This window comes from Oryctolagus cuniculus, chromosome Y (assembly GCF_051225735.1).
Source record: "Oryctolagus cuniculus isolate XC-2025 breed Fujian yellow rabbit chromosome Y, ASM5122573v1, whole genome shotgun sequence".
Classification (NCBI taxonomy): domain Eukaryota; kingdom Metazoa; phylum Chordata; class Mammalia; order Lagomorpha; family Leporidae; genus Oryctolagus; species Oryctolagus cuniculus.
Genome location: NC_142889.1, coordinates 11,743,701 through 11,887,879, shown reverse-complemented (window position 1 = coordinate 11,887,879; position 144,179 = coordinate 11,743,701). Strand labels below are relative to the sequence as shown.

General features: G+C 38.4%; 1 protein-coding gene and 1 pseudogene across 1 annotated transcript; both read left to right on the top strand.

Annotated features, from left to right (window-relative positions):
• Positions 1–15,573: 15,573 nt before the first annotated feature.
• LOC138845234 (MKI67 FHA domain-interacting nucleolar phosphoprotein pseudogene) lies at positions 15,574–16,495 on the top strand (annotated as a pseudogene).
• Positions 16,496–54,078: 37,583 nt separating this feature from the next.
• On the top strand, positions 54,079–141,172 carry LOC127488831 (putative vomeronasal receptor-like protein 4). Its single transcript, XM_089325302.1, has 2 exons — positions 54,079–54,308; positions 140,212–141,172. Exons 1-2 carry the CDS (start codon positions 54,079–54,081, stop codon positions 141,170–141,172), a joined length of 1,191 nt encoding a protein of 396 aa, XP_089181428.1.
• The last annotated feature ends 3,007 nt before the right edge of the window (positions 141,173–144,179 follow it).

The window sequence follows — 144,179 nt, the reverse complement described above, 5'->3', positions numbered from 1 at the left end:
CCCATTCTGTTTTTAAGGCTTTCTAATGTGTTTGTCATTTGATCTATTGAGCTCTTCATTTCATTTTGATTTCTCTTCACTATTACACTTTCTTGTTCTACTAGTTTCTGAGTTTCATTTTGACTCTTCCTTAAAATTTCATTTTCACGAGAGAGATTTTCAATCTTGTCCATTAAGGATTTCTGTAGTTCAAGGATTTTCTTTTGAAAACATCTAAATGTTCTTATCATAAATTTTTTGAAATCCGTATCTTGCATTTCTTCTATCTCATCATCTTCATACTCTTGGCTTGGGGTGTTTTGCTTATTTGGAGGCATCATAGTGTCATTGTTGATCTTGCTCCCTCTATTTCTGTCTTTGTTACTCGGCATAGTTAATTCTTCTTGCGTCACTGTGCTTTTTTTTTTTTATACTGTGTCCGTGTTAAGTGGACTGCCTGCTGTTGGAGGAGCCTTGGAGGCTTGAGATGGGTGCAGCCTGAGAGCTCTGCCTGGTTCTTCCTGGTTAAGGGTGTGCAAAGGTGACACCCTCAGGTTATGCATGGTAAATCGCTCTCTTTTTATTTATTTATTTATTTTATTTATTCAGGGGGTAAGTAACACCGCAGGGCACGGCTGTGCAGAATTGATGGTATTTAGCTTCCAGTCTTTGGCTCCTCTGGACTCCCACTGGGTTGCCTAGGCTACTGAATTGTAGTGACTCAGTTCCTTAACTCTCCCCCATTGATATGTAAATCCAGAGAGGAGGCCTGCTCTTTGTCTCTTGGGAATTCTTCAAGCCTTGCAGCCTTGTAACCTTTGCAAGGTTAGGGGGAAGAGAAACCCCGAAGCTTTTTTTTTTTCCTTCTTTCCGGTAGTGAGTTTGCTGCACTTTCCGGCCCCCCTCTAGATTCTGACCCCTGTTTCCCCACCAATGTCTCAGGTTATTGAGCTCACCTCCCCTTCCAGAGCCGATGTGTGGACTCGGAGCCCTGAGCGTCCCAAGTCTCCCCGCTGTTGTCTGTGTGGCATGCACTCCCCTTGGAGCACTGTCGCGCAGACCCTGGGGCTTCTGCGGCTCGGTCCCGCGACTTGGCTTCAGCGCGGTGGGCGACCTTGTTCTCCCAGTAGGTCCTCCGATTCACGGCTGCTCCATCCAGAAGGGTTTCCCCTGCAATTTTTTTTTTGGTTCTATTTTCTGCAGCTACCGTAACTCCCCTTTTATTATACTAAATTTTCCCGGACTATCGGTGCGCGCCCTCACTATTCCGCCATCTTGGCTCCGCCGCAAATAAGACATTCTGCTAGACTTCTAGACTTAAATGATCTCATGTTGGCCATTTGATAATTTCAGTTAGAGAAGACATTTTATTTACTCTGTTTTTTAAAGACTGATTTATTTATTTGAAAGTCAGAATTACACACAGAGAGGAGGAACGGCAGAAAGAGAGAGTGAGCTTTTCCATCTGCTGGTTTAGATCCCAGTTGGCCTCAACGGTCAGAGCTATGCCAATCCAAAGCCAGGTGCCAGGAGATTCCTCCAGGTCTCCCACATGGGTGCAGGGCCCCAAGGACTTGAACCATCTTCTACAGCTTTCCCAGGCCATAGCGGAGAGCTGGATCAGAAGTGGGGCAGCTGGGAATTGAACTAGCACCTGTACAGGATGCTGGCACTGCCGGTGGCTACTTTACTTGCTATGCCACAGCACCAGACCCAGCCAAAGCATTTTAACAGATTACTTTTCAGGTTTTTTTTTTTTTTTTACCTTAGAGGTAGAAATATTTTGATGCATTTCCTATTTATCAAAGCCAATGCCATCCCAACATTTGGAAAATAACCATGATTGTCTCTTAAATATCATTAATTCAGCATTTTCCTAGGTATAATGTTATAAAGTAATATGGATGGTAATGCTTATTTTCATTCTTTCTAGAATCAAAAAAACCTGATTTTTTTGTCATGTTCTTGTGTTAGTTCACACTCTCCTTATACATTTTTGAAATATATGAATCGATATTAACTGAAAAGATCGATTTTGAACTGAAATTTTAGTGTTTTCAGGATGATCCAAGATGATCATATCAACTTTATTATGGCATTATGGCAAAATTTCTTCAAAGAGTGTAAACATTTCTATTACACCATGTCATCATTTTTAAGCACATTCTAATTTCAGAAATATGTAAAAATATATAAAACTTAGAATGGAAATATATTAGTTTGTATTGAAAGGTCATGAAACCTTGAATAATAAGAATGCCAAATTTATGGGAATTTCAACGGTCAGAATATAAAGGTACAATGTGGTCATCTTTTCACTGATCTTAGCTATAACTTTGGTTTTAACTACCTGTTTTCTATTGTTTCCTTAAGTTTATATGTAATTATTTCATTAATATATCTTAACAAATCATGTTTTATTCTTTCCTCAGACTTTTCTCTATCCACTATTCCAGTTAATTGCATATTTGTTCCTTACACTCAAATTCTTTCAAATTTTTCAATACTGATTCATCTCAACTTTGTTGGTAATATTTTCTCCAATTTTTATTCTATTACTGTGCTAGTTGAAGTTATGATTGTCCATTCCTTCTGTGTGGTATCACAGTAGCTTTTAGATATCCTTTCTCCTTTCTGATTTCTAAAAAAGGTAATTATGTATTCCATCAGTTTGGATCTTTTTTAATCAACTGTACTAGAACATTAGTAAAATTCTCTTACTCTGACTTGAGTTTTCTTTTTTTTTAATTTTATATTTGTTCTACTTCATTGCTACATCAGGAAGTATGAATGGAGTCCATATAAAATATTTCTAATTTGCATTTTCTGGGATTTTGTGTGAACTCTGATGAATAATTTACTCAATTTTCTTGACTAATTCCACAGACATGTTCCTGTATTTGCTGAGAATCAGGGTAAGTAAGAAAAATATTAGAGTAGTTCAGGAAGTTAAAGTTACATTTTAAACAGGTAAAATATTCTTACTGTGTAAAATTATTTCATATGTAAATTGAATTGGGATTGTAAGTAAATCCAGGATCTTGTGTGCAGTACACTAGATTCTGTACTATCATGACCTTTGTAAGATTTAAATGTACTTATTTTCTGTGTCTCTGTGTGTACAAATAACATCATTATATTTTATAAAGTTATTTCATCAGTTTCTTTAGTTTTTAGATATTTCCTTTTCACTTTTATGGAAAATGGAACAACTACTCTGCTATATAAGTGAACAAAATTATTAATCAATTATAGTTAAAATATTCAGAGATTGGTGGAATACTGTCATTTCTTATGTATTTTAGATGACACTAATTCACCTTTTATCATTGTTTTTCTTAAAATTTCTGCATGTGTGAACTTCTTTTTCCTTATAACCCCAAATCCTTTGTTGTATTGGGATGGAAAATGAGCTCAATTCTGTCCACAATATGGGTTATTCTGGCAATGGGATACTTAGCTTTCCTGTTCTGAATATTCAAAATCTACAACTTTAGAAATAAGTGTATTTGTTTTTCCCACCATTTTGTAAATTTTATCTTCCTTTGTTAAAGCTTCTTTTTTGTTGACAAGCAGAGTTAGACAGTGAGGGAGAGAGACAGAGAGAAAGGTCGTCCTTCCATTGGTTCACACCCTAAATGGCCACTACAGCCGGCACGCGGTGCCAATTTGAAGTCAGGAGCCACATGTCTCCCATGCGGGTGCAGGGCCCAAGTACATGGGCCATTCTCCAGTGCCTTTCTGGCCACAGCAGAGAGCTGGACTGGAAGAGGAGCAACTGGGATAGAATCTGGCGCCCCAACCAGCACTAGAACACGGTGTGCTGGTGCTGCAGCCTAGTGAGCTGCAGTGTCAGCTTGTTAAAGCTTTATTAAAGTTACTGCTATGCTACTGGAATTTACAGCTGTGCATAATGCTGAACAATTAAAACTTATTTATTAGTATGGCAGCTTTACTTGTAGGTAGTATGCATATATTATGCGATTATTGGAGCATATATTATGTACAATAACAGATATGTTAGTCTTTTTAAAAAAGATATTTACTTATTTGAAAGGTAGAGTTACAGGGGGGAGCAAGTAAGCTTTCTGCATCTATAGAATATAGATGCAGAAAGCTTACTTGTAGTTTCCTAGTGTTGAAGTTGGGAATGGAATGAACTGCAAATGGGCATGAAAAGAACTTGTGAGTGGAAGAAATGGATTATTGTGGGGCTGGCACTGTGGCTTAGTGGGTAAAGCCATCGCCTGCAGTGCTGGCATCCCATATGGGTACCAGTTCAAATCCTAGTTATGCCACTGCTGATCCAGTACCCTGCTAATTTTCCTGGGAAAGCAGTGGAAGATGGCCCAAGTGCTTGGGCCCCTGCACCCATGTTGAAGACCCAGAAGAAGCTCCTGTCTCCTGGCTTTGGATCAGCCCAGCTCTTAACATTGAGGTCACTTGGGGTGTGAAACAGCTGATGAGAGATCTCATACTCTCTCTCTCTCTCTGCCTCTCTCCCTCTCTTTCAAATAAATAAATAACTCTTAAAAGTAACTCAAGAGTCAGGTGTTGTGGCTCAGTATGTTAAGCCTCTGTCTGAGGCACTGGCATCCCATATGGGCACTGGTTCTAGTCCTGGCTGCTCCTCTTCTGATCCAGCTCTCTGCTATGGTCTGAGGAAGCAGTAGACAATGGCCCAGATTCTTGGGTCTCTGCACCAATGTGGAAGACCTGGAAGAAGCTCCTGAATCCTGGCTTTGGGTTGGCACAGCTCTGATCATTGTGGCCATTTGGGAAGTAAACCAGTGGATGGAAGACTTTTCTCTCATCTCTCCCTCTCACTGTCTGTAACTCTATTTCTCAAATAAATAAATAAAATCTGAAGAAAGTAAAATAAATAAATAAATCTTAAAAGAGCAAAAGATGCTTCTTGGGACACACACATCCCAGAATGCCTGGATTTCATTCCCAGCTGCATTCCTAATTCCATATTTCTGCTAATGCCCACCTGGAACCACATCAACCATAAGTAAAACACTCAAGTAGTTAAGAAAATTTGAGCCATGATGGAAGCCTAGATTGAGTTCCCAAGTCTTGATTTTGTTAAATTATTTAAGAGTAATTGACTAATCATTTGGAAATGGAGAGAGAGAGAGGAATTTCCCTTTGACTAGATAACTCTGCCCAATGCCCCTAACATTTAGGGCTGTGGAAAGTCCAACATGGTTGAGGAATTCCATCCAGGTCTCCAGTATGGAAGGCAGAAATTCAAGTCTGCCTTCATCTGCTGCCTCCATTGCACATTAGCAAAAAAAATTTCAGTATTCAATATGAATTGAAAGTACAATGGCTAGCGCCTGAGCCAGCATGCTGATATGGGACATGGGCATCCCCATCAATGGCTCAGCCTGCTGTACTGCCATGCCTGCCTCAGTAGCTCCCAGGTTTAAGTTAACTCAGCCTCAATGATGTGAGCATTTTTATATCTTCCCCCTCTCCTTGCTTCTAAAATTAACAAAAGGAATTAGTGTTGTGACACAATAGATCAAGCCACCCTCTGCAATATTGGCATCCCATTGGACCTTGGGACTCTGAACTCATGTGGGAGACTTAAATGGAGTGTTGGACTCCAGCCTTCCAGCCACAACCATTGAAGCCATTTGGGGAGAGTGAACCAGCTGATGGAAGATCTTTCCCTCTCTGTAATTCTGCCTTTCAAATAAATACAGTAGAAAAATAAAATAAACACAAATAAATAAGTAAAAAAGAGTACCCTTTTGCTTTTCTTCCATGTCCCCAATGCTTTGAAACTAAAGCCACTACAAATATGCTGTTTATATAGATTTGTCTACTATGGATGTTGAGTGTACTAGGAAATCCAAGTGTTCTGACCAATATAGAGCCTCTGTCACTTGAGTGGGATTGAGCCCTATCTCTCAGCTGTATTTATAAAGAACATAATTCTGGCATCAGGTAGCTGCAGATAGGAGAAATCAAGATGTCTTTCTCCCCAGGTGGCAGCTCCCAGCAAGCAGAGCCCTATGTTTCCCATTGTTCCTGTGTGGAATAGCTTCCTTCTGAGTCAGGGCAGGGGAGAGGGAAATCAGGTCTAGATTTAAATAGTACTGCTGAGTCCCTCTGCTCTTAGCAAATCTTAGATTTTCCTAATATTTAGCTGCTAAATGTCTTTGAGACCATTTCTAGAGTCTTTGCAGGGATATTAGTTTGCAAAGTTGTTTTGATTAATTCTACTGGAGTGAGGGTCCACACAACTACTCACACTGTCATGTCAGAAATCTCTCTAGGAAACTTACAACTTTATTGTTTGCTTGCTCAGTGAATTATTAATTATGTTTATAATTGCCACCTAGTAATGGCATATCAGCTAAAAGGAATTAAACTCAAATATCTTATAAATGACTCACATTATTTATGTACATTATAGACTGCACAGATGTTACGAAGATTGGTGTTATTATAATTTTTCTATTTCAAATCCCGTAAGTCATCCCCATTCTCATGAAACTAGTGATAATCAGTGCGTGAACTGACAACACACAGATAATAAACTTAAAGATACATTGAACAACATTACAAGTGACTACCAAAATGCTGAAAACCTCACTAGGATTCCTTATACAGCTAATTTAGTAATCTCTCTGAGAAAATTATATGAGTTTAAAATATTGTCTTCATTACTAATTCTATATCTTTTATTTATTTATTTATTTATTTATTTATTTATTTATTTATTTTGGATAGGCAGAGTGGACAGTGAGAGAGAGAGACAGAGAGAAAGGTCTTCCTTTTTGCCATTGGTTCACCCTCCAATGGCCGCCGTGGCCGGTGCACCACGCTGATCCAAAGGCAGGAGCCAGGTGCTTATCCTGGTCTCCCATGGGGTACAGGGCCAAGCACTTGGGCCATCCTCCACTGCACTCCTGGGCCATAGCAGACAGCTGGCCTGGGAGAGGGGCAACTGGGACAGAATCCACCACCCTGACCAGGACTAGAACCTGGTGTGCCGGTACCGCAAGGTGGAGGATTAGCCTATTGAGCCATGGTGCCAGCCTAATTCTCTATCTTTTTTTAAAGGACTAACATCTGTCCTTCTAAAATTACTCCAAACACTTTAAAGAGATGAATCCCCTTCAAAGTCATCCATGAAGAAAAAATTGTCTAGATTCCAATATTGGAGTGAGTCAGCAGAGAGATCTCTATCTTTCAAATATAAAACTATAGACCAATATGCCTGATGATTATAGATATAAAATTTTCATAAGACTAGCCATCAAATCCTACAGCAAATAAAAACCAATTAGGATGTGTCCTGGGGGTGTAAGGGATAGTTAAATGCATGCAAATCAAAAAGAAAATAAATCACATCAACAAGATGATGGATAACATCATTAGAATTATCTCAATTGGGGTAATTAAAGCATTCAAAAATTAACATCAATTTATGACAAAATTGTGAGCAACATATTTTTAGAAGGATCATACCTCAATACAGTAAAGCCTGTATATTATTAACCCATATCTAACATTATGCAGAATGGCAAAGAGCTGAAAGCATTTCATTCAAGATCTGGAGCCAGACAAGAATGCTGAGTCTAACCACTGTTATTCAATATTGCACTGAAAGTTTGCACCAAAAAAGTAGGCAAGTGGCAGAAAGAAAAGGCTGCTAACAGGAAAGAAGAAAGCAAATTATGTTCTGTTTCCAGATGACATAATTCTATACACAGAGAAACCAAATGACTCTACCAAGAGACTTCTGTAACTGATCAATGGATTCACCAAAGTTGCGGGATACAAAATGAACACAGAAGAATCAGGAGCACTTTCGTATCCAATAGTGAACTCACTGAAAACTATAAAAAAATTGGATTCACAACAGCTGCAAGAAAACAAAAGACCTTGGAATAAATATAACCCAGGATGTGAAAGACCTCTGCAAGAAAAAATTTACAAATAGTGATGAAAGGAATTGAAGAGAAAAGGTTAAAAACTGCCATCAGAACACAAATAAATTCTTCATAGTATTACACAAAATGAACTTAAAAATAATATGGAATTGGGGTCAGCATTGTGGCATATCACATAAAGCCCCCATCTGTGATGCTGGTATCCCAGATGTGCTCTGGTTTGAGTCCTAAGTGGTCCACTTCTGAGCCAGCTCTCAGCTAATGGCTTGGGATAGCAATGGAAGGCAGCTCAAGTACTTGAGGCCCTGCCACCCACATGGGAGACTCAAATGAAGCTCTTGGCTCCTAAGTTCCATCTGGCCCAGGCCTGGCCACTGTGACCATTTGAGGAGTGAATCAACAGTTGGAATATCTCTTTCTGTCTCTCCCTCCTTTCTCTAATATTCCAACTTTCAAATTAATCAATGTTTTGGAGAATTAATATGGGGTCAAAAAGTACCCCAAACAGCCAAAGCAATACTGAAGAACAGCATTCTGGTATCACTAAAATATCTGAATTCAATACAGATATTTATAACAGATAGTATACTATAATATCTGTTAATACATATATAATAACATATAATTATACTATATTATATACATATTACATATTATATAATATATAATATATTATAATCATAATATATTATAATACATATAATATATAGTATATTATATGTATTACTTTATAACAGATATTATAACCACTGGCATTAAAACAGACACAAAGACCAATGGGACAGAATAGAGGTCCCAGAAAGAAACCCATACATCCACAGATAATTTACATTTGACAGATACTCCAAAAATATGCTAAAGAAAGAAATCTTTTCAGTAATTGTCCAGAGGAAAATGGGTATTCGTACGCAGAAGACTGAAAGGAGACTGCCCCAATGTTACCCTACACAAAAAACAAATTTACTCAATGAACTTAATGTAAGACATAAATCTCATAAAGAAGACAGGGAACTCTACAACACTGGCATAAGCAATAGCTTTGAATAAGATCCCAAAAGTGTGGGCAATAAAAACACAAATATATAATTTTGATATCAACTAAGAAGATTCCTAAAACCAAAAACAAAAATATAAACAAAACAGCCACCAAAATGAAGATATAACCAATAGAATGAGCTAAAACATTTGCAAACTATGCATCTGACAAAGGACTGATACACAGAATACATACAGAACTGGAAAAACTGCACAGTAGCAACAAGAAACAATATAGTTAACCAGTAAAAGGACCTGAGTAGGGACAGGCACTGTGGTGTAGCAGGTAAAGCTGCCTCCTGCAGTGCCCACTTCCCATATGGGCACCGGTTTGAGTCCTGGCTGTTTCACTTCCAATCCAGCTCTCTGCTATGACCTGGGAAAGCAATGGGAGATGGCCCAAGTCCTTAGGCTCCTGCACCCACATGGGAAGACCAGAAGGAAGCTCCTGGTTCCTGGCTTCAGATCAGCACAGCTCCGGCCATTGAGGCTATCTGGGGAGTGAACCAGCAGATGGAAGACTTCTCTCCCTCTTTCTCTCTCTCTCACTATACCTCTGCTTCTCTGCAACTGCCCTTCAAATAAATAAATAAATCTTTAAAAAATTAAGTGAAGGTACAAAAAGGAATTCACTTTGTTTGTTTCTACATAATTTACCAGAAAAAAAGGTTTATCCAAAATGATATCAACTCAGTCGTTACAACTTCTGATAGATAAAAGGAATGACAAATTATACAGAAGGTAGGAGGAAGGGATTGGGAAAATTCTATTAAAAGTTATCTGCACTATCTAAAAAATAGCATGTTACTTGAAAGTGGGTTTGGCTTATTTGATAATGTACACTGCAAACTCTTGAGAAATTATTTTAAAATATTAGAAAGCATATATCCTTGACATCTTAATAGAATGCTCAACTTTAGTGAGAAGATGTGGGCCTTTTGTATAGTGGTTAAGAGAGAGTTCTGAATGCCACCATCCCACACTGGAGTCCAGTGTTTTAGTCTTGGCTACATTCCCAATTCCCACTTTGTGCTAATGCATACCCTGGAAGGAAGTAGGTAATGATGTGATTTTTGCATCTCTGCCATCTCAATCTTTGACATAGATTAATTTCTTGGCTTATATCTTTGTCCAGGAAAATCACAATTATCACACAGGAACTTGGAGAATGAACTTGCAGATGGCAATTCCCTCTTGTTTCGCATTGTGTGTCTCTCTGCTAATAAATAAAATAGATGCATAAATCTTTTGAAAAATAAAGAGATAAGGGGCCGCCACTGTGGCACAGCGGGTTAACACCCTGGCCTGCAGCACTGGCATCCCATATGGGCTCCGGTTCAAGTCCCGGTTGCTCCTCTTCTGATCCAGCTCTCTGCTATAGCCTTGGAAAGCAGTGGAAGATGGCCCACGTCCTTGGGCCCCTGAACCCATGCAGGAGACCCAAAAGGAGCTCCTGGCTCCTGGTTTTGAATCGGTGCAGTTCCGGCCATTGCGGCCATCTAGGGAGTGAACCAGCGGATGGAAGACCTCTCTATCTCTACCTCTCTGTAATTCTGCCTTTCAAATAAATAAAATAAATCTTAAAAAAAATAAAGTGATAAGTGAGAAAACTAGGGAAACTTTATGAACAAAGACAGTGCTGGGTGTTGGGTGGAGCATTTTACACACCACTTCAGATGACCGCATCCCATATCAGAATGTCAGGTCTGAGTACAGCTTTTCCAGTTCTGATACAATTTCCCTCTAATGCATACTGTGGCAGGCAGCAGTTCATGCTTCTAGTGTTTGGATCTCTGCCACACATGTGGGAAACCTGGAAGGACTTCTTGGCTCCTGTGCTTAGCTTGAATTAACCACAATTGTTGCAGGCATTCAGAGACTAAAACATTAGATAACATCTTTCTCGGGCTGGCACCGTGCCTCAATAGGCTAATCTTCCACCTGTGGTGCCGGCACACCGGGTTCTAGTCCCAGGCAGGGCACCAGATTCTGTCCCAGTTGCTCCTCTTCCAGTCCAGCTCTCTGCTATGGCCCAGGAGTGCAGTGGAGGATGGCCCAAGTCCTTGGGCCTTGCAACCACATGGGAGACCAGGAGAAGCATCTTGCTCCTGGCTATGGATCAATGTGGTGCACTGGCCACAGCACACAGGCTGCAGCAGCCATTGGGGGGTGAATCAACAGAAAAAGGAAGACCTTTCTCTCTGTCTCTCACTCTCACTGTCCACTCCTGCCTGTCAAAAAAAATAAAAAAAAGATCTTTCTCTTCCTCTGTTTCTAGATCTTTTTCAAACAAATACAAATCAGTAAGACTTTTAGAAAGAATTATAATAAAGGGGAACCAATTTCAAATATGTTGCATATTAATCCAAATATAGCAATCATCATCTTAAATGTGTATTAACTAATTACTCCAATTAAGAGACTGACACAGTTCAATTAAGACCAAGACCCAACTTTGGATCCACAGGAAAATTATTTAAATTTAAAGAGACATGGAGGGGATTCAAGGCCATGTTGCTCAAAGGAGAATAAATTTCAACTCCATAGGAAGAATAACTTGAAAATGTACATTGTACAACATGATAACAATAGTTAATAACAATGTGTTCTACTAAGGAAAATAATGAAGAAATTAGATTTTAAGTGTTCTCATCACATAAAAGACATATGATATTTTATATATCAACTGAAGATGCATAAATATATTTTAAAGGCAAACATAAAGACATAGACTAAATATAAAAATAAGCACCATGCAGCCCCATGAAGATGCCAGTGGAAAGCAAGTATTGGCTCTTTCTGATGCCCTGTCCCCATTCTGATGTTATTTAGGGATCCTACCCAGAGTCATCTCATTAACATAGACATAGCTACCATCTGAAATGTGTGTGTTAGGCAGGAACAGAGCCAGGCCTACCATTCAGGAAATTCCAGATGTCTTAGGATCTCTGAGCCAAAAATGACAAATTCAAATAAAATTTTTATTATACCAGTCATGAAAATAATCTCAAATTTAATCTTTCTCAGCCAACAGAAGCTGATCTTCCTAGACATTGAAAATTGACAAATTATACTCTGATTAAACCAAATCTGTGGATGCAAAATGCATGTGCATTTGCTTTTCAAATCTGGCACCACTTAGCTAGGTCAGGTCTTTCTTTACCTTTACAAAAGATTTCCCTCCTGCATAAGGCAGATAGAACCTAGAGGGCATAACTCATTTCTGCCCTGCCCCTTCAATATCAGCATCAAATTAGCTGTCACTAATATGTCTCCCATAGTGGGAACTGAACTTGGGAGAAGAAATTTTAGTGTCCCAATGGGTTAGCAACATTGATGGAGGGTATACAGTAGAGATCCTTTGCCTTAGAGACATCAAATGTCCCCCTTCTTACTACTGTTCTTTAGGAAGAAACAGCCAGGGGCTGGCACTCACCTGATACTCCTAGGGATCTGGCCCCTGGAAAATCTGTCATCACCCACAACTCAGGACAAGGGAAAGAGAGGAGTGTGTTAGGGAGACATTGCCCTGTAAAGCTTCCGAGGGGATTCTCAAACTGATGACATTTTAATAAGATGTCTGCATTTAAGGGAGATAAGAAGAAATGGACAGTTTTTTAAAAATGTATTTTATTTCACAAGTAGAGCTGCAGAGACAGTCACGGAAAGATCTTCCACTAAATGGTTCACTCCTCACATGCATGCAAAAGTCAAGGTTGGCCCATGTTGAAGCCAGGAGGCTGGAATTAAATCAGATCCTCCTATGTGGGTGATTGGGACCCAAGTACTTGAACCATCACTGCCTCTTCCTCAGGTGAACATTAGGCTGGAAGCAGAGCTGGAATGCAAACCAGGGCTCTCTGAGAGGGACTGTGGGAGTCCTAGGAACATCTTAACCACTACTACAAATACCCATTTTAAACAAAGATCTCTTTACACTTGGGTGTCAGGTAAGCATTCTTAGCTTTCCTCTAATAGGATAGGTTCATAGACAGAAAATAAGTGTTTTAAAAGGTTAAGGAATTTTCTTGTGGGGAAAAAAAGACAATATTATTTTAGCAATAGTGTTTTAACTGAAGCTGAATGAAATATGCCATAAAGAAAATCATTGATGGTGTTGTGAACTTCAAGGAGCAGTTAGCATTTGGCAACATGGGAGGAGATTTGGACATTTTTACTGATTTTTTGTTTGTTTTTAAAGATTTATTTATTTATATGAAAGGCAGAGTTACAGAGAGGCAGAGAGAGAGAGAGAAACAGAAAGAGAGAGAGGGGTCTTCCATTTGCTGCTTTACTCCCCAAGTGGCTGAAATGGCCAGAGCTGGGCCAATCCAAACCCAGGAGCCAGGAGCCAGGAGCCTCTTCCAGGTCTCCCACATGAGTGCAAGGGCCAAGGATTTGGGCTATCGCCAAGTGCTTTCCCAGAGGAATTAGCAGGGAGCTGGAGCATTAGTGGAGCAGCCAGGACTGGAAACTGCACCCATTTGGGATACCAGCACTGCAGGCAGCAGCTTTACTCACTATGCCAGGGAAATGGCCCTGAGATCTTTTTTTTTTTTTTTGGGGGGGGGTGGGGGGCAGGCTTCATACTCTTTATTGAATATAGTTTATCCCTCTGAAACTCTTTGGGACTAGCTCTGTGACACAGTGGGTTAACACCCTGGCCTGAAGTGCCAACATCCCATATGGGTGCAGGTTCAAGACCCAGCTACTCCACTCTGATCAATCTCTGCAATGGCCTGGGAAAGCAGTAGAAGACGGCCCAAGTGCTTGGGCCCCTGCACCCATGTGGGAAACCCAAAGGAAGCTCCTGGCTCCTGGCTTTGGATCGATGCAGCTCCAGCTATGTGGTCAATTGAGAAGTGAACGATCCAATGGAAGACCGACCTCTCTCTCTCTCTCTCTCTTTCTCTGCCTCTCCTCTCTCTGTATAACTCTGACTTTCAGATAAATAAATAAATCTTTTTTTTAAGAAAAAAAAAAGAAACTCATGGGGAACTTTAATTCCAAGTATAAGAACATAATCGATGGGACCAAGTGGAATATTCCAAGTAATGATTAGGCTCAATCTATTCATATGATTAATGGACTATCTCCAGAGGATCTGCTGTAGAAGCCACTTTGCCCTGGCCACACCAGCACTCCCTTTATTTGGCCACATGGTTTCTGCGGCACCCCAAGCCTCTGCCAACAAGAAGCCATCGCCAGATGCTACCTCGCAACCTTGAGCAGAACCTTGAGTCAAATAACACCCTTTTTTCATAATTTACCCGGTTTGAGATCTTGTGTTATTATTAACATAAAGCTACGCAGGGCCCTAGGAAGAGCTACACTGAAAGGACCGGGTTACTGACATTAAACCTTGTTTGCAATTCAGGAGACTCCGGTCATCCCTAAAGAGAAAGGTGGGACAGAGGACCCGCAAATCAGCTTCTCACTCACGTGACAGCCAGATCTGAAGTCTGAATTCTAAGTTCCTTCCTGTCCTCATCAACAATGTTGGCGGATTCGGGGCTCCAGAGCTGAGCCACAGTCACTGCAAACAGGGCCAGGACAAGACCCTCAGGGCTGCGGCTGTGGCCCAGCTCACATCCTGCGGGCCTGACGGGACTGGACCTCACTCACCATTTTCCAGCTTTTGAGGAGTCCCGGTCCTGAGGTCTCTGTAAGAGGGAGCGGAAAGGCTGACCACGGGAGGCCGCGACCAGGAGCAGAGCCCGGAAGCAAAGAATGGCGGAGCCCAGAAAGAAGATTCACACAGCGTTGCCCAGGCCAACCTGCTTGGGTAGGTCACACAATGGCGCGCACTTATGGCGTCAGAGGAGACGCAGCCAATCAGATGCATCCTGCGGGCCTTGGGACTGTGCTGTGTTGGGGGAATACGGTGGGCGCCTTGGGCTCAAGTTTGAAGCTGTCTCTCCTCTTCCTGGGACAGGACACTCCCACAGCAAAGGGGGCCGACACCTTCCAGACCATCTCCTGAAATACTTCCCTGTTCCATTGTCTGATCCTGTGATTCGGGGCTCCTTAAACGTTTTCCGTGAGTTACGGTTTACGCAGTGTTTGGGCTCTAGGTCTTTTCTTTATATTCTTGTTTTTATTTTTCTGTGAGTTTGAGATTTTTAGTACTGATTTGCAAACGGTTGAGTATTATTTCTTGGTCTCATTGATCTGTCTAGAGATTTGTTTCCTAGTCTGTATTTTGTCCTTCAAAAATGTTGCCGCTCTCGGTCCTTCTCTCCTGTGCTCTCTTGGCCTCTCTTGGCTTCTCTCCTCTCTCTTCTCCCTCCTCTGTCTGTCTCTCTTACAGTCTCCTCTCTTTTTCCTTCGCCTCCCCTTCACTCCAGTCTGTAGGGTGTTCCCCAATAAACCCTTTCCCTTACTCTGGTGTCCGGTGTGTTTTGCGATGGCTAACATTAATATATAACATTGGTGCCGTGACTCGGATAGACTCATATTGGTAATCCAGCGTCCCCCAGTGCTCTGGGGTCCTGGATTTCTGCCAGTCGCAAAGCACACCTCCGGAACTCTTTCCAAGCCACTGAACGCTCTGCGATCTCCATCCACACATCGGCCTTCCGAATTTTGAGATCACTTTAAATGATACTGTCAAAAGGCTACATGCTGGAGCGCCGCGTGGGTCAGCCTGCGCACCTCCGGCATGGCAGACTTCTCCAGACCTGCGGCCTCCATTCTGTCTCTCAACCCGGAGAAAGACGCACAGTTTCGGAAGGAGGAGGAGCAATCCGCAAGCACGTCACCCAGAAAAAAAAGCAAGAAACCCTTACTCCTGGAGTAATCTATGTGGGCCACCTACCTCCAACACTTTATGAAACCCAGATTCAAGAGTATTTCTCCCAGTGTGGCACTGTTACAAGATTCCGACTGTCCAGAAGCAAAAGGACTGGAAATAGCAGAGGCTATGCCTTTGTGGAGTTTGAGTCTGAGGCTGTTGCCAAGATAGTTGCTGATACAATGAACAACTACCTTTTTGGTGAAAGGCTCTTGGTGTGTCATTTTATGCCACCTGAAAAAGTACATAAGGAACTTTTTAAAGCATGGAATGTTCCATTTCATCAGCCATCATACCCATCAGTGAAATGGTATAGTCGGAATCGGACACTTCTACAAAAGCTACGGATGGAGGAGCGATTTAAAAAGAAAGAAAAACTACTCAGAAAGAAATTAGCTAAAAAGGGAATTGATTATGATTTTCCCTCATTGATTTTACAGAAAGGGAAAAATGTTGGAAGCATTGATCTTCAGAACTCTACAAATGGCCAGGTGGTAAATGTACCTTCAAAGAAGAAGAAAACTTCTGGCATACCCAAGAAGAAAAAAAAGACTTCAGGTACTGATAACACTCCTGAGAAGACTGTGGACAGCCAGGGCCCCACACCAGTTTGCACACCATCATATTTGGAGAGACAAAAATCTGAAGCAGCTGAAATGAAAGATGATGAGAAATAGTTTTCAGACAGCCTGTATCTGATGTAAAAGAAGAAACACAAGAGACTCAAACAACTGCACGTTCAGGGAAGAAAAGATGAAGAAAAAGCAATCTATGATTCTGAGTGTATTTTGTATAATATATCTTCTAGAAAATGTAAAAAAAAAAAGCTACATGCTTTTGTTTCTATCTCATTACAAAATTTCAAGACATTACTCACAGTGATTACATATTTTTAAATGATGTTTCCTTTTTATTTGTTACGTCACATTAACTGTCTAAACTATTGTTTTATAAATAACAAATTTCCATTCATTTTGGCTTTAAATTATGAGCATTAAAGGGAAAAAGCTCTATAAGATTCAAAAAAAAAAAAATGTTGCCTTTTTTTTTTCTTGTGCCTAGTAACACCCTTCATTGTATATATTGCTCTTGAACCCAAGAATCTTGCTTAATCCTCTCATCAGTTTATATTTGGTTATGTTCTATTATATATATCAAGGTTTTCTTGGTGAAAAATTGACCCTTTTACCTAATATTTCCTGTTCCTCAGTCAGTTTCCCTGACTATACCTCCAGAACAATGTCGATGAGACAGAAGGAGAGGTAGATCCTTGTCCAAGTTCTTCCCTGTTCCATTTAACCTATATCCGGGCTCCTTCATCTCCAACACTTCTTCTTACAGAGTAACTTTTGGCAGTTTTGGGTACCACCCTGTGTCTTTCCAAAGCTGCTGCTTCTGTCAGGTGTCTATGCTATTGACCTGTACCCTGTGTCTTCCTTTGGCTCTGGGCCTCTATGAATCCAATCCAGCCCACTATCTGCATCCCAGTGGTTTTGTATGTTGTCACATCAGTTGTGCCTCAAATGTCCCCACATTGTGTGACAATTTGTTTATCTGTTCATCTACTGCAGGGCATCTTGGTTTCATACCTGTGAAATCCAATATGAATAAAACTATTGCATTTATGTTCAAGCTGGATAGTGTGGAATATGTATTTTCACATAAACTGGGTAAATTATATGGACATCTTTGCTGCATTGTATGGTGACACTATTGAAGACTTCACAATCACACCTCCAGATGTCTTGTAAAGTACCCTTATATATTCTGACCAATAATGAATGTGATTTTTGTTTTTTCGATATTCTTGTCGATATTCTTTTACACTGCTGTGTTTATTTGTTTATTATATCTATCTCAAAAATATTAGTGCTTAATGCTGGTTTAATTTGAGTTCTTTCTTTACAGTCCTTTCTCTTATCTCATAATTTTATGTGCTTTTTTCTAATCTGCATATATTCAATGTAAAGACAATTCTTAATTTGCTGTTTTTAAATTTGATAATTTGTCACCTCATTGCTGAGTTTTACAAAGTCTTTATTAATTTTTCATTCAATGACTGCTGCTATTGTTAAATATATATTTATTTATTTACTTATTTGAAAGGTCGAGTTACTGAGAGGAAAAGACAGAAAGAAATATCTTTGACCCACTGCTTCACTTCCAAAATTGCTGCAATGGCCAGGATTGGGTTAATTCAGGAGCTTTATCTCAATTTCGTTCATGGATACAGAGGTCTAAATACTTAAGCAATCCTCCACTGCTTTTCCATATATATTAGCAGGGAGCTGGATTGGAAATGGAGCATTCAGGACACAAATGGCATAGCAATATGTGGCTTCACCCAACATCCTGTAATACCAGCCCCACATATATACTTTGCTAATATTCTCTCCCAGGATAAGATGTATTTTTCATTATTTTAAAAAATTCTTTTTGAATATAAGACATTTTTAATTTAATAGAATACATGTTACATGACCAGCATTGTAGCAGAACAGGTAAAGCCATTGCCTGTGGTTTTGGCATGCCCTATGGACACTAGCACAAGTCCTGGCTGCTTCACTTCTATTTCAGTTCATTGATAATGGCCCAGGAAAGCAACCAAATATGACACAAGTGTTTGGGCCCCATTACCCATATGAGAGACCTTGATGAAGCTCCTGGCTGCTGGCTTCAGCCTGGCCAAATGCTGGTTGTTATAACCACTTGAGGAATGAACCAGCATATGGAAGAAATATCTCTCTCTCACTCTTTCTCTCTCTGTCACCCTCTATCTCCCTCTGTGTGTGTGTGTATAATTCTGACTTTCAAATTAAATAAATCTTTATAAAACTAAAGTTTGCATTATATTTTTATTGATCATATATTCAGTGTTGCATATAAAACTAATGCAATTAATTTCTTTTTTCATTTTACCTATGTAAAAGTCTATTCACTATATTGAATGAGTTTATATGTTAGGTCCAAAATATGTATCTCTGTTTTCTTCTCCACTTGGTCATCCAAGAGCACTATATCCAATTGTTACAAAAATTACATATTCATCAAGGGCCAGCACTGTGGCATAGTGGCACAGCCACTGCCTGGGATGCTGGCATCTCATATGGGCACTGATGCATGTCCTGGTTTCTCCTCTTCCGATACAGCTCTCTATTATGGCCTGGGAAAGCAGTAGAGGAAGGCCCAAGTGCTTGGACCTGCGCACTGATGTAGTAGACCTGGAAGAAGCTCCTGGTTCTTGGCTTTGGATCAACACAGCTCTGTCCATTGTGGACATTTGGGGAGTGAACCAGTGGATGGAAGACCTTTCTCTCTGTTTTTCCATTTCTCTGCTTGTAACTGTATTGCTCAAAAAAATCTTAAAAGGAATACATGTTCTTCTCTGTACCTTTCACCAAGATCAGATAAGTATAAATATTTACCTCCATATATTTATGCCATCCCCTTTAGCCACATTTCTTCTTTACCCAACATCATGATCTTTTGATTACTGTATGTTTATAATAAAACATGAAATCAATAAATGTTTATTCCTCAGATTTACTATTATTCAATAATGTCTGCAGTTTACAAATTTTGAAAAATGTTGATCATTGTCTACAAGACAGCTTACTGGAATTTTTATTGGACCATGCTGAATCTTTTGGTTCATGTGGGAAGAATGAATACCTTAATACTATTGTGTTTTTCAGATTAAGACATAAAATCCATTGATTTAGGTTTTTTTCATAATTTTCCCCATACATTTTGTATGTATTTTCATGGATTTATACTTCATAACATTTCTTCCTCCTCCTCCTCCTCTTTTCATCTTCCTCCTCCTCTTCCTCCTCATTCAGTTTCTGCCTCTGCTTTTTCTGCTTCCTCTTTTCTATCTCATCATATGTCTGTATTTCTATTTATATATCTAGCTTCCCTTTCCCTTGTTTCTCTTTTTTCTGTATTGTTAATAATATTGCTTTCTGGGCCAGTGCTGTGGTGTAGAGGGTTAAAACCCTGGCCTAAAGCACTGGCATCCCATATGGGTGCTAGTTCAAGACCTTTCTGCTCCACTTCTGATCTGGCTCTCTGTAATAGCCTTGGAAAGCAGTAGAAGATGGCCCAAGTCCTTGGGCCCCTGCACTGCCATGGGACACCCAGAGGAAGCTCCTGGCTCCTAGCTTCAGATTGACACAGCTCTGGCCATTGTGGCCAAGTGGGGAGTGAACCATCAGAAGGAAGACCTCTCTCTCTCTGCCTTTGCTCTCTCTGAGTAACTCCAATTTTCAAATAAAAACAAATAAAATCTTGGATTGGCTTATTTCACTCAGCATAATGTTTTCCAAATTCCTAACAGGGATCACTTTTCAGTTAAAATTTAAACACCTAAGAAAAATTCTGTGTTAATTACAGAGTTCAACCAACGGTACTAGAACAAAAAGAATACTAAAATGGATAAAGTATTACATTGTACATCAACCATCAGGACTAGAGCTGATCAAGTCACTGTTTCTCATAGTGTCCATTTCATTTCAACAAGTTTCCCCTTTGGTGCTCAGTTAGTTGTCGCTGATCAGGGAGAACATATGATATTTATCCCTTTGGGACTGGCTTAATTCACTCAGCATGATGTTTTCCAAATTCCTCCATCTTGTTGCAAATGCCCGCTTTAAATTGTTTTTGACTGCTGTATAGTATTCTATAGAGTACCTGTCCCATAATTTCTTTATCCAGTCTACTGTTGATGGGTATTTGGGTTGGTTCCAGGTCTTAGCTATTGTGAATTGAGCTGCAATAAACATTAATATGCAGACAGCTTGTTTGTTTGCCAATCTCATTTCCTTTGGATAAATTCCAAGGAGTGGGATGGCTGGGTTGAATGGTAGGGTTATCTTCAGGTTTCTGAGGAATCTCCAGACTGACTTCCATAGTGGCTTAACCAATTTGCATTCCCACCAACAGTGGGTTAGTGTCCCTTTTTCCCCACCTCCTCTCCAGCATCTATTGTTGGTAGATTTCTGAATGTGAGCCATTCTAACTGGGGTGAGGTGGAACCTCATTGTGGTTTCGATTTGCATTTCCCTGATTGATAGTGATCTTGAACATTTTTTCATGTGTCTGTGGGCCATTTGGATTTCCTCTTTTGTAAAATGTCTGTTGAGGTCCTTGGCCCATCTCTTAAGTGGGTTGTTTGTTTTGATGTTGTGGAGTTTCTTGATTTCTTTGTAGATTCTGGTGATCAACCCTTTATCAGTTGCATAGTTTGCAAATATATTTTCCCATTCTGTCGGTTGTCTCTTCACTTTCCTGACTGTTTCTTTTGCAGTACAGAAACTTCTCAATGTGATGCAATCCCAAATGTTAATTTTGGCTTTGACTGCCTGTGCTTCTGGGGTGTTTTCCAAGAAGTCATTGCCGGTACCTATATCTTGCAGGGTTTCTCCAATGCTCTCTAATAATTTGATGGTGTCAGGTCGTAGATTTAAGCCTTTAATCCACGTTGAGTTGATTTTTGTGTAAGGTGAAAGGTAGGGGTCTTGCTTCATGATTCTGCATGTGGAAATCCAATTTTCCCAGCACCATTTATTGAATAGACTGTCCTTACTCCAGGGATTGGTTTTGGATCCTTGATCAAATATGAGTTGGCTGTAGATGTTTGGATTGATTTCTGGTGTTTCAATTCTGTTCTATTGGTCTATCCATCTGTTTCTGTACCAGTACCATGCTGTTTTGATAACAACTGCCCTGTAGTATGTCCTGAAATCTGGTATTGTGATGCCTCCAGCGTTGTTTTTGTTGTACAAGATTGCTTTAGCTATTCGAGGTCTCCTGTGTCTCCATATAAATTTCAGCATCATTTTTTCCAGATCTGAGAAGAAGGTCTTGATTGGTATCGCATTAAATCTGTAAATTGCTTTTGGGAGAATGGACATTTGGATGATATTGATTCTTCCAATCCATGAGCATGGAAGATTTTTCCATTTCTTGGTATCCTCTTCTATTTCTTTCTTTAAGGTTTTGTAATTTTCATCGTAGAGATCTTTAACGTCCTTGGTTAAGTTTATTCCAAGGTATTTGATTGTTTTTGTAGCTATTGTGAATGGGATTGATCTTAGAAGTTCTTCCTCAGCCATGGCATTGCCTGTGTATACAAAGGCTGTTGATTTTTGTGCATAGATTTTATACCCTGCTACTTTGCCAAACTCTTCTATGAGTTCCAATAATCTATTAGTAAAGTTCTTTGGGTCCCTTAAATAAAGAATCATATCATCTGCAAAGTGGGATAGTTTGAGTTCTTCCTTCCCAATTTGTATCCCTTTAATTTCTTTTTCTTGCCTAATAGCTCTGGCTAGAAATTCAGAATTATATTGAATAGCAGTGGTGAGAGTGGGCATCCCTGTCTGGTACCAGATCTCAGTGGAAATGCTTCCAACTTTTCCCCATTCAAAAGAATGTTGGCTGTGGGTTTTTCATAGATTGCTTTGATTGTATTGAGGAATGTTCCTTCCATACCCAGTTTGCTTAGAGTTTTCATCATGAACGGGTGTTGTATTTTATCAAATGCTTTCCTTGTTCTCTTTGATAGGTGACAACTAACTGAGCACCAAAAAGGAAACCTGTTAAAGTGAAATGAACACTAGGAGAAACGGTGACTTGATCAGCCATCACCCTGACTGTTGATGAGCAACTTGATATGTTATCCCTCTTAGTATTTTTCTTGTTTGTTCTACTTAATACTTTTTGTTGAATACTGTAATCAATACACAATTCTTCTTAAGTGCTGAAACTTAACTGAAAAGTGATCACTGTTAAATATAAGAGTGGGAATAAGAGAGGGAAGAGATGTGCAATTCGGGACATGCTCAAGCTGACTTACCTCAAACGGTAGAGTTAGAAACATACCAGGGGATTCCAATTCAATCCCATCAAGGTGGCATGTACCAAAGCCATCTCACTAGTCCCAGTGATCAATTTCTGTTCACAATAGATCATAATGATAGGACTAAGAACCAAAGGGATCACATAAACAAGACTAGTGTCTGCAAATACTAGCTGATAGAATCAAAAAGGGAGAGAATGATCCAACATGGGAAGTGAGATACACAGAAGACCCATAGAATGGCAGATGTCCTAACAGCACTCTGGCCTCAGAATCAGCCCTTAAGGCATGCAGATCTGGCTGAAAAGCCCATGAGAGTATTTCAGGCATGGAAAGCAAGACACTCTGGGGGAAAAAAAAAAAAAAAACTAAATGAAAGATCTCTGCAAGTGAGATCCCAGTGGAAAGAACGGGTCATCAAAGGAGGTACCTTTCTCTGAAGGGAGGAGAGAACTTCCACTTTGACCATGGCCTTGTCTAAATATGATCAGAGTCGGTGAACTCAGGGGGCTTCCATAGCCTTGGCAGCTCATGGCAAGAGCCTAGGGTGATTACTGATGCCATAAACAAGATGTCAACAACAGGAGTCACTGTGCACTTACTCCTCATGTAGGATCTTTGTCCTTAGTGTGCTGTACATTGAGATTTAATGCTATAACTAGTACTCAAACAGTATTTTTCACTTTATGTTTCTGTGTGGGAGCAAACTGTTGAAATCTTAATGTATGCTAAACTGATCTTCTGTATATAAAGAGAAACAAAAATGAATCTTGATGTGAATGGAAGGGGAGAGGGAGTGGGAAAGTGGAGGGTAGCGGGTGGGAGGGACGTTATGGGGGGGAAGCCATTGTAATCCATAAGCTGTACTTTGGAAATTTATATTCATTAAATAAAAGTTAAAAAAAAAGAAAAAAAAAACAAATAAAATCTTAAAAAAATATTGCTTCCATTTCAATTTCCAGTTGTTCATTGTTGGTATTTACAATAGTAGTTTATTTTGTATATGAACAGTTAATTCATTTCCTATTATCTTCATCAAATCTCATTGTGATTGGGATTATGTGATCTACGTCTTCTTGAAACCTTAAAATGACATTGAACTATCAGTATATTAATGACTTAGAGAGGACATGGGATGAGAACCCAGGACTACCCCTTAAACAAAGTGTCTTATTGTCCTGCTCTGTGCCTCATGGCTGGCAGAGGCTGTGCTAATCTGCTTTCCTGAGTGATGTAGCTTGAATGCATATATTTGGTTTGGAACATTCACTCCTTTCCTAGTTACTGCTAAATTCTTCTAATGTGGAGTGTAGATTGCAGGTGGTTTATATAACAACTGTCTTCAAAAAATACATTTAGACTGACTGCCTGGCTTGATATTTAGTTGGTAGACACTGACCCACAGAATTTTCATTTAAATGCATGTGCATTATCCCTTCAGATTTGAAAAAGGAAAACCTAATACTGTACATAGATGGCATGGCAATGAAAAATACATTCCATGAAATATGGAAGTCTTACCTTTCATCATTGTGTGGCACAATTGTGAAAAACAGGCATGTATAATACAACAAATTAGCATACTAGAGCTGGACATAAATTCACATTAAGGTCTGATTTATATATAATAGTCTATGGATAGACATGGAATTTATGTAGTTAAGTTTTGTACATACACTTGAACATGAAAATAAACTAAGTATTGCCTTAAGAACCATATTATTGAAGAATGAAATTGAAGATCAAGAATGGTAGAACAAAGTCTACATGACAGTCATCTCTGTTTTTATTTTCTGCCATTACACAAATAGTAGTACTCATATAGAGAAATTTCCACAAGGTTGTTTTATGGAAAGCTGTTTTTCCAATTATGAGAAATCAAATCATTTGTTTTACATTGCATTTCTTTCTAAGTAAAGTGCTATCAATTACCTTCATGAAAATTCAATTTGCAAGAGAATTTATAAGAAAAGACAAGGAGAAAATGTGGAAAACTGTTTTTGAGTTTTTATCTTCTGGAAGTATCCAAATTGGAGATATGTTTAATTTATTCTTAAAGATGTAGTTACTTAATTGGAAGACAGTGTTCTTTTTGTTTTTTAAAAGATTTATTTATTTATTTGAAAGTCTCGGAGAGAAACAGAGGCAGAGAGAGAGAGAGGTCTTTCATCCAATGGTTCACTCCCCAATTGGCTGCAACAGCCGGAGCTGTGCCAATCTGAAGCCAGGAGCTAGGAGCTTCTGGGTCTCCCATGTGGGTGCAGGGGCCCAAGGACTTGGGCCATCTTCTACTGCTTTCCCAGGCCATAGCAGAGAGGTGGATCTGTAGTGGAGCATCTGAGTTTCGAACCAGCACCCATATGGGATGGGGCACCTCAGGCCAGGGCGTTAATGCACTGCACCACAGCACCAGCCCCATGGAAGAGAGTGTTTCAGGGAGAGAGGGAGAGACAGATGGAGAGAGAGAGAGAGAGAGAGAGAGAGAGAGAGAGAGAGAGAGAGAGATGGACACACACACACACACACACACCCCACATCTTCCATCTGTTGGTTCACTACTCAATAGGTTGTAATATCCAGGGCTAGGTCAGGCCAAAACCAGGAGTCTGAATTTCCATCCATCTCTCTCTTGTAGGTGGCTGGGGCCCAAGTACTCAAGTCATCCTCTGTTTCTTTCCCAGGTGCATTAGCAGGGCCATGGATGAGAAGTGGAGCAGTCAGTACTCCAAATGGGGCTCATATGAAATGCCATCACCATAGGTGGTGACTTAACCCACTGTGCCACAATGTCAGCCCCAGGAAATATTTTTAAATAAGTGTAATAATTTACCTCTTAACAATGTTACCATGTTTCATATGTGTGCATTTGGGAAATATTTATAAATAGTTAAACAGACAAACTGCACACAGTCTTGGGTTTATTCTTGTCCTTTTGGGATAATGGCTCAAGAGCAGTTTATCCCCAACACTGTAACCCAGAGCCACTCTCACTGCTTTTGTGCTTTATTCTAATGAGTAAACACACTTCACGTGCTCCACAAATGGAAATTATTGGAACGTGTGTATTGGACTCTGCATACTGAAAATGACCATGCACTAAAACCCCCAACTCAGTGAAGTGTAAATCATTTGGTCAATCCTGAGCCTGACCACAAGGGCTTGAGAACCATAGGAAGCATACAGGGACTACAGCTCACAAACTTGTCATTTGGAGACTACAAAGGGAGAGAACATGTTTCTGCAACTTGAGGTGGCAGTAGCAAATCTTGTGATATTTCCCAGAAGCATAGTAGCTGCTTCTCTCCTCTGAGGAAGTTTCCTTTTTCCAGGACTTTCCAAAATTCACAATTTCTGGTTTGCCTGCATTCAGTACTGAAGTCTGCTGAACACTTTTCTAGATGACAAATAATTGTTGTCATCATAGCATCCATTGTGACCTGGAGGATGGATGGGCTCTGTGGAAACATTTGTTCCAGCTAGGAAACTGCATTTGAGTGAGAAGAGACTTTGTGGGGCTAAGGCCGTGTTTCAGAACATGAGGAACACTGCCTTTGTGTTATGCAACTGTGGGCACATCCCTTGCCAAGTACTCACAGTCACAAGGACCAGTCTCAAAGCTGACAGGCCTTCTTCATGCTGGGCACAGGAACAGATCTCAGTGTGCTGGGTCCTTTCATTATTGTGGTGTCATTGCACCCTTTGCTGGCTAGATACTTCCATAGTCTCAGCAGGAAGATGTGCACAGATTTCACTTGTATACCAGGCAGTGTGTTTTCTTGGGAATAGGAGTTACAGAGTCACTCCAAAGACACCACTCCATTCTGCCACATATATGTAGGTTGCTGAATATCACAAATTAAGTATTTCCATTGCAATAAAATTTCAGACAATAGTAATATTTTGAGGCATAACTCTGGATGCTAAGGCAATATGAAGTGTGGACCAAGCTTTGAAAATTTGGTTAAGGAAAATCAGGTTGAGAGTAGAAATTCCTGTCATTCTAGCATTGATTAAAGAAGAGGTGTGCTCTCAACACATTGAGGGCATTTCTGGTTTTTGAGAGATTTATTTTTATTTATTTGAGATACAGAGTTACATAGAGGCAGAAAGAGAAAGAGAGAGAGAGGAGAGAGAGAGAGAGAGAGAGAGAGAGAGAGAGAGAGAGAGAGAGAGAGAGAGAGAGAATCTTCTATCCATTGGATTACTCCCTAAATTGGGTGGAACTGGGCTACAATGAAACTGGAAGCCAAGAACTCCATCTGTATCTCCTATATGGACCTAAGAAAGTGGGTCATCTGCTGCTTTCCCAGGCATGTTAGCAGGGAGCTGGATCAGAAGTGGATCAGCCAGGACTTGAATTTGAGCCCATATGGGATACTGGTGTTGCAGGTGACAGCTAAATCTGCTTGTTCCATTTCTATGAGCCTGATTCCTTGATGACAGTATTGCTAAAGATGTGTAGTATCCTTAGTATCTTGATATACAAATATGCACATTGTAGCTGAGTAATGTGTCACTTGAAAATGCATTTTCTGCTGTGTTTGCCCATGTTTGATTCACTTGCACACTGAAAATTACACATGCATTTACAAATGCTAAAAACCATAAGTGGTACAAAATGTAGGTGCCAAGGTAGCAGTGTATGGCACTTCTGCACAAGCCAATAAGACTATGCCCTACTTACACCCTGATGAGAATTGGAAAGTATGCGAGGGTTTCTGAGGGTTTTACTATGTAAGGAAATAAGACCTCAGGGCAAAAATTCACATAGGAGAGCACAAGGAGACTTATATATGAAAGACTCCAATTCACTGGAGCTTCTGGATGAGAAAATAAGTAAAGCAACACCCTTAGATGAATGAAAACCGCTGCAATCCTGATTCACATGTTCAAATATGTAAGGGAAATAAGAAGCAATCATTGTGATTAGAAAACTCAGTAACCAATCCATCTGGGGCTATTCCACTTTAGGTGACAGTTATCATTGGCTGACGTCCTTCCTGAGGGTGGAGAGCCAGAGGTAGCAAGAAGAATAAAACATTTAACACAGTCTTGGTACAAATATTGCCACACATGCCCATTTTAACACATACATGCACACACTCATGCATAAAATTAGCTCATGAAGGTAACACAAATTTTAGGTACACTGATGCTGTTGGTTACTGGTAATTGTACTCAGGAGTAGAGTAAACATTTAGGAACTATTTTTGTCATAGATTTTTGTAGTTACAGTATGCAGAAGACCTTTGTGGATTCATGGAGCAGGATTATTAATGCATGAGTGCTGGGCATGGGAATGTAGAGGGGTTGTCAGAAAAGATTGGATTTAAGTTGGATCTGAGGAAGAAACAGTGTGTGTTTAGAGAACTAGCTGTTAATGGAACTTGGAATAAGTATATTTTCACAATGCAGATGTGTTTGAGTGTACTGTTTAAATTGAGCACTTGATTTAGAAGTTTTCTTGGAGATATACAAGAAAAATATTTTTGTACGTTTTCCAGTGGCACAAAGTGTTGCATATATTTTGATAAAATGTCCAAGCCTTTTGAAAATAAGGAGTTGTGCATCATGATGCAGAATATTAAGCTATATCTCTGGATGCCTACATCCCATATCAGAGTGCCAGATCAATTCCAGCTACTTTGCTTCTAACATTTCCTGCTAATGCATCCTGAGAGGTGAAAGTTGATTAACCAAATGCTTGGGTCCAGCTACCTAAGTAAGAGACCTAGATGTAGTTTCATATTCCTTACATTTTCTCACCCAGTCCTGCCTATATTTGGGTATTTGGAAATGGAACTAGTGGATGAGGAATTCCTTCCTGCCCCTATCTCTCTCTGTATAATTCTTTCAAATAACAAAAAATGAATATTTCATTGTTGTGCAAATAACTTTGAAATCTATAAATATGAGTCTTCAAAAATTCCATGAAAATGTATATTATGAAATAGTGGGTTTTAAATTAGCCCAAGAAAAACTTACACTACTGAAATATTTTTGAAAGAGAGAGAAATCTCCCAATTCCTTGTTCACTTTCTAAACACCATAATAACTGAGGTTGAGCCTGATCAGTGCTGAATTTGAATCTACCATCTATTGCCTGCTAGGGTGTACATTATCAGAAAGCTAAAATTAGGAACAGAGCTAGACATAATATGAATGCAGCTTTCCAAAATCATGATTAACTGCCAGGCCAAATGCCTGCTCCTAAATTTGTCTTTTAATTCCATTTTCTAGGAAGATTTTAAGTGCCACTATTCTTACTTTTGGGGGCTCTAAGACCCACAAGTTGAGATTAGACCTTATAATGAAAATTTCCAGTGAGTTTTTAGACATAGAACATCATAGCAAGAAAGGGAACTGAAACAACTGAATCAATGAATGAGAATGACAAGATGGTAAGGAATCAAAGAGAATCAAGGCTGAGACAAGTTTAGTTCTGTTCCAATAATATTGTTTGAGGAGACCATGACAAAGACACTGGGAAGGAGTAGCTAGATTAAGTTTAAGAGCCAGAAAGCATGAGGTTTCAAAAAAAAAAACTTTTTTAAAACTGAATATCCAAAAAGACAATCATGTTTTTTCTGTTGCTCATAGAAAACAGAGTCAAGTGCTGTGACATAGCAGGTTAAGCCATTGAATGTGACACTGGTATTCCATGTGGACATTGGTGCATATCCTGGCTGCTCCATTGCCAATCCAGCACCCTGCCAATAACCTGGGAAAGTAGCAGATGTCCCAAGTACCTGGATGCTTGCCACCCACATTGTAGATTTGGAAGTATCTCCTGGTCTCTGGCTTCGCCCTGATCCTGTGATGGCCATCCAGGGAGTGAATCAGCAGATTGAGGATCTCTCTCTCCTTTCATTCTCTCTCTCTCTCTCTCTCTCTCTCTCTCTCCCCCTCTCTCTGTAACTCTGAGTTTGGAAACAAATAAATCTTTCAAAATTAAGATACAATAGGAATGCTCAGTAGGTCTGTTTATTTGGAAACAGCCGGTCTTTTAAGATTTATTAATATAGAGATCAGCCATTCCAGTGGGGGGAGTGACTAGTGATGCTTTTCAGTCAAAGCATGAAGAGTGTATGAAGAAAGGGCAGCTGTTCTTTCTGCATCATTAGGAAGGGAAGAAGGAGATGGTACTGAAGAGTTGGAAATTAGGTGCATAGGTAGTTTCCTTCCCAAAAAGAAGTCACACACTGCATTTACATGGTGAGGGGAAAGCTGGAAAACAATGGGGAACTTAAGGATGATGGAAATTTCATTTGCAATTAGTGACATGAAATGTTAAGAAAGTAAAAGGAATACAAAATAGTAAAAGGAAAAAAGAATATATTCATGGTTAATTTAATTTTGAAAACAATAAAATGAATAAAAATGAGAATGAATTCTGATATATTTGTAACTTCTATGGCAGCAGAGTTTTTTTTTTTTATTCAGCCCATTTATTCACCTGTTTCGTTAACTTGGAGAAATATCATGAAACCGAATTTGTGGAAGAAAGGTTGAAATATTTATGGAGCATAAAGAAATAGTATCATCTGCTAGGTATAATAATGTTTATAGGTATACATTAATATCACTTAGAGAATAATAAATCTAATTAGATCAGGGTTGGCATTTTAATAGATACTCTGTCAGGTGCATGCATGGGGTGGGCAGATATATTTGAAATCAAGAGGCTCAGGTGCTTAATTAGCAGATACACTGAATGAAAATATGCAGCCTTGATAAACATATGGGAAAATGAATAACTGAAACAAAATAGCAAGTATAAAGGAGGAGAGGCTGGGTTTATGGAAGGAGAGTGGATCCATTTCAGTAGAACCCTGTGATGAGAATATTGAGTCAGGGCAAGAACTGTGTGAACAAGCTAGGAGGTGACATTCTAGATAATATGTAGATCTATTGTGCACCCCTCAAGGTGAACATGTTTAGAAATCAGACTTTTTGAAAGAGGGAAACCTAATTTCCAATTCTTACCATTCCATATTTTAGCTATAGAATTTTGTTAGAGTACAGGACTTTGTGATTTGCAGTTCTAATTTGGAATTAGCTTACTAATTCTTATACAGTAGGTTTACTTTGAGGATTAAGTAAGCAAATCTATGTATAATCCCATGAGCATAATATACATTTTTCTTTAAGGCACCTCAATACCCATTGGTGAAGTTCATCTTACTCCTGTTTTAACATGCAGCCACCATTGATTCATGCAGCACATGAAATTACTGGTAGGGCACTAGGCACATGTCAAGTTAAATGCTTCAGATACTAAGATGAAATGCAGGATATTACTGCATTATTAATTTAGGACAAGGTTTCAGTTACCACTTCAGAATAACAGATGGAGCCCAATACACTTCCCTAGAATCTTTTGCTGTGTATTTTTAAATGAAGGCTACCATGAACAGGCCATAAGTCAAAACACCAGCTTTGTAGTCTGGGGAAACTCACCATTTCCTATAAAGAGAATTTTGGACTAGACTTATAAGATAAGAATCTCTAAATTGGGGTCCAGGTTGTGATGCCATGGGTTAAGGTGTCCCTTTCAATCATGACCTCCCATATTAGAGTCGGTTCAATCCCCAAATGTCCACAATGGCTGAAGCTGGACTTGTGTCTGGCTGGAAGCAAGATCCAGGGATTCAGTCCAGGTCTTCCAAGAGGATGGAAATAACCCAAATGCTCAAACCATCACCTGCTGCCCCCAGGTTTTTTACTAGTATAAAGATGAAAATTCAACAGAAGTTCTCTACTGTGGACATGTTAACTGCTACTCCAACCACTCCCCTCTCAGAAATCTTGTCTTGAAGAAAGAATAACAGAGTAGTACTCATCAGCCCTGCCCCTTCTGTGCCATGTTTTCCCATCTGTCGTCAGAGGCACATGTAAGGTTGAAACAAGTCATTGTTGATGATGGGTGTGTGGAGTCAGTAGCAGTATAATTGAATGGTTTTCTTATTGACTACTTGCCAGGTGCATGTCCCAAATCATATTTTTTTTAAATTTTTAAAAAGATTTATTTATTTATTTGAAAGTCAGAGTTACACAGAGAGAAGAGAGGCAGAGAGAGAGAGAGTGAGAGAGGTCTTCTGTCTGCTGACTCACACCCTAGATGGCCACCACTGCACTGATCCAAAGCCAGGAGCCAGACCTTCTTCTGGGTCTCCCACATGGGTGCAGGGGCCTAAGCATTTGGGCCATCTTCTACTGCTTTCCCAGGCCATAGCAGTGAGCTGGATTGGAAGAGGAGCAGCCGGGTCTAGAACCGGTGCCCAGATGGGATGTCGGTGCTTCAGGCCAGGGTATTAACCCACTGTGCCACAGCACCAGCCCCCCAAATCATATTCTAAATGAATCCCATCACCCACATCTGAAGAAGGCTCAGTCAGTACTGCAATCTATGGGTCAACCAACCACAGATCAAAAAACATAAAAACATCATGGTTCTCTTCATTGTTTCATTAGTAGAGCATAATAACTATTTATAAAACATTTATATTATATGGAGTATTATAAATAACTTAGAACTGCTTTAAAGTATATCAGAGAATATGTATAGGATTTGTGAAATTTCCAGGCCCTTCCAAACAAGGGACTTGAGCATGCATAGGTCTGTGCTAGTGGGGGGATTTTGAGTCAATTCCCCATATCAAGGAACAACTGTGCTAATTTTACCTTTATTTTCTAGATGGAGAAATGGGAGACTTTTTCTAAGGTCACATGGCCAGTAATTGTAGAATAGGGATTTAACTTCAGGCTTTTCTGACTCCATGGCACATTATAAACTCTTCATTTTACTCTATCATAAAGCCTATATTATATAGGCAGAGATAGACAGTGAGAGAGACAGAGAGAAAGGTCTTCTTTCATTGGTTCACCCCCAAAATGGCCACCACAGCAGGCGTGCTGTGCCAATCCAAAGCCACGAGCCAGGTGCTTCCTCCTGGTCTCCCATGTGGGTGCAGGGCCCAAGGACTTGGAACATCCTCCACTGCCTTCCCGGGACACAGCAGAGAGCTGGACTGGAAGAGGAGCAACTAGGACAGACTCCAGCACCCCAACCAGGACTAGAACCTGGGGTACAGGTGCCACAGGTGGAGGATTACCCTAGTGAGCCATGGCGCTGGCCATATATGTGTGTGTGTGTGTATATATATATATATATATATATATATATATATATATATATATATGTTTAAATACATGTAGGATGTCATTCTTAAGAATACAATGCATTTTTCTAAGTCTATAAATAGCACTTTTTAATGCTTATTATTATTAGACTATATGTCTGAAAGCTTTTAGATATGTCATTGCACTTAGAGTAACACCTAAATATAATAATACTATTTTTCTAGCACATGCTATCTGATGGACATTGTCTTGAGGCAAGTGCTTTCTATTTATAACTTATGCTAACTTAACTAAGTAGTTAGTATGATTGTCATTTCTATTTTACAGATGAAGAAACTGAAGTCTAGAAAAGTGTAGCAACTTAACCAAGGTCAATCCTGTTGCAAATGGAGGGCCTGATGGAAGGCAATTACTTAAAATGTAGGGAGCTAAGTCTGTTTTTTGATTTAGAACCCAGAATTTCTTCAGGAATGTAGACACATGGAGAGGGTGTTTTTCAAATTGTGGGGGTAATTTAGAAATATCAGATCAAGCTGGGCAACAAATTTTTAGAAGGCAGGAGCTGGGTCTGTCTGTCTGATCACTTTGTCCCCAGCCAGCATAGTTTCAGGTACAGTGGGACCTCCAACACATCTATATCAAGTCCTTTACTTCTTCAAATAAAACCAGTGTTTCCTCCATCCCATGGGCATTGAGTTTGGAGAACTCATTGCTTTCAACTGAGGTTCTTACCTAAAGATAATGCTGAAGCATCTAGCAGCAGGGTGAAAAAAGGAGTTGAAAAGTTATTTGGAATGTTTAATCTACACAAGCTCTGAACCTAGGAGATATGCAAAAATGAGCACTTACTCCTAGCTTAGAAATTGAGGTTTAAACCAGCTTTTGACTAAGAACCAGAGGTAGCATGCTATATATTCTTTGTGGGAAGAAAAATATTGCTCTTTGAATGAAACAAGAACAAGGGCCAGGACAGTGTCATTCTGATAAAGCAGATCCTTAGGAGGAGGGGAATCCTGGGATACACCTGTGGACCATTTCTTTATTATAAATATTCCCACCCTAGACTGATTTCAAGTTCTGAATGTGATCTCTAAGAACAGATTTGCAAACAGTGACTCCAAATCTACTATGGAGAACCCAAATGAGCCATGCTCAGACACTGCTAAAACTAGGTACAAGAGAGCAATAAAATAAAGGCATGTGACATGTCATAATCAATTGTGATATAAATGATTAGTATGATGTTATTGTGATATCATAAATCCATTATGATGTCATAAATCAATATTGCGATGCTTGTAAAAACCATTGTTAGTATATCACTTCCATCTCATAATCAATTAAGACATAATCATTTCATAATCAATTGTGATGTTGTAAATATCCTTGTGACATCATAATCAACAAAGATATGATAAACCACCTTTTTTATATTTAAAACCTACCATTATGATCTCATGATCACTTGAAAATACATAAAAAGTCTTGTGGTGTCATAAATCTATCATGAAGTCATAATTGTGATTTCATAAACTACTGGGGCCAGCGCTGTAGCATAGCAGGTAAAGCCATTGCCTGTAGTGCCAGCATTCATATGGGCACTGGTTTGAGTCTTGGCTGCTCCACTTCTGATCCAGCTCTCTGCTATAGCCTGGGAAAGCAGAAGATGGTCCAAGTCCTTGGGCCCCTGCACCCATGTAGGAGACCCAGAAGAAGCTCCTGGCTCCTGGCTTCAGATTGGCACAGCTCCAGCCATTGTGACCAATTGGGGAGTGAACTAGTGGATGGAAGACCTCTCTCACGCTCTCTGCCTCTCATCTCTCTGTGTAACTGACTTTCAAATAAATGAATGAATCTTAAAAAAAAAAAAAGAGGTAAAACACCATTGTGATATTATATTCAACTGTTATGGCATAAAATCCATTTTGAGTCCATAAACTGATATTTCGATACCATTAACCAACATGGTGATGTCATAAACCTACTGCTATGATGTCACAATAAAGTTTAAAATCACAAACGCACTACGGCATCATAAACCCACAATTGTTATATCATAATCAATTGTGATGCATAACCCACTCTTGTGATGGCATAATCAGTTGGTATGTCATAAAACCACCAGTATGAATTTATAGCCAGTTGTGATTCCATGAGAGCCATAGAGACATCGTATACAAGTATTGTGGTACAATTAATATACTATTGTGATGTCATTAACCAATAATTCTGTAGTAATAAAACTGTCATGATATTATGACTGTGATGTCAAAAATCACTGATTTTAAAAAATATTTTGATATCATAAAACATTGTGATGTCATAAGCTATCATTGTTAAGTCTGAATCAATTGTTATACAAATACCCTTCTGGTATTATACTCAATTGTGATTTAATAAACCATGATTGTGATATAAATCAACCATTGTGAATACATAATCACTGTGAGGTCACCCAAAGTATTGTGGCATTATAATCACACTATTGAGTCATCATAATCATTTTTATGTCATAAATTATAATTATGATGTTATAATAAATTGTGTTGTCATATAGACATGATGTCATAAACTATATTGTGAATTCATTATACCACTGTGAGGCAATGATTTTATCATTAGACATCATAGTCAAAAATAGTGTCATATATTAACATGGTTATGTCATAAATCAACATTGTATGGCAGAATTAATTGTGAATTTATTAACCAGCACTGTGATGTAATAATCAATTGTGATATCAGGAAACAATTATGATGCCAAATACTCTGATTCCATGAAGTACTATAATGATGTCATAACCATCATTAACCATTGTGCTGTCATAATGAATTCCAAAGTTACAAATCTGTTATCAGTTCAATTGTGATGGCATACCCAATTGTGATGTCATAGACTTCCATTATGATGTCATAAAGCTGCTATTATGGTGTTATGGACTGTGATGGCATAAAAACCATTGAGAGGCCAAAATCAATTGTGACTATACAAAAACATGGTGACATCATAAGCTACCATTACTATGTCACAATCAATTGTGATAGACTAAAAAATTTATGTGATGTCACAATCAATTCAGATGTGATACACCATAATTGTGCTATCAAAAACTACAGTTGTTCTGTCATAATCATTTGTGAAATTACAAGTCAAATGTTACACCATAAACCTATCATTATGATGTCATAATGGTGATGTCATAAACTACCAACAGGATGCTATAATCAATTATGTTATCACAAAAATCTTTTCAATTTCAAAAATCAACGTTATGACATGAAAACCATGGTGATGCCATTGATGTCAAAATTTTAATGTCACAATAATGATTGCCATGACATAAAACAATACTGTGATATCATAATTCACACTTGTGATGTAATATATGCCACAATCAATTGCAGATGCATTAAAATCGTTACATCATAATCTATAATGTAATCAACCACCATTGTGATTTCATAGTTAATTGTGATGTCATAAAACTATTTTGTTGTCATAAAGCAGCCATAACTATGTGATAATCAGTTTTCATCTCATAAACCACCATTAGGATTTTTAAATCAATTGTGACATCACCTTAAATAACTATTATCTTGAAGTCTGTTGCAATGTCATAAAAATCCATTTTTATGGGGCTGGCACTGTGGTACAGCAGGTTAAAGCCACCACCTGCAGTGCTGGCGTCCCATATGGACACCGGATCTAGTCCCAGCTGCTCCACTTCTGATCCAGCTCTCTGCTACGGCCTGGGATAGCAATGGAAGACGGCCCAAGTCGTGGGGCCCCCACACCCACATAGGAGACCTGGAGGAAGCTCCTGGCTCCTGACTTCGGATTGATGCAGTTCTGGCTGTTGCAGCCATCTGGGAAATGAACCAGCACATGGAAGACCTCTCTGTCTCTCTCTGTGTAACTCTTTCTTTTTTTTTCCACAGGCAGAGTGGACAGTGAGAGAGAGACAGAGAGAAAGGTCTTCCTTTTTCTGTTGATTCACCCCCCAATGGCTGCTGCAGCCGGCGCACCATGCTGATCCAAAGCCAGGAGCCAGGTGCTTCTCCTAGTGTCCTATGTGGGTGCAGGACCCAAGGACTTGGGCCAACCTCCGCTGCACTCCTGGGCCACAGCAGAGAGCTGGAAAGGAAGAGGAGCAACCGGGACAGAATCCAGCACCCCAACTGGGACTAGAACCCGGTGTGCCGGTGCCGCAGGTGGAGGATTAGCCTATTGAGCCATGGCACCAGCCAACTCTGTCTTTCAAATAAATAATATAAATCTTAAAAAAATCCATTGTAATATGATAAAGCTACCATTGTTATATCACAAAAGTTTGTGATGTAAAGACCCCTTGATGTCATAATTTATTGGGAGGTAACAAACAACCATTGTTATATCATAAGCCTAATATTGCAATGTCATTATCAATTATGATGTCATAAACACCATTGTGATGTCAAAATCTATTGTGATTTGAAATCATGTTGATTTCAAAATCAATTGCCTAGTAAAAAACCCTTGGTGTATCATAATCTTACATTAGTGGTAGATTTGGATGTCATAATCAATTGTGATGTTATAAGCCACTATTATATTATATTCCATTCTGATATCAAAAACACCATTGTGATTTCATAGACCAATGTTAAGATGACATAAAATAAAGCTACCATTGCTATTTATTAATCAAGTGTGAGGTTGAAAAACTCTTGTGATATCATAATCAACTGAAATGTCATAAACCATAATTGTCATATCATAAAATTATCATTTCAATGTCATGATCAATTGTGAAATCATAAAAAAATCACTGGCATTATAAACATGCCATTATAGAGTCATAATCACTTACTATGTCATAATCCACCATTCTGATGACAAAAAACATGACTATAAGTTTACTATGGTGATGTCATAATGATCAGGGAATTGTAAAAACAATTGTGGTGTCATAAGCTACCACTGTGTTGTAATAATGAATTTTGATATCATGAAAACTATAGTTGTATCATAAATATCATTTTGATGTTATAAAACTACCAATGTGATCTCATAATCAACTGAGAAGTCATTGAATCATTTGGGTTATAATAAACTGACCATTGTGACATCATAATAAATTATATTATGAACCTCCATGCAATATTGGAATCAATCAATTATGAGGCCAAAAAACTATTATTATGTCATAAATCAATATTGTGATGCCATGAATATCCTCATGTCATAATAAATTTTCATGTCACTAACCACTACCATCATGTTGTAGTCAACTGATATCATGAAAATTATTGTGCTTAACTCTATTGTGATATGTAAAATCTGTAATTTTATAAAATTATAAATGTTATAACATAATCAATTGTGACATAATCAAAACCCTTGTGATATTATAATCAATCAGAATTTGATAAACCACCATTGTGATATCATAAAGCAATCACTGTGATGTTATAATCAACTGTCAAGTCATAAAAGCCATTATGAAATTATAAATCCACTGTTGTGCCATCCTAATCAATTAAGGTGTCATAAGCTACCATTGTGATACCATAATCAGTAGTGATGTCATAAAACACCTATGATTTCATAGATCAGTATTGTGATGGCATAAAATATTGTGCTGTAACAAACTTACATTTGTTGTGTCATAATAAATTGTGATGTCATAGAATACTTATGATACAAACCAACTATTCTGATGTCATAAAACTACCATTGTGGCATTATGATCAATTATGATGTCATAAACAACCCTAGTGATGTCATGATGACCATGTGATCTCATAAAGCTACCACTGTGGTGGCATAAGTAATTGTGAAGTCTAAAATAATTGGCACATCAAACACTTATCATTATGACATCATAATTGTGATCCCATAAACTAACCATTATGATGTCATATTCAATTTTGAATTCATAAAAACCATTGGCATATCGTAAACCTATAATTATGATGTCTCAGTCAATTACTATGTCATTAGCAAGTATTGTGAAGACACAAACAATTGTGATGTCAGAAGCTACAATATTGATGTTATAATCAATTCTGATATTATCAAAACTATTTTGATGTCAGATACTGATGTTGTGCTGCAATAAATATGTAATAGTGATGTCATAGGTCAAACATTGTATAGTCATGATGAAATATTGAAGCAATAAAAATCATTGTGATGTCATAAAACGACCATTGTGAGGTAATAATCACAACATATTGTAAATGACATAAAGCCACCATTGTTATGTCTTAACAAATTGTTTTCAGAAAAATTCTTGTAATTTCCTAATCAACCACACTGTTATATCATACACTTACAATTTGCTTTCATAATCAGTTAACTCATAAAACCATTGTGATGTCATACATCTACCGATATGAAGCCATAATCAGTTTGTGATATCATAAGCAATTGTTATTCTGTATAAACCATTGTGATGTTGCATAAATTGTGATGTTATAAACCACCATTATCATGTTATATCCAGCTGTGATGTCATAAAATCTATTGTGATCCTGTTAACCAATATTGCAATGGCATAACGTACCATTGTGTTGTCATAAATGTTCCATTGTTATGTCATAATCAATTGTGATGTCATAAAATGCCAAAAATTCAACTAGAATATGATAAACTACCATTGTGATGTAATTATTTATATTGAAGTCTTAAAAGCCACTGTGATGTTATCAGCCTATCATTCTGACATTATAATCAATTCTGATGTCAATAAAACATTATGATGTTATAAAGCTACCATTGTGATGCCATAGTCAATTCTGTACTCATAGAAACCATTGTGAAGTCAGAAATCTACTTTTTAAAAGTTATAATCAAGTATGATGTGGTAAACTGTCATTGTGATATGATAATCAATTGTAATATTACAAAAACCACTGTTTTGCTATAAATCAATATTATGATGCAATAAACTGGCAATTGTTTTGTCACTAACCAACCATTGTGATGTCATAATCAACTATGAAGTTAAAAATATCATTGAAATCATAAACCTAGCATTGTGATGTCATAACCATGATTCCATAGATCACCATTGTGATGTCACATTAAATTGTGGTGTCATGAAAGCCACTGTCATGACAATATTGTGATTTATACCATGATACATATATAATTGTGATTTCATAAAGATGCAAATGTTGTTAATTGAACTTTGAAGCCATAAATGCCATTGTGACATCATGAATATGCCATTGTGATGTAATGATTGTGACATCATAAACTATCATTGTGATGTTATAAACTTCCACTGTGATGCCATAAAACTATTATGGTGTTATAACCAATTATGTTATAAAAAATGTGAAATCAAAATCTATTGTGAATCTCTAAACTTTGTGATGCCGTATGCTACCATTGTTTTCTCATAATCAATTGTGATGACCTAGAAACCCTGTTGATATAATAATCAAATGAAATGTGATAAAATACCATTGTGATATCTTAAATTTTTAAAAAGTTACCAGGGGTGTGATGTTACATTTTTGGGGAATTTGCATATGAGCATAAATTTTAAGAAACATAACAACAGCAATGTTCCAGAAAACTTGAGTGTAAATCATATTTAAAATAACATACAATTTTGAAAGCTATCAGGGGTTTCTGGATCTTTCAATGGCCACCTGTAGCAGATCTTTTCATACAGTGAACATCTGTTTGCAATATAAGTGATATCTAATTTATCTCCTGAATGAGTTTCCTTTAACGTAAAGCTATCCCAAAGCAAGATATCCTTATATGTACCTAAGAATATCCTAGGAAGGAGTGTGTCTATGTGAATCCCTAAACTAAATGGGCAACATGTCTCTGGGTCCCCAAACAGTACAGTCTATGACTACTTGAGTTATAAGATTCAAGCTGACCAGCAAGTGTATTTCTGGATGTCATGCTTTTACAATTCAGAATGCTTGGGGTGAGGTTCTGAAATCTGCCTATTGGACCATTTCTGTGTGTGGATCCTAAGCACACTAAAGTTTGAAAATCACTATCCTTAAAGATTTTCGTGCCCTGTCTCATTATTTATCAACATTGATCTATATGAAGTCATAGGTTGTCTTTCCCTATTGCCAAGATAGTAGCATGATTTCAGAACCATGGCAGTAAAAGTACCTCATTCAATGCAATTCTCCCAAAGTCTGTGGAATATGCCTGCCTTTTGAAATGAGAGCTGTAAAGAGAGAAAAAACTTCTTCCCTTGTTTTAGGAGCTTGGTCTAACAAAGGCAATGAAATGAAAAAAGAAATGTGAAAATTCTATAATGGACATATCCAGTGCTTTGGGGGATCTGGAGCATCTTATTTTCTGAGTGAAACTGAGGCTTACCAGATCACTGCAATGAATGTTCCCATCCCATCTCACTCATTTTTTTGCTAAAACAATGACTTCACATGCTGATAAGACCAGAGAGGAAGGTGCATGCATGGAGAGAGCAGAGGGGCAGGGGTTACTACACGGTATGTGAAGATATGAATGCCTTTCCTTCACCCTGGCTCCTCACAGAAACACTAGAGGCCCATCTGCAGCACTGTGGAAGCAGGGTGTAGGTGCTGATTCTGCCTAGAGGACTCAAGAGAAACTCTAGGAAGGTGGGATTTGGATGAGATTCTGAAAGATGACCAGGAGTTTCCGAATGCACAAGAGAGGGGTGCTCCAGGGAAAGTGGATGGTGTGAGTGCTTGGGTACGGAGAAATAAATCCATGATGCAACCAAAGAATGGTGAGAGTTCATTTGTCCTGTTATAGAATTAAGGCACAGAGTACTTCATTCAACTTATTTCACACAAAACAGTACTGTGAAATGCTAAAAAGGTAATGATATTTTGGAGAGATAGGAAAATAGTGAAGCAAATGTTTGAGACATGTATGCCAATTTAGTGTCTATCACAACTATTCAACTCTGGTCTCAGGGATGATAGACAATGAATGGGTGGTCATATGTCAATTAAACATTTTTAAATATTTTATTTATTTATTTGAGTGGCAGAGTTACAGAAAAAGACAGGGAGAGATAGAGGGAAAGGTCTTCCTTCCACTGATTCACTCCCCAAATGACTGCAATGGCCAGAGCTGTGCCAATCTGAAGCCAGGAGCCAGGAGCTTCTTCTGGGTCTTCCACATGGGTGCATGGGCCCAAGTACTTGGATCATCCTCTGCTGCTCTACTAGGCCATAGCAGAGAGCTGGATTGGAAGAGGAGCAGCCAAGATTAGAACTTTGGCCCATATGGGATTAAAGTGCCATAGCACTTGCCTCAACCAATAAAACCTTATGATCATTCAAGTTTGTTTCATATAATTTCTATTGATTATGAAATAATATTATTCTTTTTGTTTTTTCAGCCATCAAAATTGTCAAACAGTTCTTTTAAAATCTATTAATTTGAGCTGATGTATTGCACCAGGTTAAACCATGTCCTACAATGCCAGGGTTATATATGACATCTATTTTGAGAACAGTTGCTTCATTTCCACTCAGCTCCTTCATAAGGCATCTGCAAAAAGATTGGAGGATGGACCAAATATTTGGGTCCATATTACTCTCACATGGAAACCCAGATAGTGTTCCAGGCTTTGGCCTGGCCCAGCTCTGGCATCTATGGTCATTTAGGGGAATGAATCAGTGGGTAGAAGATTCTATCCCTTTCTCTTTTTCTCCCCACTTTCCTTCTATTCCTTTCTCCCTGTCTTCCTCTCTCCTTTTCCCTATCATTATGTGTGTGTGTGTGTGTGTATGTGTGTGTAACTCCCTCTATCTGTAACTCTACCTTTCAAATAAATAAATAAATCTTTAAAAATATAATAAAATGATTATTTATTATTTGGAAAGGCAGCAAATAATTGAATAACATAAATTATGTCTAACCTCAAGTGGAGACAGAGGTATTTGTCTACAGCCAAGCACACTGGTCTTTTTTAGCAATGCATAATATTCATATGAAGTGGGATCAATAGAACTACATCTATCCTCATATCAGATCATTTGGAGGGCAATTTCATCACTAAGTTATTTGAAAAACTAGCTTTTCAGGGATTTAACCATTAATTTACTTTCATTTTATTTGAGAGAGGAAGAGAGAGAGAGAGAGAGAGAGAGAGAGAGAGAGAGAGATTGATTTACAGAGACCTTCCATCTTCTGCTTCAGTCCTGACTACCCATCACAGCTGGGAATGGGCTGAGCTAAGATGAAGCCAGGAACTGGAACTCACTGAGTCTCATAAGTGTATGGCAGGGAGCCAAGCACTTAATCCATCACCTGCCACATGTTAGTAGGAAGCTGGAACTGAAGGCAGGATTGAGCTCAGGAATTCTGCGTATGGGCTGTGGGTTCCCAAGTGACATCTTAACCATTGTGTCAGAGCCTCACATTTTCAGGGTCTTTTAGATTTGAATTCATGGACAAGGGAGTATGAGCCTGGAACAGGACTATCAGTATGCTCTTCCTTGATTTATGTAATCAAACAAATAACTGCAGTTACAATGTCTTCTTGATCTATGTCCAACTTTAGTTGTAGCACTGACATGTTTAAAGATACAAGTATTGGCATATTAACTGCATAGGGCATTTATTGTTTTGCACTGTTTTGGCTTTAATGCTGAGCTTTAGCTTAGATTATTTTTGAAATAACATTTTTCTGACAACCTTTGCCATCTTTGTACTTTTAACCTGTTGCTATTACTACTGTTACATTAATCTCTTATTCAAACTTCATTTTCATGTTTTGAATCTAGAAAAGAAAGAAGAAACTGAAGCTGCACCACAGCAATTATATTCACAGAAGAAGATACAGAAGTAAGAATCATGAAGGATTAAAATAGAAAGTTTCTCAGTGGTAGGGCTATGAATGCCTTATTTCTTCTGCTTATTTGCATTTTCTTTTTCCCTAATATACACACATAATATTATTGCTTAAATCAGTAGAAGTTTTAGGATAGAAATAATGGTTTCTTCATTTTAAAATACTTTACTTCACCATATCATAAATAATGAATATTCACAATTCACTTGGGCACATTTTCTTTCTTTTTTTTTATTTTGACAGGCAGAGTGGACAGTGAGAGAGAGAGAGAGAAAGGTCTTCCTTTGCCATTGGTTCACCCTCCAATGGTCACTGCTGCTGGCATGCTGTGGCCAGTGCACCACGCTGATCTAAAGCCAGGAGCCAGGTGCTTCTACTGGTCTCCCATGCAGGTGCAGGGCCCAAGCTCTTGGGCCATCCTCCACTGCACTTCTGGGCCACAGCAGAGAGCTGGACTGGAAGAAGTGCAACCGGGACAGAATCCGGCACCCTGACCGGGACTAGAACCCGGTGTGCCGGTGCCACAGGCGGAGGATTAGCCTATTGATCTGCACAGCAGCAGGCACATTTTCTAAAGGTTACTAACTGGAGAAGAGAAAAACATTTTTTCAATATTAGAAGTCAAATAAATTAGATTCAATAAAATAAAAGCAAATTCTTAAATTTGAATTATTTTACCTCACATTTATAAAAGGTGCCTATTTTCATTTCCTTCTTTAAGTTTAAATGTTTGTATAATATTAAATGGAACATAAGTTTACATGTGGGTGAAATAAAATAAAATACAGATATTGCTGAGAAGGGCATCAGCAAACAAATCAGTAATGTCAAAGCAATAGGCAGACAGGAAAGGACTAAGATGAAGGACTAAGATGGATTTTTAAAGCATAACACATAATGTCGAGATGCTTCAAAATTAAGGTTTTAAATAAGGGCTAATTGTCATATTTTCATTGAAAATATGTTGGTATAAATTCTGAATGAGGGCATATGGTATATGGAGTGAGATGTATAAAAGAGACTAGAGTGGAAAAGAAGGATAAAACACACCTGGATTGAGGAAATATATCCATAAATATTTAGAGTAAAAATTGTCAGTACCTACTATAGAATGAATTTATATTAAAGAAAAATGCAGAAGGAGCCAGAGTTGTAGTGAAAAGGATTAAACAGCCAAGCTAATGCCATCCTCACTTATGGGTGCCAATTCAAGACCTAAGTGATCCACTTCTAGTACAGCTCCTGCTCATGCACCTGAGAAAACAGCAGAAGATGGACTAATTGCTTGGACCCCTGACCCAAGGTAGCAGATCCAGAAAAAGCCCTAGTCTCCTGGCTTTGGCCTGGTACATCCCTGGCCATTAGAGCCACTTGGGGAATGCACCAGTGGATGGAAGATCTGTGTCTCTTCCATATCCCTCAGTAACTCTGTCTTTCAAATAAATTTTGAAAAGAAAAAATCTAAGAAAAGAAAAATACTATATGAGAGTCCTTGGAAAACTAGCATCTGATCATTATTTTATGAATCTTCCCAATAACAAAACTGAAATGATCTCCATGAGCTGTGTAAATTACTTATGATTGCTTTTATTTTTCTTTTCACATCCTCCTGTGTTAAGGAGATGTATTTAGGTACTTGATTTTAAGTATTCTGTGTCTTTGGTTTTAAATGTCCTGCTTTTTGGATCTCCTAAACTCAAGAAGAAATAAGAGAAACCAGTCTTTGGATAGTTCAATAATTTCAGATTTATGGCTTATAGTCACTATTCTAGAAGGCAATTGAAAACACCTATAAAATTATTCATTCCACAGGTAGTAAGAGAAGGGATAAGAAAGATGAAAAATATCCTATGGTTTATTATTTTGATGAAGACAATATGATTGACTAAGGATGCTACATTAAGCAGAACACATAAGGTGCAATTGGTAAATGGAGAGTTCTAGAACTAAAATGGATTATATTTTTATTTTGAAGTAATATTTTACTTTCAATATTTCTTATGAACTATTATTAATTAAGTACAGTGATAGACTGTGTAGATACAGCTTTGAAGATATTATATAAGAATTGTTCGGAGCCAGAGCTGTGGCACAGCGGGTTAATGCCCTGGCCTGAAGCGTCAGCATCCCATAAGTGTGCCGATTCTAATCTCCGCTGCTCCTATTCCAACCCAGCTCTCTGCTGCTATGGCCTGGGAAAGCAGTAGAAATGGCCCAAAGCCTTTGGCCTCTGCATTTGTGTGGGAGAACTTGAAGAAGCTCCTGGCTTTGGACTGGCACAGCTCTGTCCATTGCAGCCAATTGGGGAGTGAATCAGTGGATGGGAGATCTCTCTCCCTCTCTCTTTCTGCCTCTCCTCTCTCTGTGTAACTCTGCCTTTCAAATAAACAAATAAATCTCTCTTTTTTTTGACAGTGAGAGAGAGAGACAGAGAGAAAGGTCTTCCTTCCGTTGGTTCACCCCCCAAAATGGTCACTACAGCTGGTGCGCTGCGCCAATCCGAAGCCAGGAGCCAGCTGCTTTCTCCTGGTCTCTCATGCAGGTGAAGGGGCCCAAGTACGTGGGCCATCCTCCACTGCCTTCCCTGGCCACAGCAGAGAGCTGGACTGGGAGAGGAGCAACCAGGACTAGAACCTGGTGCCCATATGGAATGTTGGAACCACAGGTGGAGGATTAGCCAAGTGAGCCACAGCACCGGACCCTGGATTTCCTCTTTTGAAAAATATCTGTTCAAGTCCTTGGCCCATCTCTTAACTGGGTTGTTTATTTTGTTACTGTGGAGTTTCTGGATCTCTTTATAGATTATGGTTATTTATCCTTCATCAGTTGCATAATTTACAAATATTTTCTCCCATTCTGTCAGTTGCCTCTTCATTTTCTTGACTGTTTCTTTTAAAGTACAGAAACTTCTCAATTTGATGTAATCCCAATTATTAATTCTGGCTTTGACTGCCTGTGCTTCTGTTTTTTTTCCAAGAAATCTTTGCCTCTGCCAATATCCTGCAGGGTTTCTCCAATGTTCTCTAATAATTCAATTGTGTAGGGATATAGATTTAGATATTTAATCCATGTTGAGTGCCTTATTGTGTAAGAGGTAATGTAGGGGTTTTATTTCATACTTCTGCATGTCGAAATCCAGTTTTTCCAGCACCATTTGTTGAATAGACTGTCCCTGCTCCAGGGATTGGCCTTAGCTTCTTGATCAAATATAAGTTGGTTATAGATGTTTGTATTAATTTCTGGTGTTTCTGTTGTGTTCTATTGGTCTATCATTTGTTTTTGTACCATTTTCAGGCTGTTTTGATTATAACTGCCCTGTAGTATGTCTTGAAATCTTGTATTGTGATGCCTCTGGCTTTGTTTTTGTTGTATATGATTCACTTCACTATTCTAAGTCTCCAGTGCCTCCATATGAATATCAGCATCATTTTTTTCTAGATCTGAGAATGCCTTTGGTATTTTGAATGGTATCTCACTGACTCTGTAAATTGGTTTTGGAAGAATGTGCATTTTGATGATATTGATTCTTCCAAGTCATGAACATGGAAGATTTTTCCATTACTTGTGTCTTCTTCTACTTCTTTCTTTAATGTTTTATAACTTTCATCATAGAAATCTTTAACATCTTTTGATGGTGTTGTGAAATGTCATGTCTGTTTAAAACTCTACCAGGCGGCCGGTGCTGCAGCTCAGGCTAATCCTCCGCCTTGCGGTGCCGGCATACTGGGTTCTAGTCCCAGTCGGGGTGCCAGATTCTGTCCCGGTTGCCCCTCTTCCAGGCCAGCTATCTGCTGTGGCCAGGGAGTGCAGTGGAGGATGGCCCAAGTGCTTGGGCCCTGCACCCCATGGGAGACCAGGAAAAGCACCTGGCTCCTGGCTTCGGATCAGCGTGGTGCACCGGCCACGGCGGCCATTGGAGGGTGAACCAATGGCAAAAGGAAGACCTTTCTCTCTGTCTCTCCTCTCTCTCACTGTCCACTCTGCCTGTCGAAAAAGAAAAAAAAAAAAAAAACTCTGCCAGGCATTTTCAAGAGAATTATAATAAATATGCAAAGAACATTTAACAATGGTAGTATTTCACCACCACCACCACCACCCCCCCCCAGTGTAACATGAACTCCAGGAATTGTGTGATCACAATTTAGGTTGATCATTTTGAAACCTAGGTAAGGTTTGTGGGTACCACAACACCATTAACTCAGTTGGTTAATCATGATTTCTGTAATGGGTTTGGAAATGGCAAAAAAAAATGTGTATGCTTGTATTTAACTTATTCAGATATAATATTTACAAAATATACATGAAACAACTCAGTTAAAGAAGCTCATTGGTATTTGCAATTGGTTTTAATAGTATGAAGGAATCCTAAAGTCCAAAGTTTCAGAATCATTTTTTTATAAAACTAACTCTAGGGCCTGTCCCATGGGGGTGTTAGAAGTGTGTATCACAGCTTCCTACTCAAGTCAGTTGGAGCCATAGCATGAGCCTGAGCATGAATGGAGCCTCCAGCTAATGCCAGAATGAGTGGAATATATTCTGAGTGGGTGGTAGTGAAGCAGCCATGTAACAGTGTGCAAGCCTGGACCCATCATGAGACATGGCCATGGCTAACACTAAAGATGATGACTGTCAACCAGAGCTGGACTAGAAATAGGTAGTGGATCAACCCAAGGGCAAGCTAGACCTGGCCTTTTCCAGTGACCCCCCGATTCTCCCAACCCTTCCTGTGGCAGCAGTGTGGGCAAAGATCTCTGGAGCTGTACTTAGACACTGTGGGGTAGGGCAGGCATGCTACAGAGGCTGAGGCTGGAGAGTAGGTGGTAGTTCACCTGGGGAACAAAGCCTTTTTCCACATGGCAATGGAGCACCTGGTCGTGCATTTTCAAACCATCTTTGACCTACCCAAATGGAGGACTGTTTCCTGCCTCATATTCAATGAGCTCTATTTAGCCTTTTCAGGCAGTTTGAGTTGTTTCTCCCTCTCCAATTAATCCTCAACTCCCCATTAATGAGATCTTAACATAAGGTAGACTATCAATTATCTATCCTTAATTCATTACAAAAATTAATATTATACAAAGCATATTATACAAAGCAGTTTCTTCTAAGCCACTGAATTTAAGATATTCTAAATGTTAAGACACATTTTCATTACCAATGCTATTTTGCAGGCCCAACATTCCCATAACTTCTAGTTTTCATGAAATGCACCTCACAATCCTGATCCCCCACATATACATCAAAAATATTGGCCCTCCAAGAATAATCGTCCCTTAAGCTCAACATGTATTAGAACCCATTTCTTCCTGAGAATGGCAATAACATAGTTTCCTAAGGAATCAAGAAGCCATTAGTCCTGATAAGTCTTCTCTGTGACTATCCATGACAATTTATTACTTGACAGAATTCCCACTCAGTGATAACTGTGCTGAGGCAAACAGCGTGGAGGATGGAAGAGGACCTATTAGAATACAATAATGAGTGTGGTGAATTAGCAAATGCTTAAGTCTAAAAGAAATAGCAGCTATCTAGCTACAGTCAATTGTCATCCCCTGGGATTATGGATCCAGCATGGTCAGACCCCACTTATTTTTTTTTTTTTTTTGACAGGCAGAGTGGACAGTGAGAGACAGAGAGAAAGGTCTTCCTTTTGCCGTTGGTTCACTCTCCAATGGCCGCCGCTGCAGCCGGCGCACCCACTTATTTTTAAATATGTATTTATTTGGGGGCTGGTGCTGTGGCACAGGAGGTTAAAGCCCTGGCCTGCAGTGCTGGCATCCCATATGGGCGCCGGTTCTTGTCATAGCTGCTCCTCTTCCAATCCAACTCTCTGCTGTGGCCTGGGAAAGCAGTAGAAGATAGCCAGAGTGCTTGGGCCCCTGCACCCACGTGGGAGACCTGGAGGAAGCACCTGGATCCTGGCTTCAGATCAGCACAGCTCCAGCTGTTGTGGCCATTTGGGGAGTGAACCAGTGCATGGAAGATCTCTCTCTCTCTCTCTGTCTCTACCTCTCTTTGTAACTCTATATTTCTTTTTTTTTTATTTTTTGACAGGCAGAGTGGACAGTGAGAGAGAGAGACAGAGAGAAAGGTCTTCCTTTTGCCGTTGGTTCACCCTCCAATGGCCGCCACTGCCAGCGCGCTGCGGCCGGTGCACCGCGCTGATCCTATGGCAGGAGCCAGGAGCCAGGTGCTTTTCCTGGTCTCCCATGGGGTGCAGGGCCCAAGCACCTGGGCCATCCTCCACTGCACTCCCTGGCCACAGCAGAGAGCTGGCCTGGAAGAGGGGCAACCGGGACAGAATCCGGCGCCCCAACCGGGACTAGAACCCGGTGTGCCGGCGCCGCTAGGCAGAGGATTAGCCTAGTGAGCCGCGGCGCCGGCCTGTAACTCTATATTTCAAATAAATAAAATAAATCTTTAAAAAAAGATGTATTTATTTAAAAGGCAGTTACAGATACAAAAGTCGAGGCATGGAGGGAAAACTTTTATCCACTAGTTCTCTCCACAGATGTCTATAATTGTCTGGGCCTGGCCTGGCCAATGCCAGGAACAAAGAATTCCATCTGAGTCTCTCAGTTGCATGGCAGTGTCCCAAGTACTTGACCATCTTTGCTGTCTCCAAGAGTGTACACTAGCAGGAAGCTGGATCAGAATTAGAGGTGGGATTCCAAACCAAGCAATCTGATACAGGATGTGGAAGCCTCAAGTAACCACTTAATTCACTGAATCACAATATTCATCCTAAAACCCCATTGTTAAACCTGCAATTTAATATGAATGTTCCAATGTGTGAATGTGCAGGTAAAACTCAACATTTCTGCCAAACAAATAAAATAAATGGGTAGCTCATGGTTCTAGTATTTATTTAAATTTTATTTATTTTTGTATTTTTTGACAGGCAGAGTTAGTGTGAGAGAGAGAGAGAGACAGAGAGAAAGGTCTTCCTTTGCCATTGGTTCACCCCCAAAATGGCCACCATGGCCAGCGTGCTGTACCGATCCAAAGCCAGGAGTCAGGTGCTTCTCCCTGTCTCCCATGTGGGCGCAGGGCCCGAGGACCTGGACCATTCTCCACTGCCTTCCCGGGCCACAGCAGAGAGCTGGACTGGAAGAGGAGCACCAGGACAGAACCGCACCCCAACCAGGACTAGAACCTGGGGTCCAAACGCTGCAGGTGGAGGATTAGCCTAGTGAGCCATGGCATCAGCTGATTCTAGTGTTTATTTGCTTATTATTTTTTAGTAAAAAGAATCAGCTAGGTAGATACTCAAAAGATATGAAATAATTCTATAGGAAAGATAACTGAACTCCCCTGTGTATTGTAGCACTGTTCACAATAGCAAGATATGGAATAAACCAAAATGTCTATCATCAGATGAATGCATAAAGAAAATATAGTATATATTCACAATGGAATATTATTTGATTATAAAAGGAATAAAATTCTGTCATTTTCAGCAAAATGGATGGACTTGGAAAACATGGTATTAATTAAATAGTTGAAACACACAAAAAGACAAATACTACGTTTTCTCTTACAGGTGTAGAATCTAAAAAATCAATCTTACACATAATAATGATGACTGTAGAATGCTAAGTATGTGTGGGAGATTAGAAGAAGACTGGATAATGGGCATCAAATCACAAGTTGAAGGAATATGTTTCTAGTGTTACCCAACAGAGTGGGGTGACAATAGTTCACAATAAACTACTAGATATTCTCTAAGCAAACAGAAGAGAGGTTATAATAGGCTGCAATCATAAAGTAAAGGAAAAAGTGAAAAAATGACAGTATCTCTGATTTTACCAGTACACATGGTTACCTTTGCTGAATTATACATTATACCTGATAAATACATACAGTTATTGCTGAAGGCATTTTAATTTTTTTTTTTTTTTGACACGCAGAGTGGACAGTGAGAGAGAGAGAGAGAAAGGTCTTCCTTTACCGTTGGTTCACTCTTCAATGGCTGCCGTGGCAGGCACGCTGAGGCCGGCACACTGTGCTGATCCGAAGCCAGGAGCCAGGTGCTTCTCCTGGTCTCCCATGCGGGTGCAGGGCCCAAGGACTTGGGCCATCCTCCACTGCACTCCCGGGCCATAGCAGAGAGCTGGCCTGGAAGAGGGGCAACCGGGACAGAATCCAGCACCCCGATCGGGACTAGAACCTGCTGTGCTGGTGCTGCAGGCAGAGGATTAGCCTAGTGAGCCACAGCACCAGCCTATTTTAATTTTTAAGATGGAAAAGCGAGGCCAGCGCTGCGGCTCACTAGGCTAATCCTTTGCCTAGAGGCGCCGGCACACCAGGTTCTAGTCCCGGTCGGGGCGCCGGATTCTTTCCTGTTTGCCCCTCTTCCAGGCCAGCTCTCTGCTGTGGCCAGGGAGTGCAGTGGAGGATGGCCCAAGTCCTTGGGCCCTGCACCCCATGGGAGACCAGGATAAGTACCTGGCTCCTACCATAGGATCAGCGTGGTGGGCCAGCCACGGCGGCCATTGGAGGGTGGACCAATGGCAAAGGAAGACCTGTCTCTCTCTCACTGTCCACTCTGCCTGTCAAAAAAAAGATGGAAAAGATAACTTCATGTTCCCTTATTCTACCATGTCTCAAAAATAAATATAATTACAATAATTTTTCAAATATTATTCTAAAATCTTTTTTACATATTTTATTTTTTTATTTGAAAGGTAGAGTTATGTAAGGGTGAGGGAGAAATGAAAAGTCTGCCATCCATTTGCTCACTCTCTAAAAGTCTATAGTGGCCAGACATGTGCTATTTCAAAGCCAAGAGCTCCCTAGGGTCTCCTATATGGGTACAGGGACCCAATCACTTGGGACATCTTCTACTGCTTTCCCAGGCCATAGCAAAGAGCTGTATTGCAAGAAGAGCAGCCAGGACATGAACTGGCACCCATATGGGATGCCAGCACTACAGGAGGTGGCTTGGCCCACTATTCCACAGTGCTGGCCCCTCTGAAATATTTTTAAAAGGATTTTCCATTTGAGGCAAATAGACAAGTTAAAATTAAAAAGTGGGCACTGTCCTAGCAGTTGATGTGCCTGCATTCCATGGTGAAAGGTTGAGTTTAACTCCCACTCTATCCCCTGATTTCAGTTTCCTGTTTAGGAGCACTCAGAGTAGCAGCAAGTGATGACTCAAGTAGGGTACCTGGATTGACTTCTCATCTGAGCTGATCCTCATCTGGACTATTGTAGGCATTTGAGGAGTCAGCATGTTTGTGGGAGATGTCTATCTCTCTGTCTGTTTGTATCTATTGATTTTTTTCTCTCTGTCTCTCTCCCTCTGGGACAAAATATAATTGATGAAATGCTAACATTTTTTACTATGATTCCACAAGGAAATCTTGTGCCAATATTTTTGGATGTACAGATCTTTTTTAAAATAAAAATAGTTAGAGAAATTATATGAAAACTACTTTGCCACATAAAATTAAGAAATTATGTGATACAAACATACAGGGAATTAACAAAGAAACAACAAAGCAGGAATAACATTTCCCAGTGATAAAACAAACAAAAAAAAACCACTCATATAAAACCATTGGGAGTATTCATTGCTTCCACATTTCTAAGATGTAGTTAGACAAAATGCATAAAAATGCTACAAATAATATTTTCAGAGTAAGCACTTATTCTAGAAATTAACACATGGGTTTGAGTTCCAGCTCTACTCTGACATGTAGCTTCCTGCTAAAGATTTCTGTTGGGAAGTGGCAAGTGATGGCTCTAAAACCAGGTTCCTACAACCATGTAGGAGACATGGACTGAGTCTAAGCTCTCAATTTAGTCATGATCCACCTCTGATTATTATGGACATTTCAGAAGAGAATCAGCAGATGGCACTCTCTGTGTTCTTCTCTATTTGTCTCTCAACATATAAATTTAAAAATAACTGTTGACCTATTGAAACAATAGGCTTTATTCTCACAAGGTTATTTGGTATATTATTATATATGTTAGGAAACTGGTGCAGTTTTAGCCAGGTGGCCACATGGCCCAGCTACCTAAGCCAGGCTCCACCCCCATCCTAATGGGATTCACTGCTCCTGCTTCCCTGCCCACCCTTGGGCAAAGTTTTAAAAGGGCCTGTTCCTGAACATGTGCTCTCTTGGTTCTTCTCTCTTGGCTCTTGGCTCTTGGTCCTTCTCTCCTGCACTCTCTTGGCCTCTCTTGGCTCCTCTCCTCTCCTCTTATCTCTCTTCTCCCTCCTCTCTGTCTCTCTCTCTTAGTCTCCTTCTCTTTTTCCTTTGCCACCCCTTCGAAGGTCTGTTGGGCGTTCCCCAATAAACCCTTTCCCTTACTCCAATGCTCGGTGTGTTTCGCAATGGCTAACATTAATATATAACATTGGTGCCATGACTCCGATAGCCTCATATTGGTAATCCAGCATCCCCCAGGGCACTCTGGGGTCCTGGATTTTGGCCAGTCATGAAGCACACCTCCAGAACTCTTTCCAAGCCACCGAACACTCTGTGATCTCCATCCACACACCGGCCTTCTAAATTTTGAGGTAAGATGCGGAATGAAAATTCCTCAGGGCGACTGCTATTTGAGTGGTGGTCTACTGTCATATACTCACCTGACTACTCTCACATAAAGGTCGCAGCACTGGACTCTAGCCACCACTCCTACTTCTCCTACTTAAGGCCTTTAGCCTCTATGGAGACTGTCCAGGCAACAGTGGGTGTGAGTGATGACTCCATCTCTTTTTGCCTCTTTACAGGTGAGGCCCTGGGCTCCACCAGGTGCTTGGGTGGTGACCCCGCCTTCTGCTCCCATATTCTCTTGCTAGTCAGATAGCGGGGATGAAGGATGCTTGCAATCCACAGATCTGACTCTACAGGTTGCAATGGGAACTTTTCTCTAACCACGTTCTGTCTTTGGTCCCTCTCAAATGGGCACCAGCCCTCAAAAGTGGCCCCTCCATGGTGGCACATTCAGCCCTGAGGGATCGGAAGTTGGAGTAGTTTGACCCTGATAACATCTTTATCACTTCTGCGAGCATTTGGGAAAATGGAAGGGGATTCCATACGTTCAAGCCTTCTCCTATCTTCAAACCAAACCTTTCCTGTGTACTTCTTGCTCTCCTGCTCAAGTCCTTCTGGTCTCCAAGATTTGCACTAGGGGTCAGAGACCTGAGCAAAAAATCCTTTCTTCTGCCCCCATCCTGTTCCAGCCACTACCACAGCCTCCTTTGATCCTGCAGATGACTTCCTCCCTATCTCCTACTCCCACTCTCACTGCATCTCCCCCTCCCACCTAGGAATTCTTTGTCTCAGAACCAGTCGGGGCCCAAAGTCTACTATCTCTGTCCTATTGGCTTGGGAATGGTGGTCTCCATGGTCTCCAACTGGTCTTTTGTCCCTCTCTTGTCCCAGTCTTACCATAAGAATACCAAGGGAGTGGTTAGTCCCATCCTTTTGGGCTCCCTGCTTATTGAGAAACAAATTAGGTATCCCACCCTTCTGAGGGCTCTTGTTTTATCATAAGCAATGCAAACAGGAAAATCAGGTTTCCTGCATGGACCTGGCCCACTGTAACTAATTTTTCTTTGAATCTAGGAAGACCACAACCTTTAAAAATATTGCTTTGTAACTTGCTGAACTTATTTTGCAATTTATTTTAACAGGTTTCCAGGTAATCAGTACTCAATGAAACAGCAATGGGTAATTAGTACTTGTTTTAGATGAATGCAATTTTAATTTCAATTAAATTCAGATAAAAATATATCAGCATCCTAAGTCATTTAGGTGTAACTGCTAATTTAAATTGGGTAAAACTTTTGTATACTCAACATGTTATATTCTATAAAAAACTATTCGGGTTAGTTTACAAACTGTCTATGAAAATAGTTCAACACTGTTTAAAGTAACTCAGATTAAAATTTGATGTGTTACCTTAATCTTAATTTGAAGATTTTTAACAGTTTATCTCAAAGTGTAAATCAAGTATATTGGCAGATGAAAAACATCACAAGTATACTAATCTATTCCTCTTTGACATAGAATTAAAATCTGATCCTCTGTTAAAGCAATGTGTTAAAGCAATCTATTCTTTTGATGTCTGGTAAATCCTAATTGTTTAAAAACAGCTGAATTTTTATTAAGAGCTATGGGTTATTTAAATATGTGCGTATTTTCAAATATTTAAATAATTACCTTGTAACAATGATCAAATTTGGTCTATATTATGTCATGATGTTAAAGAATCTTATTTCAACCAGATATTTTGGATTTTGAGTCTTCTTGGCATTCTTGACAGGCATTAAAAAATCAAAGTTTCAAATAATTCGGACTCTTAAATTTCCAGTAAATTCTGGACTTTGGTTTTTCCAGTTCAGGCCCAACTGAAAAACTGAAGGACCTATGTCTCTCACCTTGTAGAGACACCAATTAATCAGGCAATTTGGAATATATTAGAAGTACTGTCAAGATATGAAGTGGTGCTAAATTTTAAGTCTATAGTATCAAATACTACTGCCACAAATTTCTAAAAATTAAAAAGTCTAATGATCTTGTATTACTAGACATGATGGTTATCTTAACGAGAAAGCCCAGAGGCCTAAAAGGGTTAAATGCTTTGTAAAATCCTACAGATGCTTTCAAAAATACTGTGAAGTAAACAAGTGCCTCTTGTTGGTTAATGAGTTTATAATTTCAAACGTGGCAACTTAAAGTCTTTTGTCATCCACAGTTTTGTATATCAGATTTGCTGCTCATAAAACTAAAGCATTGTTGGTTCTGTGTTTAGCTGTCCTATAGGTTTCAATGGACTTTTTCCTGCCACATCTACTGTATTCAGTACTTTGGAACAGCTCTGTAAACAAATGAAGCCTATAATGTATTAAAGGTACCAACTGAGAGAAAGTATGTTAACTGAGGTTACTAAAACAAAAAGTAATTCAAATCAATTGGTAATTTACAAACAGAAGTTAGATTTTTTAAAAAACCTATTAAAACTGCTATATTGGTCTATTATGTTATATGTGTATACATGTTATATGTCTACATGGGAAAATTTATTAAGAATTTTATTTTAATTGGCTTATAGATAAGAGATTGTCCATAAATTTAAAGAGTTAAAATTATTCAAAGATATATTTTAATTCATGTGACCTGAATCTCTCTGTATCAGATGTTTTAAACTTATTGGTAGAAAGAAACTAAAAACACTTTATATGTTTGTGCTTAAGTTTACTGGTTAAACAAGCTACACCATGTTAGATATTTAAGAGATGTTTCCAAATATATGTATTCTTAATATTTATGAAAGGCATTGGACCTTCTGGTAAATGTTTTGCAGAATTCATATCATCAGCATAATTTCCACAAAATAGAAAACTGACCAAATCAGAATCTTCACACATCCAAGACATTCCTTGGAAGTGAAACATGTTCTTGGGAAAATTAAATTCTATAACGTACTCAAGGAATATGAAATAATTTAGTATTAGCCAAGTAAGACACAAAGATAAACAAACGTTTCCCAAAGAAAATCTAGCAACATACATAAAGGTTGATGATCAGCCACAAAGCCTTTTGAAACATTTTTGAATTAAATTAAGAACACTTTATGTACTGTGGCTGCCCATAAAACTTTCAGAAGTGGTGTGCTACAATTCTAAATGCTCACTTCTTAGAAATGAAATGGAAGTGACAGTAAAGAGTGCTGCTCTTCCAATCCAGCTCCTTGCTAATGCACCTGGGAATGCAGCAGAAGATGGCTCAAGTGCCCAAGTGTCTGCATTCAGGTAGGAGACCCAGATGGAGTTTCAGCCTCCTGGCTTTAGTCCAGCACAAGCCATTGTGGTCCTTTGGGGAGTAAACTAGAGGATGGAAAAATCTCTCTACCTCCCTCTTCTCTCTGTAATTCTCTGTAATTCTGCCTTTCAAATAAATAAAATGAATATTTCTTGAAAATGAAAAATTTTTGGAAAAAACAGAATGAAGTTGATGGGGGCAGGTACTTCACACAGCAGTAGCACCTGATGAGAATTTCCTAGGAGATTTTCTTTTAAAAAATAGATTTATTTTATTTATTTGAAAGAGTTATAGAGAGAGGTAGAGATAGAGAGAGAGGTCTTCCATCCACAGGTTCACTCCCCAGATGGCCGCAACAGCCAGAGCTGCACTGATCCAAAGCCAGGAGCCAGGAGCTTCTTCTCTCCCATGTGGGTGCAGGGGACCAAGCACTTGGTCCATCTTCTACTGCTTTTCCAGGCCATAGCAGAGAGCTGGATTGGAAAAGGAGCAGCTGGGACTAGAACTGGCACCCATATGTTAGGCCAGGGCTTTAACCTATTGAGCCACAGCGCTGCCCCCAGGAGATTTTCTTGAATGTTGCTACATCTCTTTTTTTTTTCTCTGAAACCTTCTATTTATGGGACGGGTATTTGGCACAATTAAGTCAACATTTGGTGCCGCCTACATCCCACATCAGAGTGTTTGTTTTGAGTCCTGGCTATTTTGCTTCCAATCCAGCTTTCTGCTAATGTACACTCTTGGAGGTAGCAAGCAATGGTTCAAGTACTTCAGTCTCTGCCACCCACATGGGAGACCCAGATGGAGTGCTAGGATCCTGGTCCAGCCCTACTGTTGTGAGCATTTGGAGTGTGAATGAGCAGATGGAAGATCTCTCTCTTTCTTGTCACTCTACCTTTCGAATAAATAAATAACATTACAAATAAATAATGACTCTATTATTACCTCCCTTATGATTAATTTGCTGTTCTACTACTCATCAAACCTTGAGGAAATCTCTTAAATCTATGCCCAACTCTCTGGGAATAAAATGAGCAAAGCTTCATGAAAGTAAAAAACTTGATGGAGGAGCCAGTGCTGTGGCATAGTGGATAAAGCCACCATCTGCAGTGCAGGCATCCCATATGTGTGCTGGTTCAAGTCCCAGCTGCTCCACTACGGCTCTCATCATTACAGCCACTGGGAAGTGAATCAGCAGATAGAAGACCTCTCTCTCTCTCCCTCACTCTCTCTAACTCTGCCTTTCAAATAAATAAGTCTCTGCCCCCCCAAAAAATACATGATGGAGCAAAGGAAATATACACAATTGAGAATTTAAAGTTCTTAATGTACTTATGATACTTTTAAATTCCCTTTGTAAAATGGCACCAGATGTAGCAATAATCGTTAGATTGCAAAGTTTGCCTGGAAAATGGAAGCACTAATGGCATCCAACAATCTATATTTTATTATTTGTTAAGTAGAAATAAGGGACACAAAATTGTAAGTAGAAAAAAGAAATAATAAAAAAGTATTAATAACAATATTTTGAATGGCTTCTTAAACATAGTAAATTGTAACATTTAGTGCATCAATTGAAAATCCAAGAAGCAGGATATAGAATGTTGTAAGGTGTTCTCAGAGTTGGAATATATGGTCAGAAAAAAAGTCCCATGGGCATTTCAACTAGTCATGCTATTAAAATGTTGTCATTACTATTTATTTGGGGCTTTTAGCTAAGTCTATTTTTATTTAATTATTAAATTTTATCACAATCTTGAAAATTAGGTATTATTGCATCTTTTCACAGACGGTGGAGAATTAAGACTTGAGAGAAGTAAAGATTTGCCAAAAGTCACCCACCATTGTGTGCCAACAATTTCTTTAAGCCTGCTCTGCAAACAACAGATTAAATGCTATGTGATACACAGTTACACAAGTGGTCTCTCCTAAGTCTAATCAGTATGGCAAATGTATGGACTTCCCCATATCAAGAGCATTCTGTGATTGATACAGTACTAGGTGCTTTACATACATTTCATTGTCTCAATCTTTTTAGTAAATATGAGAAATGAAGTCTGAAAAAACACAACTCTTGGTTAGCTGGAAGAAAAATAAGGAGGAGGAGAAGAAGAAGAAAAGAAGAAGAAAAGAAAAAGAGAATAAAAAATGAAAAGAGAAATACCAAATGAAACAATACCAAAAAGTGTTGAAACCAGCAAAGCTGTGGATGAAGTTGTGAGCCATAAATACAACCAGGTAATGACTATCCTAAACACATCACTCAGTATCCCTCAGAGCAAAGTACAGTGGTTTTAAGAGCTGGCTGTGTGGGTAGAATCCAAGTTTAAATGCTGACTCTGATCCTTCAAACTCATGAAGCTTTGGGCAAGTTCCTGAACTTCTCTCATCATTGTCCTTCTCTAGAATAGGAATAGCAGATTAAGATTATCATGAGTAATAGAACCCTCATATGGTTATCACAAAGCTTAAGAGTTAATAATGAAATTCTTTTGAGAGTTTCTAGCACATACTTAATTCTCAAAAGCATATTGCCTATTATTGTTTTCACTTATGTACACATAAGGTTTTTTTTTAGATTTATTTATTTATTTCAAGTTGGAGTTACAGATAGAGAGAGATAGATCTTCCATATTCCATATTCTGGTTCACTCTTCAGATGGATACCACACTCAGCACTGGGCCAGGCCTTGGCCAGGCAGAAGGCAGGAGCTCCATCCAGGTCTCCTATGTAGGTGCAGGGGCCCAAACACCTGGGCCATCTTCCACTGCTTTGTCCAGGACATTAGTGGTGAATTGGATCATAAGTGGAGCAGCTGGGACAAGATCTGGCACCCAGTGGGATACTGGTGTTGGGGAAGGTGGCTTTACCAGGTTTTACTGATGACACGTTTTCTGGAATCTTTAAAGATTCACTGTTTTATTTTTCATTTTGGGGTCTCTGCAAAATGACCTACAACAGACAGGGAGTGCTGCATGTAGTTCAACACTTGATCTTGAGCTAACCTAAAACTAATTGTCCAGCCTTCAATGCTCAACTATTAAAGAATAAGTAATCACTTTAATTTCTTAAATTGAATCAAATTTCACATTACAAGACTGGAATGAAACAATTACACAATCTCTTTACTTCTCTTAAAAGTTCAGTGTCTAAAATAAGACAAAATGCAGACTTAGAATTCCATTAAGATGGTGATTTACAAAATCCCTAAACCAAATACTTTGAATATTCCTTGGAATAGGACAGCACAAATATTTCATAACATAGAAGCTTTTGAATTTAAGACTAATCTCTGACCATTTCTATGTTTTGATGTATGCTTCAGGGGAAAGTGTTTAAAACCACAAAACAGCAAACATGAAGATAGTTCCATAATAGTGTAAAATATAATACAGCTATATTTTTAAGAAAATGTTGCCAAGGAAACACATATATGTTTTATACTTCTTTCTTCACTTAGCAACTGTAGATACAGGTAATGCTTACAATAAGATGTTAAAAGTAGTTAACGTGGGCTGGTGCCGCAGCTCACTAGGCTAATCCTCTGCCTGCAGTGCCGGCACCCCAGGTTCTAGTCCTGGTCGGGGAGCCGGATTCTGTCACAGCTGCTCCTCTTCCAGTCCAGCTCTCTGCTATGGCCAGGGAGTGCAGTGGAGGATGGCCCAGATCCTAGGGCGCTGCACCTGCATGGGAGACCAGGAGGGGGCACCTGGCTCCTGGCTTCTGATCAGCGCACATGCTGGCTGCAAAGCACTGGTGGTAGTGGCCACTTGGGGGATGAACCAATGGAAAAAGGACACTTTCTCTCTTTCTCTCACTGTCTAACTCTGCCTGTCAAAAAAAGGAAAAAGATAAAAAAATAGTTAATGTGGGCTGGCACTGTGGCATAGTGGGTAAAGCCGCTACCTGATGTGCTGGCATCTCATATGGGCACCAGTTCCAGACCTGGCTTTTCCACTTCCAATCCTCTTTCTGTTATGGCCTGAGAAAGCAGTAGAAAATGGTCCAAATGCTTGAGCCCTTGCACTCGTGTGGGAGACTGGGAAGAAGCTCCTGGCCTCCTGACTTTGGATCTGCCCAGCTCCACCCATTGCAGCCATTTGGGGAGTGAACCAGTAAATGGAAGATGTCTCTCTCTCTTTTTCTCTCCCTGCCTCTGCCTTTGCCTCTCTGTAACTCCACCTTTCAAATAAATAAATAAATCTTTTTTAAAAAGTAGTTCATGCGGGTAGTTATTTAGATATCTGCTTTATGCTTTCTAAACTTCCTGCACATTAACTTTTTTAAAAACTTACTTATTTGAGAGATGGAGATATAAAAAGACAGACGTACAGAGAGAGAGAGAGAGAGAGAGACAGAGACAGAGACAGAGAATCCCTATCCACTGGTTCCACAGTGGTCAGGGTTGAACCTGGCTGAGGCCGGTAGCTGGGAACTCAATCCAGGTCTGTTATATGTGCATTAGCAGGAAGCTGAAGTCAGGAGTCAGAGCTGGGTATCAAACTCAGGTACTATTTTGTGGCAACTTAACCACTAGATCATCCACCCACCCATGCATTTTAGATAAGTATTAAAAAGTAGTATAATTAAAAAATAAAGGTATTTTCATTTTTGAAAGCTCATATTTTTAGATGCCCTAAGTCTTCTGCTGCATGAAAGAAACATGATATGATACTTTTCCTTTCAAATAATCAAGGTGTGATGATTGATGAGCTAGCTATTTTGTGAACCCTTGGAAGAGTCTGTTGGAAATGACCTTGAATTAGGTAGGACCTGTGAAGTCAAAACACTTTGAAAAACAGACTACTAAATTTTCACCCTGGTACTATATATTACATACTCTGAGCTAATAGCAAACTAGAGTGCTGTTCATTGGGGTATCAGCTACTTTCCAAAGTATGGGATTCCTGCCTTATGTCAGCTAGGATCACTTTTAATACACCACTGAAATAAACAATGTCTTTCACTTGTGAATTCCATCTGATTCCATATGTAAATTATGGCAGAATTTTGAAATTATATAGTGTAGTAGCTCAAGTTTTACACAGTTCTCAAACAAATTACATATTATTTTGTGCTGAATTATCAGACATAGCAGTAAGATTATATGTTGGCAACCAACAGCAGCAATTTGACATTTTGATGCTGAAGCTTTCATCAGAACAGGCATCTCACTTGAAAAACTACAGGCAATAGCATAGGAAGGGAATAGTTGATTACAATGGTGCATAGCAGAATTTGTAGCCTTGATATCACACATGCTTAACCTTAGGCCACTATAAGGGACCACGTTCCTGCTCTGAAAGAAGATATTTATCACATTCTGAACAGGATATGCTTTGAAATCTAGATTCTGGAGTTATCCCCTGGTGAATCTCAATCAGGAAGGTCAGATGCATGATGAGATCTATTTAGGCCAAGAAAAGATAATCACATGCCAGAAATCTGTCAACATGACCCATGGCTCTCTAAAGGATGATTTTTCTTTTTTTCTTTTTTAATTTTTATTTTTTGGCAGGCAGAGTGGACAGTGAGAGAGTGAGAGACAGAGAGAAAGGTCTTCCTTTTCCATTGGTTCACCCCCCAATGGCTGCTGCAGCTGGCACATTGCACTGATCTGAAGCCAGGAGCCAGGTGCTTCCTCCTGGTCTCCCATGCAGGTGCAGGGCCCAAGGACTTGGGCCATCCTCCACTGCACTCCCAGGCCACAGCAGAGAGCTTGCCTGGAAGAGGAGCAACCAGGATAGGATCTGGCACCCCAACCAGGACTAGAACCCCATGTGCCGGCGCCGCAGGTGGAGGATTAGCCTATTGAGCAGCGGTGCCAGCCAGGATGATTTTTCTATAAGCCCAAATGCTAAATCATTCTGTTTTGATATGAAAAAGAATTCCTCCTAAATGAGTGCATTTTAATGGCAAATAATCCAATCTTTCTATTTACTCAGTTTCTGTTACAAATGGAGGAGAGAAGTGGAAAGGAATTTAAAGAGAGAAACTGAAAAACAATAGGGACTGAATAGCACACTCTTATGGTTGTTGCCTTTAGAAGTTATAAAAATGTTAACTATGAATATGATATTTTGAAAATAATTGCCCTTGGCTAAGACACAGAATTAGGAAGCCCTTTTGAAAGTTGCTGATTTTAATAAATTACTTTTTAGAAATACATTATTTTTTATTTTTAAGAGATTTACTGATTTATTTGAAAGTTAGAGATACAGAGAGAGGAGAACTGATAGAGACATCTTCCATCCACTGGCTCACTCCCCAGATGGCCACAAGGGCCATGACTGAACCAGGCTGAAACTAAGAGCCAGGAGTTTCATCTGAGTCTTCCACATGGGTGACCAGGGCTCAAATATTTGGTCCATGTTCTACTTCTTTTCTGAGGCCATTAGTAGGAAGCCGGATCAGAAGTTGAGTAGGTGGGACATGAACCCGCACCCATGTAGGATGCTGACATTGCAGGGTGTGGCTTTATCAGCCATGCCACAACTCTGGTCCCTAGACATTATTTTAAATGCATTTTTTATTTATTTGAGAAGTAGAGAGACAGAGCGATAAAGAGAGAGAGATAGACAGACAGACAAATAGATGAAGCTCCTATGTACTGGTTCACTCCTCAAATTCTCACAATGACTTGGGCTGGTCCAGGCTGAAGCCAGGAGCAAGGAACTCAATGAATGTCTCCCACATGGATGGAAGGGACCAAGAACTTGAGCCACTATCTGCTGCCATCCAGAGTTTATGTTAGCAGCAATCAGGAGTGAAACCAGGACTTGAACCCAGGCACTCTGATAGAGCATTGAAGGTATCACAATCAGCAGCTCCTCAGCAGCTAGGCCAAATGTCCACCTCAATAACTTATTTAAAATATCATGTATCATCTGGCATAGTGGCAGAGCAGCACAGCAAGCTGTGCTTCCACTTGCATCACTGGCCTCCCTTATCAGAGAGTCAATTCAAGTCCCAGTGACTCTGCCTTACAAACCAGCTCTCTGCTAATGTGCCTGGGAAGGCTTCAAAGGATGGCCCAAATGGAACTGCCCTGGAGTCGAAGGGTGCCCAGGTGAGAGCCACAGACCTTGCTGGCTCTAAGCTGAAAAGCCCTTCACTTGGCTCAGCTTACAAAGTGACCACTGCAACTGAGGAAATGGCCAAGTAGGGTCAGTAACATTGCAGGCAGAAGATGCCACCTGCCTTTACCTGGCCAGCTCTCCTCCCAGGCCAGCTAGGTAATGGAAGTCAACAGGGTGCCTTCCCCAATGAGGTTCACACCTCCCTTAGGATGTACCCCATGTGAAGAGATAGATAGGTCTGGGTCTCATAGCTGACAAGGCCTTAAAGCCCACCAGGTCATTATCGAATTTACGTGTGGCTTAGATAGAAACTTTCTTAGTTCCTCTAATAATGACTCTGTCCTTTTTTCTTTTCTTTCTGTTATTCTTTTTTTTACTTTATTTAATGAATATAAATTTCCAAAGTACAGAATATGGATTACAATGGCTTCCCCCCATAACGTCCCTCCAACCCGCAACCCTCCCCTTTCCCACTCCCTCTCCCCTTCCATTCACATCAAGATTCATTTTCAATTCTCTTTATATACAGAAGATCAGTTTAGCATACATTAAGTAAAGATTTCAACAGTTTGCTCCCACACAGAAACATAAAGTGAAAAATACTGTTTGAGTACTAGTTATAGCATTAAATCTCAATGTACAGCACACTAAGGACAGGGTTTCTACATGAGGAGTAAGTGCACAGTGACTCCTGTTGTTGACTTAACAAATTGACACTCTTGTTTATGGCATCAGTAATCACCCTAGGCTCTTGCCATGAGCTGCCAAGGCTATGGAAGCCCCCTGAGTTCACTGACTCTGATCATATTTAGACAAGGCCATGGTCAAAGTGGAAGTTCTCTCCTCCCTTCAGAGAAAGGTACCTCCTTCTTTGATGACCCGTTCTTTCCACTGGGATCTCACTCGTGGAGATCTTTCATTTAGGTTGTTTTTTTTTTTTTTTTTTTTTTTTTTTTTTTTTTTTTTTTTTTTTTTTTTTGCCAGAGTGTCTTGGCTTTCCATGCCTGAAATACTCTCATGGGCTTTTCAGCCGGATCCGCATGCCTTAAGGGCTGATTCTGAGGCCAGAGTGCTGTTAGGACATTTGCCATTCTATGGGTCTGCTGTGTATCTCACTTCCCATGTTGGATAGTTCTCTCCCTTTTTTATTCTATCAGCTAGTACTTGCAGACACTTGTCTTGTTTATGTGATCCCTTTGGTTCTTAGTCCTATCATTATGATTAATTGTGAACAGAAATTGATCACTGGGACTAGTGAGATGGCATTGGTACATGCCACCTCGATGGGAATGAATTCGAATCCCCTGGTAAGTGATCCCTGTTAGGAATTTGGAAAACATTATGTTGAGTGAAATAAGCCAATCCCAAAGGGACAAATACCACTTGTTCTCCTTGATAGGTGACAACTAACTGAGCACCAAAAAGGAAACCTGTTAAAGTGAAATGAACACTATGAGAAACAGTGACTTGATCAGCCCTCACCCTGACTGTTGATGAGCAGCTTAATATGTTATCCCTCTTAGTATTTTTTTTGTTTGTTCTACCTAACACTTTTGGTTGAATACTGTAATCAATACACAATTCTTCTTAAGTGCTGAAACTTAACTGAAAAGTGATTGCTGTTAAATATGAGTGGGAATAAGAGAGGGAAGAGATGTGCAATTCGGGACTCTGTCATTTTTTCTAGACCCTGCTTAGCCCACTTGGGCCCTCATTCATTTGTAATCATAGCCTCTACTCTAACATCAATGGATCTACTCCCAACCTGTATCTATTTGTGGTACTCTTCCCCAATTCATGTTATATGATTGTTCAGAATTTCTCTACACACAAATCCCTCTACCCACAAAAGATTCATGGCCTTTCTCCCAGTCTTGGTTGAGATCAGCTTTAAATCATGTCCATCACACAGTCTCCAACAGGGTCCAGAGACTCCCCTCATTTCTTCTCCTCTATGAAATCCTCTCATTACTTGGTTAATGTTGAGAGGGGTTAATTAACCAAGAGTGGTTAATGCCACTCTTAGGATCATTGGTTGCTATTCTCACTCTGTCTACTACAGTGTCTTTTTAAGTGTTTACAAGGCCTTCACCAACCAGGCAAACAAATCCTGCTACAGGGATATACTCGACTCCCCACCCAGGAGTCAGCAGCTTGTGACATCACCCTACACCAGCAGAGAGTACCTTATCACCTCATATCAGCAGGAAGTAGCTCTAAAACCAGACCATCATCCCTCTACCCTTCCTGGACTTTTGGGGCTAAGGTAATCCCATACAACTCTTGCTTTATAAAAAAACAAAAGCGGAGAATGTTAGTAAGATGGTGCAGTCTTATTTATGACACAATCTACACCCCAGACACCATCCTAGGCTCTAGCACCTGCCACCATTGCTGGAAGCCAGATGGCCACATGGCCCAACCAGCATTGTCAGCTCCATCACCATCCTAATGGGATTAACTGCTCCTACTTCCTTGCCTTCCCCCTGGCAAAGTTTTAAGAAGACCTGTTCCTGAACATGTGGATCTCTTTCTCTTCATCTCCTTCTCTCTCTCTCTCTCTCTCTCTCTCTCTCTCTCTCTCTCCCTCTGTCTTGGTCCCTCTCTGTCTCTTGATCTCTCTCTTACACTCTCTTTCTCCCTCTTTTCCTTATTCACCTCTTCCCTCCGGTCTATCGGGTTTCCCCCAATAAACCCTTTCTCTTAAAAAAAAAAGATGGCCCAAGTGGTTGTCCCCTGCTGCCTGTGTGGGAGACCCAGATGGACTTCCTGGCTCCTTGCTTTGGCTTGGCCCAGCTCTGGCTACTGCAGCCATTTGGGGAGTGAACCAGCAGATGGAAGAGTCCTCTCTCTCCTCTCTCTCCTCTCTCTCTCTCTCCCTCTCTCTCACTCTTTCTGCCCCTCTTATTCCCATCCTCCCTCTCTCTCTGTCAATCTGCCCTCAAAATAAATAAACATACATAAATCTATGTAAGGAATCTGCATCAAGATTTTTTGCACATCTCTTACATGACAACTGAATGTGAAGGATAGCAAAAATATATCACACCAAAATATGCCACTTTGGAATAAAGATTGCTTTCAAATAAAGACACTTCAGAAAAAAGTATATGCAAGAAGTATGCTCTGACATCCCCCTTTTTCTTTCTAAAAGCAAAAGATAAAACCTCCATATGAAAGATGCCCCTCCTGTAGAATAAGGAAAGTTATATTCTTATCACCAGAGTTGGAGGTTGGGGCTCAGAAAAACCTGTAAAAATAACTCTTTTTTTTTTTTTAATTTTTGACAGGCAGAGTGGACAGTGAGAGAGAGAGAGACAGAGAGAGAAAGGTCTTCCTTTGCCGTTGGTTCACCCTCCAATGGCCGCCGCTGCAGCCGGTGCACCGCGCTGATCCGATGGCAGGAGCCAGGATCCAGGTGCTTTTCCTGGTCTCCCATGGGGTGCAGGGCCCAAGCACCTGGGCCATCCTCCACTGCACTCCCTGGCCATAGCAGAGAGCTGGCCTGGAAGACGGGCAACCGGGACAGAATCCGGCACCCCGACCGGGACTAGAACCCGGTGTGCCGGCGCCGCAAGGTGGAGGATTAGCCTACTGAGCCACGGCGCTGGCTCTAAAAATAACTCTTGTTAAACTAATCTTTAGCTTCCCAGTTACTTTTCCCTCATTACCCACCATAGATCAAAACCTCTTATCAGCCCTGAAGTCTTCCTGGTCTGGCTAAAAAGCCCATAGAGCATTTCAGGCATGGAAAGCCAAGACACTGTGGCACAAAATGTTCTACATGAAAGATCTCTGTGAGTGAGACCCCAGTGGAAAGAAGTGGCCATCAAACAAGGATGTACTTTTATCTAAAGAGAGGAGAGAACTTCCACTTTGCTTATGGCCTTGTCTAAATACTGATGGAGTTTGTGGATTCAAAAGGCTTCCATAATCTAGGCAGTGTATGTCAAGATCCTCGGGTGGTCACTGACATTATACCTATGAGTGTTAATTATTAAATTAACAATAGGAGTCACTGTGCACTAACTTAATGGAGAATGAGACTTGGAAGGGGAGAGGTAGAGGAGGAGTGGGAGTGTGCATGGGAGGGCAGGTAGGATGGGAAGAATAACTATTCCTAAAGTTGTACTTACGAAATTTGTATTCCTTAAAAAATAAATTAAAAAAAAACTGCTCATTTGGTAATGTTTTCATGTTTTGCTAAGCTTTGTCTAATTCTTTAAATAAGCCTTTAACTATAACTGCTTCTTTGGATTTTCATTTCCTTAAAAAGGATCCTATGTCGTGTAAATTTTATATTAAATAAATATATGTTTTTCTCCTGTTACCCCATCATGCCATTTTAATTCTCGGGCCTAGTCCAATCTCCTGAGAGAAGAATAAAACGTTGTTTCCCCTATAAATATATCCTAAGAAAATGAACGTTAATGTACACAAATATGTGGCTAGAAGAATGTTCATCCCATAACAAATTGGAGAGGCCTTTGTACAACCACTTAGATGTCACTTAGGATGTCTGCATCCCATACTGTAGTGCCTGGGCTTGCATACCAGCTCCACTTCCAATTCCAACATTCTCCTGAAGCACACCAGGGAAGGTAGCAGGATATGGTTCAAGTACTTGATCCACTGCCACCCATGTGGGAGACTTGGATTGAACTCCAGGCTTCTGGCTTCAGCCTGGCCCAACCCCAGCTGTCGAGGGTATTTTGAGAACCGAGTCAGTACATGGAAGAATTCTCTGTTTCTGTTACTCATTCTCTCTCTGTATTTCATATACGATGAAAAATTTAAAGGATATATTTATAAAAATATGAGAACCCAAGTGGAAACCGTCTAAATATATAAAAATGTGCCATTAGCTAAATGAATTATAATGTTTTGCATCATGAAATACTGCTGCACAATCCGTTCACCTATGCTCTTGAAATTCAAAAAGTATAGAAACTCAAAAGTGCATAGATAACCTATTTGACAGCAAAATTTGACCTTATTGGTACACATTTGACTGTAGAACCTAATTTGAAGTAAAGCTATCCATAGTTTTTATATCACAGCATGTGATTATTTTAGTTTCACTATCTAAATATTAATGTTTTTCATTTCAGGTACTGCCCCAAAACACTGCTGAAAATGTTACTGGATCTGTATATTTCAGCTATTTTATATTTGAAAAGTTCAGAAAACTCCAAACTCTGAAATACCACAAGAGTCTTACATAAAGAATTGTGACATTTATATTTAGTGGGGGAAAAAAGTAGATGAAAATCTTTGTATACTTGGTATTCTCTACCTGAAATGTCTTCCACTCTAACTTTTATGTGGTTTGTTCCTTCTCTTCCTTTGGTTTGGACTTAAATCTCCTTCTGAGTAAGTTCCAACGATTCTTTTTTTTTAATATTTATTTATTTATTTACTTGAAAGTCAGAGTTACACAGAGAGAGAAGAGGCAGAGAGAGAAAAAGAGAGAAAGAGGTCCTCCATCTGCTGGTTCACTCCCCATATGGCCAAAATGGCCAGAGCTGCACCATTCTAAAGCCAGGAGCCAAGAATTTCTTCTGGGTATGGCATGCGGTGCAGGGGCCCAAGGATTGGGCCATCTTTCACTGCTTTCCCAGGCCATATCTGGGAGCTGTATCAGAATTGGAGCAGCCAGGACTCGAACTGGCACCCATATGGGATGCTGGCAGGGCATTAACCCACTGCGCCACAGTGCAGGCCCCCCAGAGATCTTCCATCACACCAAGCTCTTTATTTCCTTCACTAAGCAGGGCCTTGATTATGTATTATGTCCCTTCTTTGCAATTCTAATAACTTCCCCAGCAGGAATATAAGCTCTAAGAAGGCAGGGGCCTTATCTGTGCTGTTCACTTCTGTGTCCCCAGGTCCTAGGACAAGGTCAGGCATATTGTCTCCACTCAGTATTTATTGGATGAACAAATAGGTGAATGAGTGAGTGAACAAATGAGTTTTTGTAAATAGATGTGCATTTAAAGATTTTTAAAAGATATAACATTAACATTTTGGTGGTATATAGGTGATTCTTTTCCTTAGGGGCTTAACTCTGTTTGAAATAGTCCATAAGGACAGTATATTCATTGTGCAAGGAGGGGAACAATCTCTAAGTGGATAGTATAACCCACTAAATTGATTCATGTAATACAGACACTTTGTTCAAAGCACTTCATAGTACAAAAACACACAATCTTATTGCTACCACAAATTTCTGCCAGTTATGATCACACAGTTTAGTTCTCTCAAAAAGAGAAGCCAGGCAAAATAAAGGGGCAACATAAAAGACTCCAGTCCTTTAGCCCTTCAACATGGTGGATTGTGATATTTGCTACTTCTGCCCCATTTTCTGACCAAAGCACATTAATATTTTACCACGAGTAAAACTTGCATTTGGTGTGTGCAATCTCTCTCAACAATGGGCCCTTGGAAAATACAGAATCTAACAAAAACCTTGGGTTCATTATGAAGATAGGATGAGAATTAGAAGCACATACCTACTTCAACAAGGTGAATCTTCTTTAAAAAATGCAATAAAGCATTTCCAAAATTGGTTTATAATACCACCAAGTTAAGGTGGATTGCTTTACAAACAACACATGCAGTCAAATGTTTAAAGCTCTGATCTGTTCCCAACCACTCAGCCAAAATATATATTGGCTTTTAAAATATATTTTAAAAAACTAACACAATTTAATTTGCTATTTTACTGAATTTTAGTTTCATAAGTATTTTTCCCATATACAACATCACATAAACTATTTCCTAAATGATTCTTTTACATAAAAAGGTGTGAATATTCACAACAAATAGAAGGTGCAGTTTTGTTAATATTGTGTAAGAGATTACAAAAAACAAGAATGAAAAATTACAGCACAAAGAAACAATTTATCTATTTCCATCACAACTGTGATGTTTAAAGAATTAATGTTCGTAGTACTGCCTAATATGTATCCAGTGTCATATATAAAAATACATTTTTCTATTGGGTTTTTAAAAAAAGTTTTATGGAATTTAAAAAGTCAGTTTTAAATGGCAATTTCATAAGTACACATAACTTTTTTTTTTCCAGAAAATATTTATCATGCTTTTATATGTCATGGTCTTATATCCTGGGGCTGGTGCTGTGGTGCAGCAGGTTAAGCCATTAAATTAAATGTTTGATTAAATGTTTAAACTTTAAATGTTTAAAACTTTAATAAATTCTGGCATGTACCTATTAAAAACAACTCTTAGAACAATACAGAAACAGTAACTTCCTTATGTGATCAAGATTGCCTATAATGACCCTACAACAAACATGATACACAAACATGATACACAGTAATATGGAATCATTGAAAGCTTTTTCCCTCAGAGTGGACTCAGACAAGGTTGCCGCTGCTCACTACCTGTCTCTAACATTGCACTAGAGGTATAGTCCTGGAAACACAATGTATAAGGATCTACTTTTATACAACAACATATGTAACTCACACTATCATATAGGTAACCCAATATAATCTAAGCCCAAATACAAAAATTCAAATAATTACTGGATCTGAAATCAATAAATAAAATTCATAGAATTACTATGTACCATCAAAAAACAAATAAAAATAATATTAAATGACAAAAGCAGACTAGTTTGCAAAAGCTTAAAAGAAAAATTAACCAAAAGAAGACTAATTTATGTGATATCCATAAAGAGATATCAACCAAGCAGTATTTAAGAAATACAAGTGAGTTGAGAATATAGATATAATAATAACAAAAATAAAGTCCAGAAGCCAATGAACGTTCAGTGAACTGGAACTTACCTGCAGCAGGCCCCTGCAGCTCCAGATCACAACTTGCTAGCAGGATCTCAGACATGTGGGTTCAGGAGGGACTCCAGGAGGGACTGACAGGAATGGGATCTACCATCAGGTGTAAGGAGGCCAAGAGCCAAGCAGAAACAGGCTGCTTCAAACCGGAACTCAAACCTCACCCCTCACTCCCAGTTCACTCAGCAGAACCCAAAGGAGCCCTCCTGTGACAGAGAGGATTCTCATTGGCTGCGTCTTTTGTGACGTCTTGCATACTCAGGTTTCGCAAACTGTCCAATCATCAGGTACCCATGTCATAGTAGGGAGCAGCGGTAGTTCCAGATGGGCTTGGCTGACAGGAAGAGAAAGGTGGTGAGTCGCTCAGGCTTTGCTTTCCATGGCTTTATTTTCACAGCAGACCTGACAAAGAGGACATCCTGACCCCTCAGAAGCTGGAAATGGTGAGTGTAGGGGGCTGGGCATCACGTGGGAGACTAGTACATAGCTGCTGGAAATCTACTAGAAATGTCTGTAGTCAACTCCAGTCCTCCCAGTGGTCAGCTCTAGGATTTACAGACCTGAGCTTCCTGCTCTGGAATCTCCTCATTAAATGCCTCCCTTCCCCTCCAATGTCCAGGGGATGTGAGCTTGGCCAAGATCCAGGACCTCAGTCATCCCATCCCATACCTACAAGCAGTGACTTTGGCTAGGTCCCTGAGCCTCTCTGGGCAGCTCCACACCTGCAGCCCTGTGTCTTCCCCATTGTGTGCTGAGGACTGGAGACCCATTGAGGAGAACCGGGAATGCATGTGTGGGGTTCATGTGGGGAGAAACTGTGATCTGTGTTGTTCTGGGTCTATCTCCCTAGTGGCTATCCGAATCCCTTGAATTTTCTGTACTGCAGCCCAACAGCATGGTGCTTCCTAGAGTTTGAGTCCATTTGCTTTGCCTAATAACACAGTGCCACAGACGAATAAGTTGGAAAGAAAAGTTTTATTTTAGCTCCAAGTTATGGTCTAAGGTTCAAAGGCAGTAAGTTCCGAATGGCAGAGTCCTGAAGCTGTGCAGAGTACAAAGTGGACTCAGAAAGAGCCTCTAAAAGATGACAACTCAGTTTGGCTTTCATAGTAGACCCCCTGGAGAGAACTCACTTATGTGTGTCTTCAGCCATTCTTGAGGGAGAGACCTAATGGCCCCTGAAATGAGACCCCTTTTAATTTCTGATAATGGGAACTAAATTTTCACAAGAGATTCAGATTTGATAAAGTAGGTGTCTTCTCTGAGCTGGTCCCCTTTCACATCTCGTGTAGAATCTTAATGCCATTTAATTACTTTTAATCTACCAATTTAGGAATTAGTTTTATGATTTGTGCATAAGTGTTTCATTTTCTTGGATTTAACCTGGTTAGATAGGATGATAATGTTTGTGGAAAAGGAAAGACAATTCTTGAAGTGTTTGCTTCCTGCTAAGTTGAAATAGGAACAGAGAGACCCATGGACTGACCACTCAGGTGGATCAATGGGCCTTGGTCAGTTCAAATGTCTTCTGGATATCATTCACCTTTGAACCCAGAAGTGGCAAAGTCTTGTGTTTTTTTTTTTTTTCCCTGTTTGGTTTGATTTGGTTTTATTTTTTCCTTTTTTTTTGTGATTTTTACTGTACCATTTCTACCAAAGAGGGACTTTGCTTGGCTTTTACTCTATTGCAATTTTGATATTATATTGGAAATATTTTTCACTTTTGTGCATGTGTGCTGCTGTCTGAAGCTGTGCTTTAGAAATGCACTCATTCAACTGCTTAGGGGACTTGGCTTCTTTCAAGTTTGTTTTTGAAGGTGTTGTCAATGTCATTCTTGTTCATGACAATGCATGGTAATTTTTTATGTGATGAGAAAAATTGGGTTGTAGGTTGTGGATCAAGTTAAATTTAGTAGGATGTGTTGGCAGTGTATGAATTCACTGATCTTTTATGGAGGTATATTTACTTATTCTTGTGATTTGTCAATATTTGGAGTGATAGAATTTATCTTTTCCCTCTAATATTAAATAGCATCTCTCTATGATTATATACTGCTAAGTACTCATTACCACATTTGAATTTATACTTTGCTATTTATTTATGCTAATTATCATTAGTGCATATACTTTTCCTTGTAATTCTGTAATCTTTTCCTCATGTAATTTGGTGCACTGTTAAGTTCATACACATAAGGAGAACTGCCTCCTTTATCATTATGTAATTTTAGTAGCCATGATAATTTTCTCTGACCTAAGGCCTGATTAGTCAATAGGACTGTAACTAATCTGTTCTTTTAAATGGTCTTGCAATGGTCTTTATACATAACTTTAACTCCTTTGAATTTTTTTATCTTTTATCTTTTAAAATACCTAATTTTATATCTCAAACTAGCCAGATTGAATATGTTTGTCAGTAAAAGATAGTTTTAAGAAATATATATGTGGAATATATAAGTCAATGTGAAATAGCTAAGTCAAGCTGATTTCTCTGTGTATTTTATTATACGTGTATTCTTTATCAGAACAATTTATTCTTTATCAAAACAATCTGTAATACTTAATCTCTCAGTGACTTTTACAGTGAATATAGTGCCATTAAATAGTGTCACAATGCTGTACAGTAGATCATTTTAACTTATTCCAATATGAATGAAATTTGCTGTCCTTTGACAAACTTGGCCTCAGATCCATCCCCTTCATATGTCTTTATATTTAAAATGTAGTTTTGGAGGCAGCAGTATGGTAGGTTTTGTTTTTCATGTACTGTGTCAGTCTCTGTCATTTAATTGGTTTTCTGGTCTTATAGCTCTAAAATTCCCTTTATGTTATGGGTGTTCACATCTTATAAGTAAATGTGTTCACGTACCTTCTAGTTTTAGGCTTTCATTCTCATTCTCTTTAGAGTAACTAGGGAAGAATACACAATATTATTGTAGTTGTATTTCTGCATTTTTCTCAAATTGTGTTTTTTAAGTATTTTCTTAACCAGGAGGTACATACTTTTTTAATAATACTTGAGTTTAACTTTTCAAATGCTAATTTTGTTATCTACCTGTAAATTTCTTATTTATATTATGTGGAGAGGAGAATTTGTATAGGAATATTCAGAAATACAACAATTTACAGGTTTTAAAGGATTTGTACAATTATGCCAACTGTATAAACAACAAAAGGTTGTCTCAGGAACAGAGAACAACAGAAGTGGTGGTGTTTTATTTTTTAAATGAAAAATATATATACTGTCCTCAGCATAAGTATTTATGAAGATTTTGTATGTCATGAGCTCATTGACTAGAGAGACAATGTAGTGAGGTTGGGATGAACAATGCCAAGTGGATAGATACAGGAGAATAGGAGTATTGGAACAGGATCCACATTCATCACAGGAATAAGGCAGATTAAGTAGCAGCACAGAGGTACAAGAGCAGGAATAATAGTCAGTTTAGTATAGCTCCAGAAGACATCATCTTGTCCAGTTTAGACTGTTGAAAGATCTGCATATGATTATGCCTTCTCATATGTGTTAAAAATGCTTCCCAGCATCTGACATATAAACAGATGCATATACCAAGTTCTTTTATGGAGTATTATGATTGTTCCATTTCTATTAGTAGTGTTCCTAATTGCAACTCTAATAATCATTGTGTGCAAAGAAATGATAAACTAATGAATGGTAAATACACCAATCTTCAGCTAATGACACCAAGTGTCTTGCTAGAACAGATTGTCAGTAGGAAACAGGGACAAATGGAACACAGGCATGCTTATTCTTTACATATTGTTTATGGTTGATTTCATGATACAACAGTAGACCTGCATGTATCAATAGAGATGTGTGTACTCCCATGTCTGAAATATTTCTTAAGATTTATTTTATTTATTTATTTGAAAGGCAAAGAAACAGAAAGGCAGAAGAATATTCCATCTCCAGGCTTTGACCTGGCCCAGCCTGTCCTTTCAGTCTTTTGGTGAATGAACCATTGGATGAAAAAATGTCTATCTTTCCCTCTCTCTTCCTCCCTCTTCTATCTCCTCTTCCTCTGTTTTTGTAACTCTTTCAAATGAGTAAATGTATCTTTAAAAGGAATGTTAACAGTTAATAGAAATGAATTCAATAGATGTTTAAAATTTATATATGAAGTAATTCAACAACTAGGCAGGAAACCAGAATACAGATATCCCATCTTTTAAAATGAGCAATTATAATTAGTTGATGTTACAGCAAATAGTTTTCTATTGAAAGGAATCACTTTTTCATTATCTTTGCCATCTATGTTAGCCATTTCCCATCAAGTGTGGCAAAAAGAGGTAATTTTTTTTTACTACTGTGATTTTAATCATTAAATATTTCAGTTCTTGATACTGCTGAGATGTGAGCTATAGCATTTGCAATTAATAGTAACAGAATTTGGAAAGGAAAACTGCCTCTATAGCATAACTCTTTTTTTTCTTTTTTTTTTTCAAACTTTTATTTAATGAATATAAATTTCCAAAGTACAGCTTATGGATTACAATGGCTTCCCCCCCAAAACGTCCCTCCCACCCGCAACCCTCCCCTTTCCCACTCCCTCTCCCCTTCCATTCACATCAAGATTCATTTTCAATTCTCTTTATATACAGAAGATCAGTTTAGCATACATTAAGTAAAGATTTCAACAGTTTGCTCCCACACAGAAACATAAAGTGAAAAATACTGTTTGAGTACTAGTTATAGCATTAAATCTCAATGTACAGCACACTAAGGACAGGGTTCCTACATGAGGAGTAAGTGCACAGTGACTCCTGTTGTTGACTTAACAAATTGACACTCTTGTTTATGGCATCAGTAATCACCCTAGGCTCTTGCCATGAGCTGCCAAGGCTATGGAAGCCCCCTGAGTTCACTGACTCTGATCATATTTAGACAAGGCCATGGTCAAAGTGGAAGTTCTCTCCTCCCTTCAGAGAAAGGTACCTCCTTCTTTGATGACCCGTTCTTTCCACTGGGATCTCACTCGTGGAGATCTTTTTTTTTTTTTTTTTTTGCCAGAGTGTCTTGGCTTTCCATGCCTGAAATACTCTCATGGGCTTTTCAGCCGGATCCGCATGCCTTAAGGGCTGATTCTGAGGCCAGAGTGCTGTTAGGACATTTGCCATTCTATGGGTCTGCTGTGTATCTCACTTCCCATGTTGGATAGTTCTCTCCCTTTTTTATTCTATCAGCTAGTACTTGCAGACACTTGTCTTGTTTATGTGATCCCTTTGGTTCTTAGTCCTATCATTATGATTAATTGTGAACAGAAATTGATCACTGGGACTAGTGAGATGACATTGGTAACACTTTTAGGATTTTTATTTATTTGAGAGAGAGAATTACAGACAGGGAGAGGCAGTGACAGAGACAAAGGTCTTCTATCTGCTGGTTCACTCCTTCTATGGCTGTTACAGCTGGAGCTGAGCCAATCCAAACCCAGGAGCAAGAAGCCAGGTGCTTCTTCCACGTTTCATATGCTGGTGCAGGGGCCCAAGCATTCCGGCTGTCTTCAACTGCTTTCCCAGGCCATAGCAGGGAGCTGGATTGGAAGAGGAGCAGCTGGGATTTGAACCAGTGCCCATATGGATTCTGGCACCACAGGTAGAGGCTTACAGTGCCAGCCCCTAGCAAAACTTCTTAATGTAGCATCTATAATAAATGGTAATTTCTTCTAATTGTAACTAATTATGGGAGAATCTAGTGTGTAACAAGATGCCAAAATCTCCAAGTGGGAAAACTCTAGAAAGACTTCTGTTTAGTAACAAAATTGCCATTAGTTTAACATGTTTTTACTTACATTCCCATTAAATATGTTTTTAATTTGTACTTTTTGTCAAACAGATGCCTAACACTTTAAGACTGAGTTATAGTCACTAAGTAAAGAGCTCCCTTTGGTTACTAGGGAAAACATTTCCTAGACATCGACATACATAAAGTATAGAGAGTGGGAGGAAGCACCTTAAATATAGGAATAGATTCACTTAGTTTTTTTTTTATTTCTATGAGAAAGAAAATTCTTATGGCCACATATATGTTAGTAAATATATATCAACAATATCCTGTACACGACAGATGCAAATTGAGTCACCAGTTTTAAATCAGAATGTGAGAGTTAATAATTAGAAGAACATTAACATTGCCAAACTCTAGGGCTAATGAAAGATGGGAAATATCATCACACTGCATTTCCCAGTGATTTATCATAGCTGTAAACATTGATCTCAGGCTTTGATTATATGCACAACTCTTGCTATATGATTTCTGAAAAGCATCAAGCATGTAAATATAAACCAAAGCAAAAAAAAAAAAACCTACTTTTTTAGAAGGTACAATATCAGTCATGCAACTTATTTTATTATTTTATTTTATTTTTTAATTTTTTGGGGGGACAGGCAGAGTGGACAGTGAGAGAAAGAGACAGAGAGAAAGGTCTTCCTTTTGCATTGGTTCACCCTCCAATGGCTGCCTCGGCTGGCGTGTTGTGGCCGGTGCAGCACGCTGATCCGAAGCCAGGAGCCAGGTGCTTCTCCTGGTCTCCCATGCAGGTGCAGGGCCCAAAGACTTTGGCCATCCTCCACTGCACTCCCTGGACACAGCAGAGAGCTGGCCTGGAAGAGGGGCAACCAGGACAGAATCCGGTGCCCCAACCGGGACTAGAATCTGGTGTGCCGGCGCCGTAGGCAGAGGATTAGCCTATTGAGCTGTGGTGCCGGCCATTATTTTATTCTTAGTCCTCTTCTCAATGACATCTTGGTATTACATATCCAGCCTAACCTTTTATTTTCAATCAAATTGATCAGTTTTATCAACTACCTTGATGGTCACCTCATGAAATAGTGAAGCATAAAGTACGTGCTAGTCCCTTTGGCAGAATGCCCAAACAGCAGTGGCAGCACGTGGGCTGACATTGTTGAATGTTAGCCTATGCTAATAGATCTGTGTTTAATAAGTCTATGATCACTTTCAATTTGAGCCACCATGGTCACTGTGTTTTTGTATCCACTGTGTAATAAATGGGACTGGGCAGTAGCAGAGGCCTGTTGAAACCAATGGCTCACATCATTCTGTCTACATGGGTGCTTACTGTTTCTTCTTTCAAAGTTGCTATCTAGTCATTATTAGGAAGCACTATAAAGACCACACATTATAGCCACTCTGATAGGCACATTTCACATATACTTCTCAAAAATCCATGGTACAAATCTACGGTTTTCAATCTTCTAATCAACCAGGTAAACTATTATGTCCTGAGAACCTATAATTATCAATGTTTCTGGTAATTTTTTCTCCATGAATTAGATCAGTTATAATACTCAGAGATTTACTTATACCACTAACTTACAGGTCCCTTAACAGGGTACTACTGTTATCCATATACTTTCAATTGACATTAATTTGCTAAGCCAATGAACAAGATTCAGCTGCTTTTTTTTTTACTTTCTCTGACAGTATGGTAGTCTCTGTAAAATCACTAATACTAAGGGAGGTGAGTCTCACTGTTTGTCAGTTTACTTATGCCTTCTGGGCCTGCAGTAGCCTGAGCTATGATGCATCTTTCCATTTATTGCTGCTATAGCTACTCTTCTTTAGAACTTAGTAGTTTTGACAGAATGCATCATTGCCCTCATAGTCTCTTGACCCAGCATAGTCAAATACCCAGTCCTTACTAGAACCCAGGAGCAAACCCAGAGATAGTTTTCTAATGGTATATATTTACTTGCCATAGATAATATGTTCTTTCTTGAGAACATGTATATTTTCTGTGTTATGATAGTATGAAGGATAGCCATGAAATCCAGAGAGCATTTTCTCACCAGGAGTATCTCTGCTACCAGAATATCTCTCTGGTTTTTTAATCCAAGTTGTGATTTTACAACCCACAGCTCAGAACTACTACAAAATCATTTCCATATTTATATCCATTTTAAAGCTCAATAGGCCTGATTTTTACCAAGCAAAATAGTTTGAGCAGCGTAAAATATGCTACGTCTTGAATGCCTACCTACTGTCAGTCTTCTTTCTTGGTAGCACAATAAGGAGCCTTTTTTATAAGAATGTTTCCCAGCCTAATCTGGTCACTGGATCCCAGCATAACTAATCACATGGAAGCCATCAACCTTGGTAAAGTTTACCTCTCACATTCTTAGAAGAGTTTAATGAGATTTGCAATGTTTTGTTTAGATCTTGCCTATTTGGTGTAACTTACATGGTGACAGTAATTCAGTGGAATATTGTGTTTTGTACACTAATTAGAAATAAATTTTTCCCAAGAGATAAAGCAGAATGACAAGCATTTATTTTTTGGTTTTAAGTATAGTTTTAGTTTTTGACATGGAAGAAGAACTTTTATTTGATGCTTATATTTGATTTAAGGATATGTTGTGAATTCTGTATTGATAAGTAGACTATTATAATCAACAATTCAAATCGATCAACTTAGTTGTACTATTGTGCCGTGTTTGGCCAAACACTGTTATTGATGTTGCTATGTAGATATTTTATAGATGTGATTAACATCTAATACTGATTAAATTCTGAAAGGACAGAAAATACATAATCCTGATTTTTCATTTTAAATCAGATGCTCCTACAATATTTTTTTTTCGTTTGGTAAATGTTTTCTTTTTTTTTTTAACTTTTATTTAATGAATATAAATTTCCAAAGTACAGCTTATGGATTACAATGGCTTCCCCCCCAAAACGTCCCTCCCACCCGCAACCCTCCCCTTTCCCACTCCCTCTCCCCTTCCATTCACATCAAGATTCATTTTCAATTCTCTTTATATACAGAAGATCAGTTTAGCATACATTAAGTAAAGATTTCAACAGTTTGCTCCCACACAGAAACATAAAGTGAAAAATACTGTTTGAGTACTAGTTATAGCATTAAATCTCAATGTACAGCACACTAAGGACAGGGTTTCTACATGAGGAGTAAGTGCACAGTGACTCCTGTTGTTGACTTAACAAATTGACACTCTTGTTTATGGCATCAGTAATCACCCTAGGCTCTTGCCATGAGCTGCCAAGGCTATGGAAGCCCCCTGAGTTCACTGACTCTGATCATATTTAGACAAGGCCATGGTCAAAGTGGAAGTTCTCTCCTCCCTTCAGAGAAAGGTACCTCCTTCTTTGATGACCCGTTCTTTCCACTGGGATCTCACTCGTGGAGATCTTTCATTTAGTTTTTTTTTTTTTTTTTTTTTGTTTTGTTTTGTTTTTTTTTTTGCCAGAGTGTCTTGGCTTTCCATGCCTGAAATACTCTCATGGGCTTTTCAGCCGGATCCGCATGCCTTAAGGGCTGATTCTGAGGCCAGAGTGCTGTTAGGACATTTGCCATTCTATGGGTCTGCTGTGTATCTCACTTCCATGTTGGATCATTCTCTCCCTTTTTGATTCTATCAGCTAGTATTTGCAGACACTATTCTTGTTTTTGTGATCCCTTTGGTTCTTAGTCCTATCATTACTATCAATTGTGAACAGAAATTGATCACTTGGACTAGTGAGATGGCAATGGTACATGCCACCTCGATGGGATTGAATTTGAATCCCCTGGTATGTTTCTAACTCTACTGTTTGAGGTAAGTCAGCTTGAGCATGTCCCAAATTGCACATCTCTTCCCTCTCTTATTCCCACTCATATTTAACAGCAATCACTTTTCAGTTAAGTTTCAGCACTTAAGAAGAATTGTGTATTGATTACAGTACTCAACCAAAAGTATTAAGTAGAACAAACAAGAAAATACTAAGAGGGATAACATATCAAGTTGCTCATCAACAGTCAGGGGGAGGGCTGATCAAGTCACTGTTTCTCATAGTGTTCATTTCACTTTAACAGGTTTCCTTTTTGGTGCTCAGTTAGTTGTCACCTATCAAGGAGAACAAGTGGTATTTGTCCCTTTGGGATTGGCTTATTTCACTCAACATAATGTTTTCCAAATTCCTAACAGGGATCACTTTTCAGTTAAAATTTAAACACCTAAGAATAATTGTGTGTTAATTACAGAGTTCAACCAATGGTACTAGAACAAAAAAAATACTAAAATGGATAAAGTATTACATTGTACATCAACCGTCAGGAAAAGAGCAGATCAAGTCACTGTTTCTCATAGTGTCCATTTCACTTCAACAAGTTACCCCTTTGGTGCTCAGTTAGTTGTCACCAATCAGGGAGAACATATGATATTTGTCCCTTTGGGACTGGCTTAATTCACTCAGCATGATGTTTTCCAAATTCCTCCATCTTGTTGCAAATGACTGAGTTTCATTGTCTTTGACTGCTGTATAGTATTCTATAGAGTACATGTCAAATAATTTCTTTATCCAGTCTATTGTTGATGGGCATTTGGGTTGGTTCCAGGTCTTAACTATTGTGAATTGAGCTGCAATAAACATTAATGTGCAGACTGATTTTGTGTTTGCCAATTTCATTTCCTTTGGGTAAATTCCAAGGAGTGGGATGGCTGGGTCGAACGGTAGAGTTATCTTCAGGTTTCTGAGAAATCTCCAGACTGACTTCCATAGTGGCTTGACCAGTTTGCATTCCCACCAACAGTGGGTTAGTGTCCCTTTTCCCCCACATCCTCGCCAGCATCTATTGTTGGTAGATTTCTGAATGTGAGCCATTCTAACTGGGGTGAGGTGGAACCTCATTGTGGTTTCGATTTGCATTTCCCTGATTGATAGTGATCTTGAACATTTTTTCATGTGTCTGTTGGCCATTTGGATTTCCTCTTTTGAAAAATGTCTATTGAAGTCCTTGGCCCATCTCTTAAGTGGGTTGTTGGTTTTGTTTTTGTGGAGTTTCTTGATTTCTTTGTAGATTCTGGTGATCAACCCTTTATCAGTTGCATAGTTTGCAAATATATTTTCCCATTCTGTCGGTTGTCTCTTCACTTTCCTGACTGTTTCTTTTGCAGTACAGAAACTTATCAATTTGATGCAATCCCAAATGTTAATTTTGGCTTTGACTGCCTGTGCTTCTGGGGTGTTTTCCAAGAAGTCATTGCCGGTACCTATATCTTGCAGGGTTTCTCCAATGCTCTCTAATAATTTGATGGTGTCAGGTCGTAGATTTAGGTCTTTAATCCACGTTGAGTGGATTTTTGTGTAAGGTGAAAGGTAGGGGTCTTGCTTCATGATTCTGCACGTGGAAATCCAATTTTCCCAGCACCATTTATTGAATAGACTGTCCTTACTCCAGGGATTGGTTTTGGATCCTTGATCAAATATGAGTTGGCTGTAGATGTTTGGATTGATTTCTGGTGTTTCAATTCTGTTCCATTGGTCTATCTATCTGTTTCTGTACCAGTACCATGCTGTTTTGATTACAACTGCCCTGTAGTATGTCCTGAAATCTGGTATTGTGATGCCTCCGGCTTTGTTTTTGTTGTACAAGATTGCTTTAGCTATTCGAGGTCTCCTGTGTCTCCATATAAATTTCAGCATGATTTTTTCTAGATCTGCGAAGAATGTCTTTGGTACCTTGATTGGGATTGCATTGAATCTATAAATTGCTTTTGGTAGAATGGACATTTTGATGATGTTGATTCTTCCAATCCATGAGCATGGAAGATTTTTCCATTTTTTGGTATCCTCTTCTATTTCTTTCTTTAAGGTTTTGTAATTCTCATCGTAGAGATCTTTAACGTCCTTGGTTAAGTTTATTCCAAGGTATTTGATTGTTTTTGTAGCTAATGTGAATGGGTTTGATCTTAGAAGTTCTTCCTCAGCCATGGCATTGCCTGTGTATACAAAGGCTGTTGATTTTTGTGCATTGCTTTTATACCCTGCTACTTTGCCAAACTCTTCTATGAGTTCCAATAGTCTCTTAGTAAAGTTATTTGGGTCCCTTAAATAAAGAATCATATCATCTGCAAAGAGGGATAGTTTGAGTTCTTCTTCCCAATTTGTATCCCTTTAATTTCTTTTTCTTGCCTAATAGCTCTGGCTAGAAATTCAGAATTATATTGAATAGCAGTGGTGAGAGTGGGCATCCCAGCCTGGTGCCAGATCTCAGTGGAAATGCTTCCAACTTTTCCCCATTCAATAGGATGTTGGCTGTGGGTTTTTCATAGATTGCTTTGATTGTATTGAGGAATGTTCCTTCCAAACCCAGTTTGCTTAGAGTTTTCATCATGAACGGGTGTTGTATTTTATCAAATGCTTTCTCAGCATCTACTGAGAAAATCATATGATTTCTCTTCTGCAGTCTGTTAATGTGGTGTATCACATTGATTGTTTTGCGCACATTAAACCATCCCTGCATACCAGGGATAAATCCCACTTGGTCTGGGTGGATGATCTTTCTCATGTGTTGTTGCTTTCTATTGTCCAGAATTTTATTGAGGATTTTTGCATCTATGTTCATCAGGGATATTGGTCTGTAATTCTCTCAATGCTGCATCTTTTTCCGGCTTAGGAATTAAGGTGATGCTGGCTTCATAGAAAGAATTTGGGAGGATTCCCTCTTCTTCCATTGTGCTGAATAGTTTGAGAAGAATTGGAGTTAGCTCTTCTTTAAATGTCTGGTAGAATTCAGGAGTGAATCCATCTGGTCCTGGGCTTTTCTTTGTTGGGAGGGCCTTTATTACTGTTTCAATTTCTGTCTCAGTTATGGGTCTTTTTAGGTTTTTGATGTCTTCCTGGTTTAATTTTGGTAGGTTGCATGTGTCTAGGAATCTATCCATTTCTGATAGGTTTCCCTGTTTGCTGGCATACAAGTCCTTGTAGTAATTTCTGATGATTCTTTTTATTTCTGTGGTGTCTGTTGTTACGTTTCCTTTTTCATCTCTGATTTTATTGATTTGGGTCTTTTCTCTTCTTTTTTTAGTTAGTTGGGCCAATGGGGTGTCAATTTTGTTTATTTTTTCAAAAAACCAGCTTCTCGTTTGGCTGATTTTTTGTAATGTTTTTTTGGATTCAATCCTGTTGATTTCTTCTCTGATTTTAATTATTTTTCTTCTGCTACTAGATTTGGGTCTGGTTTGCTGTAGGTTTTCTAAATCCTTGAGGTGAATTGAAAGCTGCATCCCTTAAGTTTTGGTATGTTGTGCTGTTATCCTCATTTACTTCCAGAAAATTTTTGATTTCTCTTTTTATTTCTTCTATGACCCATTGTTCATTCAGGAGCATGTTGTTCAATCTCCATGTGTTTGCATATGCTCTAGGGATTCCTGAGTTGCCAATTTCCAACTTCATTCCTTTATGGTCTGAGAAGCTGCATGGTATGATTCTAATTCTTTTGAATTTGCTGAGACTTGCTTTATGGCCTAGTATGTGGTCAATCCTAGAGAAGGTTCCATGTACTGCTGAGAAGAATGTAAAATCTTTAGCTGTAGGATTGAAAGTTCTGTATATATCTGTTAGATCCATTTGGGCTATAGTGTTGTTTAAATCTACTGTATCCTTGTTGATCTTCTGTCCTGTTGATCTATTTCTGAGAGTGGAGTATTGAAGTCCCCCAGTACTATTGTATTGGGGTCTAAGTCTCCCTTTAAGTCCGTTAACAAATCTTTTAGATAAACCGGTGCCCTCTAATTAGGTGCATATACATTGATAATTGTTATATCTTCTTGTTGTATTGATCGCTTAATCATTATATAGTGTCCCTCTTTGTCTCTCTTAACAGTTTTTGTGGTAAAGTTTATGTTGTCTTATATTAAGATGGCTACACCCGCTCTTTTTTCATTTCTGTTGGCATGGTGTATCTTTTTCCAGCCTTTCACTTTCAGTCTGTATGGATCCTTGTCGGAAATGTGTTTCTTGTAAGCAGAAAATATATGGGTTTTGTTCCTTAACCCAATCAGCCAATCTGTGTCTTTAACTGGACAGTTCAGGCCATTAACATTCAATGTGACTAATGATAAGTGGTAACTTTGCCCTGCCATTTACCAAAGATAAGTTCTAATATATGCTTTGAATTCCCTGTGATCTTTTGCTGTGAGGTTTCCTTCCTTTACCTTTTTTCATATTGATGACCATGTTTCTCTGTTTTTGTGTGCAACACATCTTTAAGCATCTTTTGCAGGGCTGCATGAGTGACAACAAATTCTTTCAATTTCTGTTTGCTATGAAAAGTCTTTATTTCACCTTCATTCACAAATGATAGCTTTGCAGGATATAATATTCTGGGCTGGCAGTTGTTCTCTCTTAGTACCTGGGCTATATCTCGCCATTCCCTCCTAGCTGGTAGGGTTTCTGATGAGAAGTCAGCTGTGAGTCTGATTGGAGATCCTCTGAGAGTAATCTGACGTTTCTCTCTTGCACATTTTAGGATCTTTTCTTTATGTTTCACTGTGGAGAGTTTAATTACAGTGTGTCATGGTGAGGATCTCTTTTGGTCGTTTTTATTAGAGGTTCTGTGAGCTTCTTGTACTAGGATTTCTCTGTCCTTCTCCAAACCTGAGAAATTTTCTGCTAATGTCTCACTAAAAAGGCCTTCTAATCCTTTCTCCCTCTCCATGCCTTCAGGAACTCCTAGAATCCGAATGTTGGGATTTTTAATAGTATCCTGCAGATTCCTGACAATATGTTTTAGATTTTTAATTTCCTCTTCTTTTTTTTTTTGGTCTGACTGTATCCTTTCCTGTTCTCTGTCTTCTAAGTCCGATATTCTCTCTTCTGCTTCACCCATTCTGTTTGTAAGGCTCTCTATTGTGTTTTTCATTTGATCTATTGAATTCTTCACTTCATTATGACTTCTCATCACTATCATAGTTTCCTGTTGTACTAGTTGTTTCATTTCATTTTGATTCCTCCTTAATATTTCATTTTCACGAGAGAGATTTTCTATCTTGTCCATTAAGGATTTCTGTAGTTCAAGAATTTGTTTTTGAGAACTTCTTAATGTTCTTATCAATTTTTTGAGATCTGCTTCTTGCATTTCTTCTAACTCATCATCTTCATAATCTTGAATTGGGGTGTCTTTTTCATTTGAGGGCGTCATGGTGACTTCCTTGTTTTTATTACCTCGGTTTTTGCGTTTGTTATTTGGCATATTGGAGATATTTGGTTTCTTCACTGTGGTGCTTTTTCTTGTTATACTATGACTCTAGATTAAGTGGACCATCTGTTTTTGATGGAGCCTTAGAGGCTTGAGATGGGTGTGGCCTGAGAGCTCTGTTTGGTGTGCCAAAGGTGACACTCCCAGGTTAGGCGTGGTAGATCTCTCTCTCTCTCTCTTTCTTTTTTTGATTTAAAAGGAAAGTAATTCCGCACAGCTGAACGAAGTTGTAGGTAGTTAGCAGGCAAATGATATACCCACAGGAGCCAGAGATCGGAAGCTCTTTCCCAAGGACCACACAGGGAATCTGTTCTGCCCTCAGAGTGGGCTCAGAGTCTCCTTCAGTCTCCCACTGGGTTGCCATAGTTATGGAATTGTAGCGTCTCTGGAGAGTACTCATGTGAATTCCATGAGTTCTCTCCCCCACCATCTCTTTTTTCACAGTCTCAGTTCAGTAGCACCACAAATTTACTAGGTCCTAATCTCCTGTTAATTTGCCCTGCCCAGAGTCAGGTTTTTCTGCTAGGCTCAGGGCTGGTGCAGACCTGAGGTCGCTCTGCTTATGATGTATGTCCAAGATGGTGCCTGCTCTTTGTCTTGCTCGCCCTTGAGAGGTGAGCGGAGAGAGAGAAACCTGTGTCTGTACCAGTCATCTTTTTTTTTTTCTCTCTCTCTCTCTTCTAGTTAGCCTGGTGAACTTTTCCCCCCCGGTGGTCATTCCCTCTAGTCTCCTCTCTCCGCTTGCCTGCCGGTGTCTCGGGCTATTGAGGTTTGGCTCACCTTGCGTTCCAGCGCTGGTGTGTTGAGTCTGCCGCTGGTGTTCCGAACTGTGGGCTCCCATGCTCTCCACGCAGGTCTGCTGTGAATCACGTGTTCCGGAAGAGTTTCTTCTGCTGTTTCCTCCCCTACTCTTCCTTGAACCTGCAGTATCTCCACTTTTATTAAACTGTCTCTTCCCGGACTATCAGTGTGCTCCCTTCCTTTCCGCCATCTTGTCTCCAGTCGCTCCTACAATATTAATCAATCCTTCTCATGATAATTACCATAGTTTGTTTTAAAACATCTGCAACATTTATGTGTTGTTTCTGTCTTTGAATATGTAACAGCTACCTATACAGATTTAATGTATTTTTATGGGCTATTTTTAAAATTTTCTCTTATCTCCTGTCATTTTGTATTGTTTCTAGGAAATTATTCATTCTTTCTCACAGTAATCACAGCATATTTCTTTACATTTCCTAATATTTGCAGCATATTTGAATTTCTTGGCCTTTGACTTTCTACCTACCGCATGCATGTATCTTTAAAATCCTAGTTTAAGTTAGAATTTGCCCAGTGAAATGGTGGCCATCTTGCTTGGGTTTTACATTGTGAGGTCATCAGCTTTCTAAGTTCTGTAAGTTGTCCTCGCAACATTCAAGTACAGTTTATCAGAGACACTTTAGACTGTGTTAATCATTCACCACTACAAGGTAATATATTTTGTACATTTTACGGATGTTTATGGGACTCTAAACTTCCCTTTAATTGTGAAAGCTAAAGAAAATGAAGACTATTGTGGTGTCATTGTCTTTGATTTTCTTTTTCTTGAGTATTTTCTTTTTTAAAGTGTTTAGTAATATGTTTATCACCAATTTTCCCATATGTCTTTTATAAGTCTATTATTTCTCCCACTATAATACTCATTTCTACTCACTTAATAACAATCTTTTATTTTCTGAAATATCCAATAAGTTTATGTTCCATCTTTCATATTATCATTACCTGTGTTTTTTAAATATCCTAGTCTGTTTATCTGTCCATTTTGAACCTATAAACAATTTGAATTTTGACTATTTGGTCATGAGCTCAAATAAAATTATTTAAGTTGTAATGACAACAATGATATTCATATATTTGAGAAATCTTGGCATCCCTGATAATTCACACTATACATGTAATGCATTTTTAAAGCCACCTTTTCTTGTTTTCTTTTTTAAAGATTTGTTTACTTCTTTGAAAGAGCTGCAGAGAGGAGAGATAGAGCTCTGATATCTCTGGTTGACTCTGCATATTGCTGCAATGGCTGGGTGAGCCAGGCTGCAGCCAGGAGCCAGGAGTTTCTTCCCATCTCCCACATGAGTGGCAGGGGCCCAATCACTTGGTGTATCTTCCACTGCTTTTCTTAGGCTATTAACCATAGAGCTGAATCAGAAGAGAAGCACCAAGGACAGGAAACAGCACCAACATGGGATGCTTGTTTCACAGATGGCAGCTTTACCTCCTGTATCATGGTGCTGGCTCCTGTGCAACATATTTTAACTTATCTGAATGTTGTAGGCCTCTATCTTTAATATTAGTATATGAGAGTTGCATTAGAATAGCTACTGACACTGCCTTCTTTGGTTTTGTGCTTCTAACTTGTTTGATCTTTTATTTCCATTCTGTAACATTGTGTAACATACATTTTACTTTTGAGGATAATTGTAGTCATATATTTTCCAGCAAAAATACTTATATCTACTAGTTTTTCTACCATTGTTTCTCTGAAATTATTGTTTCTTACAGTATATTTGATGTCATAATATCACCATCCTTATTTAATTTTTTCTATTTGTTCTTGTAACTATCACCTACACATATCTTTAGTAATATATTCTCTGCAAATCTTACCACTGTGAACCTCATGCCATCTTGCCTAGTGTTTTCCTTATGAGATTATCAGAGGCCACAATACTGTATAAGCAGTTCTGGGAACTTTCATGTACACAGTTTTTCAGAGGCATTTTAGGAGAATCTGGTCATTACCCTCTTCAGGGTATCATATTTCTTGGTAATTGTGATTTTATGGAACTGTGACATATCCTTTGATTTTTTGGAAAATGTCAGTAGGTTAGTTTTAAACACTGATGTCTTACCTGAGTTTTTATTCTTGCAGGGTGGTATTTTCTTTGATTTACATTTCTTGAAAAAATTTCATTTATTTTTCTTTTTACATTAATTATAATAGCATAATTTTAAAAACAATTTATTTAAAAGGCAGAGTTACAGGGCAAGAAGGAGAAAGAGTGAGAGTGAGAATGAGTGTGAAAGAGAAAGATATATATATATATATAGATTATATATATAGATTATATATATATAGATATCTTGGCATATACACATCAGATATTTTTATATATGTATATATAAATATATATATGTATATATATATACATATAATATATATATATACATATAAATATATATATGTATATATATATATATATATATATATATATATATATAGAGAGAGAGAGAGAGAGAGAGAGAGAGAGAGAGAGAGAGATCTTTCATCCTGATTCACTCCTCAAATGCCTAAAATGGCCATGGCCAAACCAGATTGAATCCACAGGCCAAGTGACTTTTCCAGGTCTCCCACATGGGTGCAGGAGCCAATGAATTGGTCCATCATCTAGTGATTCCTTAGCTAAGAAACCTGAATCAGAAGTGGAACAGTGAGGACTTGAACTAGTACCCATATGGGATGCCAGCACTACAGACAGTGACTTTACCCATTATGTCTCAATGCCAGCCCCAATAGTCTAGTTTTCAACAGATTATCTTCTTGGCATTCCATCATTGCTACTGAAAACTATTCATTTTTCTCATAGTAATCATAATATACTTTATTTCATAATATCTTTTCTTATTTGCTTTTGCATTTAAGTTTACAGCCAACATTTATATATCTCTTTGACTTGGTACTATATGCCAGTCCTAGCACTATGAGTGCATGGTCATCATGACTAGCTTTTTCATTATATCATCAACACCATCTTAATACTATGGTTTTTGCTGGCAACCATCATGGACACCTATTTCTGAGACATCCTAGATTCATCTGATAATTCTGAAAATTCATTCTTTCAGTTAGCAAATGTTTACAATTTCTGATTACTTGGAACTCCAATTTTTGAAAATTTTGATAGAATACTCCTAGATACATGTTTCCTGTAAGCTAATAGTGATTAAGAAAGAAAAAAATAAGATAATTGTGGTAAGATATTTGGTCTTTATCTTTTCTGAAATATACTTTTTGGTTTTCCTTTTTTCAATGTACTTGTATTGGTCTGTTTTAGAGTAATGTGTCATATTTCTTATTCACAAAATTTCTGTTCCAACTAAAATTACTCAATTCTTCTCAGAGCAATTATAAATGAATTTTATTTCTTTTTAAACTTTTATTGATTTAAAAAGAACAGCTTTCATGTAGCTTACTGATACAATTCCAGGAATATTACCACAATTTTCCCTCTCCCTCAATTCCCCCTCTTTTCTTCCCTTTTTCTTTAATTTTGCAATAACAATTAAAATGTACTTTATAATCAAAGACTTAATACACCACTAACCATAATGTTCAGCAAGTAAAAAGTAGTAGAAGAACATTATTCCATAGGACATAAGAATGGCTATAAACAGTGATTATAACATGATGTCAATTTCATTCTTGTGTATTGTGTTTTTTGTATTCTATATTAACTACCACATATAAGAGAAAACATCTATTGCCTTGTCTTTCACTGGGTTATTTCACTAAGCATAATGGTCATGGTCTCAGGTTGCATCCATTTTGTTGTAAAAGATGGAATTGCATTCTTTTTTCCAGACTGAGTAGTATTCCATTGTGTATATTTGCCATATTTTTATTTCATAATGTTTCTGATTCTTCAATTTTGTTTTTGATGTCATGTCTTATTCATGTACTAATATTCTTTTTCAATATAATATTTATATCAAAATGATAAGTTGTCCTGACAATCTTCATTTACACAAATCTTAGAGCCATCTTTGGTCTCACCAATTATTCATCTTTTCTTGTTGACAATTTTTTAAATCTTTCCTCAATTATTGGGGTACTTTGCATTTCCTATGATTTTTTAAATACCCAATTGAGTTGTCCCATGTAGTATCATATTTCATTTATGATTATTTTAAAGGAAATGTGGTTTTTTACCTTCCCTTTATTTTTCCCATTTTAATGATTTATTTTCAGCAAATGCCTTTATAATTGGTTGTGACTTTATTATGACTCTTACCAGCATACTCATTTCTTCACACAGTAATAATGCTAAAGCTATCATACACACAGATTTTAAGTAATATATTTTTGCTTGTTCTCATTTTTTACAAAACTTTGCCTTTGATTTCTGACAGTTACAATAGAATATATGTGTTACATTTTCTTTGTTGTTACTCAGGTAAGTGGCATCATATATTCTTTTTTTATTTCTTATTTTTTTCATCATATATTCTTAATTTATGTTTCCTGGAAAAGATTTAATTTGTTTTACCCTTTTAATTCAATTATAATGGACTGTTTTTAGCACCTTATCTGAAATTGGTTTTTCACACCTCATTCCTTTTTTTTAAAAAGTTTCATTTTTTGAAAATCAGAGCTACAAAGGAGGGAAAGAGGAAGAGACAGAGAGACAGATCTTCCATCTGCTGGTTCACCTCCTGGATGGCTGCAACAGCCAAGTCTGGTCCAGGCTGAAGTCTAGGAGTTTCATCTGGGTCTCCCACGAGGGTGGCAAAGGTACAAGCCCTTAGGTCCTCTATCACAGCTTTTCTCAGGTCATTAGCAGAGAGTTGGATCAAATGTGGAGCATTTGGTACCCATATAGGATGCTGGCATCACAGATGGTATCTTGACCCATTAAACCAGAAAGTCAGTCCCCACTGTTGCTTACCAACTTGTTTATTTTTCTCACAGTGATCACAATATATATTTTATTATATCTGCATCACCCTATCATTTTGTATTTCTGCATTTGACATTTTACCTACCACCTTTGTGTGTCATAAGTATATAGAAGCCAGAGCCTTCCATGTTACCTTTTTCATTCTGATGTTATCAACCTTGTAAAATTGTAACTTTACCTCACATTTGTGTACATATTTTTTTCAGAGAAATTTAAGGCGAGACCTGTCCATTAACCATTTATATATAACATTTTGCAGATTTTGTTGATGTTTTGGGGAATCTAAATTTACCTTTTATTATTGAAAGTGACCTATTTCTATATAGTTAAGCCTTTTAGCTTCTTTAAAGTTTTATTGTAACTGAACAGTAGAAAAGATAGATGGAGGAGGGAAATTTTATGTATTTGTTGCCCACCTAATTGCCAAAGCAACTCAGGTTGAGCCAGGCCCAAGTCAGGATCCATGACTCCATCTGGACCTCTGATAGGAATGGCATGAAACCAATTATTTAGGCCATTATCTTCTGCCTCCAAGGTGCATTAGCAGGAAGCTGGATTAGTAGTGCAGAACAGATGGTACTCTAACCCAGCACCACAATGTTTGATGAGGGCATGCCCATTGGTAGCTTAATCCACTGCACCAGAACACTTTCCCTGGACATGCTTATTTTACTTCTGTGATAGAAGGTATGTTTGGTATAACTATGTTGGATTTCTTAACATTCATTTTTAATGCAATTGAAATGATCTGTGCTTTTGTCATTTGGTCTATATTAGCTTATTTTTATTTTTCATCCCAAGTTATTCATTTTTTCTTACAGTGATAATAATAGGCTTTTCACAATTGCATTACTTTTAAAATTATATCTATTACCTATATATACATATATATATATAAACATACATATATATTTAAATGTTTATTTATTTATTTGAAGGTCAGAGTTACACAGAGAGAGGAGAGTCAGAGACTGAGAGAGAGACATCTTCCATCCACTGGTTCTCTCCACAATTGGCCACAATGGCTGGAGCTGACCCAATCCGACACCAGGAGCCAAGAGCTTCTTCTGGGTTCCCCATGCAGGTGTAGGGGCCCAAGAACTTGGGCCATCTACTTCTGCATTCCCAGGCCACAGCAGAGAGCTGGATCAGAAGTGGGACAGCTAAAACATAACTCTGCACCCATATGGAATGCCAGCACTGCAGGCAGTATCTTTACCCACAATGCCACAGCACCAATCCCACCAGTATATATTTTAAATATCTTAATCTGAGCCAGCCAACACTATGTGTTTAGCTTTTTGTGAAGGTATAACACGCTCATATTCTGTAGGCTTTCTGGAAATTGTCATGTACAGTTTCTCAAAGTTTTTCATCTGCTTTATTGTCTGAGATATTTCAAAAACTTTGTCTTCCAGCTCAGCTATTCTTCAGCCTCACTGAGTCTGTTGTTCAGCTTTCCCACTGTGTTTTCTCTTTGACATGTTGAACTGTTCATTTCTTTTTTTTTTTAAGATTTTTTATTTATTTATTTGAAAGAGTTACAGACAGTGAGAAGGAGAGACTGAGAAAATGGTCTTCCTTCCATTGGTTCACGCCCCTAATGCCCACAATGGCCCAAGCTGCACTGATCTGAAGCCAGGAGCCAAGTACTTCTTCTGGGACTCCCACATGGGTTCAGGGGCCGAGTGACTTGGGCCATCTTATACTGCTTTCCCAGGCCATAGCAGAGAGCTGGATTGGAAGAGGAGCTGCTGGGACTAGAACCGGTGCCCATATGGGATGCCGGTGCCACAGACAGAGGATTAACCTACTGTGTCACAGTGCCAGCTCCTGAATTCTTCATTTCTAATATTTCAGTTACATTTTTAACAAGTCTTATTAGCAGAATTCCTCATCCATATTATTCACAGATTTAAATCATATTAATTTCTTCTCTGATATTGAATTACCTTTCAATCAATCTTTTGACTTCCTTTTGACACATTTCATCAATCTCCTCATGTTCACAGTCTAATATTGAAGTCTTATGGTGTTCCTTTTTGGAACCAGATTATATTCCTTATTCATGTTTCTTATATTTCTATTCTAATTTTTATGCATCTGGATAAGCAGTTGTTGGTATTTCCTGTGAAGTCTTTGTTTTTGGAAGTGTGCCTCTAGGCATAGTGGGATGTCAGCAACTTTGGGAGATATCCAGAAGTGTGTACTAGGTGGAGCAGGAGCTCTGGCCAACATTTGTGGGTAGGGCAGAATTCCAGGGTAAGTTCCAAATTGTTAGTGATAGTTTCTCTGTAGCCAGTGAGATTGAAGTGATCATCACCCTGGCTTGTATGATCACTGCCCCCACCTTTCTCTGTGCCAAGGTGAACCCCTTTGTGCCTGAACCCCTGTCACTAATACACATGAACTACATAATCTGTGCATTCTGTAGTGTGAATGTTTAGCCGTCTTCAGTGTCCACTCCCAATACTCAGGGAATTCTGAACTTCTGAAATTCAACTTCTGAAATTGCCAAAAGACCCAGCCACACCCTATTATCTTATTGATCCTCCCATCTATTGCACATTCACAGCATTCCCACGGTCACAGGGTGCAGTATTCCTGCAGTCACAGGCTTCATGGAATCCACTCTACCCTGCAAACCTCCCTATCCAGAGAGCCACCCCATTCCTGATCCAGGTCCCTTGGAGGATAGGGGAGTGAAACAACATGGTCTCTGTTCCCAGAGTTAAGTGGGCACATTGCCCTCTACCAGCTAGTCTTCATGCACTCAAAGTCAGTGTGGATTATAGATTTCTCTCTCTGTGAAAATCCTCCAGATATGCTTGGGCTGCTGCAGCCTTTTTCTGGGAAAATGGTGCCTTTCCCTCCAGCTGATACACATCCTGGTTGAGGGGTGGAGAGAAAATAAATATGTCCCCATTCAAAGAATTAAGTGAGCACTTTTCCCCTGCCAGCTCCTCTGCGTGGATTCAGCAGGGGTCATGAATCATTTCTTCAGACAAGATCACCAGTGGCCCAGAGCTTCTGCAGATTCCTCTCACCTTGTTCTGGGAAGATAGCCTGCCCTCCAGATGCTGTCCATGGAAGTTGCTGGTGGGAATTGCAAGCTGCTGCATGTCTGTGCAATCTTTACTGCTTCACAGACGCCTTCTTCTTTCTACAGGCTTTTCATTAAAAGCTCTATTCCAGTTATCTCCTAGGAACACAGATCCTCTTCTGTTTTTCTCTTATTTTATTGTGATCAAAATAGCATGTCTTTTCCCTACTCAATCATGTTGGAATTTTATCTTTTTAGAATTTAATTTTCGTTTTGGTTTTATACAATGTAATTATGATCTAACTTGGCACAGTGATTTTTTTTTAATTTTGTCCTTTGAGTGCAATAAACACTATGGATTATATTTTTGTCAAGTTTGAAAAATTTGGTGATAATTTCCCCAAATATTCACCTGACCATTTTTGAGATCCTATTTAAATATATAATGTAATGAAGATCAGTTCAGCATTTTAAAACTTTTCTTCTCCTTAAATTGTGTTTTGATGATTTATATTGCTGTGTTTTCATGTTCACTCTTCATTTTTTTCTTAAAATTCTCATCTGCACAACTTCCATTCCATAAATTACTCTTTTCAGACATTTTAACTTTTACATCTTAAAGTTGGTCTTAGGTCTTTCTGCATATTTGCCCTGTGTTTACTTCTATATAAGATTGGAATGTGTGTCTAAAAACTGTTGCAAATTTTTCATTAGTACTCCCTCTGCATCTTCTGGATATAAAGGATATCTCTAGCTTTTGTTCCTGTTCCTCAGATTCTTTACTCTTGCAGTTTTAGGAGCAACATCATTTCTGCCAGTTATTGTGTCTCACTTGGTTTGATACAAGGATGTGAGGTGACTCCACATGGGAGTCAACTCACCAGAAAGACAATTCAGCTGCTGGGCATTCTTCTTCATATGGGGGGTACTTCTGAACTTTTAGACCCTTTGTCTGAAAACAAGGAACTAAATGTATAGTTAATAACCCATGAATGTCATGGATCTACAAATGGTCTCTCTGTAACATTCTGCATCTATATTCAATGGAGTATGCGTTAATATTGATGTCTTCAACTCTGATCCAATACATATATATTTCTGGATGATTCCCTTGCTTACCTATGAAGTCCCACTCCAATAGTGAAAAGTTTGTCTTCTTCCACTTATTTGTTCCACCTTAGTACATGCCACTTAACCATCTCAAAATTGTGGAGCCACAGCTCTAGTAGTTAGTTACTTGATGAGCCAAAGAACTATATTTAGGCTTAGTTTGCCAAACTCCAATCACAATTTTTTCCAGATTTATTGATTCATTGAAAGTCAGAATTACAGGGAGAGGGAAATACAGACAGAGCTACACACACACACACACACACACACACACACACTGAAAGAGAGGGGGGAGAGAGGGAGAGGGAGAAGGAGAGGGAGAGGGAGAGAGAGGGAGAATGTCCTACTTGCCAATTGACTCCCCCAGATGATTGCAATGGCCAGGGCTGACCAGGCCAAAGCCAAGAACCAGGATCTTTAGTAGGGTTTCCAAATAGATGGTAGGGGCCCAAACAATGGACATACTTATATTTTTTCCTGAGGTCATTATCAGAAAGCTGGATAGTATTTGGAGCAGCCAAGACATGAGCCACCACCCAGTTTGGATGCCAGTATCACAGGCAGCAGCTTTACCTGCTTTTCCACAATGCCCGCGCCTCCACACACTTTACAGTTACTTAATTTAGCACTATTCCCATATCCTTCAATGAGGTTGTTTCTTATATTTAGAATACATTATTCCTCATTTCTTCACATTCTGTGTTCAGTTCCTGAATTACCTGATATTATTTATCTTTAATTTATGGACTTTAAAAATCTATAGATTTGGACAAACCGATAGTGTAATATCATCCTCCAGAGAAGTTTCAACATTCTTTAACACTCCCCTGTGCTCCACATATACATTTTCTTTAATGCATATGTCACAAACACTAATTTTCCCATCATTTTGGTTTTATCCTTTCAGATAGAAACACAGCTTTAAAGACTCCAGCTGGATCTGTGACACAATAGCCATTTCCTTTATATTGCTGAATAGAATTAACTTGTATGGGTATCCTGTGGTTTATTTATTTTTTATAAAATTATATAATTATATATAATATATATAAATATAAATATAAATTTCAAAAGTACAACTTTTGGATTATAGCAGTTCTTCCCCCTATAACCACCCTCCAAGCTGGAAACCATCCCATCCCATTCTTCATTAAGATTCATTTTTAATTACCTTTATATATAGAAGTTCAACTTAGTAAATAAACTAAGTAAAGATTTCAACAATTTTCAACCACACAGACACACAAAGTATAAAGCATATTTTGAAGACTATTTTTACCATTAATTTTCATAGTATAACACATTAAGGACAGAAATCCTACAAAAAGAGTAAGTGCACAGTGACTCCTGTTGATTTTTTATGCACCTATGAAAACACATCAATGCCTTACGATTCTTTTTTAAATGTCCTTTATTTTAAAGGTGGATTTTCACAGAGAGAGGAGACCCAGACATATGTATATGCACACACACGCACACACACTCACACACTCACAGAGAGAGAGAGAGAGAGAGAGAGAGAGAGAGAGAGAGAACTTCCATCCACTGGTTCTTTCCCCCAAATGACCATAAAGGCCAGGGCTGTGCCAAGGACAAGTCAGGAAGATTTCCCTGGATCCCCCACATGCTTGCAGAGGTCAATGGACTTGTTCCATTTTCTAATGATTTCCTGGGTGCACCAGAAGGAAGCTGGGTTGGAAGTGGAGTAGCCAGAACTCAAACTGGTGACCATATGTGATGCCAGCACTGCAGACCATGGCTTAACCTATTGAGCCACAGCACAGACCCTGACTTTTGATTCTTGATGGTTATAAAGTGGCATCAGTATTTGCATACATGGAAGATCTAGTGTTGACTCAAGGTTTTGGATCACTGAGGTAACTCCCTAGCTGTACGATTGCATGATCTGCATTCAAGCTATTTTAAATCTATGTAGGAAGAAGCTCAACTGTGGGGTATTCATTTGGCAAACTGGTGGAGACACCACTTTAGACAGAGCTCCTGGCTTAAAGTCTTGGCTCCACTTCTGATTCCTGCTTCATTTAATACAGACGATGGTTGGCAGTAGGTGATGACTGAAGTAGTTGAGTCCTTGACCCAAGTGGCAGATTCTAATTGAATTTCCTACTCCATTTTTTTTTCTGACCCAGCCTTGGATGTTGTACATATTGGGTGTGAACTAGCAATTGGGAGATATTACTCTCTGTGCCTCTGTGTGTCTCTGTATTTCAAATATATATTCTAAATAAGTAAAAATATTAAAAATAGAGACTGGAACTGTGGCATAATGAGTTATGCTGCCATCTGTAAAGCTGGAATCCCATATGGGCACCACTTTTAGTCTCTGATGTTCCACTTCCTATACATCTCCCAGATAATGAGCCTGGGAAAGCAGTAGGAGATGGCCCAAGTACTTCAGTACCTGCACCCATGTGAGAAAATTGGATGAAGGACCTGGCTCCTGGGTTCAGTCTTGCCCAGCTCTGGCTGCTGTGGGGAGTGAACTAACAGATGGAAGATCTCATTGTCTCTTCCTTTCTTCCTGTAACACTGCTTTTCAAATGATATTAAAAATGAAAAATATTAGAAACTTCCTAACTGAAATTTGAGTTGCTTTACCGTGTTGCATTTCTGGCAGCAGTGAAACATGGTTCCTATTCTTTGTTTTGTCAAATATTTGTATTTATTTGTAGTGTATATGTACTGATGTCTCCATGTGGTTTTGATTTTCAATTTCCTAATAAAATATGATGGTAAACATTTTTCCATGTTTTTATTGGGATCTATTGATGTAAAATAATGTGTTTCCTTCTTGGATATTTACCAAATTTCAGTTAGGATGCATATTTTTGTAGCTTTGTTTTAAGGGATGTGTTTTTATAGCAATATGTTAAGAAAATCATATTAATATAAGAACAGATTTCACGCATTTCATAGGTAACAATTCCAAGAATATAACCATATTCCCTCCCTCAATGCCCTTCCTTTGTTTTTTGTTTTCATGATTTTTGCAAAAACATAATTTCAATCTGCTCAACAATAACAGGCTAAATGCACCACTAACCATAACATTCAACAAGTAAAAAGTAGTAAGACCACAGTTCCACAAGAGTATAAACAAGAGTTAAAAATAACAAATAAGAATGTGTTCATTTCATCCCTATACCTTTTTTAATCCTAGAGTAACTGTCACATATCTGGGAAAACACATGTCTTTTAGGAAATAGATTATTTCAGTAAGCGTAATAGTTTCCAGTTACACCCATTCATTGTGAAAGAGGATTTTACTCATTTTTATGACTATTAAGTACTTCATAGTGTGTGTGTGTGTGTGCGTGTGTGCACCATGCTTTATTTATCCTGTCATCATTTGATGGGTAACTGGATTGATTCCACATCTTATTTCTTATAAATTAACCTCCAATAAACATGGGGTAAAGAATAACTATTTCACATGCTCACTTCATTTCTAGTAAATTCAAAAGAATGGGATGACTGTTTTATTGTAGTTCTATACTCAGATTTTTGAGGTACATTCATATTGACTTCCATAATGGTTGTACTAGTTTATATTGCCATCAGTAGTGGATTGGGATAATTTACTGCCACAACCTTACCAGAATTATTTTTTTTAATTTTTAAAGATTTATTTATTTAATTGAAAGTGAGAGTTACCTAGAGAGAGAAGAAGAGGCAGAGAATGAGAGAGGTCTTCCATCCTCTGGTTCACTCCCCAGTTGGCCGCAATGTCTGGGGCTACACCAATTTGAAGGCAAGAGCCAGGAGCTTCTTCTGGGTATCCCATATGGATGCAGGGGCCAAATAATTTGGGCCATCCTCTATTGTTTTCCCAGGACATAGCAGAGAGCTGGATCAGAAGTGGAGCAGTCAGGACCCAAACCAGCCCCCCTGTGGCATACCAGTGATGCAGGTGGAGGCTTTAACCCCTATGCCACAGTGCCTGCCCCTGTTTTTTTTTTTTTTTTTTTTTTTTGAATGCTAGCCATTCTCACTGGGTTGAGGTAAAACCCCATTGTGGTTTTGATTTGCATTTTATTTTTTAAATTTATTTGATAGGTAGAGTTATAGACAGTGTGAGAGAGAGACAGAAAGGTGTTCATTCCATTGGTTCACTCCCCAAATGGCTGCTACAGCTGGCATACTGCACTGATCCGGAGCCAGGAGCCAGATGCTTCCTCCTGGTCTCCCACGCAGGTACAGGGGCCCAGGCAATTGGGCCATCCTCCACTGCCCTCCCAGGCCACAGCAGAGAGCTGGACTGGAAGAGCAGCTACCGGGACTAGAACCTGGTGCCCACATGTGATGCCGGCACCACAGGAGGAGGATTAGCCAAATAAGCCATGGCGCCAGAAGATTTGTATTTTCCTGATGGCTAGTGATCTTGAACACTTTTTTCTTGTGTCTGTTGGCCATTTGTAAATCACCCTTTGAAAAATGCCTATTCATGTCATTTGCCTATTTCCAAACTGCATTTTTTGTTGTTTCTTCAGTTTTTTTTCCAGATTATGAATATTAATAATTTATCATTTCCATAGTTTGCAAATATTTTCACTTGTTCTGCTGGTTGCCAATACACTTTGTTGAGTGTTTCCTTTGTAGTGCAGAATATTCTAAAGTTGTTGTAATCCCATTTCTCTATTGTTTATTTGGCTGTGCTTTTAGTATCTTTTCCAAGAAGTTTTTCCCTATGCTGATGTCCTGCTGTGTTTCCACGAATAATATTTTATCTCAATTTTGACACAGATGTATTTTCTAGTTGTAACTTCTCATCATTTTTTTAGAAGTGTCTTTCAAAAAATATGTTTAGCTTTCACACAGTTCCTATTATTTTTTGTTTAGAAACTGTGTTATTGGTATGACACTGAAATCTAATTATCAAACACAGGGTCATCTTTTTGATGTGAGAATTCTGTTCTTTCACATTTATAATTTAAGGGTATTATTCATTTTAGTTAAATTGCTTAAAGTGTGTATCTAAGATACTTTTTTGCATGTTTGTCCAAATATTTTAGGTGAGTACTTTTGTGCTCTTTAGGTTTGTTCTGGGAATCACTTAAGTCATTTAAAACCAGTTGCATCCTTTCAAGTTTTAATTTTATTCTTCTGTGGGTGATTATGGATCAGCATTAAATGCTGCATAAATTTTTCCCATTATCAAGGCAAATATATTAAAATTCTAGTGCATGCCTCTGGAATGTATGATTCTACCCTGGTTGGAGGGAAGTGGCTCTATGTCCATCTCTGTTAGCACTGATATTGTTTGCTGTGATTCTATGGATGATTCCCTTCCAGTGGTCATCTTTCAGGCACGTCCTGACCAGCCCTCAGCTACAAAACTCCAGGGCACCCCTACTCATCTCGGGTCTCAGTGTGCACATATTTCCTTTTTGGGAGCCCATCTTAAACCTGTTTTCATTTTTATTTCATTGATTGTAAAATTGCTTTTTAATTTTGAATAATGCATATATTCTTTAACATAAATGACTTTTGTGAATATTTTCTCTCATTTTTACCCTTTTTCCTTAACATTGTCAGAAGAGATGCTTCTCATTTTCATGATGTCCAGTTGGTAATCATTTATTTCATGGATTATGCCTTCAGTGTTGTATCAAAAACTCAGCATCACACCCAATATTACCTTAATTTTTTGCAAAATTATTTTCTGGGAGACTAATAATTTTCTTTTCTTGTGGTTGGATGTATAACCCACTATAATATTTAATTTAATTTTTGAAAATCTATGCATGGATTTTCATTGTATTATGTGTTCAATGTTTGTAGCAAGGTTATCTCTAATCTATTATATTGCATTCACTCCTTTGTCAGTTATCGACTACCTATACTTGGAAAGATCAATTCTGGGTCTCTGTTCTGTCATTTATCTGTTTGCTAGTTCTTTCACCAATATTGCACTGTCTTGGCTAACACTCTAGTAAGTGCTGAAGTTGAATATTGCTGATCCTCCAAGTGTATTTTTCTGGTTCTTTAATGAGTTGAGTTGGCTATTCTGTATTGTTGAATTTTCAGTATTAACATTAGAGTCAACTTTCATTTATAATCACAAATCAACTGCTAATATTTTGGTTGAGTTTATGTTTCATCTATATATCATGTGGGGAAGGACCAATAATCTTGGTTATATTGGGTATTCTTATGCAGTCCATAGAATGTATCTCCAAATATTAGTTATTTGAAACAACATTCAGCAAAGGCTTATGGGTTCCCTCATATAGAGGTTTTGCATATTTTTATCCTATGCCAACATTTACATAATTTGTTAGGATTATACCAAGATATATCTTTGGGGTTTAATGTAAATGGTAGTGTGCTTTTCCTTAAATTCAATTGGATTATTGCTGGTATATAGGAAAGAAATTGAACAAAATTATATACAATCTTGGTATGATTGATCACTGGTTCAAGGAATAATTTAGTTGATCATTTAGAATTTTTCAAATCAATAATTATGTCCCTTATGTACTGACTGTTTTCCATCTCAATATATAGGCCTTGTATTTCCATTTTTCATCTTATTGCATTAGCTAGGATTTCTAGGAGGATGTTTACAAGCAATAGTAAGAAGGAATTTGCTTTCCCTGTTACTGATTATAGAAGATTTTATAGTTTTCAACCATTATCTTTGGTGCTAGTTGAACTGTTGATGTAGAGTTTTCCTTTAATTAGATTGAGAAAATTCACCCTCCATTCTAGTTTGCTTGATGTTTTCATTTTTTATCCATTTATTTCATATTGGTATTGAATTTTGTCCAGTGTTTGTTGATGTACTGAATTCATCCTTTGATCTATTGAATTGATCAAATTGTGTTTCTCTTTTTGTCTGTTGATGTGATGAATCAAATATTTTTTATTATTTGATGTCTCAAATTATGCAATTAATACCCATTTTTATGAAGTATCACTGTATTTATATCTTTTTGATTCATTTGAGAATATCATTTTAAGGTTACCTGCATCTAAGTTCATGAGAGATACTGGTCTGTAATTTCTTTTCCTGCACTCTTGCTGTACGGTTTCAATAGTAGGAGAATGCTATCCTCATATCAGGTATAAGAAAATACCCTCCTTGTCTCCATCTTCTAGAGAAGTATTTTAAAAGTTGGTGTAAATTCTTAACCATTTTATAGAATTATCAAGCAAATTAATAATGGCTTGCTGCTTTCTGCTGTGGAAAAATATCAAATATTGACCCAGGATCTTTTCAAAATGTATTTAATTTTTTGAAGAACTGGAATGTTCCATCTCTGGTTTTCTCCCTGGTTGAACAGGAGCTGAAACTGGACCAGTATGAAGCCAAGAATCATAAACACAATCCAAGTCACCTATCTGGAATGCAGGGACACAATAATATGGGTTGTTGACTGCTCCCTACCAGAGTGCACATTTTCAGGAAGCCAGGACTGGTAGTGGAGCCAGATCTTGAAATCCAGCCCCTCCAATAGAGGATGTAAGCATCTTAACCAATGTGAAACACACCACCACTTTATTCAATTCTTTTAAGATATAGGCTTGTTCAGAATGCAAACTTTTTCTGGTGTGAGTTGAAACACATAGTTTTTCTAGGAACTTGTGCATTTCTTCTAGGTTAAATATACAATACCTTAAAGGGAAATTTAATATCATTAATCCAGCATTATATATGCTTTAAGTGGGATGACTAGTCAATGCTACTCCAACATAACCAAAGGGAACAGACAGCTTTCTTTGTATCCTATGTTTACATTTGTTTTAATGTCTTGTCTGAACAAATCTGAGGTGTTTAGTGTTGGTTTCCAAAGTATTTTAGTAAGTTATAAAATAAGTCTACTTACTATAAATTTCTGTGATCTCCTTTCGATGCCTTTGGTACTAATAATATGTTAACAAAGTCTTTGTTGGGTTAGCCTCCTGATACAGGCACAGCCTGTAATATAGCTGTACCCCTCTTATCCCAACAGCAGGTTCTCTCCATTGAGCCTATGTAGTTCACCTGAACCATGCCCATCCACCCCTTTATCATGGACTTGTGGGGACTCAAGCTTTCATCTTTGATGTTTCCTCCTCTTTAACTTATTTCCTGTACAGATTAAAGATATATTAGCTGCCTCAAAATTTGACAGCTTCTGCAGTTCTGTACTGACCAGTTGTGCCTGAAATCCAGCCCATTGTGCAGCAGGAAGCTCTTTTCCCAGAATTACCCAAAAAAGCTATTACTTGATTTGAAATTTTCTGCCCAGGTACCTCAAACATATATTTCCTGCTATCATGCTGTTATGGCAGGAGATTCCAACTAGACATTGAAAATAAAATTATCTGATATGATTTCTACATCCATATTTTGATCCATTGAGAGCATATGCTGGTTTCTCATAAGATAAAACATGTATTTTTTCAAATATATTTTGATATATTTTAAATATATTTTGATAGAATATAAGATTCTAAAATCTGATATTTTGTTATAATAGCCAGAACTGACTCATGGAGATTTTTATTAAGGGTTTCACATGGTATCCAGTTAGGAGATCCAGATGCTTCTGTGATCAATTACAACAATGAAGTCAGTTCTTATTTAATAATTATCCCCTCTAAACATGAACTCTTTCAAGCACAATCTAAGTCTGTCTCATTTATAGAACAGTGTTGTTAAAGTAAAGCCACATCAAAAGTTACCCGATTAAATGAGTGAAGGAACCAGTTAAAGGAGTAGGAAGAGACACACATGCACATGCACACACGCACACACATATGCACCTTGAAAGTTTATGTGTGATAAGTAAACAGTTGTACCATCTGTTGTTTCTTCTAAACTCTCCCCATGGATGAAGGGAGCTACACCCCACTCTCATTGGCACACCCTGTTCTTTCTAGGAGCTGCCACTCACCTCCCATCATGGAAGAGTCCCAGAGCTCATATGAACATTTAAAAGAAATATAGCAATTTCTTAATCAAACACTTCCTATTTATTCTTCAGTCTTAGGCCAAAATCCAAATCATTATTATGATAAGGAAAACTTCTCAGGTCCAGTCATGGTCCACCTCAGTTTCCTCAATTCTTGCCTCACTCCAGCCCCACCTGAAGTATTCTTCTATAAGTCACATTGAGGGGCAGGACTTGTGCAGTGAGTATTCTCTCTGCCTAAGACAGTACAGACCCCAGAGCTTGATATAATTACTGCTTCTTCTTAACAGCCTTGCAGATTCCACCTGCAGTTCTCCCAACCTGGAACTAAGCTGGGCCACCTTGATTTACTCTTTCAAAAAACCTGCACTTCTTTACCAAACAGCAGATGGGGAGTCTCTCTCTGTCTCTGTCTCTCCCACTATCTCTGACTTTGCCTCTCAAAAAATTAAAGTAAGTGTTATATGGAGAAAAAGCAACACTGCAGTGATGGTGAAGGAGAAAGCCTAGGCTGTTGCACAGCATGCAGTGTGTCTGAGTGTGGGAGTGGGGTGGGGTGGGAGCAAGGGACCTGCACAACTTCCATGGTCACAGTAAGGTCAAAGCAATTTGGTGTTGCAGAGAATTGTAGAAATAAAGATAGGAAATGCAAGGACAATTAGCAAGAAGGTAAGTGGGAGACACATCTAGGGACAATTGTGCATGGAATGAAAGGATGTCATAGCAAAGTCTGCAGGAGTGTGGATGTGGCCCACAGGACCTGTGAAGAAGTGATCACATGACATAAGGTATCTGCTCTTCACCCACATTGCCTGTAGGCTAGTAGTCACACATCAAGCCATAGGATATTTTGTCAGCCTAACATTCTCCTAACAGTGGAGAATGGATGAGTCAGGCACTGTGAGTGACATACCTGAACAGCTTTACCCACTTCAACTGAGTGAGCTTAATAAACTTGCAGTGTAGCACGTGTGGATGAGCCCTGCCACTGAGCCTGGGTGGGGAGCTGTAAAGCTGTCTCTCTGAATTGCTGGAGAGAGCATGAGCTGGAGGAGAAAAATCCTGTCATGATGAGAAACAAGGGTCCTGTTTGGAGAATTGATTCACTGCAGATGGGGTATTTGGTCTGGGGACTTTTTAAATCAGTGGACCAGCATGTTAGGTGCCAGGGTCAAGGTCAGTGTTGGTGTTTGGAGGGGAGCAGATGGGAGACTCAGTAAACAACCAGGACCTATTATTGTATGAAGCATCCAGCTCAAAACCACCTACCATTGAAAGGCCGGGAACTGAGTGCTTAGTTGACCCCATAGGCCCAGAGGATAGGGTCTCACCTCTATGCTGATTTCAGATTTTTGGAGGTGGTTGCTAGGTGGCACCAGTATGGGACACCACCATTGGTCCAGAAACTGATTATAAAAGCTTTGAGCTGAGCTTATAGCCTTTAGCTCAGAGTTCTTGGAAGATGGGTGATGAGGGGCAGAGGAGGGGTAGAGGAGGGGCTGGGGTTGTGGTGAGAGTTGGGGTTAGGGTGGGTGAACAGAGGTTCTTCCCTGAAACTCCAAGGAGTTCAACCTTGACACACATCACAGGCAGAGGGTTTCACTCCATTAGATTTCCACCTGCAACAGGCAACTGGCTTGCATTGGCACTGACAACTCCCCATATGCTGACTGGCCCTAGGAAAAGGTTCCCCTGGCTTCTATGTGAAAGAAGTCCTGGACCCAAGGAAGTATGTCTTCCCACAGGCTTTCTGAGGGTCTTGGCATTGCAGTCTGTACCCATAGATCCCAGACATCCTGTTTGGTGGCTAGCATGTGAACCTTCCCCTGGACCAACACCTTAAACTATACTCCATCCAGTTTTGACTCCTTAAGCCATAAAGTTGTCATTGTGAAAGAGAGTCAGCTGCTCTTTTGGTAGGGGAGGAGTAGAGATATGGCATGCTGGTATGGCCTGAATGAGTAGGTTGACCTTGAGCACAGGTAACAGACTCCCACAGAATAAATTCCGATGTCATAAGATTTATGGAGATATATTCATTTGAAAAATAATAAAAAACTATTAAATGACATAAATGTACCATGGACTCATAATCAATCGTGATATCACAATTGGGATGTGATAAAACACCATTGCAGTTTTATAAAATCCATTGTAATCCATTTTACATACCATTGTGATGTCATAAACCAGCACTGTGTATTATAATAATGTGTAGTGACATGAAAAAATTGTGATATCGTAATCAATTTTAGTGTTATAAAATCATTGTGATTGTGGGGAGCAACTCGGATTAGACTAAGTTACTGGAATTAAGACTTATTCTATGCATCTGCTCTCCCACAATATGGTGCTGGGAGAGGAGTAAACAACTTCTACACAGCTGCCTCCAGTTCGACCAATAACCTGCAGGAGCTGATCCTGCTCCTGATTGGAGGAGAGCAGCGTACTCGGCATGTGGGTAGCAGAGTTGGGATTGGTGGAAGAGGACTATAAAGGAGGAGAGAGACAGCATGCACAAGGAACATCTAAGGGGAACATCTGGATAACATCTGAGCAGCCCCCGAGAGAGCCGGCCAGTGGTGTGCCACTCCCCCGCGGAAGTGGGGAAAGTGGCAGGGGGAGCCACCCTTCCACGGAGGTGGAAGGATCGGCAGCCAACCCGGGAAGAACCAGCAGCAAACCCGGGAAGGGCCGAGCAGACAAAAGAACAGCGCAGGGTCCAGTGTCATTCCTCCACGAAGAGGGGGAGCAACATAATGGTGCCGTGACTTGGATATGAAGCCTAGGAGGGATAATGGTGCCGTGACTCAGATAGGAAACCTAGGAGGGAAGAAGCAGGAAAATACCGGAGAGAGAGACTAGCAAAGAGCCTAGGGAAAAGCCGGACAGAAAAAGTGCTGGGAGAAATCTAGCATTAAAAGTGAAAGTGAAAGCAAGAAGAAACATAGACTCGGATACAGACTATAAGGGGAAGCTGGGAGAAATCTAAGATTGAAAGCGAAAGTGAAAGCTAGAAGAAACAGACTGGGATACGGACTGTGGGGAGAAGCCAGGAGAAATGAGAGAGAAACATTGTTGGAAGAAAGTTAGAAAATATACCGGGTAGAGAAAACTATTAGGGAAAATGAAACCGCGGGGGCAGGCCGAAGCGGAGACGTAAGCTAGGTTGGAATTCATCAAGTCAGCCTGGGGAACAAAAGGTGAAAAACTAAAACCAGAAGCGGAGACGTAAGCTAGGTTGGAATCCGTCAGATTAGCCCAGGGAGTAAAAGACGGGAAACCAAACCGAAAAGCGGAGACGTAAGCTAGGTTGGATTTCGTCAGGTTAGCCCGGGGAACTTAGACTGAAAACTAAACCAACCGATGGCGGAAACGTGAGCTAGGCTGTGATTCGCGGAAGCCACCGAGCACAGTGAAAGCGCGCAGGGCACAAGCAGAGAGAGCACATGGGGCGCGAGTAGATAGGAAGTGCGGGGCTGGCGTGGAGGCCATGGTGCACGTGAAGGGCACAGAGACTGTGGAGCACGCGTGAAGCCGGGAAGCCGCGCAGATGAGAGAAGCGCGGGCTGAAGCCGCGCAGAGCTGGGAAGCCACTGCAGGGCGGGTGCCGGGAAGCCACGGGGATAAGAGAAACAGTTTAGAAGTAAAATGAGAGAAATAGGAATGCTGGCAGATAGAAGAAAAATAGGAGAGATAGGAATGCCCGGAGATAGAGAAATAGAGAAAAATAAGGCCTCCCCACAACATGGCAATGAGAGGGCTTGGATTCGGTTTGCCTGATTAGTAAGACGATAAGCACCTGTGGGCAGCCAGCAGAATATCCGCTGCAGGTCACCCAAGACAGGCACGTTATCAACACCAATAAGTCTCCCCACAATATGGCAATGAGAGAGCTCGGATTCAGTCTGCCTGATTAGTAAGGTGATAAGCAATTGCAGGCAGCTCAAGCAGAGCATGCACTGTAGGGCACCGAACACAGGCACACATCAGCGCCTAAAAACCTCCTCACAACATGGCAAAGAGAGGACCCAGATTTGGTTTGCCTGATTGATAGGGCTTGTAAGCACCTGTGGGCAACTCCAGCAAGCAGAGCAGAGTGTGTGCTGCAGGGCACCGAAGACAGGCGCGTATCAATGCCAAAAATAAAAAGAAAGGGGGAACTGTGGGGAGCAACTCGGACTAGACTAAGTTACTGGAATTAAGACTTATTCTATGCATCTGCTCTCCCACAATATGGTGCTGGGAGAGGAGTAAACAACTTCTACACAGCTGCCTCCAGTTCGACCAATAACCTGCAGGAGCTGATCCTGCTCCTGATTGGAGGAGAGCAGCGTACTCGGCATGTGGGTAGCAGAGTTGGGATTGGTGGAAGAGGACTATAAAGGAGGAGAGAGACAGCATGCACAAGGAACATCTAAGGGGAACATCCGGATAACATCTGAGCAGCCCCCGAGAGAGCCGGCCGGTGGTGTGCCGCTCCCCCATGGAAGTGGGGAAAGTGGCAGGAGGAGCTGCCCTTCCACGGAGGTGGAAGGATTGGCAGCCAACCCAGGAAGAACCAGCAGCAAACCCGGGAAGGGCCGAGCAGACAAAAGAACAGCGCAGGGTCCAGTGTCGTTCCTCCGCAAAGAGGGGGAGCGACAGTGATGTCATAAACCAAGGAATGTGATGCAGTAATCAATCATAATTTTATTAACAATCAATGTGAATTCATAATTTATTTGGTACCATAAAATTTATGATTTCATAATTGATTGGAATGTCATAGATTCCATTGATATATCAAAATGAATTGTTATAAAAACAATTTTGATTCCCTAAAACCCATTGTGAAGCCATAAACCTACTTTGTGACATTATAACCAACTGTGACATAAAAGAAATGCAGGTGATATCATAATCTATGGTGATGAGATAAGCCAAAATTATGATATCAAAAACTTACCGTGTGATGTCATAAAAAACTGAGATGTCATAAACTACCATGTTATGTTACTTCCTTCATGGTATTATAGCTTTTTGATATCATAATAAATCTTATGTCATGAAATGTGTCAACGACATCTCATAGATGTGATAAACCTATTATTGTTATATGATGAACCAGCAATTTTTTATAATAATTTTTATGATGTAAACCTGTAAAAACATAAACCACCCTTGTGATGTCATAATTGTTGTCATATAGGCACTGCAATGTCATAATCACTGGATGTGATTAACCACTCCATTTTTATCATAATTCAGCCCTTGTGATGCTACAATAATTTTATACCATAAAAACCTTAACTCTGTGATAATTTTATGTGAAAAAACAATATGCTGGGCTCATAAGCCACCTTTGTGAAATCATAATTTCAGTGTTATTAAAAGCACTTGATGTCAAAGATGGCGGAATAGTGAGGGCGCGCACCGATAGTCTGGGAAAATTTAGTTTAATAAAAGGGGAGTTACGATAGCCGCAGAAAAAAGAACCAGGAAAGTATTGCAGGGGAAACCCTTCTGGATGGAGCAGCCGTGAATCGGAGGACCTACTGGGAGAACAAGGTCGCCCACCGCGCGGAAGCCAAGTCGCAGGACTGAGCCACGGAAGCCCCAGGGTCTGTGCGCCAGTGCTCGAAGGGGAGTGCATGCCACACAGACAACAGCGGGGAGACTTGGAACGCTCAGGGCTCCGAGTCCACACATCGGCGCTGGAAGGGGAGGTGAGCTCAATAACCCGAGACATTGGTGGGGAAACGGGGGTCAGAATCTAGAGGGGGGCCGGAAAGTGCAGCAAACTCACTACCGGAAAGAAGGAAAAAAAAAGCTTCAGGGTTTCTCTTCCCCCTAACCTTGCAAAGGTTACAAGGCTGCAAGGCTTGAAGAATTCCCAAGAGACAAAGAGCAGGCCTCCTCTCTGGATTTACATATCAATGGGGGAGAGTTAAGGAACTGAGTCACTACAATTCAGTAGCCTAGGCAACCCAGTGGGAGTCCAGAGGAGCCAAAGACTGGAAGCTAAATACCATCAATTCTGCACAGCCATGCCCTGCGGTGTTACTTACCCCCTGAATAAATAAAATAAATAAATAAATAAAAAGAGAGAGATTTACCACGCATAACCTGAGGGTGTCACCTTTGCACACCCTTAACCAGGAAGAACCAGGCAGAGCTCTCAGGCTGCACCCATCTCAAGCCTCCAAGGCTCCTCCAACAGCAGGCAGTCCATTTAACACGGACACAGTATAAAAAAAAAAAAAAAAAACAACAAAAAAAACGCACAGTGACGCAAGAAGAATTAACTATGCTGAGTAACAAACACAGAAATAGAGGGAGCAAGATCAACGATGACACTGATGCCTCCAAATAAGCAAAACACCCCAAGCCAAGAGTATGAAGATGATGAGATAGAAGAAATGCAAGATACGGATTTCAAAAAATTTATGATAAGAACATTTAGAAGTTTTCAAAAGCAAATCCTTGAACTACAGAAATCCTTAATGGACAAGATTGAAAATCTCTCTCGTGAAAATGAAATTTTAAGGAAGAGTCAAAATGAAACTCAGAAACTAGTAGAACAGGAAAGTGTTATAGTGAAGAGAAATCAAAATGAAATGAAGAGCTCAATAGATGACAAACACATTAGAAAGCCTTAAAAACAGAATGGGTGAAGCAGAAGAGAGAATATCGAACTTAGAAGATAGAGCACAGGAAAACATACAGTCAAACCAAAGAAAAGAAGAGGAAATTAGAAACCTAAAAAATATTGTTGGGAATCTACAGGATACTATTAAAAAAAACAACATTCGAGTTCTAGGAGTTCCTGAAGGCATGGAGAGAGAGAAAGGATTGGAAGGCCTTTTTAGTGAGATACTAGCAGAGAACTTTCCAGGTTTGGAGAAGGACAGAGATATCCTAGTACAGGAAGCTCATAGAACCCCCAATAAACATGACCAAAAGAGATCCTCACCACGACACGTGGTAATTAAACTTACCACAGTGAAACATAAAGAAAAGATCCTAAAATGTGCAAGAGAGAAACTTCAGATTACTCTCAGAGGATCTCCAATCAGACTCACAGCTGACTTCTCATCAGAAACCCTACAGAGCTAGGAGGGAATGGCGAGACATAGCACAGGTGCTAAGAGAGAAAAATTGCCAGCCCAGAATATTATATCCTGCTAAGCTCTCATTTGTGAATGAAGGTGAAATAAAGACCTTTCATAGCAAACAGAAATTGAAAGACTTTGTGGCCACTCGTCCGGCCCTGCAAAAGATACTTAAAGATGTGCTACACTCAGAAACACAGAAAGATGGCTATCAATATGAAAGAAGGGAAAGGAAGAATACCTACCAGTAAAAGAGCATGGGAAGCTCAAAGCATATACTAGAAAATATTTCCGGGAAAATGGCAGGGCAAAATCACTACATATAAATAGTCACATTGAACTTTAATGGTCTGAATTCTTCAGTTAAAAGACACCGTTTGGCTGACTGGCTCACAGAACACAACCCAACTATTTGTTGCCTACAAGAAACACATCTCTCTAACAAAGAGGCATGCAGACTGAAAGTGAAAGGTTGGAAAAAGATATTCCATGCCAACAGAAACCAAAAAAAAAGCAGGTGTAGCCATATTAATATCAGACAAAATAAACTTTAATACAAAAACTGTTAAGAGAGACAAAGAGGGACACTATATAATGATTAAGGGTTCAATTCAACAGGAAGATGTAACTATTGTAAATGTATATGCACCTAATTACCGGGCACCGGTCTATTTAAAAGATATGTTAAGGGACTTAAAGGGAGATTTAGATTCCAATACAATAGTACTGGGGGACTTCAATACTCCACTCTCAGAAATAGACAGATCAATAGGGCAGAAGATCAAGAAGGAAACAGATTTAATTGACACTATTGCCCAAATGGATCTAACAGATATCTACAGAACTTTCAACCCTACATCTACAGACTTCACATTCTTCTCAGCAGTGCATGGAACCTTCTCTAGGATTGATCACATACTAGGCCATGAAGCAAGTCTCAGCAAATTTAAAAGAATTAGAATCATACCATGCAGCTTCTCAGACCACAGCGGGATGAAGCTCGAAATTAGCAACTCAGGAAACCCCAGAAAGTATGCAAACACATGGAGACTGAACAACATGCTCCTGAATGAACACTGGGTCATTCAAGAAATCAAAAGAGAAATCAAAAACTTTCTGGAAGTAAATGAAGACAACAACACAACATATCAAAACTTATGAGATACAGCAAAAGCAGAATTGAGAGGCATATTTATAGCAATAGGTGCCTATATCAAGAAATTGGAAAGGTACCAAATAAATGAGCTTTCAGCGCACCTCAAGGACCTAGAAAAACTGCAGCAAACCAAACCCAAATCTAGTAGGAGAAGAGAAATAATTAAAACCAGAGAAGAAATCAACAGGGTTGAATCCAAAAAAAACATTACAAAAAATCAGCCAAACGAGAAGCTGGTTTTTTAAAAAATAAACAAAATTGACACCCCATTGGCCCAACTAACTAAAAAAAGAAGAGAAAAGACCCAAATCAATAAAATCAGAGATGAAAAAGGAAACGTAACAACAGACACCACAGAAATAAAAAGAATCATCAGAAATTACTACAAGGACCTGTATGCCAGCAAACAGTAAAACCTATCAGAAATGGATAGATTCCTGGACACATGCAATCTACCAAAATTGAACCATGAAGACATAGAAAACCTAAATAGACCCATAACTGAGACAGAAATTGAAACAGTAATAAAGGCATTCCCAACAAAGAAAAGCCCAGGACCAGATGGATTCACTGCTGAATTCTACCAGACATTTAAAGAAGAACTAATCCCATTTCTTCTCAAACTAGTCAGAACAATCGAAAAAGAGGGAATCCTCCCAAATTCTTTCTATGAAGCCAGCATCACCTTAATCCCTAAGCCAGTAAAAGATGCAGCACTGAAAGAAAATTACAGACCAATATCCCTGATGAACATAGACGCAAAAATCCTCAACAAAATTCTGGCCAATAGAATACAACAACACATCAGGAAAATCATCCACCCAGACCAAGTGGGATTCATCCCTGGTATGCAGGGATGGTTCAACATTCGCAAATCATTCAATGTGATTCACCACATTAACAGACTGCAGAAGAAAAACCATATGATTATCTCAATTGACAGAGAAAGCATTTGATAAAATTCAACACCCTTTCATGATGAAAACTCTAAGCAAATTGGGTATAGAAGGAACATTCCTCAATATAATCAAAGCAATTTATAAAAAACCCACAGCCAGCATCCTATTGAATGGGGAAAAGTTGGAAGCATTTCCACTGAAATCTGGCACCAGGCAGGGATGCCCACTCTCACCACTGCTCTTTAACATAGTTCTGGAAGTTTTAGCCAGAGCCATCACACAAGAAAAAGAAATCAAAGGAATACAAATCAAGAAGGAAGAAGTCAAACTATCCCTCTTTGCAGACAATATGATTCTGTACTTAGAGGATCCAAAGAACTCTACTAAGAGACTATTGGAACTCATAGGGGAGTTTGGCAAAGTGGCAGGATATAAAATCAATGCACAAAAATCAACAGCCTTTGTATACACAAGCAATGCCATGACTGAGAAAGAACTGCTAAGATCAATCCCATTCACAATAGCTACAAAAACAATCAAATACCTTGGAATAAACTTAACCAAGGACGTTAAAGATCTCTACGATGAAAATTACAAAACCTTAAAGAAAGAAATAGAAGAGGATACCAAAAAATGGAAAAATCTTCCATGCTCATGGATTGGAAGAATCAACATCATCAAAATGTCCATTCTCCCAAAAGCAATTTATAGATTCAATGCAATCCCAATCAAGATACCAAAGACATTCTTCGCAGATCTCGAAAAAATGATGCTGAAATTCATATGGAGGCACAAGAGACCTCGAATAGCTAAAGCAATCTTGTACAACAAAAACAAAGCCGGAGGCATCACAATACCAGACTTCAGGACATACTACAGGGCAGTTGTAATTAAAACAGCATGGTACTGGTACAGAAACAGATGGATAGACCAATGGAACAGAATTGAAACACCGGAAATCAATCCAAACATCTACAGCCAACTTATATTTGATCAAGGATCTAAAACTAATTCCTGGAGCAAGGACAGTCTATTCAATAAATGGTGCTGGGAAAACTGGATTTCCACGTGCAGAAGCATGAAGCAAGACCCCTACCTTACACCTTACACCTTAGACAAAAATCCACTCAACGTGGATTAAAGACCTAAATCTACGTCCTGACACCATTAAGTTATTAGAGAACATTGGAGAAACCCTTCAAGATATTGGCACAGGCAAAGAATTTCTGGAAAAGACCCGGGAGTCACAGGCAGTCAAAGCCAAAATCAACTATTGGGATTGCATCAAATTGAGAGGTTTCTGTACTGCAAAGGAAACAGTCAGGAGAGTGAAGAGACAACTGACAGAATGGGAAAAAATATTTGCAAACTATGCAACAGATAAAGGGTTAATAACCAGAATCTACAAAGAGATCAAGAAACTCCACAAAAACAAAACCAACAACCCACTTAAGAGATGGGCCAAGGACTTCAATAGACATTTTTCAAAAGAGGAAATCCAAATGGTCAACAAGCACATGAAAAAATGTTCAAGATCACTAGCAATCAGGGAAATGCAAATCAAAACCACAATGAGGTTTCACCTCACCCCGGTTAGAATGGCTCACATACAGAAATCTACCAACAACAGATGCTGGCGAGGATGTGTGGAAAAAGGGACACTAACCCACTGGTGGTGGGAATGCAAACTGGTCAAGCCTCTATGGAAATCAGTCTGGAGATTCCTCAGAAACCTGAATATAACCCTACCGTTCGACCCAGCCATCCCACTCCTTGGAATTTACCCAAAGGAGTTTAAATTGATAAACAAAAAAGCGGTCTGCACCCTAATGTTTATTGCAGCACAATTCACAATAGCCAAGACCTGGAACCAACCTAAATGCCCATCAATGGTAGACTGGATAAAGAAATTATGGGATATGTACTCTTTAGAATACTATACCGCAGTAAGAAACAATGAAATCCAGTCATTTGCAACAAAATGGAGGAATCTGGAACACATCATGCTGAGTGAAGTAAGCCAGTCCCAAAGGGACAAATACCATATGTTCTCCCTGATCGGTGACAACTGACTGAACACCAAAAAGGAAACCTCCTGAAGTGAAATGGACACTATGAGAAATGGTGACTTGATCAGCATAGCCCTGACTGCTAATGGACAACTTAATACATTATCCCTCTTAGTATTTTATTTTGTCTGTTCTACTTAATATGACAGGTTTAATTCTGTAATTATCACCCAGTTATTCTTAAGTGTTGAAAATTAACTGAAATGTGATCCCTGTTAAACATAAGAGTGGGAATAAGAGAGGGAAGAGATGTATAATTTGGGGCATGCTCGGGCTGACTTGCCCCAATTGGTAGAGTTGGAAACATACCAGGGGATTCCAATTCAATACCATGAAGGTGGCATGTGCCAATGCCATCTCACTATTCCAAGTGATCAATTTCAGTTCACAATTGATCATAATGAAAGGACTAAGAGTCAAAGGGAGCACATAGACAAGTCTAGTATCTGCTAACACTAACCGATAGAATAAATAAAGGGGAGAGTGATCCAACATGGGAAGTGAGATACTCAGCAGACTCATAGAATGGCAGATGTCCTAAATAGCACTCTGGCCTCAGAATCAGCCCTAAAGGCATTCGGATCTGGCTGAAAAGCCCATGAGAGTATTTCAGGCATGGAAAGCCAAGACACTCTGGCAAAAAGATCTCTGTGAGTGAGATCCCAGTGGAAAGAACAGGTCTTCAAAGAGGGAGGTGCCTGTCTCTGAAGGAAGGAGAGAACCTCCACTTTGACTATGACCGTGTCTAAACAAGATAAGAGTCGGAGAACTCAAGGGGCTTCCATAGCCTTGGAAACTGATGACTGGTGCATAGGGAGATTACTGATGCCATAGACAGGAGTGTCAATTGGTAAAGTCAACAACAGGAGTCACTGTGCACTTACTCCTCATGTAGGATCTCTGTCCTTAATGTGCTGTACACTGAGATTTAATGCTATAACGAGTACTCAAACAATATATTTCACTTTTTGTTTCTATGGGGGTGCAAACGATTGAAATCTTTACTTAATGTACACTAAACTGATCTTCTGTAAAAAAAAAAAAAGAAAAAAGAAATTATCAATTCCCAACTTGACTCTCACTGGGATTAAACATGACAATAGGTCTGCTCTGATTTCATCATCATTTAAAAAAATCATCTATTATTTTTCACTTTATGTTTCTGTGTGGGAGCAAACTGTTGAAATCCTTACTTAAGGTATACTAAGCTGATCTTCTGTATATTAAGATAATCAAAAATGAATCTTGATGTGAATGGAAGGGGAGAGGGAGTGGGAAAGGGGAGGGTTGTGGGTGGGAGGGACGGTATGGGGGGGGAAGCCATTGTAACCCATGAGTCGTACTTTGGAAATTTATATTCATTAAATAAAAGATTAAAAAAAAGCACTTGATGTCAATTGTGATGTTATAAAGTTCATTGTGATGTCATAGGTCAACCAATATTTATTCTTAATGAATTTTAACATACAGCACTATTGTGATGTCATAATCATTGTAATGACATGTAGAAGTCTAAAAACCGCTGTGAACTAACCAGCATCGGTATGCCATCAAACTACCATTGTGATGTCTAAACCATTGTTTTGTCATAAGCATTTGTAATGTCATAAACCACCTTTGTGAGTCTATCAATTTTAATGTCACAAAAGCATTTTGATATTATAGATCAACATTGTGATTATAAAGCAGACCATTGTGATCTCATAAAGCAACCATTATTTTCATAATCAATTTCAATGTGATAATCTACCTTCATGTAAAGAAAAACCTACCAATGTTTTACATAATCAATTTTTACGTCATAGAACACTTCTCATAATTAGATATGATAGATCTTCTTTGTAATGTCATGATCCATTTTGATGTCATAAAATCATTGTGATGTGGTAAACTAACATTAGATTGCTGTCAAACTACCATTGTGAAGTTATAAAGCAAGTAGCATGATTTCATAATCAATTATGATGTTATAAAATAATCATGATGACACAAGTATGATGTGATATCAGAAATTTGCCATTTTGACATTATAATTGTGATATCAAACCCACAATTGTGCTATCATAATCAAAAGCAATTTAATTTACCCAAACCTATGGTACCCTAAAATGTATTGTTGATATAAACAGTTTTGATATTATAAAATAATTATGATATGTTGTAATCAATTGTGATGTCACAAACTAACTTTGTGATTATACGTGGTTTTGTTGCCATGAAATATAGAAACATAATCATTATGTAATAAAGCTACAATGTTATAAACAACTGATGAGATGTATTAACATTCAATTGTGTTGTTACAAACCAATAATTGAACAGTCATAATAAATTATGATGTTATAAAAGTACCATCATTAGGCCATAATTGTGACGCTATAAAGTGACCCATGATATCAAAGTCAATTGTCAAATAATAAGCTCTAATTGCATAATATATTACATTGTGAGTTCACCATAAATTTTGGTCATAAAACCTAACATTGTGATGTCTTAATGAACCATTGTGGTGTTGTAATGGATTTCAATGTGATAAAACTTTTGTGAAAGCATAAATATACTATTGCAATATCATAATGAATTATGGTGTCTTAATCCAAAACTATGAAATCATAATCAATGTGATGTCAAAAACTACCCCGGTGATATTATAATTAGGATATCTTGAGTCACTGTTGTGATGCCATGAACCACAATTGTGATATTATAAGCCTCATTTGCAATGTCATATTCTATCACAATGCTCTGAACAGCATTCTGATGTCATCAAAAGCAGGTATGTGAAAATCTGTTGCAATGTCATAAAATATTGTGATGTTGTAATGCTAAAAATGTGATTTTATAATAAACTGTGAAGTCATAAAAACTTGAGTCTTGAAATCATAAAACTAACATTGTTGCTCTAATCAATTCTGATGCCATAAATATAATTGTAATGTTAGAAACTAATATTGTTATTCCATACAACTACCATTGTGATATAATCAAAATAAATGTGATGTTATAACCACTTTGATGTCATAAGCCACAATTTGGTGTCATAAACCACATTTGTGATATTGTAAGCCATTATAATACCATAAAATATCTTAGAAATGTCAGAACCAATTATGATATCATAAAATTATGTTGTATATTGCATTATGATGTCATTATCAATTATGATTAAATAAAAATATAGTCATAAACTTACAATTGTTATGTCATAATCCACTGTGAAGACAAACATCATTATGTTGCTAGAAATATTTGTAATGTCATGAGAATGGCATTGTGATTTCATGAAAAATATTTGCCATGTCAAAATTTACAGTAAAATCAAAATATCACAGTGATATCATAGAGCTAACGTAGTGATGAAACAATCATTTGTTATGAAATAAAATTGCTTTTTATATAATAATCAGTTGGCATGTGATAACCCACCACTGTGATATCATGATGCTATGATTGTTACATTATAATTGTGAAGTCATAAAAACCATTTAGGAATTATGATCGTGTAAAAACTCTTGTGATATCATCACTGAAATACTGTTGTATTGAATTGTGATGCATTAAAGTACAACTTTTATATTGTAAAATGAGTGTTGTGATGTTATCTACAATTATGATGCAACAAAAGCCACTGTGATGCCTATTCAAGTGTGATATCAAAAAGCTAATTGTGTTGTAATAAACTTAGCATTGCTGAGTCATAACCAGTTGGATTGTCATAAAAAATTGTAATATCATAACACATTTTGATGTTATAAACAACTATTGAGGTGCTATGAAGGCACTGTGATATCACAACCAGACAATTGTGATGTCACAAACTGCATTTATGATGTTTTAATCAATTGTGGCATCAAAAAGGTTGTAACATCATAATCAAATGTGTCATAAAATTCACTGTGATATCATAAACTTATTGTAATGTAAGTCCATCTTGATGTCATAAACTAAACATTGAAATTTCATAGAAATAATTGTGAATTCTAAAGCTACAACTGCAATGCATCAATCAATTGGGATGTTGTATACCTCCATTTTTTTAATTTTAATTTTTTTTTGACAGGCAGAGTGGACAGTGAGAGAGAGAGAAAGGTCTTCATTTGCCATTGGTTCACACTCCAACGGCCACTGCGACCGGTGCACTGTGGCCAGCACACCGCGCTGATCCGAAGCCGGGAGCCAGGTGCTTCTCCTGGTCTCCCATGCGGGTGTAGGGCCCAAGTACTTGGACCATGCTCCACTGCACTCCCTAGCCACAGCAGAGAGCTTGCCTGGAAGAGGGGCAACCAGGACAGAATCCAGCATCCTGACCAGGACTAGAACCCGGTGTGCTGGCACTGCAAGGTGGAAGATTAGCCTAGTGAGCCGTGGTGCCAGCTTCCATTTTGTTTTAATATACTTATCACTGATACAATCAATTGTGAATTCATAAAAAGCATATTGACACACTAAACTAGTGAGTTGTTATAATTGCATGATGTGATAAATTTTGTGATGTCAATCATTGACATGCCATATGGCAATCATTGTGTTGTCATGGAATATTATGATGTCATTCATAATTTTTATGTACATTCCCATCACTTGATATGTCCTAGGCTGAATGTTGTGATACCATAAATATTTGTGGTTAGTCTACTGTGATATCATAAATGAATTATTTTGTTGTCTTAAACCATTGTGGTGTGATAATAAAGTTTGATATAATTTAGCATTGTAATGCCATAAACTTACCATTTTAATCTCTAAAACAGTTATATCATAAACATTTGTAATATTTTGTACCATTGTGAGGTCATAAAACAAACACTACAATGTCATGAAGATTTGTGATCCCTTTCAACTCTGTGATATCATAAACCAACCATTTGATGGAGTGAAATTAGGTCAATCACATTCTGATGTCATAAACCATCATGCATTTAAAATTGTTCATTCACCAATGTGATGTTATGAAACAAACATTGAGATGATAAAGCTAAACAATAGTTTGTGTCATTCACCACTGAGACATAATCAAAACACTGTGATGTCATTCAATTCCTTGATGCCATATACCAAATATCGTGGTATCATAAACATTCAGCATTGTGCTGCACTAGAATAAGCATTGTGATGTTGTGAACTATAGTGATGTCACTCACATCATGATGTCACAAACCATGTGTAATAAATTAAAACTTCTGATGTCATAAAACATCACGATGCCATTCACAGTTGGGATTTCATAAACCAGACAGAGATATCATAAGCTAACCATTGTGGTACCACAAAACATTGTGATATTATTCACCATTGTGATATTTTAAAATAATCATCTTAATCTCATAAAATATGGTGACATCATAAATCAACCCATGGCATGTTAACAACAATATTTGTGTTGTTATAAAGCACCCATTATGAAGTCCTAAACCATTGTGATATCATCCACCATTTTGTCATCATATTCTAAACATATATCATAAACCATTCATGTGATGCCATAAACAATGTGAGCAGTTCATATGGCAAGTGCTGTAGCATTGGTGGGATTTTCCCTGTGGGTAGGAGGAAATGAGTTCAACTTCATTTCTTTGAAAAGGCCTTCTGTTCCTTCTGGCTCATCCAATCCACCTCCGCATGTACTGTTTTTTTCTCAGCTCAGTCACATATCAGATCCCCGTGCTGAGTCCCATTTGATAACTTTTTCTGATGTTCCCACAGCTGCACCTGGAGAGACTTATTCTATATTAATCTGTTCAACCGGGCCACTGGTGCCAGGGCATTGACAGTTCTCTTGGGAGACTGTTTCTCCATGGGACAGCAAGTTTGACTGCAATTTGAGCTGATATGTAACTTTGAACTTGTGCGTGAGAGTAATTCCAAGGAGAAAGGAAGAAGCACCAAATATAAGCACAGAGAAAGCACCCTTTTCCCTTACCCAGCTGAACCCATTTGGTGCACAGAGGATCAGTCCACCTTCCCCATCATCTGCCTGTAAGAGTTAACACAGGGTGCAAAACCGCTGTAGTTCTGTCACTCCAGACTGCAGTGCATGAAATGCATGATGGAAGTCTGTGAATGCCAAGGGCTATTCTGCATGTAGGAACTTTAGTGCAGGAGACAGTGTACTAAGCCTCAAAGTGGAAGCTGAGGATGTGGAGTCACATCCAAGTTATAAATGTGGGCCTTGTCTATCTAGAGGATGCTCCCAGGGACAAAATCATGAATTTAAGTTGTAGAGTCATTCCTGGATACTAGGACTGGGGATTGAAGGGATGTACCCAGAGCTCAGGAAACAATTTGAATCTAAGAACAAATGCTTGGATTCAGGAACCCAGACATGGAGACCAGGAATAAGTATGAAAGACTCAATCTAGAGTTGTGATTCAAGCTTCTGGGAAGAAATTTAGGGACTAAGGCCTTTGCTACTGAAAGAGGGAACACGTTTGGTAATTCTGGACATAAATGAAATAGTTCAATGTAAATGCTTCAACATTCTGGATTGCATATTCCTAAGCACAAAATCCCAAAAGCTTTAATTTCTGAGACATTTTATGTGCTGACATGAGGTAATTATTGGAAATTTCATATATAACCTAATGTGATGGACAACACACTGTTTGAGTACTAGTTATAGCATTAATTCACATTGGACAACACATTAAGGACAGAGAGATTTTGATATTTTGAATTCAGTTATCCCAAGAATCATTGAGATTAATAGCACACAGAGTTTCTGACCTTGAGTATGTTTCAAATTTAGTAGAGGCAAATGTATAGTTGAGATTCTAAACATGGGAAATTTAAATACGTTGCTTTAAGAGGAGAACAATGACTGGAATATTTGTGCTTTGCCTACTGGGTTTGCCTCCATTAAATTAGGAACATACTCAAGGTCAGAAACTTTGTGTGCTATTAACCTCAATGATTCTAGGGGTAACTGAATTCAAAATATCAAAATCTCTCTTTAATCTTTTTGGGAGGGACAGGCAGAGTTAGACAGTGAGAGAGATAAAGAGAAAGATCTTCCTTTCCATTGGTTCACCCCCACTATGGCTAGCGCAATGCGCCTGGAGCACTGCGCTTATCTGAAACCAGGAGCTGGGTGCTTCCTCCTGGTCTCCCATGTGGGTGCAGGGCCCAAGGACTTGGGCAATCCTCCACTGCCTTCCTGAACCACAGCAGAGAGCTGGACTGGAACAGGAGCAACCAGGACAGAATCCAGTACTCTGACCAGGACTAGAATCCAGAGTATTGGTGCCGCAGGTAGAGGATTACCCTATTGAGCCATGGCACCAGCCTCCCTTTAATCTTTCAATGAGACAATTACAGTAATTTGACATTGATATCATTCTAGTCACAGGAAAAACCTGTCATGGAAAAGAGCTGTGCAGATGGCCAAAATGATTTCTTAGACTAGAAGGATTTACATGGTTTACCTAATTGTATCAGTCACTGTGTATAGGGGCAAATTCTAATACCAGAAGTATACAGACCAATATCCCTGATGAACATAGATGCAAAAATCCTCAATAAAATTCTCGCCAATAGAGGTGCCTACATCAAGAAATTGGAAAGGCACCAAATAGATGAGCTTTCAATTCACCTCAAGGATCTAGAAAACCTACAGCAAACCAGACCCAAATCTAGTAGGAGAAGAGAAATAATTAAAATCATAGAAGAAATCAACAGGATTGAATCAAGAAAAACATTACAAAAAATCAGCCAAACGAAGAGCTGGTTTTTTGAAAAAATAAACAAAATTGACACCCCATTGGCCCAACTAACTAAAAAAAGAAGAGAAAAGACCCAAATCAATAAAATCAGAGATGAACAAGGAAATGTAACAACAGACACCACAGAAATAAAAACAATCATCAGAAATTACTACAAGGACTGTATGCCAGCAAACAGCAAAATCTATCAGAAATGGATAGATTCCTGGACACATGCAACCTGCCGAAATTCAACCAGGAAGACATCGAAAACCTAAACAGACCCATAACTGAGACAGAAATTGAAACAGTAATAAAGGCCCTCCCAACAAAGAAAAGCCCAGGACCAGATGGATTCACTGCTGAATTCTACCAGACGTTTAAAGAAGAACTAATCCCATTTCTTCTCAAACTAGTCAGAACAATCGAAGAAGAGGGAGTCCTCCCAAATTCTTTCTATGAATCCAGCATCACCTTAATTCCTAAGCCAGAGAAAGATGCAGCACTGAAAGAGAATTACAGACCAATATCCCTGATGAACATAGATGCAAAAATCCTCAATAAAATTCTCGCCAATAGAATGCAACAACACATCAGAAAGATCATCCACCCAGACCAAGTGGGATTCATCCCTGGTATGCAGGGATGGTTTAATGTGTGCAAGACAATCAATGTGATACACCACATTAACAGACTGCAGAAGAAAAACCATATGATTATCTCAATAGATGCCGAGAAAGCATTTGATAAAATACAACACCTGTTCATGATGAAAACTCTAAAAACTGGGTTTGGAAGGAACATTCCTCAATACAATCAAAGCAATCTATGAAAAACCCACAGCCAACATCCTATTGAATGGGGAAAAGTTGGAAGCATTTCCACTGAGATCTGGAACCAGACAGGGATGCCCACTCTCACCACTGCTATTCAATATGGTTCTGGAGGTTCTAGCCAGAGCTATTAGGCAAGAAAAAGAAATTAAAGGGATACAAATTGGGAAGGAAGAACTCAAACTATCCCTCTTTGCAGATGACATGATTCTGTATTTAGGGGACCCAAAGAACTCTACTAAGAGACTATTGGAACTCATAGAAGAGTTTGGCAAAGTACAGGGTATAAAAGCAATGCACAAAAATCAACACAGGCAATGCCATGGCTGAGGAAGAACTTCTAAGATCAATCCCATTCACAATAGCTACAAAAACAATCAAATACCTTGGAATAAACTTAACCAAGGACGTTAAAGATCTCTACGATGAAAATTACAAAACCTTAAAGAAAGAAATAGAAGAGGATACCAAAAAATGGAAAAATCTTCCATGCTCATGGATTGGAAGAATCAACATCATCAAAATGTCCATTCTCCCAAAAGCAATTTACAGATTCAATGCAATACCAATCAAGATACCGAAGACCTTCTTCTCAGATCTGGAAAAAATGGTGCTGAAATTTATATGGAGGCACAAGAGACCTCGAATAGCTAAAGCAATCTTGTACAGCAAAAACAAAGCCGGAGGCATCACAATACCAGATTTCAGGACATACTACAGGGCAGTTGTAATTAAAACAGCATGGTACTGGTACAGAAACAGATGGATAGACCAATGGAACAGAATTGAAACACCAGAAATCAACCCAAACATCTATAGCCAACTTATATTTGATCAAGGATCTAAAACTAATTCCTGGAGCAAGGACAGTCTATTCAATAAATGGTGCTGGGAAAATTGGATTTCCACGTGCAGAATCATGAAGCAAGACCCCTACCTTTCACCTTACACAAAAATCCACTCAACATGGATTAAAGACCTAAATCTACGACCTGACACCATCAAGTTACTAGAGAACATTGGAGAAACCCTTCAAGATATTGGCACAGGCAAAGAATTTCTGGAAAAGACCCGGGAGGCACAGGCAGTCAAAGCCAAAATCAACTATTGGGATTGCATCAAATTGAGAAGTTTCTGTACTGCAAAAGAAACAGTCAGGAGAGTGAAAAGACAACCGACAGAATGGGAAAAAATATTTGCAAACTATGCAACAGATAAAGGGTTAATAACCAGAATCTACAAAGAGATCAAGAAACTCCACAAAAACAAAACCAACAACCCACTTAAGACATGGGCCAAGGACCTCAATAGACATTTTTCAAAAGAGGAAATCCAAATGGTCAACAAGCACATGAAAAAATGTTCAAGGTCATTAGCAATCAGGGAAATGCAAATCAAAACCACAATGAGGTTTCACCTCACCCCGGTTAGAATGGCTCACATGCAGAAATCTACCAACAACAGATGCTGGCGAGGATGTGGGGAAAAAGGGACTTAACCCACTGTTGGTGGGAATGCAAACTGGTCAAGCCACTATGGAAGTCAGTCTGGAGATTCCTCAGAAACCTGAAGATAACCCTACCATTCAACCCAGCCATCCCACTCCTTGGAATTTACCCAAAGGAATTTAAATTGGCAAGCAAAAAAGCTGTCTGCACCCTAATGTTTATTGCAGCTCAATTCACAATAGCTAAGACCTGGAACCAACCCAAATGCCCATCAACGATAGAGTGGATAAAGAAATTATGGGATATGTACTCTTTAGAATACTATACCGCAGTAAGAAACAACGAAATCCAGTCATTTGCAACAAAATTGAGGAATCTGGAACACATCATGCTGAGTGAAATAAGCCAGTCCCAAAGGGACAAATACCATATGTTCTCCCTGATCGGTGACGACTGACTGAACACCAAGAGGGAAACCTGTTGGAGTGAGGTGGACACTATGGGAAACGGTGGCTTGATCAGCATAGCCCTGACTGTTAATGAACAACTTAATACATTATCCCTCTTAGTAGTTTTTTTGTCTGTTCTACTTAATATGACTGGTTTAGATTTGTAATTGATGCACAGTTATTCTTAAGTGTTGAAAATTAACTGAAATGTGATCCCTGTTGAACATGGTGGTGGGAATGGGAGAGGGAAGAGATGTATAATTTGGGACATGCTCAGGCTGACTTGCCCCAAGTGGTGGAGTTGGAAGCATACCAGGGGATTCCAATTCAATCCCATCGAGGTGGCATGTACCAATGCCATCTCACTGTTCCAGGTGATCAGTTTCAGTTCACAGTTGGTCATGGTGAAGGGACTGGGAGTCAAAGGGAGCACATAGACAAGTCTAGTACCTGCTAACGCTAACCGATGGAGTAAATAAAGGGGCGAGTGATCCAACATGGGAAGTGAGATACTCAGCAGACTCATAGAATGGCAGATGTCCTAAATAGCACTCTGGCCTCAGAATCAGCCCTAAAGGCATTCGGAGCTGGCTGAAAAGCTCATGAGAGTATTTCATGCATGGAAAGCCAAGACACTCTGGCAAAAGATCTCTGCGAGTGAGATCCCAGTGGAAAGAACAGGTCTTCAAAGAAGGAGGTACCTTTCTCTGAAGGGAGGAGAGAACCTCCACTTTGACTATGACCTTGTCTAAACAAGATAAGAGTCGGAGAACTCAGAGGGCTTCTATAGCCTTGGAAACTCATGACTGGAGCATAGGGAGATTACTGATGCCATAAACAGGAGTGTCAATTTGTAAAGTCAACCACAGGAGTCACTGTGCACTTACTCCTCATGTAGGATCTCTATCCTTAATGTGATGTACCTTGAGACTTAATGCTATAATGAGTACTCAAACAATATATTTCACTTTGTGTTTCTATGGGGGTGCAAACTGTTGAAATCCTTACTTAATGCATACTAAACTGATCCTCTGTAAAAAAAAAAAAAAAGAAAGAAATTATCAATTCCCAACTTGACTCTCACTGGGATTAAACATGACAATAGGTCTGCTCTGATTTCATCATCATTTAAAAAATCATCTATTATTTTTCACTTTATGTTTCTGTGTGGGAGCAAACTGTTGAAATCCATACTTGATGTATACTAAGCTGATCTTCTGTATATTAAGATTATCAAAAATGAATCTTGATGTGAATGGAAGGGGAGAGGGAGTGGGAAAGGGGAGGGTTGTGGGTGGGAGGGAAGGTATGGGGGGGAAGCCATTGTAATCCATAAGTCGTACTTTGGAAATTTATATGCATTAAATAAAAGTTTAAAAAAAATAAAAAAAATTTAAAAAAAAATAATGCAACAACACATCAGAAAGATCATCCACCCAGACCAAGTGTGATTTATCCCTGGTATGCAAGGATAGTTCAACGTTTGCAAATCAATCAACGTGATACACCACATTAGCAAACTGCAGAAGAAAAAAATATGATTATCTCAATAGATGCAGAGAAAGCATTTGATAAAATACAACACCCGTTCATGATGAAAACTCTAAGTAAATTGGGTATAGAAGGAACATTCCTTAACACAATCAAAGCAATTTTTGAAAAACCCATGGCCAGCATCCTATTGAATGGGGAAAAGTTGGAAGCATTTCCACTGAGATCTGGTACCAGACTGGGATGCCTACTCTCACCACTGCTATTCAATATAGTATGGAAGTTTTAGCCAGAGCCATTAGGCAAGAAAAAGAAATTAAAGGGATACAAATTGGGAAGGAAGAAGTCAAACCATCCCTCTTTGCAGATGATATGATTCTTTATTTAAGGGTTCCAGAGAACTCTACTAAGAGACTATTGGAACTCATAGAAGAGTTTTGCAAAGTAGCAGGATATAAAATCAATGCACAAAAATCAACAGCCTTTGTATACACAGGCAATGCCATGGCTGAGAAAGAACTGCTAAGATCAATCCCATTCACAATAGCTACAAAAACAATCAAATACCTTGGAATAAACTTAACCAAGGAAGTAAAAGACACTTTTGAAATCTTTCAAGTGACATTAAAGAGAAGCAGAGATTCATCAAACAAATTAAGAACAAGCAGTATTGGAATACTTAATGCTTGTACATATGAATATGAAACATGAATATATCTTTTTATTATGGAGAATCAAGAAGGAAAGACTACCTATTTTTCAACCACATACAATCCATGCCTGAGACATTTTTAAAACTATGCTGAATATGTATTAGAAGTAGAAATACATAACGAATGATGACATCATCCCTGACATCCCTTTCCACTTAGTGAAGATATACACACACCCAGGGTTCCTGAAAAGCTCAGGTGCCATCACTTATTTCATTAAAGTGTGTTTTATTCCACTTTATTAAACAATGGCTACTATTTATTGCCTACCCTTATTTTTTCCAAAAACAGATGCACTGAATTTTAAGATTTTATTTTGTGTAATTATATCCAATGCCTTTAGTTTCCAGATTATTTGTGATGATTTCTTTACAATTCAAGTATAATATTTTGGTATCTAACTTTACGTTGAAAAATTAGCATCAAGAACACATTTTCTAAACAGCAAAAAAGCCTGACTGAAATTTTTATAATATCTCATCTTTTTTGTAGACTTGAATTATGTCAACCTCCTCAACTTGGTCTCATTTGAATTAAAAAGTTGATTTTTAATGATATGTTACATAGTTTTCCTTATTTTAAGTGGAGTACCTAATAGGAAACAGTGCACCATACAATGCAGGAGATCTTTCCAAGTTTGGCTATTGAATTACACAGGCAAAAATAAAATAGGTCATGAAGACCAGGACTGGTTTCACCTCAACAAAAATAAGACTTGGGTTGTTGAAGAGATTCATGAGTATGTCATACACTGTCAGCATCATAAACTATTTCCCCATGATTTCCTTGGATTAAAACATAAGGGGCCGGTGCTATGGCACAGTGGGTTAATGCTCTGGCCTGAACTGCCGGCATCCCATATGGGTGCTGGTTCTAGTCCTGGCTGCTCCACTTCCGATCCAGCTCTCTGCTATGGCCTGAGATAGCAGTAGAAATGGCCCAAGTCCTTGGGCCCCTGTACCTGTGTGTGAGACCCGGAAGAATCTCCTGGCTCCTGGCTTTGGATCGGTGCAGTTCCACTCACTGCAGACAACTGGGGAGTGAACTAATGGATGGAAGCCCTCTCTCTCTCTCTCTCTCTCTCTCTACCTCTACCTCTACCTCTACCTCTCCTCTCTCTGAGTAATTCTGACTCTCAAGTAAAAAATAAATCTTTCAAAAAAACATAAAATGTCATTGTGTAAACAAGTGTCAAAAATAGAATGTGACATGTTTAAAATCATGGAAATGCCCATTATTTCCCTCTTGTTACTACCACGGACTGGTGCTCATTCCAAATTATCTGTAGCTGCACCTATTCTTTCTACCTTCCTGGTAAGGACTATTAGGCAGAGAAAACTTCTTCAATACATACAATACAGAGAAGCATCTTTTTGCTTGGAATAATAATCATTACACGTGAAATAAGCCCAAATTCATTAATAAATTCTTGTGAACATCTTCTTATTGATGCACAACAGTCATTTGAACTTCACAGCATATTTGCTATAAATATTTATAGCTCTTTTCATAATAGCTGTCACCCTGGTGGACCTTGGAATATGTACATTCAGAAAGCTATTTGTGTATCACAAGAAAGAACTCATGACAAAAATTCAGATTATATAACCATGAAAATTAAAATTTATAGGAGGAAAGAAAGAGCTAATATTAGATACACAGAGTAATACTATCAAATATCGAAGTTCTCAACAAAAGTAAATAATTGAATATAAAATTTATTGGATCCATAAACAGAAAGGCATATTCTGTCTTCTCAGTAAATGAAAGTCACAGTATTAGGATGTAATTTGTTGGAACCCTTAATATATTCGCACCAGAAATTGGGGACAGATATTAAACACATTTTTATCATACTACAAGCACAAATAAATTCTCAAATTTAAGAACTACCATTGTGATATAGGCAATTGTAAAGTCATAAAACAGAATATCATGTCATAAACAATGATGACATCAAAATATAAGGTGATTTCATAAACTAATACTTTACTGCCATAACTGTGATGTCATAAATACATTGTACTATAATAAACCTTTGAAGTCATAAAATTGCCATTGTGATTTCATAAATACAATATGATGTTGACATTTAGTGTGATGTCATAATACCACTGCAATGTCATCTTTTTGATGCCATAAGCCACCAATATTATGTAATAATCAATTATGATGTTCTAAAAATCATTGGGATGCCATAATCTGTTCTGATGCCATAGAATTGTGATATATAAGCAACAATTGTGATGTCACAAATCGAAATTCTAATGTCATAAAACAATTGTGTGAGAAATCAGTTATAATGTCAGGAAATCAATGTGAGGTCATAAACCTCACATTGTCATACAGTAACCCTACCATTGGGAGGTTAAATTCCAATTTTTGTGATGTAATGAATGAAATTGTAATGTCATAAGTCATGGTTGTCATGTCAAAATAAATTGTGATACCATAAACTAATATCATTACACTGTAAGTCCACCATGGCAGTTTTGTGAATCAACCAATTTCTTCTCATAATCAATTGTGATGTTATAAACTTCAGTAGGATATAAAATTCAATTGTGATGCCATAAAAAACATTCTACTGTCCTAAACAATTTTATATCCATACATCAAACACTGCAAAAATTTAAAAATAATTGGGCTGTCAAAATCAAATGTGACATCATATAAATATTGTGGTGTTATAAATAATCACTGTTACTTTGTAATCATAATTTCATACTAATGTTTCTGATTTATAAATTTGGATATGATAAACCACTATTGTTACATCATAATCTGATGGTATGAAATCATAATCGATTTTGAAGAGATAAAACCACTGTGACATAATAAAATGAACTTTTTGATGGCATAATCAATTATGATGCTATAAGCCATCATGCTGTAATGAAGAATTTTTATGTCAAAATCAATGGTGATATCATAAACCAACAGTGTTTTCATATGCAATTGTGATGTTTTAAATCACCAAAGAGATGGGCAATCAACTCTAAGGTCCTAAAAACATTGTGATGTCCAAATTTATTGTGATGTATAAATCCATCATTATAATGTCCTTTCCAGTAGAAATGCTAAAAAAACATTGATTGTGATATCACAAACCAATATCTTATTCTTAAAACCATGATCATGATATCATAAATATGCTAAAGTTTTGTAATAATTGTGATGTCATAAACCACTGTTTGGATGTCATAAACAATTGCTATGTCATAAGTGTGATGTCCTAAAATCCATTGTGAATTCTTAATCAAGTATATGCCATAAAGTGTGATGTATGATTAGCAAAAACATAAACATATCATCGTAATGTCATAAAACACTTTTTATGGCAACATAAATTATGACAACATGGAAACTATTGTACTGTCATAGTTACCATCATAATCAATTTTGATGTCCTAAACCTACAGTTCTGTTTCACTGTGACTCGAGTTGTCTGTTGTCCTATTTTAATTTAATTTTTTTTTATTTTTAGAGCCCTAGAAAAGTCTGGATTTGGTTTGTATGTTCTCCCCAAGCATAAGTTAGAAGCTTCCTTAGAGAATCTGGGTCAGGCACAAGCTACGACTGCCTCTTAGAAGGTTTCACAGATGAGGTGTTGGATTTAGGCAGCAAGTGCTTGTATGAAGAGGATAGGAAATAACACATGAAGAAGGTTTTGGACAGGAAAGGAGGAGGACATCGGAGATGTCAATACTGCAGTGAGTTGGGGCTACTGACGGAAGTCTGAGGAAAGGATGCATCATGGTGGACACGCAGGAGTTCCTCTCCCTTTCCACAATTGCTCTCAAGCCCCTGCACCTCTCATCTGGACTAATCCTTCAGGTTATGGTTGGACACAGCTGCCTCCCTCCTGAAACCCAGAGCACGCAACTAGAGACATCTCTGTGAAATTGAAGTGAGGTCAAATTCCTTCAGTGCCTTCTTTACTTGAGAGTAAAAGTCTGAAGCATTCGTAGGGCCTGCAAGCTCTACACAACCTTCGGCACCTTCCCAGACCTCAACACTAACCCCACCTGTCACCCCATCCTCCCGAGACCCTTCACCCTCTTCTTTTCAGCAGCATGTGGTCTTCCTTCCTTCCTGAAAGGCTCAGATAACTGCATGGTTTATTGTTACTTGGGATTTACCTTATCAGAATATTAGTCACCATTCATCATCTATTTCAAAATCTACGGTCTCTTAGATTTTGTACTGACCCCTATCCAGAAGGACTCAAGGAAGAGATTTAAGGAAAATGAATAGAGGCAAGACTTATTTAAAGCAGAAGGCACACTGACAAGCAACACAGGTATGCTCAGGAGAAAGAGCTGCTATTGTGTTATTTTTAAAATCTATCATCTATATCAGCTCTCAAAAGTTCCTAGCATTGCTTGTGCCTACACCATGTGCCAGTCATATGAGTTTCCACCCCTGTGTCTATATCAGAACTTTCTTTGCTTGTCTCCACTCTGCATTCAATGATGATCTTTGTGTGCTCCAGCCTCTCTGCATGTAGTCTTGATCTTCTATCAGTTATCTACATTCCTTGTTCAGAATGGTGTTGAGCCTACCATGGAGTGACTTTATTTCCTGAGCTTCCATATCATGCAAGACTATAGATATCTCTACGCCAATGTTTGAAGCAATTGTCTTTATCAGATGTCTCAATGCCATTTACCTATAGCCATTGTCCTCCTTATGTTTCTGGAACCAATATTACCACATCTCAGGGTTTTCTCCTGTGTCTGTATGCCCAGTGACTACATTCTAAACATCTCATATGTGTTGATCTGTTCTCCTTCAAAGGTCTCCAGTTACTTTGTTGGCTTGGTTATCTGGTTAATTACTGAGAAGTGATTTGATTCTGTAAGTTTTGGTCACCGCCATATATATATGGGAGACCTGGAAGAGACTCCCGGTTTCTGACTTTGGATCAGTATAGCTCCTGCTTTTGCAGCCATCTGGGGACTGAACCATCGGATGGATGACTTTCTCTCTCTCTCTCTCTCTCTCTCTCTCTCTCTCTCTCTCTCTCTCTCTCTCTCTACCTCTGCCTCTCTGTAATGCTGCCTTTCAAATAAATAAGTAAGTCTTAAAAATAATAATGGGGGACTTTAACACCTACCTTTTGTCAATGCACATATGAAATATTCAAAATTAAATGAAGAAATATGACTAATCTCCTAACAGACCAAAGGAACCTAATTGACACCTATAGTACAGGTTCACCCTACAACTGTGGAGTTTACAAACACAAGGAGATTGAACAAATGTCCATTTTGAACAGTGGATGAAAAATGGAAATAATAATATCTGAGGAACAAATTAAGATAACACCACAATATATCCAAATTTATGGGATCCAGCATAAGGAATGTTAAAAGGAAATGTTACAGCAATTAGCATCTACATCAAGAAGTTAGAAAGGTCTAACATTGCATCACAAGGACCTAGAAAAAAAACCCAATCCCCAAATTAGTAGGATGAAAGGAATAATTAAACTTGAAAAAAATAAAACAAGACTGAACATAGATGCAAAACCCTTCAACAAGATACTAGCTAATCAACTCCAAAATGTATCAGAAAGATCATCCATCTGGACCAAATGATATTTATCTTTGTTATGCTGGGTTGCTTCAACATTCCAAAAAAAGTGAGCTCCATGAATTCAAAGACCAAACAAGTAAATAGCCTAATGCCCTTCATGAAATGTTAAAGCTTCATGATAATACATAAAGGCTTAAAAAGACTGCTAGTAAGAGTGATGGAACTGGCATTAGATTGTTCTCAAATAGTGTGAACATGAACTTTGCTCAGGCATTTTCTAGAATTTAGACAGATGATGCCTTACCAGAGACAAAGCAAAATAATGTACCCTGAAATTTCTTGTGCTAGATTTGACATAAATTAGGTTGAGTATTTAGTCAGGTGGTAGATATAAATTCAAATACAATAGATAAATGTGCATGTTCTATGTGTATTATATTTTGACTACTGGGTATACCAGTGGGGAATGTTATAGGAGCAGAATGGGTTCACAAGAAGATATAATGGATATAAATTAAATAGTCAAAATTAATTTAAAATACAGAAATGTTGCAGTCATTTAACAAGGGAATCATAAGCAGTTTATTTCTTTTTTATTGTTGTTTAAAGATTTATTTATTTGAATTACACAGAAAAAGAAGGTGATAAAGAGACAGGTCTTCCATCTGCTAGTTCACCCCTCAGCGGCACCTATCTGAAGCCAGGATCCAGTGGTTTCGCTAGGTCTCCCACACAGGTACAGGGGATCAAGGACTTGGGCCAACATCTACTGCTTTCCCAGGCCATAGCAAAGAGCTGAATCATAAGTGTAGCAGCCGGGACATGAGCTGGTGCCTATATGGGATGTTAGCACTGCAGGTGGCAGCTTTACCTGCTATGCAACATTTCCAGCCCCAGTTCATTGCAATAATATTTTTTCTTTTTGAAATTTTATTTAATATTTACAGGTTTCCTGTGTTTCATACATACTGATTTAGGAACATGGCAATATGACCCTCTCCTCCCTCCCACCCTCCAACTTTTCTTCCTCCTTCCCCTCATATTCCCACATATAATCTTGAAACTGTGGAAATAGTGTCTCAATCCAATGCATGGGCATTTTAAAGTGAATGGCAAATGGTGAGACTAAAAAATAAACATGTGAAAAGGTATTTCATCAAATGTGTAAAAGCACATATCATCCTAAAATGATTTGATAGACCATGAAGTTGGAAGTTGCTAGGACAAGTCAAACAATTTTCAGTGAATTTATCATGTTAAAATGTAAAGGCCCAAAAGAACAATCATATATTTGTAGTGAAAAGATTGGTGAGCTTATTAATTTTGATAATATGGGATAAAAATAATAAAACAAAAGAAAAAATTAAAAAAATAAATCTGATGGACATGACAAAGTAATTTTCTGCTTTGATTCCCCTTACCAATAATGAATATTTTAGGGTGTACCATAATTAAAAGACAAACATATGCATGCATATTTGCTGAAATGCAAAAATGTGGTATGATACATTTTGGAAAATTTAAAAAAACGGAAGTTAGTTAACAGATCCAAGAATATAAAAAACAAACAAACATATATCCACTACTGATAATGATTCTGCTGGCCTTCCAATGCTTAAATCCTGTTAACCTGAGTTAGGACAACTTGCAGCACTTAGAGCAAGATCATATAATGATAAAGAAACTCATGGTATCTGTGTTAGGATGGTCATAAAGTAGGGTTTTCTTAGCTAGCTATTCAGGTAGGAATAATAAAGTCTAAGGTAAAATGAGAAAATTTCTCATTTATAGAAGATGTTTGATTTTGATTATAGGATGTAGTAGCTAACTTGATAAAATCAGTAATGGAGTAACAATTCTATATAAAGATATAGATATAAAGTTCTTAAAGTTGCATTCAAATTGATAATGAAAATTTTGGGATTTTAAAGCAATAAAATGTTATGCTGCCTAGTGTGCTAATATTTTATTCAACATGTGAGTACCTAGATTCAGAAAATTTTAGCAATACTTACAGACACCTCATAAACTGTGTGTATCATACAGCATAGTAGCTGTGGTATGTGCAGTTACCTGATAAATACACAGAAAATTATGCTAACATAATTATTGACTCCAGGCAAAACACAAAATTGTATGAAAAACAGAAATATGCTTGTTGTCACACTGTTTTGAGAGTTCACTGCTCACAAGACAAAACACATGCTCATGGGAAGCATTAGATCTTCCAGGTCAGGCATCTGGGGGCTGGAGATGGGCTGAATTGAAGAGGTTACTGTGAGCTTCAGTCTCCCCACAGCTTGGGGATAAAGATTCCCACTTTAACAGGGCAGGACCAGGTCATTTACCCAGTGAAGGTTAGGACTATCTGATTCTTCACAAATGAAGTTAACAGCCCAAAAAGAAAAAGATGATGCCAATTAAGGAATGAGAAACTGTACCTGAGAGGTCTAAAATCATGGCAGTTGGCATACTTAAATATTTTCTAAAGCAGGTAAATGTGACGCTAGCCTGATTGTCAAGAGAAACAAACTTAGATGAGTGTATGCAAAGGTCCTGGAGAGAGTCCATTAACAGCACACATAACTTATCCCTATATCTCACAGCTCCCATTGCCCCATAACTGCTCAGTGCACTCTCATCATCATACCAGGCTTATCCTTGGGTTTCCTGTCCTGAGTTTATTCTCATTTATTTTTTGGTATGACTTGCAATCCGGAATAACAACATAAGGACTCCTTCCAGCCTCCTAATGAAGGTATTATACTCATCCATCCTCATCCAAGATCTTGACCAAGATATCCTAAACTATCTAATAACATCAGAAAACCATGAACCACAAGACAGCACTGCAATTGCTACTGGAGTTTCTGCACAGAGATAAGAATATGTTCACAGAAGACACAATTTGTATTTGGAAAACTTCAAAGAATGAACCAGAAAGCTCTTGGAATAATAAATGATTATGGACATGCTGTAGAATTCAAGTTTATTAAATAAACAAGTAAAAGAAAACATAATTTGATACTTTTTCTTTAAAATTATTTTATTTTTTAAAATTTTTATTTAAGGTATGTAAATTTTCTTTATTTGTGAGCATCTAGAGGGGTGAACCAGTGGTGGAAGATAACTCTCTCTCTCTCTCTCTCTCTCTCTCTCTCTCTCTCACATAGACACAAACACACACACTTTATGTGTGTATGTTTGTGCATTTAAAAATAGCATTTGAGTTTGTGCAGGTGGCTTCTGTCTGTCATTACAGTTCTTTTGTTTTATGTGAATGTCTAACCTAAGCCCAGAAATTTTATCAATCTTTTGATTTCTGGTTCATTTAATTGTGGTATTATCCTCACTGTGATCCAGGATTACCTTTGTGCATTGGAGTATAAGTTGAAAGCCGGAATAAAGCAAATGAATGTCGTCCACACTTTCTGTATCCTGAGACTGTTCATGGGCTTCACCTTCAGACCAAGTATCCACAGGTTGTCGCTTCTTAGAGTGATAACTGAGCTGTACATCCAGATTTTAAGTAGTTACCTTGTTCAATAAAGGACCCAATTATTCTTTACACTCTGACAGAATTATAGGTGACCATGCTCAAACTTTCTTCTATTCCATTTCTCACACATCAGTAGAATTTTATTATAAATTCAGTGATCATGAAATGATGAGACTGTCAGATTACTCACAGAAAAACTTATGATGTTAAATTAAGTTTAAAATGTAAATATACAATAAATATTATTTTTGTATTCTTACATATGGTATAGACCACCTAACCTGGGGAATTTAGACAACTCTTCAAAATAAATTATGTAAGTGATTGTACTTCATCTGTTAATGACCTTCCACATCAACCATGATTTTCCCTCATTCTGGCTGCATGTTACCCAAGAGCCTCATTTTAAAAAGACAGCAACTGAAGATCTGTGAGATCAAATCTGTTTCAGGGAATGGTGGGCAATTACAGAATGAAGGATACAAGTTAGAGAGAAACATCCAAATATTGCTATGCAGTAAGAATAAAATATTTAAACACTTATCTACTTGTTTATGTAATTATTGTGTCTCTTACTGAATTGCTAATAGTAGTAGGAGTAGATCAATGTAATTATATACATATACAGCTATAAGAATTGCATAGATATTACTCCATGCTAATATTAATTAATGGAATAGAATTGATTATGATCCTTCAAACATGGAAATAGTCCTTTAGTCAATATGATCCTGGGGCTTTTCCTGGATCTATATTGTACAGAGGGTGCAGATGTATGTTTATGGAACAATAAGTTCTTCAGCTCTGATACATAAATATGTTTGGTATATTAGCCTTTGAAGAAATTTCAACAAGTGCTTAATCACCTGTAAAATGTGTCCTTTGACACATTACTCATGCAGGTGATATGGTTGTAGAGGAATTTTCTACTTCAGCCATTCTTTGCTGAATACAAATTTTGTTTGCTCTGTGTGTGTGTGTGTGTGTGTGTGTGTTTAAACAGAATGCTTCAAAAAGTTTACAGGAAAACAAATTAAAAACACATTTATTTTGTTGCAAAAGTTTTTGAAATCTACAAATAGAGGGATATTCAAAGGGTTCAGAAAATGGATGTTGTGACAAAACTTCATTTATTGTAGAGGGTAGTTTAGAATTTTACTACCAAGAATTTATATAAAATAAACTGGATTTGTTAGAAGTAAGTGGGCAAAATAAAAATGATTTTTGATTATTTTCATGACAGAAAAACTACTGATGATAGGTCACCTTTTTGTTTGATTTTCAGGTATCTAACATGTTTCTTCTACGCTGTTAAGATCAATGAAATTTCCAATTATGTTATTAAGAAATATGGTTTTTTCCAAGCTGGAATTGGAATCTTAGCCAATGCCTTCCTTCTTTTCTTCCACATCTTCACAATCTACCACACTCATAGGCCTAAGCCTATTGATGTGACCATCTGTCACCTGGCTTTTGTCCGCATAGTGTTGCTACTCTCTACACTGGATATTTTATCTGCAGACATGTTCAAGTCACTGAATTTTCCAAATAATGTAAAATGTAAGGCTTTGTTCTATATGATCAGGTTGATGAGGGGTCTCTCCATCTGTACCACCTGCCTCCTTAGGATCATTCAGGTCATTTCCATCAGCCCCAGCACCTCCTGCATGATAAGATTTAAGCAAAAACTCACAAATTACACTATCCATGCTTTCTTCTGTTTTTGGTCCTTGAACTTGTCCTCCAAGAGTAGCATGATAATGTACACTGTAGCTCATTCAAACATTACCCATCTACTCCATGTCAGTAAGTACTGTTCACTTTCCTCAATAAACTCTATCATCAGGGAAATATTTTTTATTCTCACATTGTCACAGGATATCTTTTTTGTAGGAATCATGCTTCTCTGCAGTGCATACATGGTGATTTTCCTAGCTAATAATCATCAGAGAAGATCTGAGTACCTTCACAGCATGAGCATTTTACCAAGAATCTCTCTAGCAAAAAGGGCCACCCATACTGTCCTGCTGTTGGTGAGTTTCTTTGTGATTGTGTACTGTGTGGATATTATAATGTCATCCTTCTCAACCATATTGTGGAAATATGATACAATTGTCCTGGGTGTCCAGAGACTTGTGGGAAATGTCTATACCACTGTCAGTCCTTTTGTGCTTATTAGGGCTGATAAAAGAATAATTGGTATTCTACAAAACATGATTGTTATGACATCCATTTTAACAAGTTGATGAAACAAATCTGAAAACAAATCATAACATCCATTAAATATTTTAAAATAGTAATATTTTAAATATTTTTAAATTTTAATTATTTTAAAAATTAAAAAATTTAAATTAAAAAATAAAAATTTAAAAAAATTAAAGTTAAAAATTCAAGATTTTAAAGTATAATCTATACATGTGGATTTTTACTTGTATTTTTTACTTGCATCTAATTTTTTTTTACTTTGACACGCCAAAGACCATGTGCTTCTCTTAGTTCAATGGTCTTCATGAATTGAAGCTTTATCCTTTGTACTTTCTTAACTTAATGCAGAAAGAAATCTTTCTCTTTTTGGTGTGTGCACCTATGAATTTTCTTTTGGTACCTAATCCCAAGATCTTCTTTTCTTTTAAGAAGTAAAGAAATGATCTTCTTACTGCAGAAAGTAGTTTAAATTTAGTTTTCTTTGTTGAAGGCATATGAAATCACTATCAAATTCTACAATAATGACAGTTTCTCTGTGATCTGTCAATATTTATTTCTGTTTTCACACTAAACAACTATGGGAATTTTGCTCTTGTCTTTCTAGACTGTAGTCCTCCTTTTTTCACTTCTGTCAATCTTGTTTTCCTCTTTGATGTTACAAAGTGTGAATATTAGTTAAGCATTTTTATTAAATTTTCACTTTCACAATCAACTTGTGAATTCATGGATTTTGTCTTGTGGTCAAGTTTTGAAACTTACACAATATAAATAATTAGAATATTGTCTTTTATTTTGTTTCCATAGTTCAGAGAAACAATTAGGTTATTTAATTCCTTTTCATTCTAACCTTTGTCTATGTAAATTTATATTAAAAATTGTATGAATCTAACTTCATTGTATTTGACTGCACTAACTGTATAATGTTCAACATGTTTTATATTAAGTAGATTCACTATACTTTTAGTTATTTACTTTCTTTTTCCAAACATGCCTTTTTATGCATATAGTTTCTTGTCATTTTCACGTTAATGCTATTTTTTGTGATTCCTGATCCCCATTATATTGACTTACATGTTAAAAATATAATCCATGTGTTTGAAGCTTAGGTAATGTGGAATTTCATTTTGGTACATTATTTCTCATATGAAAAATAATGTAAAGATTGATTCTCATATAAGTAAGAAATAATCTTGGAAATTTTGAAGTTAGTTATTTTTAATGCCTTTTGATCCCTCCAATATGAACTATGCAAATTAATTTGTCATATTTGTGGTGAATCTTCTATGAATGGGATATTTGCTTATTCGTTTGCTATTTTCCCTAGACCATTTTCCTTGTCGTTGGGAGTCCCCAAAATTTTATTCCAATTTTATTAGACAAATGAATGTAATAGCATTGAATATTTTACCTTTTTCCAATCTAGGTTGCTAACATTTTTCTCCAAAAGTGCAATTATCAATAGTATAGAGAATGGCATTTCACATAGATTTTCTGAATTAGACAACAATATTTCACGAGAAATCCCCTTTTCCTATTATTTGGAACACACTCCTCCTCACCAATGCACTACAGGGTAATGATTATTGATAGAATATAACTTTAACACTATAAAACTGATTTCATATTCTTCACAAACCTATGAAATATTACACTCCTTGTCAAGAATGGTACCTATATACAAGTTCAGAATTAGTTTTGCTATAGCTTTAAATTAATATTGGTGGGCTTATTTTCTGAATTCAGGATTTCATCTTTTTTTGTATTTAAGATGTTTTTATTTTTTTAAACTTTTATTTAATGAATATAAATTTCCAAAGTACAGCTTATGGATTACAATGGCTTCCCCCCCCATAACTTCCCTCCCACCTGCAACCCTCCCCTTTCCCTCTCTCTCCCCTCTTCCATTCACATCAAGATTCATTTTCAATTCTCTTTATATACAGAAGATCAGTTTAGCATATATTAAGTAAAGCCCTGACTGTTGATGAACAACTTAATACGTTATCCCTCTTAGTATTTTTTTTGTTTGTTCTACTTAATACTTTTGGTTGAATACTGTAATCAATACACAGTTATTCTCAAGTGTTGAAACTTAACTGAAAAGTGATCGCTGTTAAATATGAGTGGGAATAAGAGAGGGAAGAGATGTGCAATTCAGGATGTGAGGATTTCATCTTTTATCATCATTTTTCCTCATTAATCTTCTCATTAATCTACAAAAATAATCCTTCTGAATTTCTTGTTTAAATTGTAAGTTAACTTAAACAGTCTTCATTAAATGTACATGTAGGTACATATCAGCTTTTGTGGTTACATTTTACATTATGTTTTCTATTGTCATTACAGTGCCCAGAAAATTTTCTCTGGTGCATTTCTGCTGTGAGGGACTTAATGACAAATTTTATATGTAATCTTTCTATTTTTTTTTTTTTTGACAGGCAGAGTGGACAGTGAGAGAGAGAGACAGAGAGAGAAAGGTCTTCCTTTTGCCGTTGGTTCACCCTCCAATGGCCGCCGCTGCAGCCGGTGCACCGCGCTGATCCGATGGCAGGAGCCAGGATCCAGGTGCTTTTCCTGGTCTCCCATGGGGTGCAGGGCCCAAGCACCTGGGCCATCCTCCACTGCACTCCCTGGCCATAGCAGAGAGCTGGCCTGTAAGAGGGGCTACTGGGACAGAATCCGGCGCCCCGACCGGGACTAGAACCCGGTGTGCCGGTGCCGCAAGGTGGAGGGTTAGCCTATTGAGCCACGGCGCCGGCTTAATCTTTCTATTTAAATACTCATATCTGATTTCTAAAATAGAAATTCATCCTTTGTTCCCTGGATGATGTTTCTCATTTATTTCTCTGCTTAATTAGTCATTTTTAAATAAATTACTGAAAATTATTTATGTTCATGTAGTTCTTTGTTGTTTACATACTGATTGACTTAATGAATCAATGGAAATGGCTAATTTCTGTTATTTTTCTCTCTTGATACATTTGAAACTGTGTACTTTTAAAGAGAGAGAAGGAGAGGCAGAGAAAGAGAAAGTGAGAGATCTTCCAT

Coding starts and splice junctions, on each gene's coding strand:
- LOC127488831 (XM_089325302.1), top strand. CDS start 54,079: ATGCGGAATGAAAATTCCTCAGGGCGACTGCTATTTGAGTGGTGGTCT. Junction 54,309..140,211: donor GAGGCCCTGGGCTCCACCAG/GTGCTTGGGTGG, acceptor TTTGATTTTCAG/GTATCTAACATGTTTCTTCT.